General features: G+C 33.2%; 4 protein-coding genes across 5 annotated transcripts; 3 read left to right on the top strand and 1 right to left on the bottom strand.

The window, feature by feature from the left end:
- The first annotated feature begins 8,810 nt into the window (after positions 1–8,810).
- LOC140432336 (peroxisomal membrane protein 2) lies at positions 8,811–58,159 on the top strand. Of its 2 annotated transcripts, XM_072520169.1 has the most exons (5): positions 8,811–9,212; positions 9,294–9,389; positions 36,791–37,073; positions 44,942–45,046; positions 57,888–58,159. In XM_072520169.1, the coding sequence occupies exons 1-4, from the start codon at positions 9,124–9,126 to the stop codon at positions 45,038–45,040; spliced, it is 567 nt and encodes a 188-aa protein (XP_072376270.1). In that variant the 5' UTR covers positions 8,811–9,123; the 3' UTR covers positions 45,041–45,046; positions 57,888–58,159. The 2 variants fall into 2 exon arrangements, with proteins under 2 accessions (XP_072376270.1, XP_072376269.1); XM_072520168.1 differs by lacking the exon at positions 44,942–45,046 and having other exon boundaries at positions 8,815–9,212.
- A 6,052-nt stretch (positions 58,160–64,211) lies between these two features.
- On the bottom strand, positions 64,212–74,860 carry LOC140432335 (uncharacterized). The gene is made up of 2 exons (XM_072520167.1): positions 74,482–74,860; positions 64,212–67,300 (listed from the first exon to the last, which is right to left on the bottom strand). Exons 1-2 carry the CDS (start codon positions 74,720–74,722, stop codon positions 66,231–66,233), a joined length of 1,311 nt encoding a protein of 436 aa, XP_072376268.1. The 5' UTR covers positions 74,723–74,860; the 3' UTR covers positions 64,212–66,230.
- A 1,743-nt stretch (positions 74,861–76,603) lies between these two features.
- On the top strand, positions 76,604–77,389 carry LOC140435817 (uncharacterized). The gene has a single exon (XM_072524534.1). The coding sequence runs from the start codon at positions 76,604–76,606 to the stop codon at positions 77,387–77,389; it is 786 nt and encodes a 261-aa protein (XP_072380635.1).
- A 6,695-nt stretch (positions 77,390–84,084) lies between these two features.
- On the top strand, positions 84,085–132,710 carry Elp2 (elongator complex protein 2). The gene is made up of 11 exons (XM_072520166.1): positions 84,085–84,313; positions 85,009–85,306; positions 96,414–96,638; positions 103,408–103,707; positions 115,373–115,626; positions 118,793–118,997; positions 120,898–121,050; positions 124,119–124,284; positions 124,556–124,800; positions 126,843–127,089; positions 132,550–132,710. Exons 1-11 carry the CDS (start codon positions 84,191–84,193, stop codon positions 132,695–132,697), a joined length of 2,364 nt encoding a protein of 787 aa, XP_072376267.1. The 5' UTR covers positions 84,085–84,190; the 3' UTR covers positions 132,698–132,710.
- Positions 132,711–133,494: the final 784 nt, after the last annotated feature.

The following is a 133,494-nucleotide window of genomic DNA, read 5'->3' as shown; positions in this document are numbered from 1 at the left end:
TTATATGTTGCCTATAACTTAACACGAGTCTTCAAGAAGTAGGTACAGATACCAAGGAGCGTTGACAATGCTCCTTAGTATCTACTTTGTTTTTGAATTGCTGGATTATGTCTAAATTACTCTTACTAGCACAACCCCGAAATTCGAAATGTGGTGTTATAGGCGCATCTTACGTATATCCTGGGTTGACAGAGTTACTAATGTGGAGGTCCTGCGTAGAATGGGGAAAGAATGTGAAATTCTCATGACAGTCAAAACTAAAAAGTTGGAATATCTAGGACATGTAATGAGAAATCAAGAACGTTACGACCTTCTCCAGCTGATTCTCCAAGGGAAAGTAAATGGTAAGAGAGGAACGGGAAGAAGACGCATTTCCTGGCTTTAAAATTCACGAAAGTGGTATAACACGACTACCACTGAACTGTTCCGCGCTGCAATAAACAAAGTAAAGATAGCCGTGATGATCGCCAACATCCGGAACGGATAGGCACTTTAAGAAGAAGAAGCACAACCCCTCAGGTGGATACCATATATCCATATAGGTTTTAGAATCTGTTTATACAAAAGTATTATGTTGTAGATTGACAGGATGGATTATCTTCCCAACAGCCAATACAGTTTATATACTTAATGTTAAGCTATTCCCTTTTTTAAACATGGGCCCTCCAGTTTAGCCTAGCGTCTAATTTAATACCTACTAAAATATTTTGCGGTATCGGCATATGGTATCTTAGCACTGTGTTGTTTTTCTTGTTTGTAAAATTAATGTGCACTCACTTCATTTCGTTTAATTTAATTCGCCAGTGTTTAGTCCAGTTGTTAAGTCTGTTAACAGAGGTGTGTAGTTTTCTTGTTGCTTATTCATGATTTTCACCTACGACCAACACGGCAGTAACATCAACAAAGGTAGCTATTGTGTTATGAACTAATACAGGGATATCACTGGTGTATAATAGGTACAGGACTGGTCCCATCTCACTAGTAAGAAAACCTATGAATATGGAAAGTTCAGTCAGCACGATGGCAGAAAGTCTTGATAAAATTACTTTTAAGAATTAAAAAAAGTCAAACAGTTCTACTGTGTTTAAGAAAGACAGTCAAAAAGTAAAGCCAGGTTATCGATGTGGAGTCTGAACCTATGATCCAGGCAAGTGTCCAGCAAAGTCGTAGGAATGCTTTAAATGCAAAATAAAAGGTCACACAAGTCGTGTATTCCTATGTTGTTGAACAATAAAATCCATACGGGCTATTAACAAACAAGGGGTCACTTAGGAGAAAGTGGTCTACATTCGGCCATAGGGAACATTCGGCTACTGCCGTAAATATATCCGATTTACGTTTGAATTAGGCGCCAATATCAACCCAAGCTGCTAGAACAAACATCGTCCGACCTTGGCAGTGTATTAGCACAGACGAGTTTTAATAAGTGGTAGTTATTTTTTCGCCGTAATTTTTTACGTATATTAAAGGTAAGTTTTATATGTTTAATTTTTTGCTTGATTTATAAGTTACTTTTGTTAATATATGTACCAATTGCCGTGCATATGATAGAACATTTATTACTTTTGTAATTTTAGTAAAACATAACCTTCAAAACATTGCCTAGTTTTTCAGTTTTAATTAATATTATTTTTAGAGCACGTGGGGAAGTTTCGGCTAACTGTTATGGGGAAGATTCAGCTAGTAGCCGAATGTTTCCCGAAAAATATAAATACATTATTTATATCTAAGTAAGTAATAATTTCTGTTTACTAATTTGTTCTAGATGCCTAGGAATTAATTACTATTTAACTGGGAATAAGCCACAATTAAAGGTTAAAATACGTTTATTGACGTTTCAATTTCCACTTCGGAAATCGTTCTCAAAATACTAATACAAATAGTATTTTGAGAACGATTTCCGAAGTGGAAATTGAAACGTCAATAAACGTATTTTAACCTTTAATTGTGGCTTATTCCCAGTTAAATAGTAATTAATTTAAAATGCCACAAGAAAATAGCTTCAGAACAATGCCTAGGAATTACACAAAAAAACCAATCGCTGTGACATTAATTAATGAAAATACCATGAAATTGGCCATTAAAGCCGCATTGACAGGGCGTTTGAGTCAATACAAGGCATCAAAGTATCCCACCAAGAGTATCAAATTAAAAGACAAACCATACAGTCAAGAATTAAGGTCCTTTTAAAGAAAAAAACAAAACAAGAGTTTTTGGCTGTATGAGCTGATTCAGGCAATGAAAATGAAGGGGAGGCTTCGTATACAAGCACATATACAGCTCGTCAAGTTTTTACTTTACATGAAGAGTTCGAGCTTGTAGCTTACATAAAAACGTGTTCCAACTTAAACTACGGCCTAAACTATAAGGAGAGTGGCTTATGATTTTGCTAATGCTTTACCGAATACTACAGCACCAAACAGTTGGGAGTTGAATAAAATGGCAGGTTAGTTTATTTCTTTTGTATATGTGTAAATTGACGCAGCTAAAGAAATATTTCTGATGTCTAGAGTGGCTACGTTGCTTTATGAAAAGATATCACAACGATATCCAGCTTCGCAAACCCGAAAATACAAATATAAGTAGGTCGATGGCTTTTAATAAACCACTTACAGAAGATTTTTTTACCAAGTATGCCAGTGTCCTGGAAAAATACAAATTTAAGCCGGAACAGATTTGGAATCTGGACGAGACTGGCATAACGACAGTTATGCCACCTGCTAAAGCTGTTGCCCCAAAAGGCAAAAAAACAAGTGGCTCTCATCTCTTCACAGGAGAGAGTTGAACTTGTAACGTTCATAGGGGTGATTAGTGCAACTTGTGGAACAGTACTACCAGTCTTTGTGTATCCTAGAATTAGAAACCCTGAAGAATATTTAGGCGACGAATACCCAACATCTGCTATGGCGTTAGGGAATAAGAAAGGATGGATGACGTCTGACCTTTTCCCAAAAGTACTAAAACACTTTGCGAATTATGTTAAATGTTCTGTGAAAAGCAAGGTACTTCTGCTCTTGGACAACCACAAATCCCACATATCTGTAGAAGCCATTAAATTATGTCGAGGAAAGGGGATCGTTTTACTATCTTTTCCACCTCATACGACACATAGAACTCAGCCACTAGATGTTGCCGTATTTGGACTGTTTAAGTACTATTTAGCTACAGCTCAGCATGACTGGCTATTTTTAAATCCGGCAAAAACCCTTACAATTCGACATGTGGCGCGTTTGGCTAAGAACGCATATGAATGTGCATTCACAATTAAAAATATAACCAGCTCGTTTAAAAATGCTGGTGTGTGGCCAATAAATCGACTTGTATTCGGTGATACAGATTTTATGCCAGGCGAGGTAACCAATAAACCATTAATGGAAAACAAAGACGTTAGTTCTATTGATACCATACAAAGTGAATTAAACAAAGAAACAATTCCGCAAATTCCTTCGACATCAAGCTGTGTAGTAGAAAAAATTATTAATAAAACACCTCCAGGCTCGCCTCAAGTTCTCCCACATCGACTAACACACTGATTCAAATTAGACCATATCCAAATAAACAAGTTGAAGAATAGAACAAACAAATTAGAGAAAAGCACACTCAACAATATATACAGACACGCCGGAATACGAAAAAAGACAAAGTTTAGATGCAGAGAGAAAAAGGAGAGTAAGTTTAAAACAGAATAAGGCATCAGTAAAAACAGATTTGATTACAGTGGGTAGGAAAAGAAATATTTCTATGTCCAGCGAGTCTAGCACTGACGTAGTTTTGACGTCTGACAAACAATCTTGCAAAACTATTCGATTTCGAAGACAATGAAAATATTGGCGTCGGAAATTTTGTTCGTGTAAAATTTCTTGTTTCCAAGATAGACATTTTTTATGTAGGTCAAATAACTTCTTTCCAAGATGAGGATTACGAGGTCAAATTTCTGCGCTGCAAAAATAATACAGCTTCTTGTTTCCCATTGTCCAAGACATTGCAGTAGTAGCAAAAAAAGATATTGCAGCTATTTTGCCTTTTTCTTCCACTCATGGAACGGAAGAACATCAAGTGTTTACAAATTTAATGTTAACTTTTCTGGTTTAAACATAAGATAAAATCCACGTTTAATTAAGTTTATAGGTAGCTACTATTCTTTTACTCATATTTACTTTTACTGTATTTTGATATATAGCCAAATGTGCCCCTTCATATCGCCGAAAATACCCCTTATGTGGGGTAGTTTCGGCCAATTGTATGAGGCAACTTTATGTCTAAATTTTTTTTAAACAAGTTCCTCATAAGTTACAGTTTCATCAAAAAATATTGTTTTCTGAATTATGTTACCAGTTTTTTTCAAATTTGGCTTCTTAAGGCCAATATGCCGAATGTGGACCACTTTCCCCTACCTATCAAATAGTCCGTGGACTGTGGACCTCACATGAAGTTTTAATAAACAAGAAGGATGGTTCTATAGCTTCTATAGTAAGAATAAAGTTAGCTCAGAGGATAGGATCAGGTCTTAGCCAACTTACGATTATGTCTTTTGGTCTATATGTAATGTTACTGCTGCATGTGGGAGGCTTATGGAGGAGGTAGATAGTTTTGAGAGGGCTGACATGGATAGCTGAGAGGATAGGATCAGGTCTTAGCCAATTTACGATTATGTCTTTTGGTCTATGTATATGTAATGTTACTGCTGTATGTGAGAGGCTTATGGAAGAGGTAGATAGTTTTGAGAGGGCTGAGATCGTTTTGAAAAATGTTACAAAAGTGTTTCACCGATTACGTGCAGCTAATCCAAAAATGAACTCAAACAAATGTTACATGTTTCTACGAGAAGTTAGATACGCAGGCTATATTGTATCCAGTAATGTACTTAATCTTCCATTAGTCACCGCCAAATTATAAAAGATCACATTTTTAATATTATGTTTAGTTTTAAGGGGAAGGTGAGGTAAAATGGGATACTTAACGTTTGAGGCTGTATAACACCGAAACTATGTATTGGAGGCTACTCATATTTTGGCACAGTGAAAACTCATTATTTTTGTATCAAAAGCACAGAAAAGATTTTTTTTATAAATGTATAAAAAAGTTATAGGTATGCAAAAATTTGACACCAATACAATTTCCCATTTTACCCCCACTGTGTGGGTAAAACGGGAGTTTATTTTTTTTTTATGCAAAATACAACTTAAACTCAAAAATTCAAAAGAAACGAAAAAGAGCAATTAACTAAATAAGAAATAACGATCTGTTAAACCCAAAAAACCCAATATTAATAGGGATAATAATGCCGAACATTTTTCTCATATTCTCTTAATCATATCTGTAATATTCGCAAATAAATACATCATCATCGCTGTCAGTTCCTGCACAAGCCTCATGTCCCCATTTTTTACAATTGAATTGAATTGAAGAATATCTATTGTTGCAATAGAAGCATTCCTCATCTGAACTACTGTCACTGTTTTTAACCTTCTTAGAAGTATTTTCTTTTTTTACGGTTTTCTGCTTTAGTGACTTAATCTTGGTCTTTGAGTTAACATTTTTAACATTAACTTTTGGTTTTCTGGTAGCTAGAGATATCTTCAATTCTTCTTTATAATGAGTGCTTGTTAATATGATAGTTTTACCTTTATTTTTACTCTGTTGCTTAATTTGTTTTTGCGGTGCTTTTGGATAGGGAACAACTTGTTCCGGAGAAAATAGACTATAAACCAGTGCTTGTTGAGGGCATGTCCATAAGTAAATCTTGAAAAGATTCATTATTTTGTCTTTCTGGAGTAACTTGTTTGTCGACAGGCTGATCATTTTTGGATTGACTTTTTTCGGGGCTGGATATGTTTTCTTCAATATTTGGCTCATGATCAGTAGGCAAAGCTGCAGCGAACATCTCTTCGGTAAAAACAGTACGATTCAGTGGGAAAATTCCTGTTTTTTGGAAACCATTAATGGTATTTAATGGAGTAGATGCTCGTAGGTAAGCCTTTCCAAATAGGTGAGGCACCTCTGAGATAGTTACACATCGCCCTGGATGATGCCTCAGCCACACTTCTATTTCTTGCGTATAAAATGTACTTAACGGATACATTAACGAAACATCCAACGGCTGCATCCTATGGCTCGTATGAGAAGGCAGGCAAATTGTTGTCACTCCATTTTCACGTGCTTTATCAATAATAGCAATATTTTAATGGGTTTTCTTTTGTTGATAGAGTGTGATGAAGAAAATGGTCAAACCATTGTTCAAACAAGTTAAGCTGCATCCAACCAGATTTATTAGTAACGACTAAGGTTCCTGGCGGTGCATCCTCTGAGAACTGCGGCTTCATACGAACTCTGGGAATTATGATCATAGGAGGAACAAATATATTCCCCTGACACTCATGCAGATTACAGTAGTAGAAAGCTCCCCTCGTTCTGCAGATGTTAGGGTGCCGACCTGTTTTCTACCCTTGACAGCAATCACTTTTGATGGACGACCTTGAACTGTTGTAATCCCGGTTTCGTCAACGTTACAAATACGGGAGGGTGGAAAGTTCATTTTTTCTTGAAGAGGCTCCAAAATGTCGAACAATGATGAAACTGCTTCCTTGTTAAAACCTCGAGCACGTGCAGCTGATGTTGCTTGAGGCAAACGGAGCGAAAGTTTATTCAGTTTCAAAAAAGCGCGAAGCCATTCCCACCCAGCCAACTTGGTGTTTTTGTTGAAATGATGTTTGATGTTGATTTTCTTTGCCATCTGATATGCCAAGCAACAGATGGAACGAGTTGTAAGACCGAACATTATAGTTTCCATATTATTTGCATATGTTATCAATTGCTGCTCCAACTCTAGAGGAAATGTAGGCAGTCGGCTCCCAAGTAATTTAGAATGACCTGTTGCGGATTTATTTCTTCCTTCTAATCTTCTTTCCAATGTTGATTTTGGAACTCCATATTTGTTGGATGCTTTTAGAAATCCACAAGTTCCTTTTTCTAATGCTTCCAGAGCGCTAGCCATAGATTTTTCAGACTATTTTTGACGCTCAGTCTTTCGTTGGTAATTTCTAGGCATCTGAAACAAAAACAATTCTTCTAAGTTTATTCTTATATTACCCTAAACAAACTTGAATATTTTTTGCTTTTAAAAGTCTTTTAACTATAGAATTTTCACATAAGGGGTAAAACGAGATATCCCATTTTACCCCACCTGGTTATTTCCCATTTTACCCCACATGCTGTTTAAAAAAAACTTACCTTGTATGCTCAATATGAGTTGGTTCCCTCAAAAAACTTATTCACATTATGCGCAGGGCACTATACCATCATCTGAGTTCAAAAATTATTTCAAAAACTGGTTTAAAAGAAAAGTTACAGCTTAAAACGTGGGACCCGAAAATTACATCAGGCACCTGTCAAAACACATATTTTGGTCTGAGCACGAGGTCGGGTGTTTAAACTAATTAGACGAATGTTTATTTTTCACCACGGCTGACGTCATTGGTAGGCCGCTAGAGGCACTAACCCGTTTTACCCAAGACCCAAGTATAGTATTTTTCATACAAAAATGCGTGCACGTCATAATTTATATAAAGTGATTGATGATACGTAGAATTATATTGATTAAATAACCAAAAACATTTGTTATTATTAATAATAAAAATTTTATGAAATAACTCTTTAAGTCTAATATTCCACAAAATAATAATTTTAATTAAATATATTAGACAATTGTACGCAACTGATACTGGAATACTTCGAGTTTTGTGTCAGTTCAGCGTGTGGCAAAATTGTTTAAAGTGTTGCCGCTTTTTTAGAGTAAGCATTTTGTTTATGTTTTGATTTCTTACACAATTTGATCATAATATATTATATTATTATATTAATAAATGGTATTTATAAATACATATTAAATTAAGATTAATAGCTTTAAAAACTAATTATTGTTGTTGTGCCATGCCAAAACAATTATTTTGAACAAGAAATTATGGCGAGACGTTTTTACTATTAATGCTCTAAAAGAGGTAAGTTTAAAATTTAGAATATATAATTTTGTATTAAAATGTTTTCTTATGTATTTTAGTGTGTTGCAGTAATCTTAAAATATTTACTGTTATTACTCACTTACTATAACTATTCTAATGTTTTGGCAACACCTTCCCCTACCTACAAGTAAAAAATAAATATTGAAAATAAATCAAACTAACCAAAGAACCATAGTTTATTATAATGAACTATACCTACCAACACTTACATTATAGTAGATACTAGACCACAAACAGTTTATTATTTGTTTATTTCTTCAAGAATTATTCCGTATTTTTGACAAATTTGATCGACAAATCAAATATGTTATTTAGCTAGATTACATTTACATTAATTTTAAAGCAGGACAAAAATCAAGCTGTTATAAAATTTAAGATTCAAGAAAGGTTTACCATCCATTTCAAGATGATGAACATGCATCCATTAATGTACGACCAAAATATAGTTACTCTTCAAAGCATTATCGATGTGCTTCATGGTGTCCTGAAACTCCGGGAAACACGTCTTTACATTGATATCATTTTAGGAGGGTTATTTTAATGGAATCACCCTATAAATATATTACATAATATCATTGTTTAAAAAAGAACAACGATAATATTGTACATAGACATAGGTACTAAAAATAAAAATATTTTGGTGTTATTATCATTTAACAATACTCTAAGCGACACCTGTTCATATATTTCGTAATAAATATACATAAATATCTAATGTTCTCTACTGGGTGCAGATTTCATTTCAAATAAAAAAAAACACAATGTAGATGGCACTACGCACTACCAAAGTCAAAGACATGAAACCATGAAAGATAAGATGACAACTATCCGCCACATAAACAAATAAAATTTTTATTTTAATGTTCAATTTTGTTTTAATCCAAATGATAATATTGCAATGAAGTAAATACGTTATCTTTGTTACAATCTAATCATCTTATAATATTTAAATATAGTAAAATCAGTGTATGAAACAAATGATATTGTGAAGTTGTTAACCTTTGGCCCTTGATCAGTACATCCTTAGAAGAATCGAGTTTTCTACTGTAACTGTTCTGCACTTCTCATAATCAGTTAACTCGATTGTTCAGTTGTTTCTAGAACAATGGTTTTATCAAAGCCTCTTGTAAATTTTTTAAGTTTCTATTTTGGCCAACTGTTTGAACATCCCCTCAGAACAAAAGCTATAACATGGTAAGTACAAAAGTAAGTTCCTTTTTAGAATGCGGCTATAGTTTAAAAAACTAGAACTGTAAATTGTATTATTTCTTTTAGTTCAATTATCGCTACTGCTGGTAATTACACATCACAAAAGTTATCAGGAGAGAAAGTAATTAATCATCATAGTCTACTTGCCTATGGATTATATGGGTATGTTCTTAATCTAAATCATTTTCTTAGTTTATTTGGAAATTTATAATCGTCTTAAATATACAAGATGTAAATCTTAAATATGTTAATAGCGAAAGTACTATAAAAGACTTTCTTGGTGTTTAAATGGTATTAAAATCTTCATGATACTTCCTAATAATTATTAAATTAATTTAGTACACTTGTTCTCCTTCTACCTCAAGTATTGTTTTATTAATGAGCAAAAACGGCTAGTTAAACCATATTGCATTTATCATCCTGTAGCGTTTCTATGGTTCTCAGAGGGTTCTTCTGTTGTGTCATTTCTTTCTATTACTAGATAAAGAAAAAAAATTGTATGTAAGTGATTATTTCTTAAAGAAAATTAATATATTACATCATCCAAATATATTCATATATTCAGAAAGCACACTATGTACAGATATTTAATTGGTTGACATTGAGAATACATCAGTCCTTGTAAAATCGAATTATGTGAGTATTTTAACTAGAATTATTCCATGAGCAAAAAATATCACAATGCTCTGTAGATATGTTTGAAGTCCAAAGTGTTCTTTATTGGAGATTGCAATAAAATACCACTTTAATTTTACACAAATGCATATTTGGCTAATACAATCCTAGAAAGTAACTGTCACATTTGTCATAAATTGCATGCCATAATTCATATTGTACTTAAATCACTAGAATATGTCACCATCAACCATGTAATATACTAAGAATGGAACATATGAATAAATATTTGCATCCAAAGTTGCTGATAACAATGGCGTTTCCAAGATGTCACGTATATGTACGAAAAATATTCTTTTCGTACATATACATATACATGTCAATAATTATTTATTTTCGTTGTTACTCACATTTGAATAAAAGATATAATGAGGTGTAACATTGTAAAATTATGTTATATGTTGTTTAAATAATTAAACTATGTGTAATATTAAATAAATAACTTTTTGGATATGGAGACACTTGAAAAACATTGGACTTGATCCATTGCTACTCTGAAATATTTGGTGAAAAAAAAAATAGATTAAAACACGAAGTATGACAAAACTGGAATTTTAGTTACAAAAAATAATATCAAATAAAAAAATTATTACAACAATACTCTCACAGCGTAAGTGGCATTAGTTTTAATCATCATAGACCAGTTCATGATTGTCTATGTCATCTTCTTCGCCCTGTTGCTGGATTTGTGAACGGGTTCCTGTGTTGATGCAGAGATTTTTAAAATAATAGTGTGTCACTGGTGGTAGATATGGGAGGAGAGACAGCATGTCCTTTTTCTTCGCTTCTGTAGAGTCTGGGTGTGGAGTACGGATGACTTTGATTACCAATGAATTTTGAGACAATTATTTTAGCCATTGAGAAAGTAAAAAACAGAAAATCTTCATTCAGTGTAGGTTTGTACTTCAAAACCCAAGGATCTTCTCCCTCGTACCTCATCCATCTCATTTCTAACCACTTCACATGTGCTCCATCACTAGCTTTTTTTCTATTTACAAACCCATCTTCTATGTTCTTTGTTAGTTTGTGTTTTATGTTAGTTACTTCAAAAGGCACTGTCAATTTTGAAGTTTTTATTACATTAATCCAGTCTTCTGGCCCAAAGATGTGAAAAGATTTTCTGGCAGCTTTTTCAATAACCCCAAAATCTCGGGTCGTTTGGCAAAAAGGGGTGGTCAGATACAAGAAACTTGTGATCTATCGTTCTTATGGTTATGTAAGGATCTTAAACAAGATTTAGTAATGTGGCAGCCACTTTAAAATTTTTGTTTTCTCCTGTATATGAATCTGAATAGAGAGTTACATGGTTATGATTTTTGGTATGTTTTTCAGATGCATTATCAATATTGAAGATATTTCCTGAGATCCTCTACCACCATCTGTTTCATCCCACGCATACATAAAGCCATTGTTTTTGTTGAAGGAATGAATTCCTAGGTTATAGACAATACATATTTCTTTTGTAATATGCGTCATCACTGTCCGATTTTAGTACATCTCGAGCTTGTTTTGCTTTTGCTACATGAACATTTTTCTCAACAATAAGTGAATTGGATGCCTCAGGTTCAGTTTCTGCAGCTATTTTTAAGGACAGTTGATCACATTTGGCACATGTATCTTTCAATGGTATTTTGAAATCTTAATTAAACTTAGTTGTAAGCACATGATAGTATTGTTTTTTTTTCTGAGATACTTTGCCTTCGTTGTTGCATTTTGTTATATACAGGTCATACATTTTTCTGATATTTAAATCAGGATTAAGATACTTTCTTTCAGGGTTTTTTGTTCTGCTATAATGAATGTTGTCATTTGAATCCATTTTTAATCATAAACGATTACAATAAATACACTGAGCACAATCTGACTAGTCAATTGGACTTGATCCACTCTGTCCCGAAATAATATGACCCATTGGTCAGAGACATAGGAAACTAACGACGTATGTTAGTGCGGTAACTTTGGACGTAGTTTGTTATAGTACCGAACAGATTTCTGTTTGTAGAAATAGATACAAAGCTAACTTAATTTTTGGACAAGATTTTGGAAAAGAGGACTTAATCCACTATGGTTCTGAACGCCCCAATTAAAAATTATTATTTTTATAACATAAAAACATGTAAAACATATATTTTACAGGTACTTAGTTGCGTATTGCATTCCACTGATGTGACTGGATGCAAGATATTTATAAAATTAACAAATTTATTGACTTTTTGATTTATCACATAATGTTACCTGTTTAACATTAAAATTAATAAATAAAATTAATTATCTGTCAAGTTTATGTCAGACATTGTGGCTTTTAATGTGATTCTCAGTTCTGCCATTGATCAGCTACATGTAAAAATATCAACATGTTCTTTCCTTAGTATATTACATTGTTGGTCACCACTAAAAGAAGGTTAAGAAGGACTATTTTTGGAATTTCTGTAATATTTTATCCAATATCTTTTTTTAATCTGAAAACAAGTTACCTGTTTATCTATTTGGTGTTCTGATTTAGCTTTTGTCTACAGATTTTAAAATAAAAACTAGACTTTTAAAAAGTTTAATTATAGAAAAATTGGATATAAAACAAGAAAAGTAATTAACAGGAAACAATGAATAAATTTATAACAGTGAGTATAAAAAAAATAGGAGAATAGTGTAATACCAAAATGACAAGTAAAAAAATAATATAAATATCAAGAAGTTAAAAAATTAACAATGAAGATAATGAAACATATGTAGGAAGCTAAATAATGAGTTACTAAAGCTATCAGTTAAGGACAACAACTCTTTAATATTTGGAATAAATCAATAATTGTATCTTTTGCCAACTTACCTCTCATATGTTGTTAAAATACCAACTTACTATTGTAAAATAATAACCACTTGTCTGAACAAAAATTTCCCAAGGTAATTAAATCCTTTAAAAAATTTTTAGTTCATTTTGTAACTAGCCTGGAAAATAAAATCTTTAAAAATTCATTTAAAACATTACTCAACATTTCAATGCATCGAATATACTTTTTTACACCTTTTTTACGACTTTTTATAATTGCTTTTTTTTATAACACTAAAGTAGAAATTACTGGAAAGAATTGATCTCAGATAAATTAAAAAAATGACTTATGCAAAGGATCTAGTGTCCAGAAAACACGTAACAAAAAACTAATTTCTAAAAATGAACATTAATGTTTAGTGTGCTCAAGACCTCACAATAATAGTTACCCAAAAAAAGGCAACTTGAAACCATCACAATAATCACAACTTAAGTTATTTAGAAGCAAATAAATGAAAAAGTGAAATATTATTCAGTTATAGTCGGTTCACTGATGTAGTAAATTCAGGATTTATTTTCTTGCTATGTTACACTGATTGGTATGCTAAGTACATAAAAAGATGGACAAAATGGAAATTTGATAAACTAGCATTTCAGGCTAATTATTGTCTCTAAACAAGGTAGCTGTATGTGACGTCATGTGGAATCACCCCACCCCAAATAGCAATACCAAACTAATTTTATAGCCCCCAATTCATAGCATATTTGGGCTGAGTTTAGTTGTGAGATTTGCTGCTTTTAGGTCTTTTCTCACTTCAGAAAGAATTATTCACCTACAAAAATCAAGGGAAAGTCACCGAAACTACTATTCCGTTGCCTCTCCAAAATGAAATTTTTAAATAATATGACGTGTTCTGTGGGACTAGAAACCTCACATTTTTATAGTGATGACAACTTTAGCATGATTCTGATTAATATTCATTATATAAGATATAAAACAGATGAATAATTTTTGTTTCTAGAGGAATTAGGATTTACCCCGATAGTTGCGGTTACCGAACACTGGCTTGAAGTTAACGAGCCTTTTTTTGTAGAAAAATATACCACAATTGCTAGGTATGCTCGTCCAAGTTCAGCTAATGGTGGCAACTTAATTCTTTCTACAAATAATGATTTCTCTCCTATAACAAAATATGACTTTCTGTTGAATGAATCCTTTTTTGAGTTTTCATTGGTTTATAACAAGAATCTTAATCTATACATTATCTGCATTTATAGATCACCTGACTCTTCTACGGAACTATTTTTTCAGAACCTGTTAAATTTGTTAGACGATCTGCAAAATAAAAGCAGAAAGATTCTATGCAGTGACTTGAATATTAATTACGGTGTTGCTTGTTCTACTCAAGTATCCTTGGTCAATATATTCGAATCGTATGGTTTCACAATGCGCGTTAATTCTCCTACAAAAATTACTAAAACGACATCTACCATAATTGATTATATTGTCTCAGATTTCTCACCCCTTGATGTACGTTCTACAATTATTAATGCAGGACTCTCTGACCATGAAGCAGTATATACCAAGTTTAACATTCTTAACAAACAATCTTCAAAAACCCAACGTTTAGTTAGGATTTTTCAGCCCAGAACTTTCGTCAGTTCCAAAATTTGTGCTTAACTTCTGGAATGCACTTTCCCTCTGTGGACATGAACTATAATTTCAGTAATTTTTTAGATAAGCTTGTCAGTATTTTCAATAAGGCATTTCCTTTAATTCAAATTAAGTCAAAACATCACAAACCCTGGACTACCAAAGGTATCCGCATATCAGCCAAGAATATGCGTTCACTACTGTACATCAAGAAATTTATTATAATCGTTTTCATCGTTCTTGGCGTGTGCGTGTAAAAACACTTGCAATAAGTTGTTTCATCTGTCTTTTTCCTTGTCTAAGCTCGATTCGTTTACCTCCTCCAGTGGCGGAGCTAAATGTAGCATGTCAAACGAAATAATAGTTATAAAAGAAAATTATAAATTATTTTTCATTAAATTTCTAATAACGGAATATACGTATAAATTGCGAAGAAGTATTTTTCTAGCTTGCAGTACAATAGGACAGGATATAACGAAAAGTACATTTTAAAAGAATTTTGAAATATGCCCAAAAAAGTGTTAATTATTTAACCCACTTAACCCAATTAAAAAATGATACAGATTTTTTAAGTTTTAAGCACTGTAGCGAATTCTGAACTGTTACAACGTACTGACCTTGAGTAATTAGCTAATCAGTCAGCGTCTTCACTGGAACTGTTTTCATCATTGGAATTTTCCGCCAAATCGATGATAATCCTACTTTCATTTTCATCATATGTGACCATTTTTGCCCAGTCGTTCTGAATTAATTTTTCAGTATGGTTAACACAACTCGCCCACACTGCAGGTGTTGCCTCAGCTAATGCATCGCCCCAAACTTTTTTCACTGTTTCATCTACACGTCCATGTTCTCCAATATGACGATCATAGTATTGTTTAGAAATGCCCCAGACCAACTCAATCGGATTACATTGACAGTGATATGGAGGCAATCTCAAAACCTGATGCCCATGTTCTTGGAGTAGCTCGTCTATAACGTACCTGGTATTTTGTGGTTTATTCTGGCGACAAAGACTCAATAGCTCTGTCTTGCCCGAATCGTCGTCAAAAATTATTTTTTTCGCTCGTAACCATTCTTGTAAGTCCGATTTTTTCCAACTGGCATTCGCTAACTTTTCTATTAAAAAGCTATGGTATGAGGCATTATCCATAATAATTAGAGATGGTTCCTCCAACATTGGTATCAGCTTTTCGGAGACCCACTTTTTAAAAGACTCTTTATCCATACAATCACGATAGTCTGCACTCTTCGATTTCGTAGAAAACAGTAATCCAGCATCTTTAACAAATCCTTGCCTACTTCCGGCATGTAAAACAACAAAGCGTTCACCTGTATTTTCGTGTCCTTTTCTGATGCTTTTCACACAGTCATCTTGCCAAGTACGTTTATATGCCCCTTTTAGGAATATCCATGTTTCATCTAAAAAAACGAACTGAAGTGGGCTTGGACTTAAAAAATTTCTCATATAATGCCTCAAAAAATACAGTCGTTTGGAGACAATACATGGTTTCTCACATAGCACTCGTCTACTATTTTCTAGTTTGTATGAAAACCCACAATTTTTCATAAGACGCCACAAACTTGTATCGGAACCGTCATAGAGATGCTTGTTTCTTAATTGTGTATTTAGAACTTTAATTGTAACGTGCTCTTCTTTTGCTGTCATGCCATACAGTACATTTCTAATCTCTCCTTTTATAGTATCGCTGACATCATTAGTCTTTTTTTTGTACATTACGTGACTCTCCTGGTGTAGTAAGAGCTGCCCCTGTCTTGTATTCACTCTTTATTCTTGTCACTGTGCGAAGACTGATTTTCAAAGCGTCCACTACTCGTTCATGTACCGATGATAACGAAAGCAAAGGTCTGTTGTTTTCTTTTTCTTTTTTAAAATACTCCAATAAATGAACTACACATTGTCGCATTTCTCCTGTTATCGTTTTTCCCGGCATTTTTTTTATTAAATAGAACAATTAGTTATTCACAACAAAAAATAATAAGTAAAACTGTTCGGAACAAATTCCAACAATGACTGACTAAAATCTACTAAAACAACATAAAATATCAATGGTAATTGCTACAATTATAAACCTATTAGCCAGCTCATTCAAGAACAATGCCACAAGTCATTATTGCAATGGGTATCGGAAGAGAGAGAGTTAATTTATAATAAACTGGAATTTTTACGGTGTCGAGAGTATTATTTTATGTAATGGAATTCCACACAGTAAGAGCTCAAACTATTAATTAATTAAAAACTATTTACTTATAAAAACTATTTCATCAGCTACTTCAAACCTGCACAGATCAGGGTAACATGTTAAAAAAAACACGTCACTGCCAGCTATCTGTATTCGTAAAGAGGCCGAACTTATCACCGACACCGTATCGGCCAAACGCATCGGTATTATTGCTACAATACTGGGAGACGTGAGTGGTCTCTTCATTCCCTTCTCATCGCACTTTACCATGACGAACGTGACTCGCACAATTGAATTACGCATCTGTGTATCAGAGAGAGACGAATATTAAAAATTCCGTAGTAGCTTATTTCAGGCACGCGCCAAGAACGATGAAAACGAGTATACCAATGTTTTTGTCACTGAATATATCTCCAAGTACAGAGGAACCTATCTAAAACATATCAAAACAGCTAAAAAAATGTACCTACTATGAAAATCGTCTGGGAAGCTCTAAAGATGTAAGCAAGGGAAACTTGGTCCATAATAAACGATCTTCGAAATAAAACTAACACAGCTCAAACATTTTCTCTTTCAAACCCTGAAAATCTAAATGAATACTTCGTTAATGTGAATAAAAATAATATAACATCAGCTATTTTGCCACAACAAGATCCTATTTCCTATCTTCCCAATTCAAAAAAGGTCTTGAATTCATTCTTTATAAGACCAGTTGATAAATTTGAAGTGATCCAAACAATCAGTAGTATCAAAAGCAAATCTTCCTGTAGGAAGGTCTGATGGAACCTGATGGACTATCCATAAAAATTTTCTTAAATCTCACACACACATGTGTTGGAAGTCCTGGTCTCACTAATTAACGATTCCTTTGAAAAAGGTATATTTTCAGAGTGCCTAAAGACAGCCATTATTGTTCCTCTTCATAAGGGTGGTGATAAATCTAATGTCTGCAACTATAGACCTATTGCTTTACTACCTGTCCTATCCAAAATTGTTGAGAGACTTATAAAAGCCCGACTTATGTCCTTTCTTGTTGAAAACAACATTTTATCATTAAGTCAGTTCTGCTTTATATCTAATAAATGTACCAGCGATGCTATGTTTTCTGTACTACATGAGGTCTATCAAGCACTAAACAATAATCTTTATTGTGACGATGCTAAATCGTGACATTTTGATAAAAAAACTAAATTTCTACGGAATTCGAGGTATTTCTTTGAATTGGTTCCAATCTTACTTGAGGAATAGGAAACAACTAGTTCTAGCAGATGATACTGTCTCTAGTCACAAAAGCATTCTATATAGAGTACCACAAGGTTCAGTACTGGGTCCTCTACTTTTCCTTATCTTTATACATGACATCACTAACTTAAAAATTGATGGAGAAATTTTTCTTTTGCTGATGATACCAGTATTACCTGGAAGAACTCTATTGCAACGCTTCATGCAATTATCACTTCTGATCTACTTAAAATAAAAACCTGGTCCGACTCTAATTTACTCTCTTTTAACGTGGATAGGACAGTAGCATTATCCTATAAAGGAGCTCTTCAACCCTTGCTTCTTAATATCAGCCAGATCAGTATAATTGATTCTGTAAAATTTCTTGGTATTTTTATAGACAGCAACCTTAAATGGTCCCTTCATATCGATTTGTTAAGTAAGAAACTAGCCTCAGCCTGCTATGCATAAGATCTGTTTCGAAGGAAATGAATTTAGCATCTTCCAAAATAACATACTTTTCTTTGTTTGAGCCTCATCTTCGATATGACCTTCCTTTTTGGGGTTTTAGTACAGCTGCTCAATCTGATGTTACTTTTAAATTACAAAAAAGAGCAATACGGTATCTTTTTGGCCTCATTACAATAACACATTGCAAAAGCTCCTTCAAAAATCACGGTATTAACTCTTCCCTCTCTATATATTCTAGAAACTGTTTGCTTAATTCGTAAACACCTACATGTTTTGACTACTCCACTAGAAATTCAATGTGTACATACCGATGTGTATTTACCGATCCCATCCACTGAGTTAGTAAAGAAATCTATATTATATTCGGCAAAAAAATTATACAACCGTCTCCCTTTGCAACTTAAATCTACAACTTCTTTTCTTAAGTTTCGTATATTGACAAAAGCCTATCTATCTGAAAGACCTTATTATTCAGTGGAAGAGTTTCTCAACGAATAATTAAGAAAGTACAGTTCGTTTAGGTATAAGTAGTAACAAAGTATTTTTTATACATATTTGGGTTTCACATGCACCAGCTTAAACTTATTCGTAAACTAGTTATAGTAAGGTTTTATTATGCAATTTGCAATATAGTGAAATTTTGTAATAAATTGTATATTTTATGTTTTATTCTGTGATATTGACGATTTATGTAATTTTAGTAAATTTTAATTGTTATTGTTATTATTACTTTTTTTAACTTATATACTTAAACTTTGTCCATAAAATTGTAAAATTTTCAGTGACAATAAAGCATACTTCTATTCTATCTATTTAACTACACTTTTTTCTACAATTTGCGATTTTTTTTATTTCAAATAATTTTGCGAATGGAGCAGTTATGGTTATGCCAGAGGAAGGTAAGTACCCAATATTGAACCATTTTTTAAAATTTAATAATAAATAATAATAGATCAGCTTGTACTACTCACAGTATTTATTATTTATATTGTGAAAACTTTGAACACTGTTAATAAAATAGATAATCTAATCTTTATTATGAAACAACTATTATGCAGTATAGATGAGTAAGTAGAGTTCAACTAAAAACTTTTGTTTAAGTAAGTATATTGAAAATTATACACAAAATTAGATTCATTTTGACTGAAATTCTAGTAAGGTTAGCTTTTAAAAAATGGTTCAATATTGGGTACTTACTTTCCTCTCTCATATCCATAACTGTCCCTTTCACAAATATCACTTGAATTATTAAAAAAATACCAAATTTTATAAAAAAATGTAAAATCTCACAACTAAATACAAAAAAAATACAGCCAAAACATGTTACGGAGTGGATGCTGTAAAATGTGTTTAGTAAGGCTATTTGGAATGGAGGTGGTACCACATGACGTCACATACAACTATTTGTCTTAGGGACAAGAATCAGTCCAAAACGCTATGTAGTTTTTAAAATTTCCATTTTTGGCTAGCTTTTTATGTCAAATATCACTCAGCATTAGTTAAATTTTTATGTCGACTGGATATTATTATACAACCAAGCAAACATGCTAATACCCAACATTAATTGTAACTTAAAAATAAAAAATTATTGGCATACAGTGTATTAACAAAATAACACTGCATCAATTAAAACAAAGATTTAAATGTTTATTTTTTTTTAAATTGTATAATTGTTAATAGATTCATAGTTTTATAATTGTAAATAATAGCATTTACAAAATAGTTTTTGTCGCATCACCATTTGTTTGTTGAAAATGTAGTATTCCTTCTGCCAAGAAAATAAATAATTGAAGTAAATTTTTAAAACTAATTACCCATCAGTCAATATTTTGTCATTTAGAATAATTTTGTTGTTGTTTATAAATTTTGGCCATGCGTAGAATACATTTTAATTTAATGTACTGCAACATACTTAAAATCAGACACCCACATAATGTATTTGTTTACCCCATACAATATATTGATAACAAAAAAGAATTTGTTGTAAAAACTAAAGAATTATTTGAGGAAATAAATAAGTTGAGCGACATGTTTGCTCTTCAATTGGACGAAAGCACCGACATATAAAAAAAACAATAATGTTGTGTTTTGTTAAATTTTTGTGGGAGGACCAGATATTGGAAGATTTTCTTTTTTCATGCGAACTACTTCACACAACAGCAGCAGATATTTTTACTGCGGCTTGTCTACGGTGTCAAAGCAGTAGCTCCTGAGGTGAAATGGACACACTGTTGTATTCATCGTGAAGCCTTGGTAGCCAAAACATTACCTGTACCTTTGCAGAAGATACTTAACAAAATAGTTCAAATCGTTAACTACATTAAAACTCGACCTCTGCAATCCAGATTATTTTCTTTGTTGTGCAAAGAGATTGGCAGTGAGCATGAACACCTTCTTATTCATATAGAAGTAAGGTGGCTCTCTAGAGGGAGGATATTGACAAGATTTTTTGAACTTAGAGATGAAGTTCGTGTTTTTCTTCTTGACACCAAGTACGCAGATGTTCTCACTGACTTTTCTTGGCTTTGCTCAACTGCCTACTTAGCTGACGTGCTTGAACACTTGAATGTATTAAACTTAAGTTTGCAAGGGAAAAATGTAGACATGTTCAAAGTTGAAGATAAGATCAGTGCTATGGTAAAAAAGTGCCGGCTGTGGGCGGCAACGAGTCGTTCACTAACTTTCCCAATTTTAAACAGTTCTTGGATTCTGCAGAGCAGAGTTTTCCTGACCCGATAAAGATCAACGCAGCCGAGCACCTACGCAGCCTAGCCACGACTTTTAGGATATACTTCCCTAAACCTGACCCTGACGATGGTTGGATTCGAAATCATTTCAGCTGTCAAGCAATTGAACAAATCCAAGGCCTCACAGAAGAAGAACAAGATAAGCTTGTAGATTTGTCGAGTTGTGGTACGATGAAGGACATTTTTAATGACGAGAAAATAGCAGACTTCTGGGCAACAGCACGTAAGGATTACAAAGAACTTGGAGACAAGGCCATGAAAAAAATCCTTCCGTTTGCAACAACCTATCGGTGTGAGCAAGCATGTTTTTCCATGTGCCTTATGAAAAACAAATATAGGAATCGTCTTGACATGCGGTCGGATTTCAGAGTGAAAGTTTCAAGTTGAACCTAACATTACATAAATAATGGATTCTAAGGTTAAATTCAACGTATCTCATTAATTGAGGAGTGAAAATTAAAACTAATAATTTACTTATGTAGGTACTCTGTATTGTAGCGTGATTAAATAAAACGAGCGGTTCGAATTTATATACATATATTTATTTATAACTTTACAGTTCGGTACTCTCTTATCGACTAAACTCACTCCTAACAACGTTACATATATATAATAAAGTTACTTTTCGAGAACATTCTGGCGTTGTCCCACCTCTAATTGTCTCCCGTCCGAAAGACGGGCGCTATTGACAAGCCGATTCTTACGTTTTCTAGATTCGTCCTTCTAAGAATTATGACGTATCGGAGATGGGCTATTTCGTTACACTGCTCCCCTCTTAAATCTGATTGTCCCGATCAGCAACTCTATATGTAGGCACAGGATGGCGGAATCTACAGGACTCTCCAGCTCTGCATGAACCCTTTAGAAAGAAATAACAGTCTACTGACTTTGAAGGATACGATCTCATCGGGTTAATGCAACACACAGTAATTCGTACGCCGGTTTCTCGGAAGATCACTTCAAGCATGCTTCTGACAATCTTCCAGTCCAGATTATCTAGTGCATGGCCTATTTTGGGTAAGGCCAAATTCTTGATGTCGTAATTGCACACAATTTTCTTCAAATTAGTTAGAGCACGCCATATATCCTCGTAGCTTGCCCTGTCTTTATACGACTTCCTAGTCACCATATACAGCAAAGATCGAGAACCATCTTCTAATCTCAGTACTCTTCCAACTTTAGGCTGCTGGTTTTTTAACTCGTCCAAACGACCGAATTTCTTATAAAATACGGATGAGATTCCTTTAGTCATCTCAAGATCTTGGGCAACACAGTGGGCTAGAGAGACGTTATGCGGAACACTAAAAAGATCCTGCTGAACTTCTGTGGTCACGCCGAATCTAGCACTCTTTCTCTCTGCGTAATTTGACATAAATTCATTAAAGCTTGGTCGCCGGTCATCTTTGATCTTATGTTGAAGGGTACGTGCTTCTTCTGTTTCATTTGAACCAGCATATGGTGCAAGACGATTTATGTGAACTACTTTTGGTTTACCTTTCGGCAACTTCTTAATTCGGTATATTACGTCATTTATTTTCTTTTTAATTTCATACGGACCTTCCCATTGTCTTTGCAGTTTGGGAGACAAGCCTCGACGATGTTGTGGATTATAAAGCCAAACAAGATCACCTACTTCATAGCTTTCACTCTTGCATCGAGAATCATATTTATTTCCATCATTCGTCTCTGGAAGTGGACCTGCAATGTCGATTGCTACTCTTTCCATAGGACTACCAACATTGTACTGTTTCATGGGTGCCCTCTTTTTACCAACTGGACCATTACTGGTTGCGCACAGTTCACATTTCCGGCACCATCTTCTTACATCATCTTTACAGTTCACCCAATAGAACCGTTCTCGAACCTTTTGCAGAGTCTTCGTAATACCAAAGTGTCCACCTGATGAACCGTCATGCAACTGACGTAAAACTTCTGACACTTTACTTTTAGGTACAATCAACTGAAGCTTAGTTTCTGTACCATCATCGTTCTCAAAGGTTCTATACAGAAGATCATCTTTCAGCACTAGGCAATTCCATTGGCTCCAGTAACACTTGACTTCTGGACTACATGCACTAATGTCTTGCCAAGAAGGTCTTCCACTTCGACGCATCCAATCCAATACTCTTTTTATACATGGATCATCTGCTTGAGCGTCTTGTAGCTGTTGAGGCTGCCATTGATCATTAATGACGGCGGTTCGTCTCACGGGGCAAAGTCGTTCTTCTAATTCAAGACAATGATTACGATTTGTACTGTATGCCCGTCTTGACTGAGCATCATCATTTGAATGACTCTTTCCAGCCCTGTGTTCCATTTGTTCTAGCTTTCTGACTGTTGTATTATTTTCTTGCAATTTACGGCGAATGTGACCTACGTCGCCATCATTCGAACATCTGGTTTCGTGTCTCTTCGGCATCATGTTGCGAACTACTTTCCGTACGATTTCCTCCAGATGTTTCTCGTTTTGTTCGTCGCTCTCTTCAGAGGTTCGTACTCGATAGCTCCGTGAAACTTGACTAGCTGTTTCATGTTCCAAGGCAATAGCGAGCGCTTCATCTAAAACTTTCGGTCTTGCTAGTCGTAAAGCTTTCTGTAGTTCAATGTCTCTTAACCCATTGACGAAGGCATCTACAGCGATTTCTTCCAAAACGTTGTCTGGTGCCTCTGGATAGGCCAACAGCGCTATACGAGCAATATTTGCTTCAAATTCTTGCAAACTCTCACTTGCTCGTTGGATTCTACTTCTTATTTGTACTTTGTAGACTGGTTGTAGATGGGCATCTCCGTAACGTTTATCTAGTCGAGTGAACAAGGTCTGGTAACATTTTTCTTGACCCTTAGGAATTGATCTTAGGATATCCGCAGCATCACCTCGTAAAGCAGCAGTCAAGGAAACAGCTTTTTCTTGTTCTGTCCAATGATTGGCTGTCGCAATAGCTTCAAATTGTCTAAGGTATATGGACCAAGAGGACTTTCCATCAAATGGTGGCAATTTGAATCTCATATGATGTGTCATTTCGTCTCTCGGTGATTCTTTTTTCACTACCGGATCTAAGGCTACCGTATTAACTGGTGGTAGCACTTTTGTGTTACTTATCATGGTCTCTAATTGTTTGATCTTCTCTTCTACTTTATCGAATGTTCTTGAGACTTCTTCAAATTTCTCATTGTTTTGAATACATATTTCTTTAATTATTTGTGAAGTCTCGTCGAATCTTCTAAATACATTTTCGAATGTTTCATCGAATCTTTTGGGAACATTCTCTAATTTATTATCATCTCTTTTAGAAGATTCTTCTATCATTTGAGAGACGTTTTCAAATTTCTTATCATTTTTTCTGAAACTCTCTTCGATCTTCATTAAAACTGCTTCTTCTGCTGACTGAAAATGGAATGTCTCTGGGTCATCTCCATTCTTGTTAAGAATATTCTTCAGTCGTTCTTGGAGGATCTTCTTGGACCCGCTGCAATCTTCATCGCGTTCTTCTAGCTGCTCACGCAACTGTTTTACTGAGAGTTGTACTAGCAGCATCTTTGGTAAGGCACGCGTACTTTTTAAAATGTTCAAAAGTCTTTTTCAAAAGTCACTGCTGAATTTATTTTTAAACAAATCAATTAACCCCACACCTGACACCACTGTAGCGTGATTAAATAAAACGAGCGGTTCGAATTTATATACATATATTTATTTATAACTTTACAGTTCGGTACTCTCTTATCGACTAAACTCACTCCTAACAACGTTACATATATATAATAAAGTTACTTTTCGAGAACATTCTGGCGTTGTCCCACCTCTAATTGTCTCCCGTCCGAAAGACGGGCGCTATTGACAAGCCGATTCTTACGTTTTCTAGATTCGTCCTTCTAAGAATTATGACGTATCGGAGATGGGCTATTTCGTTACAGTATTTTCACAGATAAATCCTAAATAGCATAAGTTTGATTTATGTATTCACGTATTTTGGTTCTTTTCAGGTAACTTTAGGTTTGTTTAGGTCTTTAGGAAATAGTGGGGGTCCTCGTCATTGTAGTACCTTGATGAGGGGGTCCTTGGCAAAATTTAGTTGGGAACCCCTGAATTAAACATATTTCATGGTTGTTGACATTTTCGTAGGACACAACATAAACTTGGTTTTTTTATATTAGTCCTGTCGTCAGAGAGTTGACCCCTAAAAATCATACGAATAAGCTGAATTTTGCAGAGAATATTAATTTTGAGAACCCAAAAAAGATGCAAAAAAGTTTACCATTTTTACCACCGGGCTTCCCCCTAAAACCCCCCTCATAGGAGGGTAAAAACGCAAAAAAAAATTGATTTACCAAGAATCTGTACACCGTTGAAAAAAATGTTTCAAATAAAAAATGTAGTTGAGATAATTTCAAATAAAATGTTTACAAGCATTTTTTATGTAGAATGAACCGTTCTCTTAGAAACAACGCTTGAAACGACCGTCGATTTTGCATGTCAGTTACGCGCGCGATATCAATGTTCTATAAAATTTGTATCAGTACGACGGTAAAAATTCGATAACTTTTGATTCAAGTGGCCTATCGACAAAAATCAAGATGCGTTTTAAAGGTAAAGAGTTTAGCTTTCGTTTGCAGTTTTTGTATTTTGCCTCAAATAAACTTGCAAATAAATTTTTTATGATTCTCGTGAGATCAATAAAATTGATCACTTTCATTGGCCAGTTATAGTAAAATTTCCATTTTTGGAGATCAATCTTTAAAACCAATGACATGAAATTTCAATTTTTAGTTTTGATAACAAATTAGGGGCATTTGAAATATGAATAAAAAACGCAGAATGTAATGTTTTACATTATAAACGATCACACGTCACGGGAAATGCATTTAAGAAGACGGTTTTGAGTGTAGTTTATTGTAGAACTTTTGTTCTTTTGAAAAACGTACTAGTGTAATTGAAAAAAAGTTTTAAATGTTTTAGATCGTTTGTCGTGTGCAAGTTTAAATCCAGCGTTTTTAAGCATATTTCAAATGCCTCACATTTGTTGCCAAAAGTTAAAACTAAAATTTTATGCTATAGGTTTTTAAGCTTAATCTTTAGTAATCAAAACTTCATAGTGGCTATAAACTGAACTCTTTACCTTTAAAACGCATCTTGATTTTTGTCGATAGGCCACTTGAATCAAAAGTTATCGAATTTTTACCGTCGTACTGATACAAATTTTATTGAACATTATGATTATGCTTCTTTTTTTATAGAAAGAAGTCTGCAATACTAAGTTTATTTGTGCTATTAATAGGCTGACGTAGTAATTATTATTGTAGTGTATGTTTCCAACAATGAATCTGTTAAAATATTCCCCAGATGAGTGAAAGGACTATATAAACCTTTTCACTCCAGAACCCAGATATGTATGTAATTTAATTATGTGCTACTCTGCTACTGAATCTATTCAGATATTGGTTACATCCTGTGTCCTAGTGCCCACAGATGTTAGGTTAGGTTAGGTTTACATGATGTTTATATTATGACAAATTGTACTATACATTTGAAAATGTAAGACCTTTCTGCAAGAGCTATATAAATCAACACTTTTTAATACATATACACTAATAACTTTTATCTATTTGAAGTGTTTTTGTAGCAAGCAGTAGGCAAAATATGTTTCTCAGTAGCACTTTTTCAGGCAGAAAGACCATTAAAATACTAGTAAAAGTAACTTTTTTATTTACTGGATTTCCCTAAAGCTCAAAATGTTTTACTATGAATATAAATGCCCTATCGACAAAAATCAAAATGCGTTTTAAAAGTGAAGAGTGCTGCTTTTCTACCTATCACTATTGAATTTCCATTGTTAGATCCCAATCTTCAAAATCTATAGCGTGAAATTTCGGTTTTTAGTTTCGGCAACAAATTAAGGCATTTGAAATATGTGTAAAAACGCTGAATTTAAATTTTCACATTACAAACGATCTAAAATGTATAAAACTGATTCTTTTTTATTGCACAAGTACGTTTTTCGAAACTACACAACTTTAGCTACAAATTCCACCCAATACCGCCTTCGTGGATTCGTTTCAAATGCCTCATATTGGTTGTCAAAAATCAAAATAAAATTTTCATATTATAGGTTTTGAAGACTGGTCTCTAACAATGGAAATTTCACTACGATCGGTCAATGAAAGTAATAATTTTATTTATCTCACAAGAATCGTAAAAATGGCAAAAATCTCGCAAAGTTTATTTATTAACTAGATTTATAGAAACTGACTTTATTCGCGGCAAAATACAAAAATTGCATACGAAATATGCTCTTCGCCTTTAAAACTCATTTTGATTTTTTTCGATAGGACACTCTGATAAAAAAATATCGAATTTTTACCGTTGAGTTGATACAAATTTTATTTAAAATTTACTGGCAGTCAAAATCGCCGGCCGCTTCAAGCGTTTTCTGAGAGAACAATTAATTCTACGCTAAAAGTGCCAATAAACATTTATATTGAAAATTATCTCAGCTAAATTTTTAATTTGAAACGTTTTTTTCTACGGCATACAGATTCTTGACAAATCAATTTTTTCCGCCCCCCCCTACGATGTGGCGTTTTAGGGGGAAGCCGTGGGTAAAAGTGCTAAACTTTTTTGCATCTTTTTTGGGGTTCCAAAATTGACATTATCAGAAAAATTTAGCTTGTTCTTATAATTTTTAGGAGTCAAATCTTTGACGACTGGACTATAGAGGTATCTTATAAATTTTTGAGGCTTATATATATATATATATATATATATATATATATATATATATATATATATATATATATATATATATATATATATTCAGGGATTCTACAGTATTCACTGCCTTCCCTCGCTCAACCGTTTCCATCTCTCTCTGTTGTCCCATTCTCCATCGTTTAAGTCTCTCTTACTCATCATGGCGTCATCTACTTTGTTCCTCCAGGATTTTCGGGGTCGTCCTCTTCCTCCTTCCTATGGGACTCCATTCGGTTATTCTCTTTATCCATCTGCTGTCGCTAGTTCTTCTTACATGTCCATACCACTTTAGTCTTTTTTGTTCTATATATGTTAGTATGTCTGTTTCTATTGATGTTCCTTGCTTTATTTCGTCATTACTTCTCCTATCCATTCTTGTTACTCTGCAGCAACTTCGCAGGCTTTCCATCTCTGTTGCTACTATCTTACTGCTGTTTTTCTTGTTTATGATCCAATGTTCAGCCCCATATGTCATAATACTTCGCACTAATGTTTTATAAATCTGTGTTTTTGTCTTCATATTTAGGTGTCTATCACACCATACTGAGTTAAGTTGTCCGATTGCTGTTCTTGTTTGTCCCAATTTTTGTGTAATTTCTTCCTCTGTTGTTGCCTTTTTCGTGATTATAAACCCCAAGTATTTGAATTTATCCTTTCCTTTGATTGTTACGTTGTCATCAGTCTGTAGATCTTCTATGTCTTCTTCACTTGTACATAGGTACTTTGTTTTCGCGAGGTTAATATCTAGGCCAGCCTTGGTATATTCTTCTTGTAGTTTCTTCATCATGTAGCTGAGGTCGTCTTGGTCTTGTGCAATCACTACTTGATCGTCTGCAAAGCTTAACGTATATAGGTATTTGTTTCGTACCGGTACTCCCATGCCTTCGCATTTTCTTTTCCATGTAGTCAAGGCTTTCTCTAAGTATATTTTGAATAGGGTTGGAGATGTGGAACAACCCTGCAGGAGCCCTTTTGTTGTAGTGAAGTCTCCTATGATGCTTGTTTCCATTTTAATAGACACTTTATTTTCTTTATACAGAGCTTTTGTAGCTTTTATGAGTTCCGTATTTTTAACATATATTAAAAAACCCCAGTATTTTATGAAATTTGTTATTAAAAAACAGTTTGAAAAAGGACTGTCTTTTAAGCTTATAAACATTCGTAATAACTTTGATATTTTTTATGTTTTTTAATGTACCTTAAAAATTAAGCCTCAAAGAATCGATTGCGATTTACAAAATACCTCTAGAGTGACTGTTTGGACAAGTACAGTTGTTTAAATAATCGCTCTCCGGGATAAACAAATTGAATAACTTATAAACTATTTAGTCGATCTGTCTGACGTTTAGCACACTTTAATAACCCCACTAACTGCCACAATTTTGAGTAGTTATATTACATTTTATTGTGCAAAAAAAAAAACAAAGTTATTAACATTTATAAATTGTTTTTTGCAATTATATGGGTCAATTGTTTCTATATTTTAGTGTAGATACTCTCAAAATTAGAGAACTTTTTATTATCTACAAATTTTATTTGTACCATTTTCTTTAGAATGTATAAGAAACGTTTTATAGACAAAAAATATTTTTTTCACTTTTTAAGTGTTAAAAAAAAAGCAAAATCGGCTGTTTTTCTGGTCAATTATCCTTCGTATACCTTTTAGAACCCTCAAATATCTGTATAAGATTTTTTCAGCTTTTTTTTCTTACTTTACTGGGATATTTATGTTTTGTTGAGTTATGAATTAGGTTGCTTCTGCTTGAAATATTCTAACGAAGTTATTTGAGTTTTTTAGACTTAATAGTAATAAACTTTTTATAGTACTGATCTACCATTTAAAAACAAGTTTTTGTCCATTGTCCTTGACTGCACAATACTATATTTTTCTAGTATCACTCATAATAATTATTATCATAATTACTTACAAAATGTTACCTGTATATGAGTCATTCACGGTATAAATCGATTAACTTACTAAATAAAAAACCTACTGAAGAAATACCATAAAATAATGTTTAAATAATTGTTATGTAAATACAAATAATGAAAAAAAAAATTGCACTGCAATGGCACTGTTTGAAACATGTATCTAACTTGTTCTGATAAATTTGGTGATCACAATATATAATAAACAAAATATGCAAAAGATTACACGTCATTTTTTAATTATAAACAATGTAAGATCGCTATTTGATTTTAAATACTAATGGTGAAGACCGGTAAATTATATGGAAAAGTGATACAATTTTACTGAAAAAGCATAGAAAATTCTTTAAAATGAGGGTTTGTATTGTAAGTTATTTTTATTATCCACAAGGAATCTAAGTTCCTGTAGTTGGCTATATATCACAAAAATTTTTATTAAAAATCCTTTATAATAGGTATATAATTTAAAAACCCAATCGGGCTATATCACAAAACGTTTTCGGAATCCATGTTCCATCATCAGTGCACTAGGTGGGTATACATGTATTGAGCCACTTAATATGTGGGTAAAAACCCGTTAAAAATTGTTGGTTTAAATTTAGTTTACATTATATGGTATTAAATATTATGATGTTAAAGTTACCAGTGGATTTGGTAACATGGCGACGTATGACTCCAAGTGAAGTTGCTGGTTGGTCCCGAGACGATGTGTCTACCTGACGAAATTGCTTCAGTTGATCAGGTCCTCGTAGACACATCGTCTCAGGACCAGCAACTTCACGTGGAGTCATACGTCGCCATGTTACCAAATCCATATCTTTAACATCATAATATTTAATACCATAATGTAAACTAAATTCAAACCAAAAATTTTTAACGGGTTTTTACCCACATATTTAGTGGCTCAATACATGTATACCTAGTGCACTGATGATGGAACATGGATTCTGAAAACGTTTTGTGATATAGCCCGATTGTGTTTTTAAATTATATACCTTTTATAAAGGATTTTTAATAAAAAATTTTATTTTCATTAATTTGTGGCTTAATTATTGCAACCATAACTTTAAAAGTAAATCTTTTGAAAATTATTAATAACTTTTCTAAAAATGCATAAAAAACTTTAATTTCTCGTAACAATTGAGACAATATTGAAATTATTTATCCCAGAAAGCTTTTATCTGCATCGTTATTATGCGTAAACAATTAGGTCTACATGACACTTCTGAAAGCATCAAATTGAACAGAAAGATTTATTTTATCAAATTAAATCATTCAACGAATAAAAAAATTTATGTTAAATATCTTTGTGAGGTATAACTTGTGCTATTTTATCTCTGGATATATATTATCCTCATCTAACTAATTTTAGATGATCCTATGATGTGTATGGATTAATACACGAAACGTCTTCAAATAAAAGAAGTAGCTGTATCCTTTCTTTTTATTCTCCACCTTGTGATCGAAAACTCCAGCATATTTACCCATTTGTATTGAACTACTGTGAGGATTGTCCTGTACATTAGTAAAATATCAAGTTTCCCATTGTCTTCAATTTTAGGACGCCCAGCGTTTGGAATATGTTTAACGTGTCCAGTTTCTCAAAATTTTCGGACTATTTTACTTACTGTTGATTGGCTGATGGGTCTGTCTGGATATTTTGCGTTGAATAAATTGCATACCTCGTTCTGTGTTTTTTTTATCTCCGCATACGCTAAGAATTATGCGTTGCGTTTCATTTAGGTGAGCCATAATTTAGTATTCAAAAGTAAAAATTACAATTGACAACTGATGACAATTCACAAAATCAAAACATTTACGTCAATAAATATTACAGTAACTATGCCACTATCACTTGCTTAAATTAACATTTGACAAAAAGTTTCAGTGTTTATGAGATAACTTTTTGTGTCCATTATTATTTTTCTTATTTTTGCTTTTTTAAGTATTTACTTCAGAAAGTCATGTCAGGAACCGATGGATGGCATTTCGAACGTTTAATTTAAAATAATTGTTATGCATAATTTGGTTACTTTAAAGTATATTATGAATTAAATCATTAGTTGTGATTTAGTTGAATTTAAATTAAAAAAAATTGTTTTTGTACCCTTAAAAAAATATTTTAATTAAAAATGTAATGTCGTTAAATAGAGAATTAAATTCTCCTTCAAATGAGGTGTCGCATTATACCAATTTCTATTTAAAAAAATTAACGGTTATGTCACTACACCCACACCGGTGACGTCATCCCTACTCCATGTACGTTAGAAGATAGGTATTTTAATAACAAAAATCGACCTGTTTCGGGATTTCCTCAAAACTCGACGGTTCTCGAAATAATGATAATATTTCATAATTTAGCCGTTCACTGTATGTACCATTAGATATCAACTTTTATTAGTTAAATTTTATTAAATTATAAATTTAATGAAACCATTCTAAATAACAACTTCAATAAATCTACTGAGAATGTTAAAAAATGTTAAAATCTATAATCCGTTCACAAATTGTTGAGAGCACGAAATGTGCCTCAAAGTTATAAAACGGTCGTAAAATTTGTATCATCATAGGCGTTCCTGATGTGTTTATTCATTAAAATTAATGCGTTTTACATTTACGGCTAATGTTGGTAATGATATTATATTAATAAAAATAAGAATTTAACCATTAAAAATTTTGTAAATAAGAATACCTTATCTCTTTGGATATTTCAATACTAATCTTCGCGTTTAATCACTTTACTAGAAAACCTGGAATTCGTATCCGAAGGTACTATTCGTTGCAAGATAATTAGGATGGAATTCCCCAGATTTTTAATAATATAATGGGTATAAAGATGCCGGCTTTGGCCACGTGCGTCGTCTGTTCAGTTTATATTCGAAACTTAACTTGAAAGGGTCAAGTTATTACGAACGAAGACAATTTGATGATTGCAGATTGCATGTAATTTACGGCTCGTCGGTGTTTCCGCGTCTACGGCAGTAATTAGCGTCTCGAATATTTCTTTTGCGAATTATATACAGCGCGTGAGTGATTTTTTATTCCATATACCTACGAACATATACGTACCTTTTGCTCGTGTTTTGTTGGATTGTTTGTGATGGCTTCATCATCAACATCATCAAGTTTTACACCGGTACTGTTGCGTACAGTCAGTAAGTCTGTCTATTCACCAAGAGAGAAGACTATTGTCCTGAATTTTCACGATGCTCTGGTTTCTCAGAATCCCACAAACACCGTTCGCAACATAGTCGAAAGTTGTGCCAACATGACTGGCGTAGGGGAGTCAACTATATATAGGTTCCTATCAGAAAGAAAAAAACACGGTATAGCTAACCCAAACACAAACGAACAATTAAAGAGAGGGAAAAAGCCTATTGAAATTGATGAATTTGACAAAAATGGTATTCGAAGGAAAATTCATGGATTTTTGTTCAAAAAAGAAATACCAAACCTACATAAAATTTTACAAGAAGTTAGAGACGACCCGAATTTGCCTCATATCGGACGAACTAAATTGTGGCAAGTTTTAAAAGAATTAAATTTCCGGTGGGAGAAATCAGACCGAAAATCACTTTTGATTGACCGGGAGGAGATAATATGTTGGAGAAGAAATTATCTAAGATCGATACGAAAATTCCGGGCTGAAGGAAGGCTAATCTTCTACCAGGATGAAACGTGGGTAAACTCAAGTCATACTCTAAAAAAAATTTGGTCAGATAAAAATATATTAAGCTCCAGGCAAGCCTTTATGGAAGGTTGGTCTACTGGTATCTCCCCACCTTCTGGTAAAGGCAGTAGATTAATAATTTCTCACATTGGCAGTGAAAAAGGATTTGTTAAGCATGGTTTGTTGGAATTTCAGTCCAAAAGCACAAAAGACTATCACGAGGAGATGACAGCTGATGTTTTCGAATTGAGTATTTTGAGCAGATGATTGAACACATACCACCAAATTCAATTATAGTATTAGATAATGCACTTTATCATTCACGACTAGTAGAAAGACTTCCAACGGCTGCGTGGAAGAAACAGGATATTCTTGACTGGCTGCGGAATAAGTATCTGCCTTACGAAGATGGAATGGTAAAAGCAGAACTTTTAAAAATTGCCCGGCAACACAAATCCAAGTTCAAAAAATACGTAGTTGACAAAATGGCGGAAAGGCGAAACATCACAGTCCTTAGACTTCCACCCTACCACTGCGAAATAAATCCAATTGAACTCATTTGGGCACAAATGAAAAGTTATGTGGCTAGAAAAAATACGCCATATAAAATACAAGCTGTACGTGAATTGTTATACGAGTCTTTACAACATATTACAGAACAAAACTGGAAAGATGCAGTAAGACATGTAATAGAAGAAGAACAAAAAATGTGGGATCTTGATAACATAATTGATGCGACCGTAGAGACACAACCGCTAATTATTAACCCTCAAGACGACTCGGATTCCGAAGTTGCTCCTATTTATTTTGAATTTGAATAGTTTTCTAATCGTAATTATATAAGGTAAGTAATATTAGTTGTAATCGTAAGGTATTAAAGGGGAAAGGTGCAAAATGTCGCCTGTCAAAATGTTCAATGTGTTTTAAATGTATCCATTTTTTTTTCAAATCCTGAGAAAACTAAAAAGCATTTTTGAAAAATTTAAAGGCAGAATGAAATATTTTTTAGAATAAATAGAAAGTTTCTTTTATACTATATTTTCTCTTTTATTTTCACCCCCGTTACATAACATATTAAAATAAACATTGTAGAAGTTTTCAGGGACTTTCTGCTCTCAGTAATAATGTAATCTTTCATTCTGCGTTTAAATTTTTCAAAAATATTTATTAGTTTTCTCCGGATTCGTAAATAATGGATACATTTAAAACACATTGAAAATTTTGCCAGGCGACATTTGGCGCCTTTCCCCTTAATTAAATAAATGTATCTTTTACAAATGGCAAGAAACTTTTTATTTTTGAATAAAATAAAGAAGTTTTATTAAAACAAAAATACAATTTACATAAGTACAATTTAAAAAATATATTTATTTATTTATTTATTGATTTATTTCAATCATATACTCTACGACACTGGTCGGTCATCTGTAAGCAAAATACCTTCGTAATTGGATTATAAGGTTGACTGTTGTATTGTATTCCTTCAGATACAAGGTGGGTTAGTCGAAAACATCTTAAACCGTTAGTTTCAGGTTGGTTTTTACTATTATATCGTATTACCCATCCTCTCTGTATTTCAGTTCTCTAATTAGGATTAAACTTGTAGTGAGCTATCGACAAATTGTGAACCGACTATGATTGAGTATATTAAATCCATAAAATTTTACATATATATTTTTATCGTATGTATGAGAAAAGTAAGCTTATATTTATCTATAACAAAGTATATTTTATACAAAAAATTATGATAATTTCTTTTACAGTCGTTGAGTTGGCAACTTACCAAAATCCTTAGATGGTGGGCGAACAGCACATTCAGTACTGAAACTGATGCAAAACAAATGCAATGTATAACATTAAAAAAAAGAAGTGGAATGGTTGCAATGATGCAAACGAGTTCAGTTATTATCTGGGATGAATGTACTATGGACCATAAACAATCACTCGAAGCATTACATAGAAGTATGCAAAATTTAAATAGTAACGACAAACTATTCGGTAGTGTTATCTAACTACTGTCTGGTGACTTCCGATAGACATTTCCGGTTATTCCCCTCTTTACATATGCGGATGAGACTAATGCATGTTTAAAACAATCGTTTTTTATAAAAAAATAAATCGTTAAAACAAATATTTTCCAAACATTTGCTGGGTATTGGAAACGGTAAAATGAAACTGCATCCAAATACACAATGCATCAAACTTCCAGACAATTTCTGCACTTTTTTTGAGATCAAACATGAATTAATTGTAAGGGTCTTCTTGTTTATACTGAATAATTACTTGAATCATAATTGGCTCATTGAGCGCGCAATGACGAAGCGGTAAATTATCCAATAGAATTTTTAAATTCTCTGGATATACCAAACATCTTCAGTCCAATTATTCTGCTACGCAATTTGAACCCACCCAGAATAATCAACGGCACATGTTTGGTTATTAAAATTATCACTGGAAATATTATTGAAGCAACCATTTTGACTTTACGATGTGAAGGAGAAATCGTCCTGTTGCCACGTATCCCAATGATACCCTCATATACCACCAAATCATTCAAAATGCTTCAATTTCCTGTTCGATTAGCATTCGCGATGACTATTAACAAATCTCAAGGCCGGACAATGTCCGTTTGCGACTTAGGTTTAGAGAATCCATGTTTCTCACATGGTCAATTATATGTTGCATACTCACGTATTATTAAACGATCAAATTTATTTATATTAGCAAAAACAAATTAACGAAAAATATTGTACACCAATTAGCGGTTAATTGAATGTTAATAGGTATAATTTCGAATAATATAATTATTTGGATTAAAAATCAAACCTTTTGTACCTTCTTTATGGAACATAATTCATATAAAAGTTGGCAATAACAAAGTTTATATATAAACTTAAAAATATATGCTTTCTTCATACGTTGACAGGTGGCGTTAAGAGCAAATATAATAATTTATTGAATTTGTTTAATATTGAATTTGTTTAAAATATAAAAAATAAATAAATAATAAAATTACATTGTTTTATTTTAAATATATTATTTTGTTCCTTTTTTTAATTTAACTTGTTTTAAGTTTTAAGATCTTATTTAGTTTAAATAATAATTAACTTTACTATCAAATGATATTTATTTATATTTTTATAATTTAATATAAATACAATTAGTAAAACATTTTAAAAATTTTCATATTTATACAGCCACAGCGGAAGAGTCCATTTGTGTACATAACGAGGGGGTGGCCGTTAGGTATACAAAATGTCAAAACTGACCATAACTTGTTATTTTGGTTTTTGAAATGTTTCATAATTTTTTTTTTTAATTTGAAAAATATAGAAACAGTATGAAGCTTCGCGCTAGTCTACAGTACCGCCTATTGTACCACTTTTTTTTTCTATGACTGACTATTTGCACATTGTTTCTCGTCCTCATAGTCTTTTATTTTGCTGTTATTATTAAAAATAAAAACACATATTTCAATTTCAGATTAATTTTTGGCGGATCCATCCCTCATTACTTCTACAGCTTCCTAGAAAGAGCAATATCCGAAGATGCCTCATTTGCTGTTGTCAGGAAACTGCTACTTGAAAGACTGATCTATTTACCGCTATACCAAGCTTTCACATTATACGTATTGGCTAGAATGGAAGGAAAAAGTCACACTGCTGCTATGAAACAATTGCAAGATTTGTATTGGGTGCTCCTCAGCAGTAGTTGGAAATATTTGACTGTTATTCACTTGCTCAATCTCAGTGTTGTTCCTCCTGTGGTAAGAATGTTAATATATTACATCAACTCTCATTCATTTTTCATTCATTGTGACTCTACTTACAGTTACAAACTGTGGGTTTTGCACATAATTCGAAATAAAGTGACTTCTAACTGTTTAGAGATGATTATTATTACTCAAAGGACTCTCTGATTGTCCAAACTTTTATTAAGTTTGTAACAGATATAAAGTAATTTTGAAAAAGGTCGATTTTATTTCGAGTCTCTTAAAAATGTTGTCAAACATTGTAATTACATATAAGGTACTTCACTTTAAGCCGATGCCGACGTAACAGAATCAGTTTTTTAGGTACAACTATGCACAATAACTGGAAATCTTTTTGATTAATATTTTCTTCTTCGTGATATACGAGAATTGTTCAATAACTACATGGCCTACAAAAACATTCATAAATCAGATATTAAGGAATTATTTTTAAATTTAAATAATATCACTGTAATTTTCATATTACGGGTTTTCCATAATTAAATTAGCGGCCAAAACATTTTCAATCTCGAAAAAATATCAAAGTTCTCGAAAGATTTATTTATAGCAGACATTTACTGTTGAACCATTTTTTCCAAAAAGTACTTTTTCCTTTACGACATGGCACGTACAGTTGCCATAACTTTTTCTGTTGGCAAATCTGATCATGACTCTTTCAGTGGCGCAGAACCTTTGTGTAGTTGTTGTTTCTGTTGGCTGTGCTAGTATAATAGTGAACCCAGGTTTTATTATCATTTATAAAACGGTGCAATGGTAAATTCGTATTGCGACGAAAACAGACCAAAATGTCGAGCACACTGAACGCGTTAAGTATGTTTTCTTCTTTATGCGCCTTCCTCTACTGAAGGTTTGCGCGCCGACTTCTGCCAAAGGTTGGCGACCATTATACGACATGTTTGCAGCTCCTGGTATTTGGAACTTTTCCTTCATCTTCTCAGTCAATATGTTTTCTTTCTGCCCCAACCCCTTCTTCCTTCAATCTTACCTTTCACTATAAGCTTTAGCAGACCTTACTTACCATTGTGAAGCGCAAGGTCCAGATATAATGCTCTCTTTCTTTTAAAAGTTGTTAACAATCGCATCTCTTTACCCATTCGTCTCAATACCTCTATATTAGTCATTGTGTCTGTCCAAGGTATTCTCAGTATGCGCCGGTACAGCCACATTTCTAAAGCCTCTATTTAAGTTAGTTAAAGCTGATATTAACGTCCACCATTACGTTCACATACTCCGTTAAGTGGCGTAGAGAGTACGTAACATTCGTTGCGAGCCATAGGATGTTAACGCTTAGGTTGCCGTTGCTTAAGACCTTTCTTACTTTTATGAATCTAGATCTAGCTATGTCAATTCGGATCTTGATCTATACATCAAGGTCCCACTTTTCACTTACTATGTATCCCAGATATTTCAATTGGTGTACTTTTTGAATATGTTTGGTTTTATATGCAGGTCGATATTTTGAATGTTTTTTTTTATCAGTCACCATAAATTTAGTTTTCTTTCTGTTGATCTTAAGTTCAAGTTAGTTGCCTGGTATCGAACGTTTTCTCGTAGTCGATAAAGTAGGCGTAAACATCTTTTTGTTGATCGAGGCATAATTTGAACTAAGATTTGCATTGCAAAGAGAGACTTTCGCGTTCCAAAGCCGTTTTTGTTCTCCGCGGCACTTTATTTTCCCAGTCACCTTTTCTGAGGTCTCTATGTATCATAACATTTTCTATGTATCTTTTCCATCTTGTAGCAGGTCTTCCGCTCCCGGTCTTCTTCCCGTTGGGTCCTATCCCATATTATTTTTGTCGACCTGCGCTCTGGTATTCTCTGTACATACCTGTACCACTACAGGGCTCTGTTTTCCAACTTTTTTGTATTTGAGCATTCTACTTCATATCTACTAAATATCCCATATCCTCCCTGTCTTGTGCAAAAATGACTTGGTCATCTGCGAAAAGTAGTGAATGTAATATATTCTCTTGTACTGGTATGCCCATTGTTTCGCATTTTCTATACCATCTCTTCAAAGCCTGATCTATCTCTCTCCCTCTCTCTCTCTCTCTCTCTTTATATATATATATATATATATATATATATATATATATATATATATATATATATCACTGTTTCAAGACTTTTTGTTGCGGTAATTGTTTTTGTTATTTCATTGCCCAACTTTATTTGCACCTCTGTTTTTTATATAGTCTTTGCTCATATGTGCTTTAATATTTTTCTCTTTTTTCTTTTCTATCACCTCTCTCATGATGAATATATTATGTACACACGATCTGGCTTTTCGTAATCCGTCTTGTTCTTCGCCGCAATGGTTCATGTGTCGTTCTATTTTTTCTTTTATTACCTGGAGAAGATTGTTGCTATTAAAGGCATTAAACTGATCCCTCTATAGTTATTTGGTGACCTTTTGTCACCTTTTTTTGAAAATGGAAACATGATTTTAACGTATATATTTTTGCCTACCACATAGGGTATAATTATAGGGGTTTAAAAATTGGCACAAAGTTACTGGGGTGGAGATAGGGCAAGCAAAATAAACGATACTGTGCGAACGGCACTCAGGGTTTGTTTGGAGAGCTGGGTCGTGGATAAGTTGAATGGCAAGGGGGTTAGATTGGGGCAACTACAAAAAAAAATGAAATAAATGGATACTTACATAAATCTTCTGGACAAAAGTGCAAATAAAAACAACAAGAAAGACCTCTAGCTATTTGAAAAAGGATGCCGCTTCGAAGAATCCTAATCTTGCTGGATAAAGGCAAAAAGGCTCTTCTTTCCTAAAATAAAGAACACAAAAAGGAGACTTTTCTAAAATAAACAAAATGGTTCAGAGAGATAAATTAAACATTTATTACTGTCTCACCCCAAACAGTTACAAATACAGATAATACATAAAGACTATATTAATAGTCACAAAAGTAAATATAAAAATAGTAATGAAAAACTTACATGTGTCATTATCCTTTTACAAATTCGGGAGATGCTACAAAAACTTACAAATGTTACTGGGCTATAAACTGTGCCAAATAAAAAATTATTACAAGGAAAGAATTATCTTTTTAAATAAAACTATTCATAAAGATTAACCTTTAAAAAAACAATGTCAAACAACAAACCAATGTCAAAAATGATAAAACTAGCTGTCATAAGATCTGCAATATTAATTATCAAAATAAATTGTTATGAAAACAACTATTATTTAAAAAAAAATGTCTGTCGTTACTTTAAAATTAACACAAAAAGTTACCTCGATTTCACTAAAAAAAAAGACACTAAAGTTTCTAAAGGTTGAAACTGGATTGGAAATCTCTGAACACGAACAAATTCATCTTCAAACTGCAAAAAGCCTGGGATGACAACCAGGGAGAAACAAAACGAGGATGGAAATAACGATTTTTCCAACCCTCACATAAACTGCAACTGACCCATTAAATTGATAAAACTGCTACACATTTTCCATGAAAAGGAACAAAACAGAAAACTTTTAAATTCGACGGAGAATTTTGGACATAACGCTGAGGCACACCGCTCTTCACCACGCCTCAGCGAGAGTTAACACTGCTACACATATAACTGATGAAAAGATTCTTGCTGTTGAAGGCATTACACTGATCCCTCTGTAGTTATTTGGTGACCTTTTGTCACCTTTTTTGAAAATGGAGGACATGTATGATAAATTCCACTCATCGGGAATCTTCTCTCCTGCTTCGATTTTATTGAACAACATTCGTATAAAGGATACTATCCTTGCGCCTCCATATTTCAGCAGTTCCATTTTTATGTTCCCTGGTCCTGGTGCTTTATTGTTTTTGGATTTCTTTAGTGCTTTATTTATATCTTCGTCTGTGATTTCTGCTTCCTCAGTTATTATTGTCACAGGGTCGTATGAGATATACTCCGGCCTATTCTCCTCCAATAATTTTGTGTAATGCTTTGTCCACTCTTTTGATGTAATTATCTGTATGGTATTTTTACTTCGTTTATTACTTCTGATGTTTTTTATTTTTTTCCATGCTTCCGTTGATCTGTTATACCCTATCGTGTTGTTTATGTCTCTGCACATTCTCTCCCAGTATTCGTTTTTCTCAAGCTTTATTCTTTGTTTAACTTGTCTGAGGGTAACATATTCTCCCCGTGTTCCTGGAGTTCTGTCGTTTAGCCATTTATGAAATGCACTTTTTTTTCTTTTAATCATCTCTAAGTCGTCGCTGTATTTCTTCAAATATGTATTTTTATGTTGTTCAATACCCAGCACTTCGTTTGCCGCTTTCTTCATTTTTTCCTTTAGGTGTTGATACATTTCTGTTGGGGTCCATTCTTCGTTCATCTGTAGCATATTCTGTAGCCTATTCTGATATAGTGTTCGAGTACTAAATTGTTGTAGAAGTTCTAGTTTATACCTCGTATTTGCGATTTTTTGCATCTCCTCATGTTTCTGGATATTGTCTTTTTGTCGTCTTCCCGTGTATATGAATTTTCCTAGCACTAATCGGTGGTTACTTGCACATTCTGCTTGTCTGTATACTCTTACCTCTTGTATTATTGTTTTGCTGGCTTTTCTTACTATTATTAAATCAATAATTGATCTTTGGTTTCTATTAGGTTCTTCCCATGTGTATCTATGTATGTTTTTATGCTGGAATCTTGTGTTGGTTATGGCTAAATCGTATTCTCGACATATTTCGATTAGCCGACTTCCATTGTCGTTTCTAATTTCGTCTTCTCCGAATCGTCCCACTATATCTTCATCATCCTTTCCTATGTGGCTGTTAAAATCTCCAATTAGTAAAATATCTTCTTTTTCCTTTGTCCTGTCTAATACATCTTTTAGTGCGTTGAAAAAATCTTCCTTTTCCCTTGTGGTCGCATTGTCATCCATTGCATATACTCCAACAATTATTGTTGGTTGTCCAAATATGTTCATCCTAATTTCCATTATTCGTTCATTTATATGCTGGTAATCTTGTATGTATTTTCTCCATTTATTTTTTATTAATATTGATACTTCTTTTGCGGCTCTTTCATGTTTGCAAACTCCACTCCATATGTGTGTATATTTCCCTATAATTTCCTCTCCTTGACCTTTTTTTTTTTGTTTCGCTTAAGACTATTATATCTGTGCCTAGTCTTTCGATTTCTGGGATTATTTCATTTTGTTTAGATGCGATTCCTTGTATATTCCACGTTCCTATTCTTATAGTCCTTTTTCTTCGCCTAAGTCGTATATCCTTGTTTCCGTCCAAAATCCGAGGCTGTGTTGGATTGGTTTTTGCATAATGACTTTTTCCGATTGTCTGGTAGCAGGCCCGGCGCCTCAACCCCCTATTCTTCGGAGGACCATCTTCCTATTCGTTAATCAAAAATCATTTCCATATTCAATCTAGGGTCGTTATCGGTAAATCCATCCAGGGTACTGGGAGAGAAAAGGTAGGTTTGGATATGGACTGAGGGTAGGACAATGGTTTCCCCTTTATGGTATTAGGAGATAAACCAAGGCTCGCGTGGGTAGGGGCGCATCCCTGAAGTAGATCTGTCACCTATCGGGATCATAGATGAGTATCTACCCGCTACCCGCTATTTGAAAAAAAAATAATATAATATTTGATAAATATTATATTATTTATTTGATAATAATATTTGAAAAATTATCGTTCGATAAATGTATGAGTATGACATGGGTCATAAAAATTTATGAAGCGATTGTTCAAAACTCTGCACCATATATTTACAGAAAGTTGGTTTGTCTTACCGCACGCGGATTATCTCCAGCCCAAATATGTGCATTTCTTAGGTTATAAACACCATTTCTGATAAATAACTTCTCGCCAGTAAGATTATGTTAACAATTCTGACATTTCCTTTAATTCACCGACTAAAATTTAAACGATTGATATCACCTATATCGAAAAGAGAATGCAAGTGGATAAAGTAGAATGCATTGAAATAGCTGGTTAATTAATTAATGTAATAAATAGTTAAATAAAATAGATATATGTAAATAAGAGAAAACATTTCATTGGCGTAACTCGATACAAGTATCAGTACAAAGCATTTATTTAAATAACCACTCACCAATTTGTTGCATTTAGGGTTGTGTGGCAAGAAGCGTCTTGGCTTGGTTATCCCGGAACCAAGGAACTGAGTCGTGTACTCGCGAAAGTCGATGAGATTCTGGTCGTCTTGAGAGGTACTAGTATTTTTTATAGAAGTGACGCGTCTCCATTGTTTTGCAAAAACATAAGGCTGGTCAAGACCACTTGTGGGGTCTGTTTGGTTTACAACAGATCTTAAAGTAATAAAAACCAAGATATTTTCGAATTCGTATATAAGGTTGAAATATGACTCGAGGTAAAAGGTAACGATCCTTGCCACATGAGTTTAAGGATACCTTCTAACTTGTTGTTGTGGTTCCAAAAACTTATACGAAGCTAATGAGATAATTAAAAGATATAACTAAATAAGTAATTAAAAGATATATAAATTAGGTCATATTTTAATGAAATAATAAAATAAGATATTTAAGTAAGTCATGAATACTTCTCCAAACAACAGGCCAATAGAATATGCTGAAGAGAAAAAAGAGAGGCTTTAAAAAAATGTATAAGAAATACTAATAATGCATAACAACTGATACGAACAATTCTATAAAAGAATAAAGAAAACATAATATAACATAATTATATAGTCATTTAGACCAAAATTGGCAATATGCAAAGTCAAGGATGGAGGACTATTAATAGAGAAGCAAAAAATTAAAAGTAGATGGAAAGAATCCTTCGAAGAAAACCTACACGCAGGGAATGAAAATAAAGAAAACGATAGAATATATTATACAGCAGAGCAGCACATTGAAAATCCGAGTTATGAAGAAATGGTTCAGATAATACAGAAACTAAAAAATCATAAAGCGCCAGGGATGGAAGAAATTTCATCAGAAATATTAAAACATGGAGGATCCGAACTGTGAGGAAGAATTCATTATCTAATTACAGGCCAATTACATTTCTAAATTTAAAATACGAACTTCTTTCTGGTAATATCTACTTATAATATATTGTTAAAATATCCAATAAAATCAAACAAAAAATTATTAAGAAACGAATATTAAGACATAGATGGCAGCTGACGAGAGCACCACAAACAAGACCAATCTGAATAGAGTTAAAAGCGTTATTAAATAACCACAAAAACTATGGTATACATTCTTATATCAGACATCTTTCGCCTACAGAAGCTATCGAGTATTCACTCAGACAACCAAGCAAATAGAACGTCCTCAATTCTCCAATCCGCACTGAAGATGGCGCATGGGCAAAAAGCAATAAAAAGAAAGCCGAAAATTTCGCTTAACATATTAAAACGGTTTTCCGGCATTTTCCTGTAGATGAATGTATTAATATAGATAATGAAATCCAAATGTATCTAGAATAGCCCTAATAATTTAAAACTCCTCAAAAAAAATTTTCTTTGAACGAAGTCAATAATAGTATTCACACTAAATTAAACCCCAGAAAGTCCCCAAGGTATGACCAAATTACCGTAAGAATCTTAAAAGAAATTGTATAGGAACGATTGGCGAAACTGATAAGGGAAAGCTGAGGCTCAACTAATGCTTTAGTAGTACTTATGATGTTGATGGCGTGAGATCTTCACTTTAGCGCACTATAAAATATAGATTGATTGATAGATTGCACTATACTGTAAGATGATTCTGTAGAATGGTAAAAAAGATTCCTTCGAATTCACACCATCTCTGTTTTGAGCCACGTAATTATTAAACAATCCTCGTATAATATTTTTCGAGCAGCCTTTTATTTAAGTACATATTAGCATATAAAATATCATATATTTTCTAGCCGTACACTTTCATTGAAATGCACCGTACAATTTTGAGATATGTACCGTCTGGTTCCAAATCAATTTATTTCAGTAAATTTGATATGACTCCTATGTGATGATAGGTTAGTACTTCCTTTTTGGCTGTGTTAAAAGGTGATGTCTGAAAATTGTATGTTGATTGGCGGTTCATTGCTTCTATCACCAATGTTAAGGGTAAATACGAACACATGGGCTAGGAATATTGGATGGTGTGAATAAAACAAGGTTAACGACAAATATTCGAGCAACAAATTTAATTTCACTAAACGTTTGTGTAAATAACTGTTTTGCATTTCTCATTGGTATGTTAATTAATAGTAAAAATGGGGATTTTAGCGATCATGTAGCATGGTATGTCATTAAAGAAAAAACAACTAAATTTTTCCTATATTTTATTAAAAATTAACCTTATTTTTTTTCTTTTATATTAGAATTAAAAAGTAAATTGGAAAAAATAGAAAGAAAATTAAAGAAAACTCAATTTTTATCTATGGATTAGAATTGAGTCTAACAGAATTTCTGCTGAATTCATTTGTGAAAGGATGTAGGAATTACTAAATATTTATTCGTCTGATAATAACAACTTTATCTTTTTTAAAAGTCTCAAATTGACCCAATTAAAATAGAATTAGTTTCAAAAATTAAGAAAAAAGAAATTTTTAAAAGTTGCCTTCGATTAAAAAGAAAGACTTTTGGTAGACGGAAGTTGTTACTCTTTAGAATAGTTAAAAGATACAGAGGAAAATATATATAAAAAAGCAAGTACGGAGCCGAATACACCTATCCAAAAGACGACTGGGGCAGATATACCAGTATTTGAAGAAGAGCTAAGAGGAACATCCAAAAACCCATCAAATTCGATTAAAAGTATCAATACAAAGAAGAATATAGAAACAGAAGTGGTAAATAAGTCTACGGGGAACCAGCCCAAAAGTCAAGGCATTTTTCTATGTTACGTTTATCTTATAAACAGCTGTATTTAATACCAATATACGTACATATTGAAGTTTGAACATGGATCCATTTATACGTGATTATGATAACAATGAAACTAAAGCACAAACAATCAATGCAATAGTAGAATTCAATCATCTTAGTAAAAATATTAATTTAACTCGGTAAGATAGTTTCGAAACAAATTCATTATATTTTTATTTATTTTATTGTTGCTTCCGTTGCTGCCATTTTATTGTTGCTTCCTAATAAGACAGAGAAGATTATTTTTCACGTTAAGAACGGCTATGAATAACTATTCTGATGAGACTTATTAAGTCGAAATACGTATCAATAGATACATAGACGCTTTGAACGTGAAATCAAATCTTTTCTGTCTTTTTCATTTTATTAATTTAACCTTAAAAACAACGTATAAAAGTCTGAAGCGCCCAAAAAACTTTGACGAATTTATCCTTTTTTTTTTTTTAATCAATGCACATCTGATTTTGATATTATTATTTTAACGGAAGCTTTACCCCTTGGTTGCAATATATTTCAAATACAGGAATACGAACTTATATACAGGGTGAGTCATAACTTTTGGGACATAGACTAAGGACAGGTTATTTGGACCAAAATATGGCTATTGGGAAAAATATGCCTTAATAAAATGTTGCTGAGAAAAAAGATACAGGGTGTTAAAGTTAATTTTTGTTTTTCGTTTTTTGCTGATAGTTTCCCTGTATATTTATAAATTGTTATTAAAATTGGCACAGAGGCATAATCTTAGACAAGAAATAGTATTTTATTTACAATTTTACGTTTTGTCATAGAGGGCGCCACGCGGATCATTCCTAATGATCAAATTGAGTCTAAACTTTTTCTGATGGAACTTTTTAGTAATTTTTATTAGAAAATATGACGTAAACATCATTTTTACGTAAAATTGGTACTCTTGTTTAAACATGATAATTTCAACCGTTTTCGATAAAAACCCAGTCGAACTGCTTAGAGTCTTAAAAAAGGATTTCAAATATTATTTCATTTATGAAAAGTATGCTTTGGACTGTCAGATAATTGTTGTTGGTAAATCTCACTTGTTCAAAGTAAATTATTTTCGATGTGACAGTGTAGTGTAATGTTGCATTTTTTAGAAGTAATCATTACTTTTTTTGATTGAAATGCCTCGTCACAATCATTTTACTAAGAAATGCGAGATATGATTTGCGTATACGCACAAGAAAATTTTTGCGGTCGCTCGGCAGCCAGAACGTATGGAATGTTATACGCAAACAGAAGGCATCCAAATCACAAAACTTTTGCAAGATTATACCGTAGTTTAGGTGAAACTGGGTCATTTCACACTAAAAATCGGGGTGGTCGACCGAAACAAATCACACCTAATGAAGAAGATGAGCTTTTGGTTCGAGTAGATGAAAATCCTAAAATAAGTTCACGACATCTATCAGCAGCAACAGAAGTAAGTCAGTCGTCCATTGTTAGAATTCTAAAAAAAGAGAACCTCCATCCTTATCACTTCACTTCTGTTCAAAATTTACTTCCAACAGATCTTCCACGACGGTTACAGTTTTGCCAACGTATTCTGAATAAACATCGCAATGACAGACACTTTATTAAGAATATTATGTTCACCGACGAAGCAACTTTTACCAGACGAGGGGTTTTTAATTGGCAAAATAGTCATTATTGGGAAGAAGAAAACCCGCATGCTATTAAAGCTAGACATTTTCAGCATGAGTTTAAATTGAATATTTGGTGTGGCATTATAGGCGACCAACTACTAGGGCCTTATGTTCTTCCTCCGAATTTAAATGGAGATTCTTATTTATTCTTTTTGGAAAATACTATTAGTGATATTTTAGATGATCTGTCACTGGATGTAAGAAGAAAAATGTGGTTTATGCAGGATGGAGCGCCACCTCATTTTTCATTAGCTGTTAGAAATCATCTTAATGGCGTATTTCCTCAACGATGGATTGGCAGAGGCAGTGATTTTCAATGGCCACCAAGAAGTCCTGAGTACAACCCGCTAGATTTTAATTTTTGGGAACATATGAAGTCCGTAGTTCATGCCAATGAAATTAATACACGAGACGAACTTTGGAGATACATTCAAAATGCAGCTAATCTTATAAGGGGACAGAATAATATTTTTTTAACGTCCGAAAATCCGTTATAAAAAGAATTAGAAAAGGCATAGAAATCGGAGGAGACCATGTAGAACATTTAGTTTGAGTTTTTGTGAGTTCTTTTAAGTTAAATTGTGTTTAGTTTTGATTTATCGTCAAAACGGAAACCTTACGTTAGTTGCAACTTTGTTTATTTGTTTGGTATTTGATAGTTGAATTGTAAATAAAATACTATTTCTTGTCTAAGATTATGCCTCTGTGCCAATTTTGATAGCAATTTATAAATATACAGGGAAACTATTAGCAAAAAAACGAAAAACAAAAATTAACTTTAACACCCTGTATCTTTTTTCTCAGCAACATTTTATTAAGGCATATTTGGCCCAATAGCCATATTTTGGTCCAAATAACCTGTCCTTAGTCTATGTCCCAATAGTTCGCCCTGTATAGTAGAGGTAACTTTAAAAGAAATGATGGTGTTATTGTATATGTAAAAAACAATTTAAACTAAAAATACAACATTGTTAAGATCCCTGAAATGACAGCTCATATCCAAAGGTATTCATGCCTTGACAGTTATTTGCCCCATACAAAGAGGTCGGACATTAATATTTTGGCAGGAGATATAAATATTGACTTATTAGTTGATGATGATTATATATCCGAGTATAAAAGCTGACTTAACATACATGGATATGTATCATGAAACCAAAGCACCAGACGTCAAAGTAAAACGTTCCTTGATCATTTCTTTATTGAAAATTCACAAAAAAATAAACACACACTTGACTCTTACAGTTTTAACTACGAAATAACTGATCATAGTCCCATTGCATTAATATTAGAAAATTTCAAGTATTTAGTTAGTACCACAAATAAACAAAAGAACACAATATTCAAAGAATATACGGATTCCACACAGTTGAAGCTAAATTTTAATAAATCTACGAGGCGAAAACTGGATCTCCGTTTATAATTCCACAAACATATTATACAACTATACTATATATCATTGTACAACTGAGAAATTTACTAATACACTACAATGAAATATTGACATAACAACTAAAGAAGTACTAATTCGAAAAAAAAAATTTAAAAAAACCTTGGATCAACTTGGAATTATTAAAAGGTATTTAGTCCAGTCGTCAGAAAGTTATCCCCTAAAAATCATACAAACAAGCTGACTTTTGCAGAGAATATTGTCGAGGAACCCCAAAGTGGGCGAAGCTTGGTGGTAGATTTCAAAAGCATCCACTTCGGGAAAACCTTGAAATTGTCATTAATTTGTATACATATTAGCGACCGGTTTATATTGTAATTAACAATTACTTCGACTTAAAAAACTATTGCGGTGTTCCTCAATGTTCATCCTATTATAATTTATAAACAAAATTCCATACATAAAAGTTTGGCAATGCATTTTTCGAATTGGCAAACCTATAACCAAGTACATGACTGTGTGCAGTTTACATTTTACTGAGAACGATTACTTTCCAAGTAAGTCTTGATTAAAATATTATTTGTATTTTAATATATTTATATTTAATTTACTTTATAGTAACACCTGAAACTAAATTGAGAAGACTGAAGAAAGATGCTGTTCCATCAGCTAAATTGCCCCAAAGGTGTCATGAAGTTATTGGTAAAAAACGTAAGGCGTAATTTACAACATATAACGTGGCCAGCTCCAAAAACTGCCTCACCCTAAACTAAAGATCTCTGCCGATCTTGCAACCATATAAATAATTAAGATAATGTAAATTTTACTTCCCGTGTTTCAGACATACTGTAGAAAAACAAACATTTAATTTTATTTTTATTCAGGTTTGGGAGTCAATTGGCGTATGTATAAACCCGAATCACAAACAAATAAACTTTGAAGAACGTACTCTAACTTTTACTTTGGCAAAACACACGTGTAAATGATTTATATTAAACGTTTTATAGCTTCGAGATCAAATGACAAAATTATTTGTTTTGCTCGGAATTGGCTATCGCGAATTACGAGGCGAAAACTGTATCTCTGTTTATAATTCCACAAACATACATTATACAACTGAGGAATTTACTAATACACTACAACGAAATATTGACATAACAACTAAGGAAGTACAAATTTGAAAAAAAAAATTAAAAAAAGAAACGTTGGAACTTGGAATTATTAAAAGCTATTTAGTCCAGTCGTCAGAGAGTTGTCCCCTAAAAATCATACAAACAAGCTGAATTTTGCGGAGAATATTAATTTTAGAACCCTAAAAAAGATGCGAAAAAGTTCTTACTTTTACCCCCAGGCTTCCCCCTAAAACTCCCCTCGTAGGGGGGTAAAAATAAAAAAATCGATTTACCAAGAATCTGTACGCCGTAGAAAAAAAATGTTTCAAATAAAAAATGTAGCTGAGATAATTTTAATCAAAAATGTTTGTAACTAAAATAAACATGGAGAAGATCAGAAAAACTCAGAGAGCTATAGAACGACAGATGCTGGGTATCTCACTCAAAGACCATAAAACCAATGAAAAATTTCGTAATAGAACAAAAGTAAAAGATGCTGTCGAACTGGCAGCTAAACTGAAATGGAAATGGGCTGGACATAACGAACGTCTTACGGATGGCCGATGGAATAAAGAAATCGGGAATTGGCGGCCATATGAAGCCAAAAGACCACGAGGAAGACCGCAAATGCCATGGAGCGACGATATTAAAAGAACTGCAGGGCCAATGTGGAAACGTCTTACAAACAACAGAGATGAATGGCGAGAATTAGGAAAGACTCTGCAATCCGAATAGAGAAGGCTTAAAAAAATATATAAACACCTTACTTACATTAAAATCCTTAGACCAGATCATAAGTTTCGCTGACGATACAGCCATGTTTTATAGTAACAACAATTAGGAAAATTTAAAGAGAAATGTCGAAATGGACTTTATAAAAATAAAAAAAAAAATGGTTTTAACATAACCAGTTAACGTTAAATATTGAAAAAACTAAATATTTGCCGTTTTCGTCATACACCACCGGGATACCAAACTTCAACCAACTTGAAATTGCCAACGATACAACAATTCCAGAAGCAGAAAACATTAAGTACCTTGGCATTGTAATAGACAGACACCTAAAATGGGATGATAGTATCAAATATGTAGTCTAAAAAATAAGAAATGGAAAGACTGATATGTTTTTGTACACACTTATGACAAATCAAAGAATGGAAAAAAGAAAGTATTTCTGAAGTGTGTGTATTTCCTATCTGAGCGCTTTCGGCTTATAAAGCCATCTTTAGAGCTATGGTCAAGTTTTTAAAAGTATCACTTCTAGGAGAGATCTCATCTGATAGAAAACTACAGAAATTATTCTTTAAGCTGGTTCTTTGTTAAAATGTTTCATTGATAAACACACAAAAAAGACACAGATATAGTATATAAATATAATATCTATTTAATTGATGGATTCGACCGTTGGATCGAGGGAAATTCATTTTATGTAACAGTAAAACACTGAAAACTTTGTTTTCAAAACTTCCACAAAATTTATTTTAAATTCTTATCACTACAGCTGTTTCGGCTAATTGCCTTTCTCAAGTGATCTGTTTTTGGCATGGGTTTACACTTTATAGTCTCTAATGAAATAGGTTGAGGAGGGGAGAACTGTTTGTCTCAAGCTGGTCATTCAGAATTATATCTGTGTTTTTTAATTTGTTGATTTCCATAGATTCTAACAAAGATAGCTTAAGGCCTTTATTTTGAATGTGTAGAATTTTAAATTCATCATTAAAAGAATGATTATGATCTAGAAGGTGAAGTGCGTATGTAGAATCTGTTTTTCTATTATTGAAAGCCTTTTTATGTTCTGCTATTCGTTTAATAAAATTTCTACCTGTTTGACCAATGTAAGTTTTTGGGCAGTCGCCACATTTAAGTTTGTACACACCACTGTGTAAGTGTTTTTTATGTTGGCTCTTGTTGTTTTTAATATATTTGCCTAGGTTGTTATTTGTTCTGAAAGCTGGTGTTATTCCTTTCTTTTTTAGGTGTTTGGCTATTTTTGTTGATATTTTGCCTGTATATGTAATCGAGCAGAAGGTACTGGGTTTTTTCTCTGGTGGTGGAAATACTAAGTTGAGGGCTTTCTTGTGTAGTTTTTGATTAAACATTTTATTAATTCTTGAAACCATGTGGACCTCTCAAATCGTTGTAACGCTGCTAACAAATCTCCCGCATGGGACACAACACATACAACAAATCGGTGATTAAATCAACAAAACTGCCACATTTGCATTTGATTAGATTCACCTCTCCACAAAAAAAAAATTGCCGGCTTTTTCAGACTATCATGCCGTGGTTTATCCCCTTCAAGATCTCAATTCCAACTTTTGCTTAAACTACACATTTAACTGCCATTATACTACACATTTTTCATAACAAAAACGTACAACGAAAAACCATTACGAATTTAGAAAAGAAAATCCGGACTCACAATGAGCTGAATCGTATCGTGGTCTATTGCAGAGTGACATCATTCCCAACTCGATATAAACCAAACGTAAACGGAACCGTAAACTGGGGTAACTTTGCTCCACTTTTAGGAGTTATTAAAGGAATTGCGAGGAAAAGTGTATAAAATTTCTACTAGTATTATGTTTTTTTTTAATAACCCATGAAGAAGGTATACAATGTAAATATTGTGTGGTATTTTTTATTCTAACAATAATTAATTACATATTTTTTTTTAATAAAAAGTGGAGCAAAGTTACCTATAGTGTGGGGTAACTTTGCTCCACCTCATAAAAGCATGAAATTTTGTATAGTAACATATAGTTGGAGCAAAGCTAATGGGTTGCTTATATTAACCTTGCTCCAAAAATATTATTTGTGCAAAAAAAAAACTAAAAAAGAAGGTAGCGTTATTTATTTGAAAATAATAAACAAAAGTGTTAATTATAAAGAGAACTTAATTCAGGAATTGTAAAAGTTCCCCTTTTAGAAACTTGTTTAGGAGTATTAATACAGCCTAGTACATCAGTCCATAGGTAAGTCAGTTCATCCTTTTTTGAGGGCCACTTCCACAGTTTGAGAGACTTTTCCATTGCGCTAATGGTTACCCTTTTATCATCAAAAGCCATAATGCGCCCGGGGTATAGATGGCTTTCGTAAGAAAACACTACAAAACGTCCCACTTCTCGAACAACACTTTCAAAATTATTATGTTTGTTTTCTTTGTCTTCTAAAAAATTTACAAATTCATTTTCAACTTCTTTCTCCCTGGCAAGCTCTTCAAAGTCTACATCGTCCGATGAATTATCATCAAATACCATCTCTTTAGCTCTAAAGCGAACAATATTTGATTCCTCATCGGAAGATTCGTCAGGAGTTATGCTTCGTCGTTGCTTATTGGTATTCATGCCAGAGGTTGTAGGTTCTTCCATATCTGCATCGTTGACTGCACAAACACTTTTTCCAGCTGGAACATTAATTTTTTTTCTGCGGTGGTTAACAGTTTTTGTCAAATCGGATCTTTTTGCTTCGAGTGCTTTTAAAAACTCCGATTGCACAACAGATGGGTCGTATTTTCGTGGTATTCGGCTTAGTACTTCCTCAACATTCAGGGGAAATATTCCACATTTTCGAAACCCTGCCTCTAAATTAGATTTGATTTGTGGACCAAGCAAGTCTATTACCTTTGACAACAATGGAGGAAAGTGTTGCTTTTGTATATTAGTGTTGCGGATGCCATCTTCAGTACTTTTCCAATCTGACAAAATTTTTCGCCAGGCTCTTTTTAGGGGCCGAAAGAAAGCCACGTCTAGAGGTTGCGTCAAATGTGTACTGTTTGGAGGCAGACAAATTAAATGAATGTCGTTTTCACGACAGAGTTGAAGTGCATGTACTGTAATATGTGAAGAGAGGTTGTCGCATAGTAATACCTTTTTACCATTCAGCTTCCTAAACCTAGGTACCAACTGGAATTCAAGCCAATCTGTAAAAATATTTGCATCGAACCATCCAGAACTACTAGCGTTGTAACGGCATCCTTTTGGCCCATTCTCAGCCCAAGTAGTCCATATTTTAGCAGCCCGGTAAACAACATAGGGCGGTAAAAGTTCACCTTCGCCGTTTCCACAGAACATAATGGACACAGAGGTCTTTGAAGCGTTTCTAATTAGTTCTGGATACTTGCAACCTCTCTTGACAATGACTTTCTTTTTGCCGGGATCATCAGTGAGATTAGTTTCATCACAATTCCATATATTTGTTGGAGGAACGCCGTCTAACTCGACTGCCAGATTTTCGAAAAATCTTCTCAATATGTTTTCGTCAACTCCTGCTCGTACACGTTTAATGTTTTCTGCAAAACGTGGGGAAATTTCAGGATGTCTGACCATAAATTTTTTGATCCAATCCTCTCCAGGGAAGTTATCCTTGAAAATTTTGACATCTCTTCCACAACGGTTTAAATAATTTTTGATAATGTTTCTCAGTTCCCTTGCGTTAATAGGGAACCCATACTCTCCCATATAAATCAGGCAATTAACAAATTGGTTTTCTTCGCCGGGAGTAAATACATTTTGCCTCCCTGGCGTTTTGGAATGTTTCCCTTTAAGTTTATTTAAAATGGTCCTTCTTGGAATCTTATATTTTTCTTCTGCCCTTCTGTGTGAGATTTCACCTCTTCTTATTTCATTTAAACACTCTTGTAGGGTTTCTTGTGTATAGTCAGCATAGCGCCGTGATCCTAGTACTCTTTTAGGTGTTCTAGGCATATCTGTAACAAAAATATATATTAAACATAATATATATTTCGGGGTAACTTTGCGCCACTTTTTTGGAGCAAAGTTACCCCGAATCACCTGATAATTTGTAAAATTAGGTTAGAAAAAGAAAAGTTTATCATTTGTTTAATTATAAGTCACAATTTAGTAAAAAAGTTGATAAACAGTATACACTTAACGCATACACAAATACTTACTTGTGAGATAACAGCACAACTTTTCTACACACACCAAATTTCATACGTAGTTTTTATCGAAGTTTTTACACCACTACCTTCTCGACTCGCTGTAGGCATGTAAATGGAAGAGCAATTCTATGCTGCACGCAAGGAGACTGTGTCAATAGGCAACCAGTAAAACGGCGACGCGCGTTTTGTGAAGACGGTTATTAATTCATCGGTACATTAAAATGAAACTTTTTTTAGTAATGGAGCAAAGTTACCCTGGCAGGGGCAAAGTTACCCCGGTTTACGGAAACATTTTTATTTATTTGACGCGCAAAATATCCTAAAGCGGCTTCATGATAAAAAAATGCAATTAAAAATTATTATATACTGACCAGAAATGTTTATATCATCAATCCCAATGAGGCAAAAGGATTGAGAAAATATTTCGATGTTTTAATTCGTACAAGGTAATTTGAAATGCTACAGACTTCCTGAATATCCAAGACTTTATACTATTCTCTAGTAGATTATGGGATGTGGTGGAGCCTTTAATGGCCACCTTAAAAATCTAAACTTTATAGAAAATTGCCAAGAAGTTGCCAAAAAAAATCCATTTCATGGATTTAAACTAGTTGTACTCTTACAAATCGTTATTATATTTATACAGTGAGAAATCATTTTTTAATTGTACCCACCATAAATATCAGACTAGAAACAGAAATTTAAAAACATTACTAAAAAAGAAAAAGCCATTGGCCAACGTTGCATTGTTTTTTTGGGGCCAAAAATATTCAATTACCTACCATCTAGCGTCAAAATAATACACAACTATACAAAATTTAAAAAAGAATTAAAACACATTGGATCCATGGTAATAGATATACATCACCTAAATTAATGAACAGGTATTAATGAGCTAAAATGTCAGATAAATGTTATATTTTAAAATTTTGTGGTTTCCTATTTGTAATTTGTCCATGTTACTACTTTTGTCTATTTGTCCATTTGTCAACAGTTTCCATGTTACCACCTTAAAGTTTTGATAATTGTGATTTGTCCGATAAAAATATGTTAAAAAAACAACCCTCACGTACAAGTTGTAGTCCATGTGACACACAACTGGGTTTTCTTATATATTGTATAAAATATATGAGGTTATATTGTAACACAATTTTTTTTTTATAAATAAACCATATTGATATATTATGTTATAGAAAATGAAATAATATAATAATATGAAATAAAAAAAAATTAAAATAAAAAACAACCATCAATATCACTAAGAACTCTATCACTAAGGACAAATGAGCCATCCAGAAGAAAGTTGCATTGTCCGTAACGATTACCGCATTTTGTGGAAGTAACTTGACCATTTGTACGAAGATATCTGCAGTTATTTTTTCATAGTAGTCCTTGGTTGATGCCGATTGAAATCTTCAATTACCCCAACGCAACAGTTACTTTGTTATAGGTGTCATGACCTAGAGGAATTGCTGGCAACAAGGTTGCTGATAGTCATATTAAAGAAAAAAAGGATATGATACTCATATCATCGGATCAGAATTATTTTGCGGAATACCAAAAATCTGCATAGTGGATGCTACAAACTAAGATTTTTTTATTAGTTTTTTCACAAAAGGGTAAGAAACAACGTACCACCTTTTCCAATGGAAATAAAGGGCTCAATCAAACGTCTCAAAAATAACAGGTCATCAGAAACCGACGATATTCTTATAGAAGTCTTCAAACCCTTATCTTCTTCTTGTTATACCATTCTTATCAGAGAAGATTGGAAATCATCAAGGCTCTCCTGATCTTATTTACAGCTGATTTACAAGAGCTCATTCGTGGTGAAGTCAAACCAGTCTCTCAAATTTCGCAACCATGACTTTCTTCTACGGCCTGGATTCTTTTTTCATCTTTAATACTCTTTTACTTCGATTCCAATTAAAAGTATTCACAGGTCTTCATTATCTATGTTTTTTCTTTCAAGAATGTTTCTCAGCGTGTCATGGTGTACCCTGTCAAATGCTTTTTCAAAATCTATAGAACAGGCATCCCTTCTTCGTTATATGTCCTACTCATCATTTGCCACAAAATATCAACCTCTTCCTCTCCTAAAGTCTTCCAAACCTATACAGGTATTCCATCAGGTCCTACTGCCTACACTAAAGACGCCATATACATTATATGTACTAACGTCCCACGTCGTTTGATTTTATGTATCATGTACAGAGGCCTTCTTTAAGTCAATAAATCAAAATTTTTCTTAAAGTAATTCTATTTTTGTCCATAATATTTTATGATATCTCGTATGTCGCTATATGTTCAATAATAACGATAATTCTCTGTAACAACGGAGATATGATGTAATGCCCTTTTGGCAATGCCTCCAAAAAGTTAATTACTGTGAAGTAATAAAATTTCTGATTAACAATATCTGAATCATCAATTTGTAGAATGAGTTAGCAATAAATCAACCGTATCGTTTCAAGAACAAAATATGATTGAAATGTCAGTTCGTAGTTCAGATTTCTTTCCCAGGTGGCGCTAGGAGTTATCGTACTAAACAAACAGTGTGGATTGTCGTCCTAGCCTTTTATATAGATAGATTTACTTTATTAGATTCTATTTGATTCGATTCGATTTTATTTTATTTTAATGTTTTTTATTTTATTTTAATTATTTTAATTTATTTTATTTTATTTCCGATCCAGTCATTCTCGAATTGTTATAAAAAAACTTGAAACATGAAATAACGTTTAACAAACAGACGTTTAGCTTTATGTGATTATGTTTTTAGCCATACTAACAAAAATCGCTTCTATTATTAAAATATGAACAATTAACTAGATATAAACCTATTTGATTTGATCTAATTTATTTTTCATTCTTTTGCAGCTCCGAGTACTCGTCACTAACCTAATGGGCTTCTTCTGGACCATCTATCTAGCAAATAAGAGACGACAACAACAAGCAAAAAGCAAGAGATCCAAGTAAAGGTGTTAATTGATAGATAATCTAGTGATGATACTTGTTCTGGGATTTTTTAAGGTTTTGTTGGTAATAGTAATAACTAATTATTTATATAAGTTATTTTTATATTATGCGGTTGCTGTAATTGTCCAGTTTTAATAATAAGTAATTCTTACAAATATATTTATATAAACTTATTTTTAGTTTTTATGAAACCTGATAATTCTAGAGGACACTGTTGTATATAGTGTTCGCATTGTCTTGTTGTTTTCCTTCTTAATCGATATAGACTGTTAGGTCATAGTCATAGTGATAGTAGGTAGGACTGGTATAGTAGGATTAAAAGAACCCTATGAGAATAATCAGTACTACACATCATGCATCCCACATCTACCAATCAATCAAAATACAATTGACAATTATTTAAATACTGTACCTAATCGGGAACAATTTACCTTTACTCCAGTATCTTGTAATCTGGTGCAAAAATTGTTATATACTATTAAATCTAATGCTCTAGGTTCAGACGGTTTAAACTTAAAAATGTTGCTTCAATGTTGCCCATTAATCATTCCTTATATAACACATATAATGAATTGTTGCCTCTCGAGTAACTATTTTCCAGATGAATGGAAAATAGCATTAATTAGACCCATACCCAAATGTAACAATCCAACCGAATATAAGGATCTTAGACCTATTAGTATTCTGTCTACTTTATCAAAAGTGTTAGAACGCATTATGCAAATGCAGCTTGGTGATTATATTTCTAACAATAATATCTTAACTGATTTTCAGTCCGGGTTTAGGCCATTTCACAACTGTGAAACAGCACTCCTTAAAATAACTGATGACATTTTAAGAGAAAGAGATGTGGGTAAGGTTACCATTTTAATTTTGATCGATTTCTCTAAGGCATTCGACACTCTCAATCATTCACTACTCTGTGCAATTTTGAAGTCAATCGGCTTTTCCATGAATGCATTGAATATGGTTAAGTCGTACTTGCATCACAGGAAACAGAGCGTCAAAGTAGACGAAAGAAGCTCTGATTTTCTAAACATTATTTCAGGGGTACCTCAGGGCTCAGTCTTAGGTCCAATCTTATTTACTTTATACACCACCAATATTGGTACCTCCTTGAATACCTGTAAATTTCATCTCGATGCAGATGATACACAAATTTACCACTCATTTTACCCGGTTGACAAGATATTAAATCATCGATTGCTTGGGCAAGAAATGGTGCATTAAATATAAACTCTAAAAAAACTAATCTGGTAGTTTTTGGTCCAAACAGGGTGTGTTTGGAGATGAGTAACATCATTGAAATAGTTGTTGATAATGAAATCATTAAACCTGTAACTAGTGAAAAAAATCTAGGTTTAACTTTAGATAATCACCTCAAATTTACAAAACATATTAACACCTGTGTGAGTAAAGCATTTCTCAGTCTAAGAACAATTTACCATAATTGCCGCTGTCTGTCATACAAAGTAAAAAGAATATTGTGCGAAAGTTTAGTATTATCAAAATTTAACTATGGAGATGTTGTGTATGGGCCTTGTATTAGTTCAGATAACAGGAGAAGAATTCAGGTGGTTCAAAATTCGTGTCTTCGTCTGATCTGTGGTGTAAGAAGACACCAGCCTATTTCGCACAAATTAAAACATGTAAAATGGTTGAACATGGAAAAGAGAAGATTTCTACATGCTGCTTGTCTTTTCTACAAAATTATAAAAAAATCTCTACCAGCATATCGTTTTAAAAAAATTATATACATAACTGACATACATAATGTCAATACAAGATACAAAAATACAATTACAGCTCCGCCACATCCTACAGAACAATTAAAAAATTCACTTACATATCAAATATCAAAAGTATATAATGGATTAGATAAAGAATTAAAATTAAAATCGATTATATCTTTTAAGAAATCTCTTAAATCTAAATTGCTAAGTGAGTAACACATGTGCAACTATTTGATGACCTGTTATGAAGTATGTATAAACTGTGTGATAGTTTTTGGACAATATTTAAATGTTAAATGTTTCTATTGGGTATGGTTTTTAATTGATTGTTACAGAACATGCAAATATATATATATATATATATATATATATATATATATATATATATATATATATATATTTATATATATATATATATATATATATATATATATATATATATATATATATATTTTTCTCTTGCTTAAGATGAAAAGCAAAGGTACTGATTTCCTGAAATCATCACCAACTGATCTTCGGCATTTTTTCTTTCTTATTCTATTTTATGCATATATAATTTATATATTTTGTGTATTGTATGAATTTGAAGAACAAATAAAGACCTTTATTATTATTATACATACAGCAACACTGACAATTGTCTCATCTCCAGCGGCTGTAAAGCGGATCTGACGAGCAACACCCCGACGGTCAGTAAAGATTAGAGAAATAGTTTGCATGCACTAGGTTCACCTAATTTAAACAGTAATTGCTTTAACATATGGACATAAAAAAACCGAGAACAGTAATAGGAATGTTGACCGGGCGTTCACTAGTAAGAGAATCCCTGAATAAAATAAGCATTTACAATGGAGACCTTAACTAGATTCTGACAAGGAACTAGAAACTGTAAAACATTCGATTGCGAGTAGCTGAACCGTAGACAAAAACTGTATGAGCAACCAACAGGAGATCGTGATATATTTAGGGCACACCAAGCAAAAGACCTGTATTTCAGCTTCAGTGATAAGGGAGATGCTTTTGGATCAGACGAGCCCAAGGGGAAAAAAGGAGACTGGTAGATGTTCATGGTACCGTAATTATTTCACCTGAGACCTTACGTCGAAGATTAAGCGAACAAAATTAAATTATTAGGCAAAACAAAATTATCGTCTTATTTACCTGCTACAAGCCATTTATTAGACGCAACTCATAGAAGACGACGATTGAAATCCTGTCGTGCTCATGGAGATTGGGATATGGAAGATTGGAGACAAAATTCTGTTTACAGACGAATCACTTTTTACGAGATGATTAACCTGATGGACCTCAAAGAGTGTGAAGAAGGTATGGACAACGCTATGCCCAATGTTACTTAACTACTAGAGTACAGTTAGGTGGTGGAGGTATAATGGTATTGGGCGGCATTACTATAATGGTGGAAGCACATACAGTGCTTGTTATGTTAAGAGGCAGATGACCTTAATGCTGAAAGGTACATTGGAAGAACATGTGTTATTTTGTTACCTTATATGCATTTTGTAGGTGAAAATTTTCTCCTAATGCAGGATAATGCTCGTCTGCACATAGTCACGATAACGATGCAATACTTTACAGATGTTGGTATCCAGTTACTAGCCTTTCCACCTAAAAGGCCTTAACCCGATAAAGCATTTGTGGGATAACTTGGGAAGGGTAGTTAGGCAAAATTATGGTGAGTTTGAAACTGTGGTAACATCAGAACAGGCGCTAATAAACGTGTAGGAACACATACCGCAAAACGAGATTTCTGCTTTGATCCTTTGATTTTCTACTATGCTAGAAAAGTTGAGAAGGTTTATTTGTGGAATTACATACATAAAGGTAAACATAACCTACATAAAAGTAAAATGTAGTAGCATGTCTCGCACATGCAGGAACAGGAACATGAAGTGAGTATATCGATGAAAGGCGACCGTAAATACGTATTTCTGACTATTTGGTCGTTATCAGTACGGTGCAGGCAAGTTATAAAAGGAGCACGTTAACTTGGTTGCCTTCCATCGATATACCTATTTTCTGTTTGCGAGACATGCCTTTGTCTTCTATTTGTTTTATTAAAAATTATTCTGACGTTCTGTATTTGGATTGACTTTAATACTGTAATATAATATACTTATTGTTTGCTAGTACGTAGTAAATTTTCTTTTTAGTGTTTCTATCTGTTGATTTCCACACATTTACCACATTTCCGTTGTGGCTTTTGCTTGAGAAAAAAGTTTATTGCTTACAGTTTGTGTTTGCCAAATAATCAATCAATAGATTACTTCCTACATTTATCGTTCCGTATCTTAATTCCTCTGTACATTTTTTATTTTATTAGGATCTTTTTTGTACTTTTTTTTCTATCCTTAGTGTCTGTTAGCTTTTATTTACTTGTTTAAGTGTGTAGATATTGCATAAATAAGGAATTTTTAATGTCTTCTTTTTCTTCCTCTTTATAAAAAATTCTGTTTGTACATTGGCGAATTAATACCTCTATGGAAGGTTGTTACTCCATCTTTTGCCCGGTCGTCAGATACTTTCCACCGATTAGTGATTTATCTTTGGCCATTTTGATTACACGGTTCTCCCCCATTCTGCTTATGTTGTTATTCCATTTTTTTTTTCAGTTTAGTGCCCATTCATTTTTACACTGTACGTTACAGTTTCTTCTAATATCTGCACTCCTCTTTCGATCTCTCAGCGTATTTTCTATAATTCTTCGGAGTACTCTCATCTCTGCCGTTTCCAGTAGCCTTTGTGTTGTAGCTGTGTCGGGTCTTGTTTCTGATGCATATGTAATTTTTTTACACTGACTTTATAAATTCTTGACTCTTATCTAAGTACATATATATTAGATCATATTGATACTCATTTCAGAATAATTTAAACCTGTACCAGTTTTTCTCAGCCTTATACCAGGTCTAAAGAATGGGTGGTATCGTATGTTTTTGGAGTTATTCGATCGTACCCGACTAAAACAGTCTTATTATATGTACCTAGGTGTCCTCTGACTGATACATGTCCAGTAAGAAAGCCTTTTATGACTTTAAACTGAGCCCTGCTTGCTTCCTGCAGTACTTATTAGGACATTCCGCTCCATAATACATTGTTCCATGTATGCCGAAATCCAGGCTTTCTTCCGGTCGCGGACGATGCTTTTTGGCACTGCCATTGCTGCATCTGGACCGAAGCTTCCGTTCGAATATTAATGTCTCTTATACGCTGCAAGATTGAGAAATCGCTGTCTGAAATACAGAGGTATATTCTAGCTGATGGTCTTCTGGCACGTTTATGAGATCTTTCATTGCTTCGTATTCCATGGTGGCCTGGATCCCATACGTTATGTTTTGTAGTTTGTCGAGTTTCTCCCGGCCGGCATTCCTACGCTAGCCTAGAGTACATACTAAAGGTTTGTAAGTGCCTCCATTGCTACTTGGCTATCTGAACGTACATCGATACTCTCATGTTCGAAAGTACTTCTGATAATTTTTCTTGCATAGTGCAAGATTGAAAAAACTTCTGCCTACAATACAGAGGTGCTTTCTACTAGTGCAACAAACATGTTAAGATTTTTACTAGTGAATATTCCTGCACTCGACTCTTTTGCAATTTTACACCCGTCTGTGCACAAGGTAAGACTTTACAGTTTGGGTAAATTGTTTTCTTTGTCCATCTTTCCCGTGTAAAAATGTCTACTTGGAAAGGTACTTTAGGTCTGTAAATGGGTACCATATGGTCAGAACTAATCATTCATTCGGTATCCTTTATTTCATTTTAGATGTTTCTATGTCCTGATCTCTATTACATTGCTAAGATTTTCTTGGGAGTCTATATCCTTTGCAAATGAGGGATGTCCAGTAAAGCCTCTATAGCTATCGTTGGTGCCACTCAGAGAGTCTTGTGATTGTAAGGCACTTTGATTAGTTTACGAATGGCACGTTTTGGATGTACCTTTGATATCGAAACTAATTAATTGTTGAGTGTACCACATGTAAAATCTAATCATACCCCAGGATACTTAACAAACTCATCAAATTTATATTTGTACCAATTAAGCTTAGAGGTTCTATGCATTTGATGTCCATTCTTTAACTCAGCTTCTGTTTCATTATATCTTTGATGTGCTTTCTATCTTCATCGATTCCATTAAATTAGCCGTGAGCCAAGATTACAGAGAATAGCTATTAGCCCATCACGCAGCTTGCATATATTGTATCCCCTAGGAACGTTAAATATATTGCGCGGCTAATTAGTATGCAGTCTAGTTATTTGCAGTTTGTTACATGTGAGACAAATTTTGGCTTAAATGTAGCGAATAACGTAAATATGTTTATGTGGCTTTCATCGATTACGAAAAGGCTCTTGATAAGCTACAGCATGGAATGCTTTGAACATATTTAGAACCAAAGCATCGATGGTAGAGACCTACGTATTATAGAAAAGCTCTATTGGATACAGTCGTACCAGCCGATGAATTTTACATTCAAATAGGCATCAGACAGAGATGCATTCTATCCCCGCTGTTAATATATACAGTAGAACAGGAATCTCGTGAGAAGGTGGAGCTTCCAGTGCGCAGAGAGAGAAAGTTTGCCAGAAAAGAATGGAATTTCCCCGAACATTACAAACATTGTAATGTAAATGAAAGTAAATCACCGCCGCTACATACTTCTTGGTTGATAAGAGTGTTTAAATAACATGACTTATTTTCAATGATATGTGTGGATGGAACCTCATTGTTCCAATAACAATTATGTTCTTGCAAAGCAATAACTTTGCTTATTTGGTAAACCTAAATTATGTCATAAAAAATAAATAAAAATCATTAAAACTTCCTTTTTCATAAAGGCTAACACATTAGCAATTATTTCTCGACTTTGACTATTACCAGCCCGTCCGGATAATTTGCTCTTAAACTCCATGCTATAATATTAAATAACACTAATTTAGGTATATGTATCTACTTTTTTATTTTACAATTATTTCCTTACTTTTACAGTTTTTAATTTTAACAGTGTTCTTAAAAGAACTTTAGCATAAAATGAATAAAACTAAAATAATTAAAACAAAATACACAAATACAATGCGTAAAATCACAACAAAATCAAATTTAAAAAACGCGAGTAAAAGAAACAATGCAATAGTGAAAAAATATCCAGCACATCACTGCATAACGCTTATTGCAAGAATGGCTTCTGAACTGATCAATAATCTTAGAAATTCTGATGACACTGTTATTTTATGCGACAGTCTCCAGGGCATTCAAGAGTTATTGGATTGCGTAAACACAACAAGAAGAGAAATGGGCCTAAAAATGAACCCTTCTAAGACAAAATTTATGATATTTAGCCGCCAACTCCACAACAACGTTTCCCTATAGATAGATCAACAAAACATTGAGATATTTACTTCCTTCAGATATCTGAGATACATTACAGTCCAACTAGACACAAGTAAACAGATCAAATGCAGAATTGAAGAAGCTCCTACAAGGTTTCTAAAAATGCAATCATCCTTCTGTATCCACACCTTAAATCTAAAATTATGTCAAAAAATGATCGAATGCTATATTTGGTCAGTGTTTTTGACATGGCACTGATACCTGGACTTTGAAGGCTGATATAATTAATCGTCTAGAAGCCTTTGAAATGTGGTTGCATAGAACAGTGCTCCGAATGCTCTGGACTGTGATGCAGACAAACAACGCTGTGTTAAATAAAGCAAATGCCGTTCGTGATTTGCTGAAAACTATTAAAATAGGAAAAATTTTATACCTAAGGCATGTTCTTAGAGGAGACTGGTACAGAATCCTTCAGGTTATCATAAAAGATAAAATGGAGGGCCACAGAGGAATTGGAAGGAAGCAGATGCCATGGCTCAAGAACATTCACGAATGAACAAAAATATGCAGTGCTGAACAACTATTCTGATTAGCTGAAGACTAAATAACTCATCAATTTAATTTCCAACATTAGGAGGACCCCACTAATAACGTTTTTCACCAGTGTGTGTTGTTAAATGCTGTTTAAAATGGCTTGTTCTAGTAAACTGCTTTAAACAAATTTCACACTTAAAAGATTCTTCTCCAGTGTACACTCTCATATGCGTTTTCAAATTACCTGACAGACTAAATTGCTTAAAACAAATTCCGCACTCATAACGTTTTTTCTCCAGTGTGTGTTGTTAAATGTGTTTTCAAATTACCTGCTTGACTAAATCGCTTAAAACAAATTTCAGACTGATAACGTTTTTCTCCAGTACGAGTTCTCAAATGTTTTTTCAAGTTACTTACTTGTATTATTAAACTGCTTAAAACAAATTTCACGTTTGTAATATTTTTCTCCAGTGTGCCCTCTAATATGCGTTTTCAAATTACCTGCTTGACTAAATTTCTTAAAACAAATTCCGCACTCATATCGTTTTTCTCGTGTGTGTTGTTAAATGCTGTTTCAAATGAATTTTCATAAGAGATTGTTCAGAAAACTGCTTAAAACAAATCTCACAATCATCAAGATTTTTCTCGAGTGTGCACTCTTAAATGTGTTTTCAATGAACCTGCCTGAGAAAACCGTTTAAAACAAATTTCACACTTGTACGGTTTTTCTCCAGAATGCGTTCTCAAATGAGTTTTCAAAGAAACTGCGTGAGAAAACTGCCTAAAACAAATTTCACACTTGTAAGATTTTTCTCCAGTGTGCACTCTCATATGCGTTTTCAGATTACCTGCTTGACTAAATTGCTTAAAACAAATCTCGCACTCATAAGATTTTTCTCCAGTGTGGACTTTTAAGTGTGTTTTCAATGAACCTGCCTGAGAAAACTGTTTAAAACAGATTTCACACTTATAAGATTTTTCTACAGTGTGCACTATCAAATGCGTTTTCAAAGTACTGGCCTCATTAAACTGTTTTAAACAAATTTCACACTTGTACGGTTTTTCTCCAGGATGCGTTCTCAAATGAGTTTTCAGAGGAACTGCGTGAGAAAACTGCTTAAAACAAAATTCAGTCTTGTAAGATTTTTCTCCAGTGTGCATTCTCATATGCTTTTTCAGATTACCTACTTGACTAAATTGCTTAAAACAAATTTCACACTTATAAGGTTTTTCTCCAGTGTGCACTCTCATATGCTTTTTCAAAGTACCTGCTACACTAAATTGCTTAAAACAAATTTCACACCCATAACGTTTTTCTCCACTGTGTATTGTTAAATGCTGTTTCAAATAGCTTGTTGAAGTAAACTGCTTTAAACAAATTTCACACTTGTAAGGTTTTTCTCCAGTATGACTTCGCAAATGTTTTTTCAAGTTACTTGTATTATTAAACTGCTTAAAACAAATTTCACATTTGTAAGGTTTTTTCCCAGAATGTACTCTCAAATGTGTTTTCAAATTAGTTTTGTAAGAAAACTGTTTAAAACAAATTTCGCACTTATAAGGTCTTTGTCCCGCCGCAATTTTCATCGTTTTATTTAATGTTTTGACTTCAGAGAGTTGACTCATATAATTTTCTTCGTAAGATGAATCTCCAATAATTAGTGTCTCCATATTTTCCATTTTTTGTTCATCTTGGATATCACCTAAAATACAAACCACATGATATAAATATTTGAGTATAAGGAAAAATTAATGTAATAATCAAATTAGAGCATTATAAAGTTTAAGATAGAAGTAGTAAATAATATAAATATGTTTTAGAAATTTTTGTTTATGTTTTCTTTATGTGTAATGGTATCACCAAATCGTGGATGTAAGATTAAAAATAAATGCTAATTTTCATCGTCGAGGGTGGTTTAAAATCTCATCAACAGAAGGAATCCAACGTAATGTGGTCCAGGTCAACGTGGTTGGGTCTGAAATCAAGTCATCCATCTAATACTGTAATAATCCAGTTCCATTTGTTCTATATTGTACCATTTTTCATACATAAATTATGTCACAAAAAATAAATAAAAATCATTAAAACTTGTTTGTTAATAAATTCTGAGACTCTGTAAATTGTACTTTCGAAAACACCTGTCACTGCTGCCACACGCTCCTTTATGCGATGATGAGGTATTGTGCCACATTCTTCAGCTTCCTTTTTCATAAAGGCTAACACATTAGCAATTATTTCTCGACTTTAACTATTACCAGCCTGCGCGGATAATTTGCTCTTAAACTCCATGCTATAATATTAAATAACACTAATTTAGGTATATCTACTTTTTTATTTTACAATTATTTCCTTACTTTTACAGTTTTTAATTTTAACAGTGTTCTTAAAAGAACTTTAGCATAAAATGAATAAAACTAAAATAATTAAAACAAAATACACAAATACAATGCGTAAAATCACAACAAAATCAAATTTAAAAAACGCGAGTAAAAGAAACAATGCAATAGTGAAAAAATATCCAGCACATCACTGCATAACGCTTATTGCAAGAATGGCTTCTGAACTGATCAATAATCTTAGAAATTCTGATGACACTGTTATTTTATGCGACAGTCTCCAGGGCATTCAAGAGTTATTGGATTGCGTAAACACAACAAGAAGAGAAATGGGCCTAAAAATGAACCCTTCTAAGACAAAATTTATGATATTTATCCGCCAACTCCACAACAACGTTTCCCTATAGATAGATCAACAAAACATTGAGATATTTACTTCCTTCAGATATCTGAGATACATTACAGTCCAACTAGACACAAGTAAACAGATCAAATGCAGAATTGAAGAAGCTCCTACAAGGTTTCTAAAAATGCAATCATCCTTCTGTAACCACACCTTAAATCTAAAATTATGTCAAAAAATGATCGAATGCTATATTTGGTCAGTGTTTTTGACATGGCACTGATACCTGGACTTTGAAGGCTGATATGATTAATCGTCTAGAGGCCTTTGAAATGTGGTTGCATAGATCAGTGCTCCGAATGCTCTGGACTGTGATGCAGACAAACAACGCTGTGTTAAATAAAGCAAATGCCGTTCGTGATTTGCTGAAAACTATTAAAATAGGAAAAATTTTATACCTAAGGCATGTTCTTAGAGGAGACTGGTACAGAATCCTTCAGGTTATCATAAAAGATAAAATGGAGGGCCACAGAGGAATTGGAAGGAAGCAGATGTCATGGCTCAAGAACATTCACGAATGGACAAAAATAGCAGTGCTGAACAACTATTCTGATAAGCTGAAGACTGTGAATAACTCATCAATTTAATTGCCAACATTAGGGAGACCTAAAGTCGCACAGAAAGAAGAAGATGAATGAATTAAATTGGAAACTGCTAGAATTAAGGAATTAGCAAAAAGAATTTAAGGTTTGCATTTTTCTATGTAGTTTAAAATCATAGGCTGTGTCAAATTATTTAAAAGGTATTTCTCCAGTGTGTAAACTCACTATAAAGTTTCATATTAGATACTTGAAAAGAAAACTGCTTAAAACAAATCACACTTGGTGTTCTTCACTGTGCACTTTCAAATGTATTTTCAAAATATTTTTGCTAGAAAACTGCTTAAAACAAATTTCACACTTGATAAGATTTTTCTTCAGTGTGCACTCTCAAATGTGTTGTCAAAGTACTTGCATCATTAAACTGTTTTAAACAAATTTCACACTTGTACGGTTTTTCTCCAGTATGTGTTCTCAAATGTGTTTTCAAAGAAACTGTCCGAGAAAACTACTTAAAACAAATTTCACGCTTGTAAGATTTTTCTCTGTTATCAATGCTATGAAAAATGCAACATCGTCCGGTCCCTCTATTAAAATTAATAGACTAAGGTGGCTAGGACAACTTGAAAGAATGGACACTGGAAACTCCCAAAGACAGATATTATATCAAGAGCCAGTAGGAACCTGGAAGAGAGGCAGGCCAAGATCTAGATTTAAAACGCAAGTCGAAGATGACTTGAGGAATCTAGGGGTCAGAAATTGGAAAGCCAGGGCGAAAGATAGGGGGGAATGGAAACTAATTCTTGAACAGACCAAGACCCACCCAGGGTTGTAGAGCCAAAGATGATGACGAAGATTTTTCTCCAGTGTGCACTCTCAAATGTGTTTTCAAATTACCTACTTGACTAAATTGCTTAAAACAAATTTTACACTCATAAGGTTTTTCTCCAGTATGTGTTCTCAAATGTTTTTTTCAACTACTTCTAGTAATAAACTGTTTTAAACAAATTTCACATGTGTAAGGTTTTTCCCAGTATGCACTCTCATATGTGTTTTCAATGTACCTGCTTCACTATATTGTTTTAAACAAATTTCACCCTTGTAAGGTCTTTCCCCAGTATGGACTCTGAAATGTGTTTTCAATGTACCTGCTTCACTAAATTATTTTAAACAAATTTCACACTTATAAGGTTTTTCTCCAGTATGAGTTCTCAAATGTTTTTTCAAGTCACTTGTAGTATTAAACTGCTTAAAACAAATTTCACATTTGTAAGGTTTTTTCCCAGAATGTACTCTCAAATGTGTTTTAAAAAAACATTTGTAAGAAAACTGTTTAAAACAAATTTCGCACTTATAAGGTCTTTGTCCCGCCGCAATTTTCATCGTTTTATTTAATGTTCTTCCTACAGAGTGTTGACTCATATAATTTTCTTCGTAAGATGAATCTCCAATAACTAGTGTCTCCATATTTTTCATTTTTTGTTCATCTTCGATATAACATAAAATTCAAACCAACTATGATATAAATATTTGCGTATAAGGAAAAATTTATGCAATAATCAAATTAGAGCATAATAAAGTTTCTGACAGCAGAAGTAGTAAATGATATAAATATGTTTTAGAAATCTATGTTTATGTCTTCTATATGTGTAATAGTATCACCAAGTCGTTAATGTAACATTTAAAAATAATGCTAATTTTCATCCTCGAGGGTGCTTTAAAATTCCATCGACAGGATTAATCCAACATAATGTGGCCAAGGTTGACGTGGTTGGAAATAGAATTAAATATTGTCAAGTTGACGTTCTCACAATGAGAATACCGTCATCAAGCCATTGTCCATTGTTTCTGCTTCCACTGACGAAGGGTAGATTTTAAACACATTTTAAAGTTTGCTTGTATATCACAGATGCGTATTTCTTCGGTATTCTTTGATCGAGAGTGACTTTAGGATATTCTGCGCGTTAAATAAACAGAATATGTTCGTTTATGTTTTGTTTATACCGAGTTGGGTGAACAATTTTTGAAGAGAATTATTCGTCAAATTTGTAATGGATTTTCGTTTTTCGTCTTTTTTATAGGAAAATGTGTAGTATTGTGGCAGTTAATTGTGCAGTAAGTGAAGTGAGGTTTGGAAGAAATTTTATAGAGAGCAGACGCGGCGTGGGTCGGCGTTAAGAAACCGGCCTATTTGTTGTAAAAAATTGAACTCGAATGTAATGTGTCATGCTTTGAAAGAGTAATCACTGTTTTTGTTTTTATGCCGTCTCTCACCTAAGAGATTTGTAAAACGGCGTTTCCAACAACTTAGAAGGATACCCACATGGTTCCATTGTATCTGAGTTTTTCAGAAGCCGAGTTTCAAAATTTGCGTCCCAGTGAACAGCTTCCATCTGCATTTTGTTTGTCCCAAGTCATTCTAGGTAATTCGAAGTGTGAGATGCAGTTTCTTGCGTTGCAGTGAATTCGAGTGCAGTTCCAACCTCAGAATTTTTAAAGAAAAAAAATAACATTTAGTGAAATTCAGGTAACTTTTTGTTGAACTTTTAAAATGAAAATAGATATTTTTCATCAATAATTGCTTTCATGACAAGTTAAGAAATTGTAATAAGTAAAATTATAAATGTTAGAGTGTGGCCTAGTTGTCATATATTAATTATTCTCAAGTTTTAAAATTTAATATTGACATCTGACAGCTAGCTTTATTTTCTCGACAATTGACACATACCTAATCATAAGTTTTAAAAAAAAAAGGTTAACCTCTATGCATAGTTCCATTTAAAAAGATATTTTTCATTTGTAATCATTTATTTCTGCTACAAAATATTGCCCATTAACAATAATTGTAAGTTCTTATAGTATCTCCAACTTCTAAAGTTTGTAAACCGATAGTAACATAGTAAGTTTGTTTTTTGTTATTTCGTATTACTATTTATATTTGTAACTGTTTGTGGTGAGACAACAATATATATGTAATTTTTTTTCCTAAAAACAAAGAGTATTTTTTTTTTTAAAAAGTTTCTAACCCTTTTTTATATTTTTAGAAAGGAAGAGCCCTTCTTTCATCCAGCAAGAAGATTCTTCTAAGCGACGTCCTTATCTTAAATAGCTTAAGAACCTTCTTGTATTGTATTTGTCCAGGAGATTCATGTAAGTACCCCTTTTTGTTTAATTTTTGCAGTTACCGCATTTCAGCTCCCCTCGTCATTTATTTATCCACGACCCAGCTCTCCAAAAAAGCTCTTAGTAGCCGTTCGCAAACGTTTCAGTTTGTTTTGCTTACACACAAATTGTTGTAGATAACCAGAACACAGCAAAAGGAGTCTGTTTTCTCGAGGCTATAAGCCTATGATGAGAAATGAAAAGGATGTAGCACAGGGGCGGACTAAGGCCTAGTCAACCGAGGCACGGCCCCTAGACATTTTTGGGGCATAAAAATTAGGTATTTATTTTTTATAATTAATTATGCATTCGTGTGCTACTCTACATCTGCAACTGTCGATGTGTCTAAATACGATAGAGTCTCGCGCCTATCAAGTTTAAAAAGTCAAATGTAGCTATTTAAATCAGTCTCCTGAACGTTACATATTGTATCTTATGTGAGTTTTGATTGAAAATTGTGCAATTAAGACTTAAGTCCTAGACTTGATTGCAAATAGATTGTTTTGGATTCATAGTTAATACTTTGTAAAATTCCTAAATATAGAAAACCAATCATCAGTCACTTCTGCTACGTCAGAATCTGGCACACCACAAACACCTTCACTATTCAAAAATGAAACGAAGGCAAAAAATCCAAAAAGAGGCGGTTATTATCTTCAAGCTTTCAAGAAATATATCGCTGCAAATTACTAAGTAGATGCGGAAAAAGTTGCACCGTTCATTAAAAAATATTTAAAAGCTGCAGTTGCTACTGGATCGTAAATAAAAGGAAAAGGAGCATCAGGATCTTCAAGTTAGTGTCATTGTGTTCTGGATCTACAAAGCCTAGTTCAGGAGAAAAATGAAAGCTGGAGGAACAACAAACAGAAAAAACTGCTACCGCCGCCAAACGTTCTGCTACCAGCAAAAAAGGCAAAATCTGTAAAGAAAGTGCCTAAGGCTAAAGAAGTATCATCAAAGACAGAGAAAAGCCGACCAAGGCGAAGAAAGTTAAAAAGAAGTCAGCTTCTAAAACTTCGTCATCTTCATCCCTAGTTCTGACTTTCGCAGAGGCCAAAGTAAAAACACTAACCAAAGCGAAGAAATCAAATAAAGGTAGTCCTACGAAAAAACCATAGGCATCTAAGCCAAAAACCGCCAAGGCTACCGCAAGTTGACCAAAAGGCTAGAAAAGCTGCTGCTCCTAAGAAAAAGTAATTGGACTAATTAATATCTTTGTATAAATTATATACATAAATTGTGATTGTGATATTGAGTAAAATAAATTTAATTGAACATCATTTTCTTCTTTCTTTTTAGTACATAGTCATTAAAATTCCTATAAAAATTTAAGTGGTGTTAAAAAATAAAACAAACATCAGATCAAGATAAAGTGGCAAAACAAATGAAAAGAAGTTGGAAAATTTCTTAGCCAGGGATATAGAACAATTACAACAATCGTCATCAAGCAGTTCCGATCGTAAAGATGAAATAAAAGAAGAAAATATAAATTTAAAGTCATCCCAAAGTAACAGACGCCATGCGAGAGTATTATATAAAAAATCCACTTAAATCAATAAATGAATCTTTGGAATCATCTTATATTAGATGTAACGAAGCAAAAGGGAGCCATCCAGGGTGTAAAGCTCTATAAGGAAAGTGGCCAGACTGTGGGCAAGCTGTGCCCTGAGACTGAAGAGAGTAATTGTCTGCAGGTGTTATATATTTATCTGTGTTGAAAACAATGATATATGAAAACTTTCAGTACAATTGCCAATAGCAATTATTAACATTGTCGAGAGGTCCTGATGTGTGCCAAAATGCTTAGTAGCCCCAATCTAACAGCATACAGTGACAATAATCAGCTCTATTGACTTTTAATGCAAATCTCAACACATTCAATATCGTGGCATAAAGATGGTTGTGCACACACAGAGGTGCCACAGTGACAGTGGAACTTCTGAGTAACTTTTTTAACCGGAATTAGAAGAATGACACACTCGATAGGATTTGTGGAATGTAACAGAATTGTCCTCAAAATATCAAATAATGTACTTGATAACAATGGCTAAGAAGTACAAACCAGCCTCTACAAAGTATCATAAAAGATAAAATAAAATATATTCAATATTGCAGGATAGTTCTTTTATATTTTTCAATAAAACATAACAAAAGTAAATATAATTATAATGGTATATAAAATATTACAAATTCTTAAACACTATGTGGACTATTTATAATCTGTAACTAATGTTGCTGACATTTATCACAAATACTGTAAATCAGATTATTTGTCTTTTTCTGTGGTTCATATTTCTTTTTTTAACAACATATCATTTAACAAAATTTGTAATATTCTCTTGTGCTCTGAAATTGTATTTCAGATCAAAATTATATTAGCTGGTAAAATATTAATTCTTGTAAATTAACATGGGAGGACTTAAATATACCTATTGTTACTAACCTTCTTCAGTTTTTTGATCTTCTTCAAATGGGTTAAGTTTATTTCCATGTTGTCCTATTTCAGTTTTTATGGAACATTTATTTAAGTCCAAATAATCATAAGTGTTATGTGTACTTTGCCTATTAGATTCCTCCTGGATTTCACATTTAAAGCCTCCCAAAAGAGCATCATCCAACTCGTTAGACTCTATCTCTATCTCTACTTTACACATTGAACCGCTAATTTCTTGTTTTACTTCCATTTGCTTACACTAGATTTTATGTATACAAATATTTATACTCAAAAAGTGAAATTACTATAAAAATTGAATTTTCTTCGGTGCTGTGGCAGATTGACAGTTAACCTCCAGCCACACATGGGTTGACTGTGCTACCACAGTATAGACAACAACACAGTATTCGCTGTGAGCCGATGAGTAGAGGGGATATGACAGTTTTCACCAGCGCTGTTAGTGGCAGTTTTCTGCATTTAACTTGTAAATTTTCAATTAATGGCGAATATGGATTTTTCAAAAAAAAAAAGATATAGCAGCTGTTGTATTGATACATGTAAAAATACTGGGTATAACAGTGATTGTAAATTTTATTCATTTCCTGTTGCCAAGCATAAAACAGTTCAAAGAGAAAAGTGGATTATTGCTATCAATAAGAAAAAGTAAGTAAATAACCTATAATACAAACAACATAATATTTCTATGGTGTAAAATAAAAAAATAATTGATTTTGTAGCGAGGATAGATCATTATGGACTCCAAAAAGTCATCATTTAATTTGCAGTGATCATTTTCTTGGAGGAAGAAAATCTGATGCAGAAAAGAGCCCTAGTTATGTACCTGAGGCCTGGATGCAGCTATTATATTTCGAAACATTGCGTACATGCCCAGCATCAACTAAATCTTTCCCCTTTTTTGGTGTAACTGGTTGATATGGGATATCATGTGATATAGACTTAAATCCAGTGTAATGTTTAATATCCATTTTGATAAAATTCAAACAAATTGATATCTAAGTACTAAGGCCTACGCACACAAAAAATAACGCTGAGCAAAAACAGTAAACAGAATGAAAAATGAAAACAAGAGGTGTAAACTGGATTTTGACAGATCCGATATACGATGACACGAAATACGAAATTTTTTGTACGAATATATTTGATTGTCGTATCCGACATTTTTTGACATAATATATGTCATAATATATGTATCATGTGTCAGATTATTGGATGGATTAATAATTATTTCAATTAATTGTCAATAAATGTTAGCTGTTTTGTTTGATAATATAATATATATTATATTGAGCTACGTTCTCGTCGTTTTTGCCTCACATAGTGTAGAAGACCCAAAAGCAACACTTTATGTATTGCATTTATATAATAATTAGGTCTTTGTTCCATTTTAAATATATTTCAAATAGTAAACATAAACACTCCACAAAAGTAAGTAAGGTAAGGTAACCTTTAACCTTTAAATATTTTCACATAAACTTCGTCTTTTTCTCAATGGCCTCTTGCGTAAGTAGTCATCCAGTCGCAGGAACTTATATCTTACATATTATAATTATAATGAATAAAATAAAAAAGCGTAATTACTTTTATTATTCATTCTGTGTATTCGTTCAGTAATCAGTTTACAATAATATTTCAGTTCATAATCTGTGTATTTTGAGATAAATATCTATTTTTCTCGTTTTGTCATATTTCACTTATACCGGTTTTACAAGAAAAGTACAAGTTTCAAACCGCGAGAGAGCGCTACCGGCGAAACTCACAGCCAATAGTTGTTATCTATACTGTGGTGCTACCCATCGAGTTAGAATCTAACTTGATGGTCTCTAGATTCTAACTCGATGGTGCTACCGAAAACCGAAGTGATGGAACGTCGACGGAGAAAAGAAGAAGAGATTAGAGCAGCTGAGGTCTGTCAGAACAGAACATGATCACACGACGAGGTGACAACGAAAAGAACTATTACAGTTTTCTTACTTGTTTTTAGTATGTAGTTTATTGCTAATAAATCAATAAAACAGTTTAAAGTTTGCCCCGACTACTTTGCTTCCCGCAAACAGGCCATATTGGTGACCCCGAGAAAAAAAACTGTAAGTACAACGTTTTATACACAACTATGACAAACACCGACCAAACAATGCCAAACAATATGAATATTACACCGTGCGAAGGCGATGATCACTCATTAATTGCACGGGTAGGCATTAAAGCGCCAAAGTTTTGGCGCACTGAATCAGAACTATGGTTTCTCCGACTAGAAGCGCAGTTTCGACAAGCCAAAATCACAACTGACAACTGTAAATTCGACCATACTGTTGCTAGTTTAAACAGTGAAGTACTTATAGAAGTAGAAGACATAGTAAAGAATCCCACTGCTGGCAATGCCTATATACAATTAAAAACTCGACTTCTCGACAGGTATGGCACCAGCTCAGATGAAAAGATCCACAAGTTGATGGAACTCACTCTGGGTGACCTAAAACCCACTCAACTACTCCATCGAATGCAAGCTTTGGCCATGGATAGCATTAGTACGCAAGTTCTCAAAAATTTTTGGTTGAACCGCCTACCACCTTCAGTTCGAAGCGTTATATCTATTCTTGATGGAGACCTAGAAGAACTTGCTAAGAAAGCCGATACGTACCTGCGGTGTTCCAGTTTTCCAGTCATGGTTGTTACCGAAAGCTCTACCTTAGACAAAACAGTGGCTGCATTGAGTGACCAAGTGAATGCTTTATCCAACAGATTAACTGTAGCTGAAGAAGGGCAACAGATTCAAATGACCAAGAGTACCAAGTCATCATCTGACGAACAGTGTTACTATCATCGAAGATTTGGTGCACAAGCAAAGAAATGTAGACCACCCTGCAATTTTACAAAAAACGATCAAAGGGCGCAGTAATGGCGGCAACCGCAGCCCCTCACATACCATGCCGCCTCTTCATTACCGATAGTGCTCTCCAACTTCAATTTCTTATTGATACAGGGGCAGACCTAAGTGTGCTTCCAGGTAAAATCTGCACTGCGACTCAGCCCAGCACTGTATGCCTGTATTCTGCCACCGGATCGTGCATCCAAACATATGGTCAGAAACAGCTCACACTAAACCTTGGTCTAGGCCAACCTGTAACATGGACATTTGTAGTCGCAGATGTCACCACACCCATACTAGGAGCCGATTTTATGACGTACCATGGCATTAGTGTAGACATGAATAACAAACGACTAGTAAGTCCAAGTATGTCAAGCAGTATTACCTGTGTGTCTCGTCGTGTTAGGGTGCCAGAAGTAGGCTTATCCACTGCCCATCCCTATGATCGTCCAACTGTTGCTATACCAGAGGATACTGAAAGAGTCCAGCACTATATTGAGACTCGAGGTACACCAGTTTTCTCTAAACCACGAAGACTTCCACCAGACTGTCTTCAAGCTGCACGAGCAGAATTCAACGAGCTGATGCAGGCAGGCATTATCCGACCATCAAAGTCATCTTGGGCCAGTCCGCTTCACTTAGTTCAGAAGTCCAATGGACGATGGCGTGCCTGTGGAGATTTCCGCCGTTTAAATGCCATGACGAAACCAGATCGCTACCCTATACCGCACATCCAGGATTTTGCTAACCAGCTACATGGTAAGAAAATTTTCTCTTGCATCGACTTGGTACGTGCTTTTTACCAAATTCCAGTCCACCCGAAGGATGTCCAAAAGACGGCTGTAATAACCCCCTTTGGGCTGTACGAGTTCCTCCGAATGCCGTTCGGTTTGCGAAATGTTGCCCAGACGTTCCAGAGATACCTCGATCACCTTTTTCGAGAATGCTCATATGTGTATGTATACATTGACGATATCTTGGTTGCCTCGGAGACTGAGACTGAGCATGAGCAACACCTGGCATCAATACTTCGAATTCTGGAAGCAAATGGACTCCAAATCAACAAGGATAAATCAAAATTCCGTAAACGTGAAGTAAACTTCCTGGGTGCCACGGTATCCCCAACTGGCGTTCGTCCATTACCGGCTAAAAATGCTGCCAATGAGCCAATGCCACTAACGGAGTTATTGTCTCAGCAAAAGAAAAAGCAGCAAAAACTAACATTAACACCAGCAGCCGCAGCAGCTTTCACCAAGGTAAAAGAACTCTTGGCCGCGTCGACTGAATTGGTCTTTCCAGCACCAAATGCCCAATTGAACATGTCAGTTGATGCCTCAGATGCTGCCATCGGCGGTGTTTTGCAACAGCTTGTAGGTGAACACCTACAGCCCATCGCTTTCTTCTCTCGAAAGCTTTCTAGGACGGAGCGAAACTACAGCACTTATGACCGAGAGTTGCTTGCCATATTCAGTGGCATACATCACTTCCGCCATTTTCTTGAGGGTATGCCGTTTACCATTTATACTGATCACAAGCCTTTACTTGTTTGCCTTCCAACAGCGACATGAGCGGCAGTCTCCACGACAGATACGTCAACTAGAATTTATTGGCCAATTCTCGACCGATATTCGACATATACAGTGCGCAGCCAATATTGTTGCCGATTGTCTCTCACGACCTGAAGTAGACGCTATCACAACACCCATTACTATTGACTATGACCGGCTATCCGAAGCTCAGACTACAGATGAGGGTCTTCAACAGACCCTGAACGATCCTGCCAGTTCCTTACAACTTCAACGCATAGTTCTACCAGATAGCTAGCGGCCTATTTATTATTCAGTCCAAGATGGTCGTATACGAGTTTATGTGCCAACTGTGTTCCAAAGAGATGTTTTCCTGAAGTTCCACACGCAGTCCCACCCAGGGCATGCTGCTACATTACGAATGATTGCTGAACGTTTTGTGTGGCATAACATGAATCGCCAAGTCAAGCAGTGGTCACGAGAGTGCATCCAATGTCAACGTGCCAAAATCGGACGTCACACTGTTACACCTGTGACACCTCTAGGAATGCCAGACGATCGATTCGCACACATACATGTCGACATCGTGGGCCCACTTCCAGCAAATCAGAACTTTCGATACCTGCTCACAATCATCGACCGTTTCACAAGATGGCCAGAGGCCATACCTATCTCGGAGATTACAACCGAAGTTGTCGCGCAGAAGCAGCTGAGGTCTGTCAGAACATGATCACACGACGAGGTGACAACGAAAAGAACTCTTACAGTTTTCTTACTTGTTTTTAGTATGTAGTTTATTGCTAATAAATCAATAAAACAGTTAAAGTGTGCCCCGACTACTTTGCTTCCCGCAAACAGGCCACAGTACAATGAACATAACCTATAGATATATTTGACTTTGACATATTTGATGTTAAATGTAAGCTTAATATACGTCAGTGTTGCCATATACTCAATTATTTCATACTCTCACATATAAAATTAGGGGCACGATTTATATTATATGAAATGACAATTTAAAACAAACAAAAACGTGAAAAATACATATATAATTAAAAGCATTAAAATTATACCTATAAATATTATAAAATAAAATTATATCTTGCATTTAAAAAATACTAATAAAATACCAATAAAATAAAAATATAAATAAAAACCATTAATATTATGCTTAAGGTAAAAATTAATAGTTTAAAAACTTTAAGAACTACAGAATGAAGTAAAGTTAAATAAAAATAAAAAATTAGGTTAAACAAAAGGATACACTAAATATTTAGCTATATTTAAAGTAAAAATACTGTTTTTTTTATGAATGCTTTTTAATCTGAATTCAAAAATTGTGGCTTCTCATAACAAAACATTATATAAAAATTAATGGGAAAATCCCAGTAGTTGGCTGTATACCATCGTTTAAAAAACTTATACAGAAGTAAAACACTTCACATTTGTATTTAGGTATATACCTAAATACAAATGTGAAGTATTTTACTTCTGTATAAGTTTTTTAAAACATTATATATAATTTCGTCAAAGTATCTTTCTATTTTAAAAACTCCTATACTTTATACAAAAAAATGTGGCAACACTGTGACACACAAACATATAATTTGATCAAGGTTAGTAGATGTTAAGTAGGTTGTCTCGTAACTATGTAGGCGAAGCGAGGGGAAGGCAGAATGCTTACGTCACTCATACGACAAAGTCAAATTTGACAGTTGATGGACAGTTGTCTGCACGTCTGAGTCAAGGTTAGTAGATATTTTACTTTAACATCTACTAACCTTGCGTCTGAGTTTAAGTTCACGTTTGTTGTTGTCTCTATTCTATAGTATCATTAGTTCGTTTATTTGTTGTTATTATTTTTAAGTATAGGTATAAGGACAATATTATTTATAGAGACTTATTATTTAGTTATTTGTGTACATAAACACTTGTGAAGTGTGTTTTCGTAACCGTGATATCAAGGTTTGTCATAACAATTATATGTAGTTTTGTACGTTATAATAATGATATATTTTTTAGATGAGATTAGTATATATAGCTTGAAGATTTGTGCTGGAAGGACTAATCATTTTTTTGTATTTTAATCTAATAATAAATTATTTATATTACCTATTGGTTTTTTTTTGCCTACCACTAGATATGATAAAAATGCTGCAAATTCCAGGAAAAAAATAATAAGTAAGTTCCTACATATTTAGTATTTTTGCTTTTGAACTTTTTCTACTGTTTTTTTGGGGTTTTGTGCGAAATAAACTGTTATCTCCATTTAAAACACACAATATTATCACTATAATCAATTCTATTTTTTGTCATCAGACTATTGATTTTAGAAAAAAAAAAATTGATATAATTACTAATATAAGAACCACTTAACATCCCTATACCCAAGAAAATCCCAAAATATATTGCAAAACCTAAGTTTTTGAACCTTATATTAGCATTGAAGCTTATGGCAATTTTAAAAGTGTCGTATGGGTGACGTATTCCCGCCTTTAAAAAGCGAGCATTTGATTGGTCTATAGTTACGAGACAACCTACTTAAATATCTACTAACCTTGTAATGTGATGCCAAGGTTATGTTCATGGTACAATGCAATGACGTATAATATATATTATACGTCATTGGTACAATGAATACACATGATATTGCGCATGACATTTGACAGCTGGCCCAGGAGTGTGACGTATTTAAGATCGCCTGGACCACCTCGAACCCATTATTACAGCTTAACGTACACATTAATTTTTATTAAAATTAATTAATTATGGTTAAAAAATGATCTATTTTTTTAAATGTTTTGTTTTGGTTATAATTGAATAAAAAATATATTTTCAGTAGCGTAAAACCTTTATTTCTCCTAGAGACTCAGGCGAAATATTTATTTTTGTTTTCATACATATACTAATATTATATTATAAGTACTCTTTTTGTATGCAAATCCCTTGAAATTTAAAAATTTTCTGCAGATAAAATACTGTGAATAGGTAAATAGTAATGTAAACATTTGCTTATTCTGATTCACTGTCACTCACTTCCAAGCAGTTTTACTGAAATAAAAACAAAATAGAGTACAATAAAGAAAAATCTGTTTTACAATTCAATATGGTATTTTAGATGAGTTATAATGACATTTAGTAAAATAAAAAATATACACATTACTATAACCTACCGATTATTATATGCAAAATTTACTTATCAAACAATATAATAATATTAAAATAAGACACAAATGAGTTCAAACGCAAAACACAATAAATATCGACTTCAGACTACTTTACACCGGTAAGACAGAAAGCTTGTATAAAAACAAAAGTTCAACAATAATATCGGTTATCAGTGACTATTGCAAATTGCAAGTTATGAGATAATAAATATATTTTAAAGTAACTCAATACTGACTGAGTCATCTATTTTATAATAGAAAAATAATTTAGATATATGCTTACATATGTGTCTTTTTACAAATGGTGTTTAGTTACTGTTTATTCATACTGTATATTATTTTTTTTTGTAAAACTGAAAGTTTTTATTTGCCATTGTATATCTGGTTATGTACCTTTTTCAAAGTACGCTGTGCAATTGCTTGTTGCAATAGTGACAATGAAGATAAAATCTTTAGGTTTCATACATTTCCTAAAGATAGTGTGACCAGAAAACTGTGAATTATATCTTGTTGTAGATAGGATAATTTTAATTGTAATATTGCAAGAATTTGTTCTACACATTTTAAAACTGAAGATTACCAAAGAAATCTACAACAGGAACTTTTAAATGACGTTTCTGAAAAGGGTCCTAGTAGAGGCAGTACTTAGTCTTTATTTGCCTAAATTAACATCGGCTACCCTTTTAACCAACCAAAAGAAACGCATACAAGGAGGCGAACACAGAGAGTCCAAAAAGTATGTTGAGCAGCTTCTTACTACTTCTAGGTCAACGACGTAAGTCTTTATTTTTATTAATTATTAGTCATGAAACCTTAAATGGTTTTTTCATATCGATTTGTTAAGTAAGAAGCTAGCCTCAGCCTGCTATGCAATTTGCAATAAGAACTGTTTCGGAGGAAATCAATTTAGCATCTTCCAAAATAACATATTTTTCTTTGTTAAATCATGTTATAATTATTAAAATATACAATGTTATCATTATTATAAACAATACCAAGATAATTTTATGTGTCAATATTACAAAAGATGTCATTTTAAATGTTGTGCAATATTGTGTGACCTCACTACACTCATATTCGATGGCCAGCTAGCTCATTCGATATAAATAAAGTTGACTTTGTCATTATTTATTTTGATTTTGTGTTTAGTTCAGTAGGTATATATACGTTTACCACTTTTCTGTATCTTTTTAAACATCTGAAATATCGAACTCTAGAGTATAAGTTAATTAACCTGTACCTACGTGTAATAAAAGATAATTAAAACTTGTTTTATAAAGGATATCTATGTTTTATAAAGGATAAATATTATAATAACATAATTTTATCATCTCTTTATAATTACTATAATTAAATTAGCCAAATTATATAAAAAAAAAACTTAAAATTAAAAGTCTTTCCTATACAACTACATTCAAATGTTGCGGGAATAAGCGTTCTTGACTACGTCATGCGCGAAAGCGAACCGATTTTGGAACATTATGTATCATACCGGTGATCATACCTTGTGTACTCATTGTACCATGGGTTATGTTCATTGCCCTAAAATTCAATTTAGCCAAAAATTTATAGAACTAGAATTTATTTAGGATTGGAGGATAAGGCACAGTATGTTGTTATTTATACTGTGGTAGATAGCTGCAGAAGAGTTTGCTGTGGAACTCTGAGGACCTCATCACTTATTTTATATATAAATAACTAAAAAGCACCTAATAGAAAAGAAAAGATTATGTAGAAAAAGACTGGTTGCTACATCCAAGCGAGAAAAGCATGATACTATGACTAACATAATCATAGTACCATGGAGAAATGTTTTATCCTGTGTTGAATTGTCTTTCCTATACTGTCTGGCCCAAGAAGAAGAAATTTCAACATAGTGTTCATTCAATATAAAATAATTTCAATTTAGTTTTATATGGGGATATTCGATTGTCTAGAGCAAGTTGAGAATATCCCCCCTGAATTAGCTGGGCAAATCATCCCCTGGGATATTACCCAATAAAGGAAGAAGAAGAAGAAGAAGAAGAATGCGTGATTATTAATAGGTTATGTGTTATGTTATTGAAATTTCAAATCAAATGTGAAGTAGGTAGATATATGTTTAAAAACGTTAAAGCTTTAAAACATTGTTATAAAATATGAAATCTCAAATAATTTATACATCAAGCAATTCTAATCAAGTTCCAACCGTTGTCGATTGGGGTAAAAATGATTTAATATGCTATGGATCTTGTAATTCTGTATTGGTATATGATCCCAAAGTAAGTCTATTCAAATATTTAACACTCTATAATGGAAAGATTCTCTTTGGAAGCATGGAAGAACATGATCTTGTGGCATGTTCAAGTTAAATTGTATTTAATAAACATCTTGCATTTGTTTTGTTTTTTCGATTTTCACTCCAGAAATCATTTTCAAAAAGATAAAATGTAATTTTTATTACAATCAATTGTGGCTCAATCCCATATTTATTTGATATTTTGTATAGGTATAAGTTTATTTATTTAATATCTAATCAAGATCTCTTAAATTTGTTTATTGCCATTTCTACATACCATACTTTGTATACTTTTGTTTAATTAGCAGCTAGGCAAGATCAGACACACATTATTACATTCTTTGGTATTACTATTACCAAAGAATATAGACGCTTAAGCGTCTATATTCTTTGCTATTACTTCACATAGGTAACAATAAATATAAATGAACAGTTTTATCTCTTTTATGATTGATTAGTATATAGCACTAATCTACTTAAATGTAATTTTGCAGTTTGTTGTGTATTAGAGTATTTCTAATACATAAGTATATAAGTTTTAATATTTAGGAAAATCCAGATGTATCTTTCTTCTTTTGAGAACTATTAGACTTGGATAAGGTCTATTCAAATAGGATAAAATTATATAATCTTAAAATATTTTACTTTTTGTCTTAAGATACATATTAACTATTTTAGTATGGAAGTGGAGGAAAAGTTACCCATATATTAATAAACCATACAAAACGTGTAAATTCTGTAAAATGGTTAAGAGGAAAGAACAATACCCCAGAATATGAAATTATTTCTGGATCTACTGATGGGACATTATGTATTTGGACTTTAATTGGTGATATATACCTGCTAAAAGTACTGAAAGGCCACAGTTCCAATGTCAATATTGTAGATGGCCTCTACAGAGATGACAAAAGTGCTGTTGTAGTAAGTGTATCAATGGATCAAACTGCCAAAATATGGTTGAGGCAAAATTCTCAAGGTAAGAAACAAATATATTAATAATATAATGTTATATATTTATATTAAGCCATAAAAATCATTTGAGGAAGCTGTGAATTTGACATTTAAATAAAGTATGTACTAATCTGTGTTTTACTAAATACTGTGCAAGTATTGGGCAGTTTTCCAGATATAGGTATTGGAGCATAAAAAAAAACATAAATATGAGCAGTAGCCCAATAAACAAATTTTTTATATGGCACATGTCAACTTATTTTTTTTGTATTAATGGCTTTGATTAGGACCACTTTGAGCATAACTTTATTGGATTTATGAATTGAGTGTCATGTTACAGCTTAGCATAATAAATTTATTAGTGTTCCATAGTTACTTTGATATGGACTGTCCAAGTTCTTCACATATGAGCCGTTGAAAACCAGAGTGGTCTAAGTCAGAAATGTTGAAATTCGAGAAACAACGACTTAAAGTTAACATGTTGGCGTTAAATGGGAACATAAAAACTGACTTTGATCAGAATGATTTTCAATAAAAAAAGCTCAAACTTAAGTAATTCCAGCGGAACAATCAGCCAGCAGTCGAAATTTTTATATTTTTTGTTAATATTTTGACTTAGACCACTCTGGCTTTCAATAGGTTCATTATTTTGGAGTAAAGCAAAAAAGTTAGACTTACAAACGATCGTGTATTTTTGTGTATTATATTATTACAAATTAAATTTTTATTCATAAAAAACATCGTCGTCTCCATTCGCCACCAAAATATCTTCCAGTGGACCTACTTCTGCAGTGTTGTTTCCATTTACGGATAAATTTTTGAAAAAGTCGTGATGAATGGGCGGTATAAACGCCAAAAGATCTTCCATATCCTTTTTTTTCTTAATCGTAACTGGTATTGGAGCTTCATACAGTTTTGAAAATTCAATATTTTGAAAATTGGCGATACGTCCTTTTCGTACAGGTTGCAAGTTTATGACATCAAAAGGAAACTCCTCATCTAATGTTTCTTTATAAAATATTTTATAGGGATCACTCTTTCTAAATTGTAGCCATTGAATTTTAAGCCACGATACTGGCGCGTTATCTTCACATTTTTCTTTCTTCTGGTAACAGCTGCTTCCAGGTTTTGTGACGATACAAAATTATTTCCGTTCATCTTGCAAACATGATACGGTTTCTTTGTGCGGCACTTCTCAAACACACTGTACCAGTCGTCCGGCACATACTTCACTCTATTCTTTTCGTATTGTTCGATTACACCAAAATCACGATCATTCGGGAGAAAGGAATGTCCGGATACCATAAACTTATGGTCTACCATTTCCAAATTATCGGAATCTGCAATGAGTTTCAACCAAAACAAACACTGTTTAAAGTTCCTATTCTGCCCCCCCACAGGCATCACTAAATGCAATGATGTGTCTTGCGTCCTTTGCATTTTCTAGAACATGCTTTCGAATACAAGATCCTATTTCTTGTGCTCCTCGAGAGGCTATAGTTTCATCCCAGGCATACAGGAACACCTTGTCTTCGTCGCTAAACTCGTGAATACCCAAATTGTACACATACATGTTTCTTTTATAGTAGGCTACAGAGCAAGTCAAAGTTGGAAACGGTAAGGCCTTTTCTAAATAAAACGTGAATGCACACACTCTCCCTTTTTCACGTATGCTTGTAATTTTAGCGTCTTTCAAAGCAGCTCTGGCCTTTTCACTGCGCCGTAAATGCAGCTCGTGTTGTGATTGAAGCACTTTCTTCGTATTCTCGTCCTTTTCCTGGGTCACCTGATTTTTGTATTTGTCACACTTAACACATGTATCTTTTAATGGTACGTGAAAGTGAAGATTGAAATCGCGATGGAAAATTTGTCTGTATAAACTTTCTGACACAGGATCTTCTACACATTTCTCTTTGTACAGGGTATACATTGTACGTACATTGAGCTCTGGATCTAAAAACTTTCTATTAGGATTATGAGCTCGTGTATAATGAGATTCATAAGAAGGAAAGCTGTTTATGTGATCGCGTACTAACTGTATATTTCCTTCAGGAGTTTTATTGCTAGGTGCGTGTTTGCCCCGTAAATCTTCACCAGGAAATGATATCTCCCCCTTTTTTAATGCACGCATTAACCTACCATTACTTATTGCAAAGGTTTCCAAAAAGTACATTTTGCACACTTTATGAGACTCTTTCGGGGTATTTAGGACATAAGTGTAGGATACTGCTTTTTTCTGCCTTGTACCATTTCTTGGACGGTGAGTGGCTGGTTTAGACAATTTTACAATACCAACTAGAAAAGCATTTTGTGCTGAAAAATTAGCTATGTTCCAGAAATTTGTAAAGATAGCTTTCCTTTCTTCCTGAGAAATTTTTTGAATGCATTTGCCCTTGCACGTACACACCCTGTTATGAAACTCTTTCGCTTTTACCACCTTATTAGATGTAGACACATATTGTTCCCCACAGTTTCTTTTTTCTTTTCGAACATTCTTGATGCGTTTACTTGGCTCTCTATTTCGTTTTCTGCCGACGTGCTTGGTAGTTGATCCCAATTTTAACTTCGAACTTTCGTCAACTGAAACAAACGTGCAAATAAAATACTGCTATTCACACATTTGAGGTTATGAAAGGAAATAACAAAATAAACTTACCTCTATCAGAATCAGATTCTGTTGAATCGTCATTGTTTTCTGACTTGTACTCGCCCAATTTTAACTTCGAACGTTTGTCAGCTGAAACAAACGTGCAAATAAAATACTGCTATTCACACATTTGAGGTTATAAAAGGAAATAAAAAAAATAAACTTACCGCTATCACAATCAGATTCTGTTGAATCGTCATTGTTTTCTGGCTCGTACTCGCTATCACTAGCACTAAACGGTTCATTTACAGATTCACTAGAACTCATTTTACTACAAGCAAACGTGACACTTATAAAAAATTCGTGACAGAATTTCTGGCAGAATGGTCCAAGTCAGACTTAGACCATTTTGCCTTAAAACGGCAACCTTCATAGCATTTGACATATATTACAGTAGTGTCATCTGTGAGTGAACGGATGCACTAATATTTTTCAAATTTTGTAGCAAAATAGAACACTGTTAAACAGAATTATATACCGAGAAAACGCGAAACATGAAATTCTTGACTTAGGCCACTCTGGTTTTCAACGGCTCATATGTTGTAACCTCGGAAACTTTTTTTGGATGGTGCTAGAAAGGTCACCAATGGAGACACTGCGGATGGCAGCCAGATGGTTGGTGGAGAGCGAGTCGTGGGTTCGAAACTAGCTTTTGGAACCAGGAATGGGTCCAACGGACGAAATAAGTAAAGATAGTACAGGATAAGATATATTAGAAAATATATGGAAATAAGCAGAAAGATAGATGGGTAAAATTACCAAAGGTAAGATAAGATAGAAACAGGGCACCACTTAATTTTTTTTGGGGTTCAAGGAGAAAATTAAGAAACCTTAAAAAAGAAAAGAGATAAGGAAAGATATTTTGGTTCTGAGACCAAATCCAAGGAAAGATACCAACAGTTAATTATTAAATAAATTTGGTTAACACACTATATAAACAAATAATAAATATATTAGGTGGACTCAGTCCACCTACTTACCTACAAAACTTACCTACTTACCTACAAAACTTAATCAGCCTGATCTTTCTTCTGGTCGAAGGTATAATAATAGTTGAAGGTAAAAAGCAAATATTCAGAGTTATTGTTATATCAGGAAACTTGTTAGGACTCGACAAATTAATTCATACATAAAACAAAAACAATATATTCAACAACACAATGATATATATTATATTTATATATTATATTTAATTTTTATATATAATATATATATATATATATATATATATATATATATAATATATATATATATATATATATATATATATATATATTATATATAATATATATATATATATATATATATATATATATATATATATATATATATATATATATATATATATATATTTAACCACCCGCACTGGTTAAGTTAATTATCTGTTTGCACTACTGTTTAATGATTAACGGGGAGTACAAAGGTCATAATTATTATTTATTCGAATTTATTAGTAGATGATGGAAAATTCACAAGAAAATATTGAATGTTTTTTAAATTGAATGCAAAAATCAGTAAGTACTCTTAACTACAGGTGAAGACATGGATGAATGTAGATTCGCCCAGATAATTGAAAATAATATGATACCATAACCATATCATATTATTCGCCCAGATAATTGAAGATACTATGATTACTTACAGTAAATCTTGATGACTGCTACACTACACTGAAGCTATATACTATACTTGTAGCAATCACTGAAGTTATTTAAATTAAAAGGTACTTTATACCAATATTTAATCTAATATGATATTAGATTGAAAGAACTCAAATATAGAAGTGTATATACACTTTAAAAGAAAATGCACAGAGAACAGAGACGGTAAGATATGAAGAACGTCCTTACGCAAAGACTGTCCCGCCAGAAGTAATGTTCCTCTTAAAATTTCACAAGCTTCCCCCAAAAATAAGGTTAGATATCCCCAACTTAAAAATGACAGGCCAGCCTGGATGGATTTCTAAGAAGGTAAAACGATTCTAACGATATCGAAAATAACGGTACTCTTCTAGCTAGGAACATGATGAAAGATAGATCCTTTCGGATTAAGTTCTCTCAGAAAATTACTATAATGTGCCTTCGACGATATTTACCAAATTTATCAAAAAGAAATCGCCTGAAAATTCCAATAAAATTTCCTAATGGTCAACACGACCAACATGCGTATATATTATTTGCAAATACGGCCATCGGCGTCTCAGCGACAGGGGTAAAAGGATTAAAAATTATTTAACATTTTAATTATAAAAAAAAAATGTTACAATGTAAATAAGTTGCAGAAGAATCATACAAAGGAAAATCTACTTAACTTTTCTTATTGTATATATACTTCATCTAATTTACTTACCGTTGCACGTCATCCGCGTCATAGCCCCTAAGGTCACATGATACCAACACAAAATATTTAGGCGGTAGGTATGTTCTTTTTTAGAATCACTTTGCCGAGTACACTGGCATTACAGCCACTAGACATATTTCATTATATACGCGTAGAAATAATATTTAAAGATTTCTATTAATGTCAACTTAAAGAAATACAAGATAATATGTTTTATTTAATTTGTATAAATGCATTATAAAGCGTTTTTATGGATAACATTTGTTCGGAACACACTGCAACTGTAATCGAACGAATATGATATTTTGGCATAAATAATTGGTAACACTTATTTGACGGTTGCGGCGTTGACACTTTTTGTATTTTATTATTTTGAATTTTAATATAAAATAAAAAAACTTTAATATAAAGTAAAAATATAAAACTTCTTGTTTTATATTTTTACCTATTTAATAAAATCTGTTCTTTTTAGAACAAAATTATTGTGTTTTATTTCAAAAATGCCACGTAAAAATTTAATAAGAATTTATTTTGTTGTATAATCCACTATTGCAATAATTATGTGACCTGTTTGATTTAAAAAGGGATTCAGGATTTTTTTATACTTTGGCAACTATGTCAACTTCGATCTCTGTCAATGATAATGACGTGCAACGGTAAGTAAATTAAATAGACTGTAGTTTTTTTGTTTCTGGTTATAATTGGTTTCAAATGAGTGTAGAGTAATAAATCATGAAGTGTCATAAAATTTGCCTGAATTTCGGTGTCGTCATGGGCGTAGGCAAATGGACGGATGTCAACTTCGTCGTCAAAAATTGATGTACCTCAAAATATCATATTTTGGATATTTTGTGATAACCAATTTTATTTAATTTTTCGATTAACTTATTCTTCAAACTCGTATTCCATTATATGGTCATTAAAGCTAATTACATTTTTATTTATAAAAACAAATTCACTTCCTTACTGAACGAATAAAAGCATTAGAAGAAACTGATAAGGGTATGACGCACCTCCTAATATTACTAAAATAAATCAACATGAAGACTAATAACGCGTAATGAGGTTTTACTTACACTTTCATTATAATCCCTCTTTTATTTTATTATTATCATTCGACATTCGAGTTAGTAATTGTTACTACACCAATTAAACGTACAGTAATATTGTGATATAGAAATAGTGAAAAAGTTATAAAATGGCGACATTTACTCCAAAGAAAAGAGGTGTAAAAAATTCTCCGCTATCTGTTAGTGAAAAAGTTATAATTTTAAATGTATATGATTGCATAAAACACGATCACCCTAGTTTGTCTGTGCAAGAAAGTGTTGAGCGATGTGCCCGAATGACTGGAATTGGACAGTCCACGATTTTTAAATTATTGCGAGAAAGAAAGATATCAGGCCAGTTAAGTCCATGCAAGAGAAAATCAGGAAGACCAATAAAAATCTTAGGTGAAGACACCAAACGTGACATTCGAAGAAAAGTTCATTCGTTTTATTTTAAAAAGGAAATACCCACCCTTGACAAAATACTAATGGAGATAAGCCAAGATAACGATATTCCTTTGATATCCAGAAAACTTTTATGGAAAACTTTAAAAAGTATGAATTTTTCCTGGGAAAAGCACAATCGAAAGGCACTATTACTGGAAAGTGATGAAATCATTTGCTGGAGACGAAAATATTTGAGAACTATAAAACAGTACCGCAGAGAGCACAAGAAAATTTTTTATCTTGATGAGACGTGGATAAACGAAGGTTATATAGTCCAAAAAATGTGGCAAGATAAAAATGTAACAAGTGCTCGCCAAGCTTTCATAGAAGGCCTTTCGACGGGTATTAAAGTGCCTTCGGGAAAAGGGAAGAGGCTTATAATTGCTCACATTGGAAGCGAAGAAGGATTTTTAAAAGAAGGTTTGTTAAGCTTTGAGTCGTGTCGGACGGGAGATTATCATGAGGACATGAATTCGGATGTCTTCGAAGACTACTTCGGGGAAATGTTAAAATTTCTTCCAGCTGATTCGGTCGTGGTTATGGATAATGCAAGCTACCATTCAAGGCGCATAGAGAAGGTACCAACTTCAGCTTGGAGAAAGCAAGAAATTATTAACTGGCTGTCAAATAAAGGTATTCAGTTTGAGACGAATTCAATAAAGAAGGAACTACTAGCCGTAGTAAAACAACATAAATCTCGCTTCATAAAATATGCCGTAGAAGATGTAGCAGAAAAGTATAAAGTAACTGTGCTACGCCTACCGCCATATCATTGCGAATTAAATCCCATAGAACTTATATGGGCACAAGTTAAAGGATATGTTGCAAGGCACAATACCACATTTAAAATGAAAGATGTCAAGGTATTGTTTGATCAAGCCATTATGGAAATCACATCAGAAAACTGGCAAAAAGCAATCCAGCATGTTTTAAAAGAGGAAGATAAAATGTGGGAACTGGACAACTTGGTCGATCAGGTGGTTGACCCTATAATTATAACACCAGGGGATGATGACAGTTCTTCGGATGAAGACTATAGTGATGTAGAATTGTAATAACGTATCCAGTAAAGTTTTTGTAGTTTTTGTGAATAAATTGATTTAAACTCCCCACAAGTGTTTCAATATGTAAAGTTCATTCGTGTGTGTTTGTGAGTATTTCCCGATTTCGGTTCGTATATATTTTATTGTTACATTTTATATTTTTTTAATAACACTGTTCTGCTGTATTACATTTTTATTTCCTTTAATATGATTTTTAAGAATGCATATTCTTTTGTCAATTAACCCACTAGCGCGCCTCTGGCTCAGTGTTTATCTGTCGATAACAATGGACTAATCCCTTAAAACAGGGTGATACCTACCTGCTCTTTATGAAACGACAGAATTTTGCAATGCGGACGGAATTTATTGACGGATTATTGACGGATTACCCTGTAGCGCTTTTGAATACTTCATGAGATTTTATTACTCTACACTCATTAGAAATAGAATATAGTAATTTTACAATTAGTTTATATGTTGATCAAGTACATAAAAAAATGTTAATATTTTCTGAAAAAGTAATACAATTAAGATCTATTGGATGACTTATCTGACAATTCATTAAATTATTATATATTTTGTTATTTATTTATGGTGTTTATTGGACTCTCAACTATGTACTACTGTTTCCTTTCTACCCCAATTGTAGTACAAATTATATATAATTTTCATTTTGTCCTTTATAGTATGGTGTTAGTGCATAGTTAGTATATACCTAATGTATTGTACTGACAAGGTTTCTATTCATTATTTTATGGAACCTTGGTTGTCTGGGAATTATATTTTGATGTTTTACAAAGAATAATCTGTTTGTTATTCAATATAGAAGTTTTGCCATGTTTCTCGAATTAGTTTTTGTTTGATTTATGAATAAGTAAGAAGGAGGTATTTAAGATGTAGTTCCTCCCATGTAGTGTGGGCTGCTTTTGCTAGTCTATTCACTATTCCATTGCCTGTTATACCTACTTCTACTGACAGTGAGATATGCGAAATTGAAATGCTAGTGATCAAAGACTTTCCCCAGTTGCCAAAAATCTGTAAAAAAAAACATATCAAATTTGCCAAATCATAACACTAGACAGATATATCTTCTAAGGCCCTGGATATATTAAGCTTTTAAACATATGTACAAGAACTACTCTAATTGCTTCTTAATTACTGAATAACTTAAAAGAAAGTATTTGCAGTTGATATCAACCAAAATTACAAATTCCTTACACATTATGGCAGTAATTAGCACCGCAGAGACATAAATAACATTTTAAATTTGACAGCAGAAATTACCGGAAATATTTTAAACTTTGAAACAAATGTTTATTTAATACACATTTTATTATACCACTGCTACTAATAAAAGATAAAAGTTGATAAGTTACTATTAGAAACAAATAATGTATAGTATTATGTAAAATTATTAGCAAACGATTTTGTAAATTACATAAAATTGCACTTGAGGACTTGTTGAGAACTCCTGGTTTATTCCGTTATTTTGAAAGATAGACAATAGAGAACGCCATCGCTCACTGCATAAAACTGGCAACGTCTTGGCGAAATTCCCATAACTTTAGCATTGCATATCTTACCCTGTACAGACTAGTCACTTTGGAGACAAAGTATAATATCACATTTTCCACCATCAAGTAAATCCAGCTAAAGTATCTATTACAATTACTGTTTATGCTTCCAATGTTGATCTAGATTTTCTGAAACCATATTGTGTGTTAGGTAGAATATGTTGAGGTAGAATAAGACGATTTTTGATAAGCCCCTCGAAGGTTTTCAACACAGATGAAGCTAATGATATTGGCCTATAAGAGATTGGAATGGAATCCGATTTAGCTATAAAGACAGATGTAAACTAATTTCTTTTTCATTATTATATGGTTTGGTTTTCTTCTCAAAAGTTGCGGATCATTCAGTTTTTCAGTTTAAGAGTTTTTTTCCATGCGGACCACAAGGTATACCAAATGAATTATTAAAACATAGCCCACAAGTATTACGGGAATTAGTGGCGTATGTCTTCACCTTATTCTATAATGGACACGACTTACCACTGGAGTGGACAAAAGCACATATTAACAACATCTACAAAAAAGCAGATAGAAAGAATTGTTCAAACTACAGGGGGCTAAGTGTCATAAATTCACTCTCAAGACTGTATGGAAAAATAATAAAAAACAAAATTGAAAAAGAGATGACAGATGTTGAAGAACAGAATGGCTTTCGTGCAGGCAGATCCTGTATGGACAGTATATTCTCTCTAAAGCAAGTTATCGAGAAAAGATTAGCCCACAACCTTTCAACTCATATAGTCTTTATAGATCTGACAAATGCATACGATAGTGTATCACTTTCAATGCTTTGGGTAGCAATGGAAAAACAAGGAACAAGCAAAAAAAATATACAAGCAGTACAACAGCTCTACAAAAATATGACGGCAAACATTAAAACTGGAAATAGATTAACTAGAGAAATTCCTATTAGTAAGGGCCTAAAGCAAGGCTGCTGCATAGCACCTACACTCTTCAAAATATATCTAAATGAGGCACTCTCAGTGTGGAGAAGAAAGTGCTGCAATATGGGCATCCCAATCGGACATGATAGATTGTACACGATACACTTCGCTGACGACCAAGCCATTCTAGCTGAAGACGAGAGTGATGTAGGCTACATGCTTAGAAAACTGGAAGATCAGTATACTAAATGGGGCCTCACAATTAATATACAAAAAACTGAGTACTTAGTTGTAGGAGAAAAACCAGAAAGCCTACAAATCGAAATGGGAACTATAAAACCAACAGACAATTTCAAATACTTGGGAGTCCAAATAACATCAAAAGCAGGAAGTAACGAAGAAATACACTCCAGGATTGGCCAAGCAAGATCACCCACCAGACAGCTACACGGACTATTATGGAATAAAAAAATAACAAAAGAAAATAAAAGAAGAATCTATGAAACAATAATAGAAAGTATTGGGCTGTACGGCGCCGAACTCTGGGAAATAAACCAAAGAAACAAATCAAAAATTAAGGCCATGGAAATGAACTACTGGAGACGATGTTGCCAGCTCACTAGACTTGATAGGGTGAGAAACGAAGATATTCGGAGAGAAATGGAAATCGATCTAGACATAATAGACACAATCGAAGCCAAAAGACTTAACTGGTATGGACACCTTCAGAGAATGCCTGAAAATAGATGGCCAAAAAAAATAGAAGAATGGACTCCGCCAACTAGAAGAAAACGAGGTAGACCAAGACGATCCTGGAGAGACGATGTCGATTTAACAACTGAAGATTGCTTCGACAGAAAACGCTGGAAATTAGGATGCGAGAAGCGGCGCCAGCTGTAGAAGACTCGCTTGTTATATATATATATATATATATATATATATATATATATATATATATATATATATATATATATAGAGTTTTTCTCCAATTTTTGATGCATATTTATGTTTTCTACAATTTTCAGGCCTATACTTTCTCCTTCCATTATATAGTTAGTTATTACTATTTAGGAATTTGATTCTCTTTCTCATACACTTAAATATGTTTAACAAAAATAATAAGTTGATTTACATACTTTTTTAAATTTCAGATGACTTTGTATTAAATCAGACACTCAGTTTTGGATTCCATATAGGTTTGAGTTTAAGGTTAACATATTTACCCAATAGTGATGAATTGTTATTAGCATGTGCTCTAGATGATTCCAAAATTCATATTTTTTCTGAAAGCAAATCAGACAATTTACAATTTGAAGAAGGGACCAAGCTGGCCGGTCATGAAGATTGGGTAAGGGGATTGGATTTTACTAAAGATGGTAAATATTTATTTTAATAATGCATATTAATTCTATATATGTAGTCTACTTCATGAAAAACATTTTCGCTATTTATTTATTAATATACGAAATTACCCCCATTACAAAAAAACATGTTAACATACAGTGTAATTTTTTTGTTTAAATTAATGTGTCTCGGCTGCAAATACCATTGACACAAACAATATTGTGTACAATAATTACAAAAAGCACATGTTACTAATTGCTACAGTTAATCTATAAGCTTAGAACCTATGACTAAATAATACAACAGTTTTATCACTAAGTTATAAGTTAAAGGTAAAGTACATGAAAAACAAGGGGTTATATTCTGTTGAACAACTGAATGTCTTTCAAGAAAAAAAAATTCTGTTTCTAAGTTGTAATTAGGTGGAATATATGTACTGCATATGGTTATTTGGTTGGGACACCAGACAGTTATTGTTATGGCCTCTAAATTGGTAGTTAGGATATATTGTATAGAAAATGAATCGTTAGACACGAAGATAGATGTTCCTGCACTGGTTCTTGTATACGTAGTCCGAAGGAAATGGTAACCTTAAAAAATTTTTAAGATCACATCTGTGTTTCCTTGAAATTGGTTTCTTAAAGGCAGATGATATCTGCTTTTGTATTATTGATTAATTGTTGTAATCGTTCTAAGCGAGGGTAGAACCCACCGCAGTTCCACTGCACTAACGTGAAAGTAAAATATATTTAACATTGAGAACGTTGAGAGGTTAGAGAAGAGTCGGTTAGATAATCTTCATCATTATTTTTGTGATGTTGTGCTTCCAATTTCTGAATTGTCTATATTACGTTGCTGTTTAATTTTCTTAGAAACTCTCGAAAATCTATATTGATTTTTCTATCTTCCAGTGAAGGGTATATTCTAAACATGTCGTCGAGTAGTGATCGAACATTTTGATTGAACTGCTGTGCTTCTTGAAGAGGGTTATTACTGCCGAATGAGTTTTCCAGAAAGGCAAGAAAATTTTCAACCGGTAAAGAGAACAAGTTTGGATTTTCTTGATAAAGATTATTGATTGTGAGAACAGAGGAGGCGGTTAATTTAGATTGATCGAGTGCGACTTTTTTGGATTTTTTAGTTTTTATGCTTTTTATGCACGTTTGCGTCGGGTGAAAGCATTTTTATGTCTTTGATGGGTAAGTTAGTCGATGTGTTTATTTCTTGGGAGGTAGAATCGCTGAAGTCAGAACGAGTTCGTTTCTGACCAGTGGTAGGAGGAAGAAATTCATTGTTTGCGGCAATAGAAGTGGTGGATATATCGACAGTTTTCATCTGTTGACTGGAAACCGTATTTTGTGTTGTGTTAGGTGGTGCCATATTGTTTGATATTGGGGTAACAGGAATGGGTTCAGCTGGGGACGTTTGTTTATTTGGGAGAGGATTGATAGGAGGATTTCGACAGTTATTTGCTGCATGTCCATGTTTTTTGCATAGAAAACATGCCATTTTGTCGGTGGAGAGAAATATTCTGTACGAATTATTGTCGAATGGAATTATTAATGAAGTTTCAATTTCGAGGCTATCTGTTGTTGGAGTAACGTATACCTGTCTTCTGAAGACCTTAATATGCGTAAATTCTTCACCGGGGATTCCAGCTTTAATATATGACACTGGTGAAGCAAGTTGAAGACCTAGATCTTGAAGGTGTTTTTCTATAATTTCATGAGGTATTAATGGACAGACGTTGTAGATTATTAGTCTTTTGGCTGGGGTAACCAGTCTTATTACGGGTAGTTCTACAGAGTTGACTGTAATCGTAGGGTATTCTGTTAAAATATGTTCGACAAGTTCAGGATTTGTTAAGTAGATGCATATCCGATTATTGGAAATTCTTGAGGCGAAGCATATATTTTTGAGGCTAACAATGTTACCTATGGCTTTGACGTAGTCGAGTAGTAATAAGTTTGGTTCAGCATGTATTAATATGGCTTGATCTTTTTTGGGATATTTCGGTTTGGGTTTTGATATAGTAGCAGTTGCATATGAATTTGGATTATTACTGATGATGTTGTTTCCAGAGATGGTGTTGCTAACTGTAGGAGAACATTGATTTAAGTTGTTACTCATGTAGTCAAAAGTAACTATTTTGGTTTTCTTGTAATAAAGTTTTGACTAATAGGCAGCAATTGTAGCGCATATCTGTATTACTGGTTGCCTGGCCAATACTTCACCAAACCAGTCCTTGATAGGACTGGCTTATGTCAAATGTGACAAAAATGTCAACACAGGTGAATGTTTTGGTTAGAAAAGTATTAATAAACAATTTCTTACCGAATAATATTACAGATCTTGATGTTAAAAACTCTACACAACAATTACTAATCACTTTTTGATGGTTAAATACTTTTAAAAACCGGTATTTACTGCGATAAACAGCCAATTTTTACACTGATTCACAGATCGGTATGTACTGGTTCGAATGACATACTGTCAATCAAAATGAATTAAAATTAACAAAAAAGTACCTATACACATAACTTGTCAAGTTCTTTTTATCCGATTTTTAAACAATTTATTAATTTAAACACAAATATTCAATCAGAGTTATCTCATCTGATTTTTAATAAATTCATGTTGAGTGTTTTTAAAATATCTGTATAATCATGATTAATAATGCGTATATATAATTTATTTGCACAATATCTTAAAAATTTGCTCTGCAATTTCTCCAATGTAGTACAATGAACTTGGTATTGTGAAGACCATACAATAGATGCATATCCCACTTCAGATACGACCATAGCATAATAAACCGTTCTTAAAGCTCAAAAAGATAGTCTCGGCCTCCTCAGCAGTTGCGGATGATAAAGCCTAAAGAATTAAATGAATTTACAGTTACATTATTTATATGTTGTACGAAACGCAACTTTTCATCAAATGTGACTCCTAAATCTTTTATTGTTTTGACATAAGACAACTCATTATACCGGGTGATTGATTAGTGTGAGGAAGCTCAGTAGATCTGTTATAGTACAAATTACAAAAAAAAGGTATTGACAAAAATTGTAGGCAGTTTTAAACTACACATTTTAAAATTGGTTACAATCTTACAGGGTGTAAGCCTGTGTAATCTTTCCGCCTATCTGGAAACCGTTCTTGATAAATTCTAGCTGACAGTAATGAATTTTTATTGCATTCCCCCAATATCCAGATCCTATCTACCATTTCATCAGTAGTAAAATTCATTATTGCTAATTTAAATTAAATTAATTACTGAACTACTAAATAATAATTGTTGCTAATTTGCGGTGTACCCCAATACTGAATTAATAAACAATAATGTCAAACTGTCAGTTACTGACAAATCAATCATGGCCAACTCACAATAATTATTGGTAAACGTTAAAATATCTACCAAATTAATACTTTGATGGAACAATAAAAATATCTAGAAAACTGATAACTTTAGGTATAGGGAGTACTTCATAAAATTTGAAGTAAGATAGTAGTACTTTTCGATAGTGATATAAAATACAGGGTGTACTATTTAAAATTACCAAAAAAATAATGTACTTGCATTTTGACTTACCCTGTGTTTGATTTAACGAATATTATGAAAACGAATATGTTTTATAATTTTTAACAATTATTAAAAAACTATGGTTGCAATATATCAATGTTCTTATACTCCGTTTTAATTATACAGGGAGTTAAACTTGATACGATTTTCAGGTAATATTGATTATAACTTTTTTAAATACCCGGTATAACATAATAAAACTTTACATTGTTGTGATGTGGAAGTGAAGCAGATTTAAAATTTAAAATAAAATACAGGGTGTTCCGTTTAAAAAAACATCAGTTTGGTCAGCCACCATCTTATGAAACACCCTGTAAGATTGTAACTAATTTTAAAATTTGGAGTTTAAAGCTGCCTACAATTTTTGTCAATAACTTTTTTTTGTAATTTTTACTATAACAGATCTACTGAGCTTCCTCACACTAATCAATCACCCTGTATAGAAATTGTATAAAGAAGTATCTTATTTTTTAATACCTCTATAAAAACTTATATAGCAGAATTTAACAACATTTAAATGCAAAATATTATTCTCACACCAAATACTCAACTGGTGTAAATCTCTTTGAATTAAAATTATATCATCATTTGAATCTATGGATTTAAATAATTTCAAATCATCTGCAAACATCAGAAAATCGCAATTTCTACAACATTCTGATATATCGTCCACATATTAAATAACAAAGGTGAATAGTATTCGGGGGCACTCCTCATATAAACGAATTGTATCTGAATTAAAACAACCTATTCTCACTTGTTGTGTGCGGTCTCTTAAAAAGCTGCTGAACCATTGCAAGAATTGATGACTGAAGTCAAAGGCATTTAATTTTTCTAATAGGATGCTTTGATCTACTCTGTAAGATGCCTTGAAAAAATCAGTGTAAATAGTATTCATCTGACTTTTATTCTCGAACGTGAGCACGTGTTCTCTTTCTTGCCTATTAGGTACGTAATTGTGTTTTATATTAGTAAAAATGGATTCGGATCTCGAGATTGGAAGTAATTTGAGGTATGAAATGTCTAATAGTGACTTCGAGAGCGATTCAGACAGAAATTATTCATCAACTGGAAGAAGTAATTGACGGGGTACAAATGAGCGGCTGCTCATTTGTAACTATTACCGAGCTATTGACTTTCAAGATTATATGGAAACTGTAAACTGTTTTGAGTCATTTGTAAGTAGCAGTATTGTTAAAAAACTATGCGAATGGACCGATCAAAGAGCTGATAAATATTTAATGATACTCCACACGCCGCCATGAAAGTTTTTGGTCTTACTTATAAACCAGTGACAACAGAAGAAATGTATGTATTTATAGCGCTATATTTTCTCAGTGGATCGACCAAGTGTCCGCAAATTTTAGATTATTGGAGTATAGATAATATGTGCACTGGTCCTCCAGTTTTTCATAAATATGTTATGAGCCGAAATCGCTTTTTGGAGATTCTTAAATTCCTTAGATTTTCACCACCAGAACTTGTCATAAGTAATGCACCGCTTAGCAGATTAGGCATTTTATGGCTCTTATTAGAGATAATTGTCAAAACTTAGTGGACCCAGGACCAGTTTTCGCAATAGATGAGCTATTTATGTTGTATAAAGGTCAACTCCATTTTCGACAGTACATAAAAAGCAAAAGAAGTCGATTTGGCATCAAAATACATTCCTTATGTCCCAGTGCGTCTGAACATCGAGGACACACCTGGAATTTTTGTATATATATCGGCAAGGATTTATATGACATATCGCACATTTCAGGAACAGAAAACCTATCTTTTTCCAAGAAAATAGTAGTTTATCTTTGCCAAAACCTACTCAACAATAATCGTGAAGTGATTGTAGATAATTGGTATACATCCGTTCGTCTTTGCGGGTTTCTATTGACACAAAAGACTTTCCTTACAGGCACTATTTGACCAAATAGGGGCGTTCCAAGAGAATTAACATTGGTTCCATTAGATAGGCAACAATCATGTTTTGTTCGCAAGGATATGCCCCTTCTAGTTCGCTACAAGGACAAGAAAGACGTTTATCTGCTTACCAGTAAATATACTGCAGGATTTTGCGAAAGAGAACGATATGCTGTAGGAGGAAATGTTCTTTATTATAACAAACCGAAACATATTGAATTCTACAATCAAAATATGGGATCAGTTGATGCAGTGGACCAAGATGTTCAACCGTATAATCCTTTGCAGAAATCCTACACGTAGTTCACCAAAATAGGTTTGCACCTTTTACATCTTGCTATTGAACTCCAGAGTATTTTACAGCCAAGCCCATCAAAAACAAGTTTCAATGTATAAATACACAAAACTCTGCTGCCGGGGGATAATTCTGAAATGTAGTAAAGGATATCAAGAAATGAATGCATGCAATGGCCGATTTTCCAAAAGAAATTGGAAAAAAGAGGGCTCTACGAAAAGTTTGTGTAATTTGTAAAAGACGTGGAGTGCGAAAACTACCGAGAAAATGTTGCATTGCTTGCCCGGACAAACCTGGACTTTATTCAGCGGAACATTTTGAAAGTTTTCATAAGTAATAAAAATAATGTTCTTTTATTTTTTTTGCTTTGATCTGAATGTAATTAAATTGTTCACTGTCTTTTTATATATGTTTTATTTTTTATTATTTGGCGTGACTTTATAAATTAAATACATAGATACATTTTAATGATATCCAGATGTGGATATTTTGGTAGTACAATTGATATCCAAGGGTGGATATACTGGTACACCCAAATATCCTTATGTGGATATTCTGGTAAACAATATAAATTGTTATATAAATTTAAATTGCTTCAAACATTTTTTGGCCCCCATAGGTGAATATCTCTTCTATTATACATCATAACTACCATAAAATGTATTTTCATTAAAAAAAAATTTGCTGGTATACAGCTCCCTACCTCAAAAATGGCCTGGAGCAGAAGGGTTTAGAGGAAACTATCGAGAGTGTTGATGTAATGTAAATTATAGGTTTCTATCGATAATTTTCCACCTGTACTAGTTTCATCTCTTTTTATTTCACAACGTATTATGTTTTCCATCTTTTGCGTTATTTTTCCGGTTCTTAACGTACTCATCACTATATATTGTTAATGTCTGATCTAGTTATATGCTGCTTGATTTTTCCTATCGATTTTTATTTAATGACAGCTTAGTCACTTCTGCTGTAATAATTATTTTTCAAATTAATATAATAATAATTACAGGCGATGACTTAATCTTGGCATCATCATCACAAGACGCCTTCATCCGTCTTTGGCGTCTGTCTGCAAAAAACCTGGGAATAGAAGTACCCGAAAATGCGCATTTACGAACAAAATCCAACACCTACAATATATATCTGGAGTCCGTAATATCTGGCCATGAAGGCTGGGTTTATTCTGTACAGTGGAGTCTGGACGGTAAACAACTATTGTCTGCATCCATTGACAAGAGTATGATAATTTGGGAGTACGACGAAACTTCCGAATTATGGTTAGAAAAAATAAGAGTAGGAGAAATAGGAGGTAAGATATTTAGAGACATGTTTTTCATTAGGTATGGTTTTGAAATAAACAATCGACAATCACGGCTTTCTTAAAGATTCGTAATGATACGTTGTTTATAAAATCTTTAATTATATTTTTTTCATGAAGATCTGTAGCATCTACTTTTATACGTCTTATTTGTATTGTATATACTCCAGTCAATGAATAAAAAAAGCTGAAAAAATCTTATACATATATTTGAAGGTTCTAAAAGGTATATGAGGGGTAGCTGATAAAAAATTTGTACAGACATACAGCTGATTTTATTTTGTTTTTTTTTAACAATCTTAAAAAGTAACACAGTTTTTTGCATATACAAAGTTTAATATTCATTCTAGAGAAAAATGTTTCTCAAATAAAAGTTGTATATCATTAAAAGTTCTTTACTTTGAGAGTTTCCAGCAATTGACGGAGATAATTATAAAAAACACTTTTTTTAGTAATTTATAAATGTTAATAACTTTGTTTTTTGCATAAACACATGTAATATATGTAACTACTTAAAATTGTGACATGTGGTGAATTCTTTAATTATCCCAAATTTCCAAACAGATCGACCAAATAGTTTATAAGTTATTCAGTTTGTTTATCCCGGAGAGCGAATATTTAAACAAAGAATCGCAATCGATTCTTTAAGGCTTCATTTATAATGTGTATTAAAAAAACTTCAACATTTTATTTAATTTGTTATTAAAAAAGTTTGAAAAAAGACTTATTAGCTTCCAAAAATTTAGAATAACTTTGATATTTTTTTATTTCACGTGGCTGTAAGTAGGCACACTTTCCAAAAAAAAACTATAACAACTAACAAGAAACAAGCTGAGGTATTGCAGCATTATTCTTAAAATCATACTTCCATTGTTTATTAACATTAAGAGCTGAAAATTGAAAGGATTCTAAATGAAGATCTGAATTTTGTGATACAATTTATAGATAGCATATACAGTGAAGGAGTAAAAACTTATAACCCATTAAAATGGTGGTACTCGTGAAATATCACTTCAAAAAGTGGAGAAGAGAACTGTCGAGCTCCGTTTTTTAGATTGGAACTTGAAATTGAGGCGCGCTGGCCAGATTTACAATATCTTGGCTTCTATCGCAAGTAGAACCTTCACTTTGTTTTAAACTGGGATATCTCAATAAAATAATAAGAATTGAGCTATTTTCATCTCTCGGAAAGTCCCGGAAAACTAAATAAATTAATATTTTTATAAATTTTTTTTTGAATTTACTATTATTTCGTAGGAAGTATTGAAATTTTATTGATAATATGTAAATATTTAATAATAACTATGAATTATTAAAATACATTTATTTCTTATATTTAATTTTGTAGTTTTTTCTTTTATATTAATTTTAAATGATTAATTTTCTTATAATTGCATTTAATGAAGATAAGTAGCTAATAAGTATAAATAATATTTTTGTAGTTCATCCCTCCACTTTTCCGTGGCGGTATTTTACGAATACCATTATTTTAACGGAATATGGGATGTATTCTGTAACACTTCCGTTAAATTTTAGAGGCCTCTAAAATTTTAGCGTCCGCTAAAAATATTTTTGTATTCTGTAACTTATGCATCCGTTAAAATCCTAACCTAAACCGTTAAAACTCCCGCTAAAACAGAATATTTTGGAGGATGTCAAAACTTGTCCTCTTATTTTCAGCAGTCCGTTAAATATTATTTGATTATTTTTGTTTGGTTAGGTTTATATGATTATTAGTTTGTTATTTATATATTATAGTGCAGATAAACAATTAAAAAAGACAAATGTCTTTTTATGATATATTTGGCGAAGCTTTAGTTGATGAAATAATAAATAATAATGTAAGTCTTAGTTTACTTTATGATTCATGTGTACACCTATAAGAAAATTTAAATGTTCTATTCTTTTTGTAGAGCTGAAATCAGATTACATCAAAGGATAATCCGAGATATGATCAATCCTTTCCTATAACACATGGACTTTTTTCAATTCATTAGGATTAATTTCAGTTCCTGTTAAAATTTTATTTTCTTTTAAGAAACTTGTTGTTCGTGGAGCACGAGACATAATAAAATTTTATTAAAATGAAAATAAAACCAACGCGAACACAAATAAACTAAAATATATTTTCAATATTACTAAAATAATAAGTCAAGCAGACTGTCAATTTCTCCTTCTTTCTTAAGTTTTTGGCCTCCGACACTTAGTTTTTGGTCAATTTCTACCTTACAAGTAGTTTAAACACGACCAACGTGCGCCGTTGCCGTATCTGATTTAAAACCTTTTAGAGGGTTCCTCTAAAATAATATATTTTAGCAGTCCTCTATAATATTTCTTTATAGAATGTCAATGTTACCTAAAACTTTAAGAGGGCCGTTAAAAGTTAAATTTTAGAGGCCTCTTAAATTTAACGGAAATGTTACAGAATACACCCCTATAACATTCGGTTATATTCCATCTTGGTATATACCATCTGTAAAATGGATAATAAAATTTAGATCTTCATTTATAATTTAGACTCAGCTTTGATTTGTTTTGGAAAGTGTGCTTTTTTACCAGCTTTTCATTAGGCCTACTAACAAGCGCGTGACATAAAAAATGTCAAAAGTTATTATAATTGTTTATAAGCTAAAAAGTCCCCTCTTCAAACTGTTTTTTAATAACAAATTTAATAAAATGTTGCAGTTTTTTTAATATACCATAAAAATGTACCCTTATAGTATCGATTTCGACTTACACAATACCTCTAGAGTGAGTGTCTGGGTAAGAACAGTTGTTTAAATGATCGCATTAACTATTCGGTTGATCTATTTAAAATTTAGCATACTTTATTAACTCATTAACTGTCACAATTTTAAGTAGTTATATTACATGCCGTTAAGCAAAAAACATTGTTATCAACATTTATAAGTTACTGCAAAATTAAGGTTTTTTTTGCAACTATCTTGGTGAATTCTTTATGTATTTTAATTTACAAACTCGCAAATTAAAGAATATTTTAAGATCTACAATTTTTATATGAACTATTTTTCTCTAAACTGCATAAGAATCGTTTTATAGTAAAAAAATGACTTTGCAACGTGGGGGTTTTCGCGTTGTAAAACCATTGATTGAAAATATTTCAATCAACGGGAAAATTGACACTCATACGCCTCTTGAAATGCCGCGGATATGCTGGGCGCTAGATCACAAGAATATGAACAGTGACCAAAATCAATCAAGGATCCGATGATATCTTATGATATCTATTTTTCGGTAACATCGTGCGCCCAGATTTCGATAATTTAATGGTTCGGACTCGGACAAAATGTCGTAGTTCCCGATTCTATTAGATATAGTATTAAACGTTTCGATCGTCATCATGAACACTAGTGTGGTCATTTTAAATACTTTCTTAGAAAAAAACTTGAAAATTCAGTAATTCCAGATACCTACGGTATCAAATGGATTGAGCTCTTGGGAGGGAAATTTTTCCGTGTTATCGAGCCCTAGCTGACCTGGTATGCTGGAATATCTCCTAAAATTTTCGTACGCATCTATTCTCCATGTTCTACTTATTTCAAATAAAAGGTAGATATCGAGCACAATTTCTTATTAAATTTTTCCCAAGTACTTTCGCTCTAAGAGCATGAAATGCCCCTCAAATTTTTGACGAAATGCCCCTGATGATGCTCTGAGAGCGAAAGTACTTCGGCAAGATTTAATAAAAAACTGTGCTCGATATCTGCCTTTTATTTGGTTAAAGTTCTTAGGTTATTTTTGTTGGATATTGCCACATCAATGAGTGTTGTTTATCTAGTTAGTTTATTAACTAGTATGAGATCTGGTCTATTATGTACCACTGTTTAGTTTGGTACAATCCTAGTATAACTTGTAGTCAATCTGAAGCACCAGGGACATATTGATAATAAGGTCGATACCAACATGGTTTATTTGGAGAAGTTTCAGTTTTTTAGCTATCGTTTTATGGGGTATCTTTTCTACTGAGTGATGCTGAAAGCCTCCGGAAAGATTTTGGATCATTTCTTGAGCTTGACGTTCATATCTGCATTTGCTCCTTTACACCCGAGGATCTTTTATATTTTTCAGGTAATTTTTGATTGGAATAATCTGATTTTGAACGGCGAGTAGAAGACCCCTGTTTTTCTCGGGAAATACCTTTACTAATATCAACCAAGAGTTCGACGCTATATTGTTCACTTAGGTTTAGCTGACTTCATCGGGATGTCGCTCATGCAGATGTTTACCCATCCAGATACGCATTTTTTTCTATTGAAAGATAATTATGAGCATTTTTTGTTCATCAGTTTAAGCAGTGTTCTGACATCTACTGCGCAAAATAATTTTTTAAATTAGCATCCTGTTTTTCCGATTATTTCTCTTCCTCCTAAATATGGCGGTAATATTCTTTCTACGGAAATACGAGAATGATGCTTGTATGCATTTGTGAGAAGTGTTCTTCCTTTGACCATGCATAGGTATTTAATGCTTTAAATTCGGTCAAGTTGAAGTTAAATCATTGTGGTTAAAGAAGTTAAAAAGTTAAATCAGTTTTTATTTGTTTGTGGTTAATCTTTCGCGCTTGCTTTACTCCGAAATATTTCTAAATACCCATCATTTTCACCTATGGCTTCGATGTTTTGGCCATTTTGCTTATCGAATCCTCCATGAACCTTACCTCTGACTATTTGAGAATTTACGGCATTTACCTAGTTCGAAATGCATACTAATGTCATTTCAGAAAGTTTTTACAGTTTTTAGCAACCGATCTAAGTAGTTTGTGGCAGAACCCGTTAATTATAAATCATCTATTTATATAAAAGGCTATGAGTACAAGTCACACTGTTTGTCTGATCGGACATCTGACATTTCAATATTTTGTTCTTGAAACGATACAGTTGATTTATTGCTAATTTTTACTACTTCGTCGGTAATTAATTTTTTCGCAAAATTGTACAAATATCTTCTTCTTCATGTGCCTAGCTCGATTATCGAGCGTTGGCTACCAAATTGGCTATAGTAATTTTGTTGACGGCAGCAAGGAAAAGAGATGCAGAGGATCTGTTAAACCAAACTCTCAGGTTTCTAAGCCATGACGTTCTTCTTCGACCTGGCACTCTTCTTCCGTCTACCTTGCCTTATATTATTAAATGGAGTATATTATATCTCTCTGGGTGGCGCATAACATGGCCAAAATATTCAAGTTTGCGATTTTCAACTGTTTTGACGACTTTCGTAACTTTTCCCATCCGATGCAAAACAACTTCGTTACGAACTCTATCCACCCAACTTATTCGTAGGATTCTCCGATACACCCAGATTTCAAAGGCCTCCAGTTCATTGAGAAGTGTATTCGTCAAAGTCCAACCTTCGACACCATACAAAAGAGTAGAGAACACATAACATCTCACTAATCTAATTTTCAGACTTAAAGTAATATTGTTTCCACATAACAGTTTCTTCATCTTAAAGAATGCAGCTCTGGCCTTCTCTATCCGTATTCTAATTTCTTTGCTCATGTCCCAGTTCTTATTTAGATTACAACCAAGGTAAGTGATACTGTTAGTTCTCTCCAGTTGTTCACCATAAGCTGTTACCACTTCCGGTTGTATTGGCGTTTTACTGACGACCATCACCTTTGTCTTTGCGGTGTTTAGCTTAAGGTCATATTCATCATACGTTGTGGTAATCCTATTAATTAGATGTTGAAGTTCTTCGTAATTGCTTGCAATTAACACTGTGTCATCCGCATTTCTCAAATTATTAATATTGACACCATTCATTTTTATACCACATTGAACATTATCCACTGCTTTATTGAAAACGAACTCAGAATAGATGTTAAATAGTAGCGGGGACAAAATGCAGCCCTGCCTTACTTCTCTTCGTATTTGAAGCTTTTCAGAAGTGTCCCGGCCAATCCTGATGTTTGCACGTTGATGCCAGTAAAGATTTTTAATAATGCGTAGGTCTTTATCATCAATACCTACCTGCTGAAGAATGGCTATCATTTCAGTATGTTTTACTCGATCAAAGGCCACAAAGTCAATAAAACACAAATAAACTGGATGTCTGACATCTCTGCATCTCTGTACCATAACCTGAATACTAAATAGTGCTTCTCGTGTTCCAAGGTTATTGCGGAATCCAAATTGTGTGTCACCAAGTTGTTGTTCTATTTTTTGGTACATCCTAGAGTGCGAAATTCGTAGAAATATCTTTAAAACATGACTCATCAAGCTGATGATTCGGTAGTCACTACATCTTTTTGCATTTGCTTTTTTAGGTATCGTCACGAAAGTCGACAGCCGCCAATCCGTTGGTATATAGCCAGTTTCTTAAATTTTATTAAACAGATGAAGGAGAGATATTTTACCTGAACTTTCGAAGAGTTTTATTATTTCACTCGGTATTTCATCTGTTCCCGTCGCTTTTCGGGTCTTTGCTAATCGTATTGCTTGTTCAATTTCGTCCATAGTTATGTCAGGTCCTGTAACTACTTCGTTAATTTCAAGCTCGGGAATTTCATCACTAAACAGTTCCTCAATATACTCGTTACATCTGTCTATTTTATGCAAATTAGTGATAATCAGTTTTCCGTCTCTATCAACGATGTTATTTGCCTGTTTTTTGTTCTGACCTGTCAGTTCTTTTATTTTTTTATACATATTAAATGAATCATGTTTTCTCTGTAATTCTTCAATTTCTAAACATTTGTTTTCGAAGTATGTTTGTTTTGCAGCTCTTATTTTAGTTATCTCTTTATTAATTACTTTATACATTTCGACGGTTTGGTTCTTAAAATTGCGTCTTTTTTCCATCAAGTTCAAAATCTCATCGTTCATCCACTGTTGCTTTTTTTGACTGCTCTCTTTTAAGTTCGTAGTTGAGTTGCTTATAATCGTTTTGATTTGGTCCCAATGATGTTCGATGGATTCTTGTTGTTCATAATTATCAAAATTGCTCTCTAAATTGTTTGCAGTCATCATATAGTTCACTGTAATTGTAAGGTAAGTTTTATATCTGTCACTCCAGTGAATAAGTGGTTAAGTCGAATTTTTGCCAAAATGGGTTAAGTGCACAAATGAGGAAAGAATGTGAACTCCGATGTTGTGAACCAGTAGTTAAGTTGTAAGCTGACTCTAGCCAAAGTTATACGTATGTGTATTTTTGGCCATCTTTAAAATTTATGTACTATTTAGATTAACTCGACTTACCTAATAACATATAAAATAATGTCTTAGGAAATAAATGGTTAAATTAACCTGCCCAGTTATGACCAATAATCGTTTTCTGTGCTTAACAGGTTAAGTCGAGTTGACCTTTTTTGGACCAGTGTGCACAACTGGTTAACTATAATATAAGTTATTACATCACGACATTTTCTGGCTAATTTACGATCCAAAGCAGATACCTTTGGATGAGCTACAGCGTAGTTATACACTAGTCGTTAGATAGCGTTGTATGTACATTTATTGAATTATTAATTAACACTATTCGGGGAAGTACACGCGCATATAACGATATTATTATTGAGGATAAATTAAAAATTTACATTCATTTTATTTTTACTCTGTGACTGATAACATTATTTCTTCGTACTATTTCTGCATTCTGTTTAAAATATGCATTCCCGGTCAATATTTTTGAGAGAATTAAAAGAAAAAGCTTTGTCAAAAAAGATTGTGCTGCCTGCTTTTGATTCAAACAAACTAAAGGATAATAATGATAGCGATTTAATGAAAGGTAAGGTACTTACTTAGATTTGTGCAAAACCTTTCTAGAACAGTTCTTTGTTTCAGATGTGGATGTCGCAAATACATCATCAGCTAGTAATATCGTTGCTGTTGGCGTGCTGGAAGATTTCAGTTCAGATGATAGCATTGCTGATCCGATTTATTTACCACAGCCTGGATATTCAAGCTCGTCAGATGAAGGAAACTCCAACATTAAGCGGACGAAAAAAACAAATATGTGCCAAGAAGACAACAAACTCAAGAACAATAATGATAGCGATTTAATGAAAGGTAAGGTACTTACTTAGATTTATGCAAAACCTTTCTAGAACAGTTCTTTGTTTCAGATGTGGATGTCGCAAATACATCATCAGCTAGTAATATCGTTGCAGTTGACGTGCTGGAAGATTTCAGTTCAGATGATAGCATTGCTGATCCGATTTATTTACCACAGCCTGGATATTCAAGCTCGTCAGATGAAGGAAACTCCAACACTAAGCGGACGAAAAAAACAAATATGTGCCAAGAAGACAAAAATGGAAGTAATTCATGTAACACTGAAGTTGTTGAGGTAAGAACTAATAATAATAAAAAAGATATTAAAAGAGGGAGATCCAGACGTCAGAGAGCCGAATGCAAAAAATTGAGAAATTTAGGAAAATCATATATAACCGAAAAAGGAAAAATAATTTCTGAACGAACAATGGGTACTTTAAAATCATGTAGAATGAAATGCAATGACAGGATAACAGAAAATGATAAAAAAATTTGCTTCGAAAACTATTGGAATTTAGGAAGTAGAAACAAGAGGGCCAGTTACGTTGGTTCTTTAATAGAAATAAATGATAAAAAGACTAAAAAAAATATTATTAATCCAAAAAAAGACAGGTCATGCAGTTGCTCGTACCATTTAATAATTGATAAATAAAAAGTAAAAGTATGCCGAGATTGTTTCCAAAAAATATTGGGCGAAACAAAAGGTTTTGTCCAATTAGTAATAGAAAAAAAGACCAATTCTGCAAGTGGTATAATACAAAAAGACCAACGAGGTTTAGCCTCGCCTCAAAGTAAATGGAGCTTAAAAGATTTGCAGGATGTCAAGTCCCATATTTTGTCATTCCCCAATTACGAGAGCCACTATTGTCGAAATCGAACTAATAAGAAATTTTTACCATCCAATTTGACTATTTCAAAAATGTTTGATTTGTATAAGGAAGGACGAGCATCTTCTGTTTCCCTAACTATTTACACTAAAATCTTTCGTGATTTAGGTTTAGCTTTTAAAAAACCAAAGCAAGATACATGTCACAAATGTGACAATTTTAATGTACAAATTAAATTATCCTCAGGAGAATATAAAACCCAATTAATAGCCGAAAGAGACGAACATCATAACATGGCTCAATTTGCTTATGAGCAGAAAAGTCGAGACAAAGCAATTGCTAAAGAAAATCAATCGAAAGGAGTTTATGCATTTGACTTGCAACAGTGCCTGCCTACCCCGTACCTTACAACCTCAGTTTCTTTCTACAAGAGGCAGCTGTGGAGTTTTAACCTCACGGTGCATGACATGGTAACAGACAAAGCAACTTGCTACTTGTGGGATGAAACCATATCTGGCAGGGGAGCTAATGAAATCGCCTCATGCCTTAATCATTTTTTAACACACTTGTCTTCTGAAAAAACAGAAGTAACATTTTATTTCGATACGTGTGGCGGTCAAAATAAAAATAACGTCGTTGCATTAATGTTTCTTAATTTTGTGAATCAAAAGGCAAACCTGAAGATCAACCACAAATTTTTGGTTAGTGGTCATACCCATATGGAGTGTGATACTGACCACTCCGTTATTGAAAGGGCCAAGAAAAAAACTAATTTAAAAATAAATCATCTTAACGACTGGGCACAGTTAATCAGAATTGCTAAACAAAAAAATCCTTTTGAAATTGTTATGATGTTGAAAGACAATTTCTTCGATTTTAATTCGCTTGTGAAGAAACATGGCCCTTACATTATTAAAAAAATTGATAATGATGGCGAACGGTTTCTGTGGAAACCTGTCCAATGGCTTCAATATGCTCAAAGCGGCGGCCAAATTTCATTTAAGTGCTCATTAAAAGAAGAAGATCATTTCAAAACAATAAATTTTGCTCGTAGAGGACGTCCAACTATATTATTTAGTTTACCCAATATTAACAACGAATCAGTACCGATAACAGCAGAAAAGAAAAAAGACTTATTGTCTTTATTGCCTTTAATAGATCCTTCATTCCATTCATTTTATCAAAACCTGAAAACGAAAAACGATGTCGCCAATGATCCTGACCTGGAAGAATTGGATCCTGACGAAGATACACCAAATAATTCATAATAAATGTTTTTTAAACTGTTAAACTGTTTTTGTTATATTTAAAATAAAGAGATATCCTTTTTTTATGTTTTAAGTCATTAAACCAAGAAATAAAATACACAGATTGGCTTATTTTTATTAATATATTGATGTGAATAACTGGGTAAGTCGACGGTGAATAAATGGTTAAGTCTCATATCTCAGTATCCTAATCACTTAGTAGTTACAGAATGAGACCAATAATACATTTGTATTCTATCTAATTTTTTTGTAAATGTTTTAGCATTCTATCGTATAAAATCGATTTATGACATGTTGTCAAAACTTGTAACTCATCTCCTGAAAACTATGCAAAATTGACTTAACCACTTATTCACTGGAGTGACAGATATACATTTGCATATCCACTTATTCTAAAAATAAAATGACTTTTAACAAACGTCAATGTTTTACCAAAATAAAATAAAATAAAATTAGGTAAAATTAAATAAAATTAATTAAAATTGTATAAAATTAAATAATGGTAAATAAAACTAAATAAAATTAAATACCGTTAAACAGAATTAAAAATAAATAAATAAAATTAAGTAAAATTAAATAAAATTCAATAAAATTCAATAAAATTAGGTAAACTTAAATAAAATCAAATAAAATTAAATGAAATTAAACCAAATTAAATCAAATTAAATAGAATTAAATTAAATAAAACTAAATAAAATTAAATGTAGTAATAATCAAAATGAAGTTAATAAACATAAATACAAGATAATACTGAAAATGTAAATGATAAATAAATTCTATATAATATTTAATAAATTTTAAAAATTACTAAAATTATTAAGCAAAATTTCGAAAGAAAAAATTAATATTTTTTAAATTTTAAAGAACTTAAATTTGTGGTGTTATTATAAAAAATATTAACAATTCAGTAATAAGCAGACGCAAAATTTAATTAACTTACATAGTAATAACGTGCTATAAGAAGTATTCACTTCTGGCGGAACTCCCAAAGTGAAACGCGCCGTTTTTATTTCTTTAATGTTAACAAGGGACTGTAGATATGCAAGTGATTTTATCTACCGTCGCATGCGACGGGCAAATTCACTAGTCCATATATAAAAGATGATTAATCGTTGCCACTATAGTGATACTGTTTTTAATACTTAAACCAGAGTCAGTGGATTTTAGTAGCTGGGATGCAGGGTTCAGTACTAGACAGAACCACACTGGATTCAACGAGTATCCTTGGAGTAAACCACGATTAGTTAGGATATTTTCGATTTTGATATGGTTTTCGTTAGGTATCTGAAGATGAATTTTGATCTTCCAGTTTGATATTAGGTATGCTATAAAAATGTCACAATATTATCGACTTATAATGTTAAGTATTATTTCATGTATGACTTCAACAGGGGATCTCTACTTCCTGCAGCTATATTATCTGAGTCGGGTGACTTATTGTTTTTTTAATTTATTGCTTGCTGCCTTAAAGGAAGCTTTAAAAATTGCAAAAGTATCGTTAAAAATAAGATAAATTTTACAGCCGCCTCTTACTTATAATATTTTTAAGGTAACACTCTTGGTTTTTACGGTGGTCTTTTCGGACCAGATGGCGATACAGTCCTTGGACACAGTTACCATGGCGCTTTTCACATATGGAAACACTCTATGAAATTATCACAATGGATCCCGTGTGCAACTGTCGGAGGCCACTTCAACGAAGTGACGGACTGTGCGTGGGAACCACATGGACAATTTTTATTTACAACCAGTGCGGACCAGACAACCAGGATTCATGCTCCTTGGAAACGGGATAAAGAGGAAGTAAGTATTTAGGATAATAATTATTAGTTATTTTGAATGATCAAGAAAGAATTTGAAGAACAATGAAGTGTAAAATTTCTATTGTAATTGGTATAATAATTTATAAAATTATTTAAATCATTAAAATATCCAAAAGATTAAAAAAGGTTTCAAAACCTTTTCGCTTCTATCAGACCATAATCAGTGATACCTGAAAGTAGTAATTCCATCTTAATATAATGAAAAAGGGGGTAAAATTTTGATTTTTATTTTACGTTTAAAATGTTAATTAAATTTAAAATTGAACGACATAGTGTAGACGTAGACAATTTTGGATTTATCCAAAAGAGAACATACTGAGCACTTACTCGAAACGCAGACCACGTCTGGGTCAAGCCAAAGTTACCAACCAACTGAGTTGGAAAACCAGGAAGTGATATCCAATAAATCTGCCATAATGTCGAAAAGTTAAGACGTGATTAATACAGTAAAACCTCCCTTAACCGAATCCTGTTTAATCGAATCCTGTTTAACCGAAACGGCTGACAGTTTCAATAATTTCGTCAATAAAAAGTAAATGTTTGTCGCAAAACGTAAACAATTCCGTTAATTTCACTCACCGATTGATGTCTATGTGTGTTGGGAAATCAGAAAAACCAAGAGCTCTAAAAGATATTTCCGAAAAAGCACGTTCAGTTATAGAAGCCAAAAAAGTTCATGGATGTCGACCACTTTATTATTTGAATGGTCAAAAATGAATTCGTCTCAAGTGTAAAATCCTTTTTAACATCAAAAAACCTTTTAAAATATACAAGCATTGTTGGTTGTTGACAATGCGCCAACTCACCCTCAAAATCTACAAAATGGTGACAATTGTCAGATTTTTGCCACCGAATGTCACAAGCTTAATTCAGCCGCTAGACCAGGGAGTTATAGAGACATTCAAGAGACATTATAAAGGAGCATTCTTAAGACATGGGCCCAACACCGAAAGGTACAAATGGGTCTACTGATTAAGTAAGTAAGTCTTAAGACATCTGTTATTATAGGAGACGAATTAATCCAAAAGTGTTCCCGAAATTCTCAAATCTTTAACAATGAAACATGTTTATTGGTGAGCTGAGTGGTGGGCCAAGATCAAATCTTCAACTTTGGAAAAATGCTGGAACAAACTTTTTGATGGGATTTTGATGGGATGTCCCGAACTGGGATTTTGATTGACGATCCTGAAGAAGAAAATGGTAAGGAAACGAGAAAAAATTTGCCGGGATGTGACGAAATTAACCAAGAAGAGATACGTGAGTGGTTAGCAGCCGATGACTCAGAAAGTAAATTCATCGACCAGGACATCATTGATATGGTTCAAGAGGCAACAGGCAGCACGAGACCGGCGACGAGATTTTCAACGCCTTAGAGGTAAGAATTTTATACAGTAGGCCTAATTATTTAGGAACACGACTAGGTTCTTAATTTTTGTTGTCATTGCATAAAGTTTTGTCCTTTTCAGATTACTTTACGTTTCGTCGAATAATCGAATGAGGCAAACTCATGACGTTTTGCAAATGAACGATCGAAAGAGAGAAAAACATCGTTGTCAAACGAACAGGCAAAAGAAAATAGAAGATTTCTTCAAAAAAGCATGTTAAACTTGTTCATTTTCCTTAATTTTATTACTTTAAACTGTATCTACTTATTAGAAAACATTACGAAATCAACTTTTCTCAAGAATATTATAAAAAACAATGTTATTTTCTGTTATCTGTGTTTTCTTGCTATCCGAAACGGCCTCCCCCCCAATTATTTCGGTTAATGGAGGTTTTACTGTAGTTATTTTTGTATCAATCAAAAATTATACACCCATTTGTGGGTTGTGGTTAGTAAATAGTAAATGAATTTTTAATTTTGTTTAAATTAACAATATTAATATTATATTTTCTTTATTTACACAAATATACCCACATCATCCACTAAGGGTTAAAATAGGATGGGGGGGGGGGCATACACAGACAATAAGATACATATTATTACATAAAAATAGTACAGTTTGGTGTTTTGAGATAATTCAATAAAGATGTTAAATTTGAAGTCATTACATTTTTTAAATTGTCACTCAGAGCACACGCGATTTTTTCGTTGTTTTATATTGGACATCAATAATTATATGTTTCACTGTTAATTGAACGTTACACTTGGTACACATCGGAGCAACCCCCTCATTGAAAATATATTAGTGCGTAAGTAGAGTATGTCCTATTCGAAGTCATTTGATGATGACTTGGTCTTTTCTATTCCTTGGAAAGATAATGTGGTTCATACTTGACCAAGACATTCATTCATTTTGGTCTTTTGATCTTATTGCACCGCTTGCCAGGGAAACACCATCACGTATGTTAAAATGGTGGTTGATAAATTTCACAGAATGAGAAAAAGCAAAGTTTGAATGAATGAACCTTCTTTGAATGTTCTAAAAATCTTGTGAACAAGGATCTGTATGTTCTACCCACTTAAGTAGCATCACAATCGCAACATAATGATGTACAAACTCCGCTACGACTCATAAAATTGATTGGGTCTTTGGTATTAGTTAGAATTTGATTTAGAGTATTGTGTACTTTAATTTTAAAAGAACTGTAGGTGTTATCAAGCGAATTCATGAGTGTGTTTTTTCGGAAAGTTTTACGTGATGGAACGGTAATGATGCATATATGTTAGAAATGGGGGTATTTATAGGAAAAGCTGAGTTTTGAAGGAGTATAATCTCTCTTTTATGGATTAATCTACATATGAATCCTCATTGTTGACTGCTATTTGCTTAATATTTAATATAGTTGTTATTATTATAGTCTTGAGTTGAAAGTGGGATATTACTTAATTTAAGGATAAAACTTCGCAAAGCTGATCATTGTTGTGTAATAAAGATTGAGAAGATGACATTATGGGTTTGGTTAGGTTTCCGGTAGTTACTAAAGTTGAAATGGTCGTTGAGTCTAGTAATAGATAAGTCTCAGAAGTTAAATCTTACGATGGGGTAACTACTGTTAGCATACATATATGAGAGATTGATAAATTTGCAACTAACGCATAAGAAAATAGATGGGAATGCATACAGTATAATTAGGACATGATAAGTACTAAATGCTGAACAGATAAAAATCTACTTTACATTTTATTTAACTTTATATTTTAGATTACTTGGCACGAGATAGCTAGACCTCAAGTACATGGTTATGACATGAACTCAATAGCAATTATTTCTCGATATCTTTTCGCTTCAGCCGCTGAAGAAAAGGTTACACGAATATTCGAGGCTCCGACAAATTTCATAGAAAATCTTAGAAGGATATGTTCCATTACAGAAGATAAAGAAGGAGATGAGATCATAAAATCCTCAGGTATATAAAATACGTCTACTTATACATATCTTTTAGAGGTTTTTTAATTACTTTTTTAGTAATCATTTCTATTTTCTCATATATATATATATATATATATATATATATATATATATATATATATATATATATATATATATAGTCTTGTTCCTCCCATATATCTGTCTATTTCGGCGCATTTGCTTTCCCATGTGTCATTTTTTCTTTCTGACACTTTTCGTTTCACGTCTCTATTTAAACGGCCATATATTTTTTAATCTTCTTATTATGAAACTAACAATGTCTGATAGACTTTATTTTTGTCTTCTATTATGGATGCTAAATCTTCTGGCCACTATTCTGGTTGTTGTGCTGCACTGTAAATGGCTTTTTTCAAGCCCTCGTATTAAGTTTCCGCGTTTCCATCTTTCAATGTAATTTATTTTTGCAGCTAGTCTACATTAAAAAAATTGTACTGACTCTTGTCTCACTCTTTGCAAATTGTATTTGTGTGCTGTGAGATTTTTTTCCTGTTGATGTTGGCTATCTTTATTATATTGTTTTCGATATTTCATGTGTATATATTGGCCTTAACCAGAAAATGGTCTAATCCACATTGGGGTCCTCTATGTAGCCTTACGTCCTTAATTATCAGCTGTGATTTTTTACGATATATTGTCAATAATGCATTTATGATTTCTATATGGTTGATAACACGTATATTTATGAATAGATTTGTGTAGAAATAAACCGTTCATATTTTTTAAAGATAGACTTGCATATAAATCTATCAATCTTTGACCACTATCATTTTTAGTATCTTCTCCATATTTTCCAAAGATGCATGTGCATTAAGATCTAAAATGAGCTTTTTTTCTGTTATTGATGTTTGTGAGAACTTCTGCCGGTTTGTCATAAAATTCGTCTTTCGTTGTTACATCTGCGTTATCGGTAGATGAGTATACTGCGACAATAACAATTTCTCTGTCTTGTGATTTATTTTTGGTATATGTTTACACTTTATAGTCTTTAACTGAATATATTGAGGAGGGGAGAACTGTTTGTCTCAAGTTTTTCATCTATTCCAATAAAGATGAAAGGTACGCACTTCACTTAGAAGGTGAAGTGCGTACGTAGAATCTCTTTTTCTATTATTGAAAGCTCTTTTGTGTTCTGCTGTACGTTTGTTAAAAGTTCTACCAGTTTGACCTATGTAAGTTTTTGGGCAGTCGCCACATTTAAGTTTGTATTCACAACTGTGAATTTATTTATCTCGTTCTCGTGTATTTATTTATCTCATTCCAACTCTTGATTTTTTTTATCGTTTTTGTATAGCAATGGACCTTCCTCTTTTTGCTGTTTCGTTCTTTTTACTTCACTCTAAAAGTGTATATAGCTGCCAATTATTTCACTTCCTCTACCTTTCTTTTTTGTTTCAGTAAGTACTTGACAGTTCTTTAAATACTTTTTTTGTACCAATACCTTGTATATTCCAAGTAACCATATTCATTGTCCGTTTTCTTTGCTTTTTTCGTATCTTTGATCCGTTCTTATTCCGACGATGTTGATTAAAGTTTTTAACCACTTAAGGGTTTTCTCCCTAACACGTTCCAGTTTTTTGGCTACGGAAACTCGCTATTTACTTTCTTCTGTTACCTATAATTTTATACACTTTTAAAAACATTAAACAGTTTTGTAGCTAACCATAATTAAGCTCGCTCGGTACACGAATTCAACTTACATTACTTGAAATACCGTATCTGACTGATGATCTCTATCATGATGACACATCGTCTTATCTTATTTCCATTTACCTGTCTCTACTTGTTTATTTCATGTTACCTTTATCATTTTTCCCTTTCTTCGTAACTGTATTTCATCTATAATAATAATAAATTGGTCTACTTTCTTTTTTTTATAGATAAAAAAGAAGGACCAAAGGGAGCATCAGTACCGTCGTTGGGATTATCAAATAAAGCTGTATATACTAATGATAACTTCGAACAAACATTGCCTGTTGACAAAAAGAATCCCTATCCTGAAGAATCTCAGTTCACTGCTACCGAGTTAACTGGTGAGTACTTAATTCATTCCAAATTATCCTTTTTTTCACGTTGTCGGTTTACATTGGAGTTTGTATAGTCTTTATTAGTTTTAGTGAAACCACAAGTCTACATATATTTTGTACAGCTGCGGTTACTGAATAGTTTACATCTTTATTTTTACATTGTAATACTGTAAAATCGCAGTGTCGAACGGATTTGCTAAATGTCAAAATGCTTGTCAGAAATTTCGCGCTAATTGAAAAATAAAATAAAAAGCTATCAAATGCGTCCCAAATACTTAGGGCAGAAGATCTCTACAGAGCAACAAGATGAGGCGTTAGTAGATTATCTGATAAAAGCTCCTTTTGCCACAGCTCGAAAAACTAGCGAAAAAAAAAGTGTTTCCGGGCAGCATTCGCACTGTATGTACAAGGATTAAAGAAAGTGAATTGATAAATTGTTCACTTTTAAGGAAACCTTTTTTTAATGTTTCATTTTATGATGAAAAAGTGTTTAGATCATATAGCAATGGTCGAATAAGAGTTTATATTCCGATAAATCATAGATTTGATGAACGGTATACTCGACATTTAAGAAATATTAGTGGTGGAATGGTTGGAAGAAACTAATGCTAATGTTCTTCCGCGGACTTTCCTGATTCCAGTCTTTAACCCCATCGAAAATATGTGGGCAGAGTTGACAATTAAATTAAATAAAATAAACCATACGACACGGAATATAATTGAACAGTGGAAAGCAATTGGACAGGCATGGGAGGAGCTATTTGAATATAACATGAGGAGATTGGTGCTATCTATAAACAGAAGATTGCAAAGTTGTATTGACAATAGTGGGGCTTCTACCAAATATTAATTTTGTTACTGTTTATCATTGAATATAAAATAGATTTAATTTAAAATGGATGTTTTTAACCCAGACTTCCTTATTTTCGTCATTAATAACATAATCCACTTTATTTACAAAAACTTTCTTCTATGATTTCCATTTTGTTACATTTTGTAAAATATATTTATTTTATTTTGATTTTTTAATTTTAATCGACGAATTCTGGGTCCGCCACTGGTAATTAACGTCACTTTGACGTAAAATGTGCGTTTAAACGAGGTAAAAATTCAAAAAATCGACTACTAGATAGGTAGGGGTGTAAACTATTCAATGGCTGCAGCCGTACTGTGTATATATATGTTAATTTTTGTACCTTTACTTTTAATATTTAAAAATAAGAAGTTTTCAGAAGAAAAAGTCGAAGAATCTGAAGAAATCAAGGACGTGTGATTTGGCTCATTATGGTGGTGCCATACCCAAGAATTATTGCTTGAGTTAACAGATATCCAATAACCTCAACAACTTTTTTAATAATGATTCGACTATTCTTCTTCACAAAATTCTTCATTTCTTCAACGTTTTCTTCGGTTATTGACATTGGTTTTATCTTTTCGACATTCTGTCAAGAGCTTGTGTCACTTATATACATTTTTTGTTTAAAATTATCTCGCCAAATCACTTGTTTAAGTGCATTAAAGTATTGATATTTTATTTTTCAACGCCAGTGGAGAAGGGTACCGAGAATAACGTACCAATCCATGACTTCATCGAATTATGGGCAGTTTTAGAGTCTATAGAAATAGCAAGAATGGATTCTAGATGCACAGACATCATTAAAAATATATAAGAAAATGCAACCATGCAAATGCAACTAGACAACACTATAAAAACTATTCACTCTTGCATTCGAAGACATATTTAAACCCATTAGCCCACTAACCTCAATAAAGTACAGATGCTATTTTGACATACTAGTGTCATTTACAATAATATTTACTTAGTAATTACAAGAAACTAAATACCCCTAAGACGACAACCTTAACAGATTTCGTTGAATGATCCAGCTGGTTTGTTAGTTTTGATTTATTGTTTATGAAGTCAACACGTACGTTTTTTATTTTCTCTACATCGACTTTGTACATTTAGAGAAAGTTTATAGGTATATAGTTTATAATAAGTTTAGTAAAGGGCTTAAGTGATTAATTTTTAAGAATTTTAATTATAACGTGATTTATTTATTGTTAAAATTAGGTGTATTCATATGAGTACAATGGGCATATTGTGGCACAATGGGATATTTTTGATATTTTACAATTTTGTTACAGCTATGGCATCTGTAGATGATTTTGAGAGTATTAGTGTTCGAAATTTCTGTGGAAAAAAATACGAAGGTTTACCTTCAGCTTTAGAAGTTATTTTTGCTTCTAATTCGCGGTCTGAGGTGGATATTGTTATTATTCCTCCAGAACCAGATATGCTAACTGATGAGAAAGACATTGAGGATTATAATCTTATAGAAAGAAATTTGACACTACATAAAGACGTTGTAGGATAAATTGAAGTTCATGGCTCTTTATATGAAGACGAAGACTTAGAGGCCATTGACATAGAGACATATAAACTAAATGCTGCGGCCATTGAATAGTTAGATAATGTACTAGACTTAGAGGATGTACTTTTGGCACTACGGTTAAAAAGATTACGACAACCAAAGTGTTTAGGCCCGCAATGGAGAAAAACCTGTACAAATAATAGTATGGTAGGAACATCAGGGTGGAATGAGCGGGTTTAAATCGTTAAAAATGAATTACAAGACTTAAATGAAGTTAAGATATTTAAAAAATTATTCACTGACGACATATTTGATAACATAGTTACCCAAACTAATTTATATTCTTCTCAATGCAACAACCATAGTTTTGTTGTATCCAAGGCAGATATACAAACATTTTTCAGTTTATTATTACCAACAGGATATCACCAACTACCCAATGAAAGAATATACTGGAGTCTTTCCGAAGGTTTAAATCTGCCGTTTATTTGTGCATCTATGTTTAGAAATAGATTTCTAGATATAAAGCGTTCCGTGTTCATTATGTATATATATATATATATATATATATATTTATTTATATAGCACAGTAGAGAGAAAGAGATACAAGAGACTTTGACCAAGAATATATTTATGTTTATTATAAATATTTTCCGTTTTTGATTTTTTATCGATTTACAATAAACAGTGACCTTTTAGAGCCACCTACCGAAGAAACTCTTCTCCAAAATACACTTTGGCCAGAAGTGCAGAAATTATATGGACACGGGTATGAAGTTTATTCATTAGCAGCTTCTCCTGATGGTAAATACTTGGTATCAGCTTGCAAATCTACCAAATACGAACATTCCAATGTGATACTTTGGTAAGTAAAAAGAAAGTACATAAATATATTGCAAAATGAAGTATGTATTTTCAGAAACTTTCCATTTTAATCCTTTCTTGATCACTGTATTTAGTACAAGTGGTAATTTTATAATTGTATATCTTCAATTCATTCTATAGTGAATATTCAATATTCAGCTGTCACGAACTTATCATAAATCTATATTATTATGTAAATCTATATATTCAATTACGAAAAGTAAGTCATGTTATGTACATTGGAAAAATAATTATTTTTATGTTTTTTTAAGGGACACTACCAGCTGGAGATGGATCCAAAAATTGTTCTCTCATACGCTAACAATTGTCCAACTTCAGTTTTCACCAGATAGTCAGCATATACTATCGGTTTCAAGAGATAGGAGATGGTCGTTATTCACCAAAAACAAAGACAACGAATTCCAATTGGCCGGTACCACTGATAAAAGTACAGCTGTTCATTCTAGAATAATCTGGACGTGCTGTTGGACGCATGATTCGAAATATTTTGCTACTGGTAAGTGATATGGTATAAAGTGTACTGTATAGTATTATTTTAGTAGTTGTTGTATTTATTACTTGTTTTATTGGTTTTATTATTTCTTGTTTGTTGTTCTGGTCCTTCTTCTTTTCCACTGCATTTTTGCTACATCTTTATACACAGTTAAGTCTAGCGTTCGACTCTATTTGAAGCCATCCTTGGCGCCAATTGCGAATCCGACCTGTTTCTTTTCTGAGTTATCACTATTATAGTCACTATATTTTGCGCTATTGTTTAACTAACCCGAAGTTCGACTTACATAGTTGAGATCTGGAAGACAATATGGAATTCTATATTGAAATCGTAGGCTTCCACGGCCAGAGTCAGAATTATAGTTTATTCGTCTTCCGGGTTTGGACCGTGTCATTTGTGAGTGACCCAAAAGTGGGTTCATCTCGACGTTTCGCTACAATTGTATGTAGCTTCTTCAGGAGAACAAAAAAGAAAAAGAAAAACAAGAGACAGGAAGATGGGTAGTTAGCAACGGTAACTCAGTTACTCAACGCAACCAGAGGCGAATACTAACTACCAAGATGGGCATTTGGTCACAGTAACTCAACTACTCAACGCAGCCAGAGGTGAAAACCAAATGCCAGGACAGGGATTTCTTCGGGTAATACTCCTGTGGCTTTTCTTCCGTATATTCGAAGTGTCACTGATAGGATTGGCAAAATTCTTCGCAAAGAAGGTATCAGGACTACTTTTCGACCACCCAAGAAAATCTCACAATATCTACCCTCTCCTAAGGACCCATTACCGCCCCTATCTTCCTGTGGTGTCTATTCTATTCCTTGTTCCTGTGGACAAGTGTATATTGGCGAAACTGGTCGTTCCGTCAAAACTCGGATTCAAGAGCATCAAAGATGCATTCGATCAGGTCTTTTCTCCCATTCTGCAGTTGCAGAACACTGCCAAGAAACCGGTCATTCCATATTGTTCGAAAAAACCCATATTATTTCTAAGAGCCCCTTCTTTTATTCCAGGAAAATCCGCGAATCTCTAGAGATCCGAAAAAATCCACATAATATCAATCGAGAGGAAGGATACTACTTGTCTCCCATCTGGAATCTCAGTCTAGAGCCGCCGTCCGGTCCCGCTACCACGATGCAGCCACATGATTGGCCAGCGCGCGCTTCTTGACGTTCGCGCCACGGAGTGTGCCGATACGTCCCGACAGGACAGGTCACCGCGACTATAAATAGAGCGGTAGCGGAGTAATCGTCGGATTCACTCCCTGCCTCTCGACGCGTTAGTGTTCTGAGCTGTTGGACGTGAATCCCTGTCCTAGCATTTGGTTTTCACCTCTGGCTGCGTTGAGTAGTTGAGTTACTGTGACCAAATGCCCATCTTGGTAGTTAGTATTCGCCTCTGGTTGCGTTGAGTAACTGAGTTACCGTTGCTAACTACCCATCTTCCTGTCTCTTGTTTTTCTTTTTCTTTTTTGTTCTCCTGAAGAAGCTACATACAATTGTAGCGAAACGTCGAGATGAACCCACTTTTGGGTCACTCACAAATGACACGGTCCAAACCCGGAAGACGAATAAACTAGAATTCTATATTATTTGCTAGCTATTTGCTTGTACTCATCAAATTATAATGGTCTTAACAAATATACAATAAATAAATAAACACTAAATGAACTCTGATGAGCTTCTTGGAATCTTCTTTTTCTATATTAAGAACTTTACAGATTGGCGTGATGTTCTTGTTCATTTCACTAAACTATTGCACTAGATCTAACACTATCGCACTCGATCAAACGACTTCATTCTCTTGGTTGATGAATTGCAGCACTTCATCGTTGACGTGGAAGTGGAGGCTCTCTTGGTGCTTCTTTGCGAATTCATTTTCCATCATTTTGTTTGTTTTTTGTGTTATATATTTTTTGTTTTGTGCTTTAGGTATAGATGAATTGCAACCATGAATAAAAATTAAAATTTAACAAATATCAAAAATGGTCTTATTGAAAGCAACAGAACAAGCATTTTTTATTCCTTTGTGAATTCACACTTTTACAGGTTCTCGAGATGGCAAAATAGCAGTATGGTCAATAAACAAGAGCGAAGAAATTACAAACTCCCTTGGAAAATGTGGCTTGGCTTCTGAGCCTTATGTACTTAAAAACGAATCCATCACAGCCTTAGCCTTTGCTCCAGATCTTGTTTCAGGAATGTATTTATTAGCTGTGGGATTAGACAATGGAAATATGGAGCTCTTGAAGTGGTGTCCAGACAGTTGGGAGAAAATTACTAGTTTTCCAGAAAGGTATGTCTATTTTATTTAAAATGTAATTCAGGGAAATTTTTGCTTGTACTTTTTATTTTTATTTTTAATTCTTAACTGTTATTCCCCAATAAATATACAATGGGCCAATTGACTTCAGTGTCAAACCGCGGGGATCATGCATTTGCGCGGTAGCTGTCATACACACGCTGAAAATGAACTCATGTAGAGGTTGAACTAGGATCTACTACTAACACTCCTAGGAATGTGAAACAAAAATTGCTCTAAATTCAGACAGTATCTGGATGTAAATAAACAAGGTTTGTAACTCGGTCGATAGAGTAACTGATTATACATTTTGCGCATTTACTATAAAAACTTTTGATTTGAAAACGCTTTGAACGAGCGAGAGAGCGCTTGTCTGATAATTGTTAATTGAATCGGTGAGTTCGAACCGTTAAAGTCCAAAATTTGACTTTTTAAAGGAAAATAGCCATTTTGTTTAAAATTTGTCCCTTCCTCTATTGGGCCTAAAAACCGTACTACAAACTTAGCTGTTAACGTATCACAGCTGATTGTATTCGTACGTGAGGAGAAAAACCGTACATGTCCGGGACTTGTACAGGTTTTCACCTCAACAATAAAATAGTGGTCAGTTGGATATGGACACGCTTAACGTTCACTTCGTGTGTATGTGTATTGTACAAAACAGCTTGATATTTGCGAATTATCAAAAATTTCAAGTAAAATTATGCCGTCCAGTGATAGTGAAGAAGTTACTGATACCACTAGTGATAGCAGAAAAAGAAAACGGAATGTTGCTAGTTGGACAAATAATGTAAGAAAAATAGCCCGTTTACAAGGTCAGTTATAATTTTCTAAGAACGGAAAACACGTTAATGCAAAGACTGTAGGATCTGCATGTAGGTAAGTAAAAAAGTTCTACACTGGAACTAGTAGTACATAGAGTGTATGTGCATTATACGTACATCGGTTGATAACTTTTCGCACCAATCCATTTCATTTGAAAACAATTTTTTTACATATCAGTATGTTAGCATAGATAGCATAGATGCACCCACTTATAATGCGCTTACACCCAATATACAGCTAGTCACGGAGTAAGTTAGTCACATTAAGTTTGGCTTGAATTTTAAAATAACTGTTTTATTTTTTAGATGTACAAAAAAACGCATGGAACAGTTTACTGAGGTAGAAAAAAAATGTGTTTTAACTAGACTATTCAGCCGGACGCCGAAAAACGAGCAAGACACATATTTACAAGGACTCATGGAAGCAAAACCAATTTAAAGACATCGCGTAAGAAATGGAAACAAGCAAGAAAGAAAATCAAACTATTCATACTTTGTTTTGAAAGGCTAAAATAGAATTTGAATAGAACACCCTACTGTTGGCAGATAAATCACCAAACGATCTTAGAGGCAGACATAATAATATACCTCGTACAATATGCGATGAATAAACTGAGAAAATTAAAGAGCACATTCAGACGTTTCCGGTAAAAGTTTCACATTATTCCTCCAAAACCATTCGGTATTTAAATGCATTTTTGAATGTAAAGAAAAAGCCTTCGCCTTTTTGTCGAAAAGTATCCAGAGTTGGAAAACTTAGTTAAATACGAATTTTATTTAAAATACTTTAACGAAAACTTCAATCTTAAGTTTGGGAGACCACAGATTGATGTATGTTCGGAGTGTGAAAGGCATTAAACGAGACTTGGAGATGTTAATCTTAACGATAACGCAAAGAGAGCAGTTGCAGTGGAACTAATGATTCACAAACGGCGAGCGAAGAAGTTTTATAATAAAATTAAAGACGTGCAAACTCTGTGTACTGAAAGACCAGAAGTGATGGGATTAGCTTTTGATTATATGCAGAACATGTCACTGCCTCACATTCCAGTCCAGAAAATCTTTTATTTTAGGCAGCTTTGGGTATTCGCATTTCAAATACACAACCTCAAAGAGAATACTGGTAATTTTTATACCTACCATGAAGGTCAAGGTCAGAAGGGACTTAATGAAGTGTGCACATTCTTTAATGACTACATTATGAAACATATACCCCCTGAAATCACTGAACTGCATTTTTTTTCGATGGATATGCAGGGCAGAAATGAAACCAAACAATGGTTCGTTTTCTCTTAGCATTACAGGTAACCAAGATATTCAACAAAATATATTAATATTTTCCAATAAGAGGATATTCGTTCTTGCCTTGTGACCGGGATTTTGATTGTGCAAAATGGAATTTCAGAAAACATGATTGAATTTATACTCCAAAAGAATACGAGGACTTAATAAGGACTTCAAGAATAAAGCAACCATTTACTGTGAAGCAAATCCGATAAACTGATATTACTGATTTTAATAATTAGTGGCCTGATATAACAATATATATAGCTATAACAAATTTGCTGTGTCCAACCAAAGGGAGTTTTTATATGATAGTTCTTAGCCGGGGTTTGTTAAAACGTGGGAGTATCTAGATCATTTACACTCCCATACTTTTAAATTGCTCAAAGAACATAAGAACAGTGCACCGTTGCCCACTAGTAAGTCGTATAAAGAACCCGTTCCAATTAATGTGAAAAATTCCTGGACATCACTAAGGTAATGACTTATACCCAAGGTGAAGCATTGGAATTCTTTTACCACATCACATCATGGAAAACCACAAATTCTAATGATTAAGTGATTGAGATAACAGTTTTGATATTATGTATTGAATAAATGTTAAATAAATCAAGAAATGTTTACCTATTTCTTTTCGTATATCGGGTTGAGTTCAAAAACCATACAAGTCCATCCTCCATTTTGATTTGTCCATTTTATTTTCTGAAAAAACTACCATTAAAAACACATTGCAAAGTAGGAGACCTAAAACTTTTCTATGCATGCCGATAGTCTGTGTTACGTAGCTTCAGTGTTAAAAGGTTTTTATTGATTTTCTCGGAACGCAGATTTTGGTCATGTACTTAAAAGTACCTATTATAATAAATTCGGATAATGTTTCTTACAAAAAATATTTTATGCGTACCTTTAAATTTCTTATATATGTGTTTGCGTAATGTAGTATAAAAAAAGAGTAATATAAAAATAAAATGGTATAATAAAAATAAAAATTTACTAGCGGACCAACTCGACATCGAGTTTTTTAAATGAAATTTTTATTTTGCGAGAAAAATATACAATATATACAATGACCGGAAGTAAAAATATTTTTATCAATAACTCAAAAACTATAAATGATAATTTCGTGAACTTACATTTTTGAACTCTACGTTGAATTCTCTATTGATTTGACTAATAAAAACGAAACCGGAAGTCGACCTCAAAACCGGAATGCAATTTTTAGTTCATCAAATGTCGACATGGATATCATTTAGCAGTTAATTTTGCATGCTGATCACGAATCCGGTGTCAGATTTGCTCTATCTTGACGTTTTATGCGCGTTTCGGGTCACTTCCGGTGTCGGATCGCAACCGGAAGTACATATTTAGATTCCTCTCGACGAGATCTTTCGATCCATATATACATTGTGGGGTCTAAAACTTAAAGTAAATTTTAACTTCCGGTCATCTCAAAACCGGAAGTGAATTTTCGTACCACAAGTATATCTTGACAATCTCATACGTAATACTAATATTCCGAAAAAATATTTTAATTATCTAATATGGTTTTTGAGTAAAGTGGTGGACAAGAAAAGGGCTTAGCGTTTTAGTATATAAGATTTTATCACTCGTCTAAACGTTCTTTTCACAGCGGCTGTCAAAAGTTTGTTAGAATTGCGCAATGTGATTATCAGCGTCTCTATCGACCGGGTTACAAACCTTGATACATTTACATTTAAAACGGGGAACTCTATAAGCTGGTTGCTGTTTCTGAGCCTAGAGCGTGTTCAGTTAATCCAATGGAGCCGTGCGTATCCGTATTGTGATAACTTTTAATTTTCTTCTGAAGTCACGTATGAAGATATCAAATGCGTTCACCTGTCTAGGCTTTCTGAATGTATTGCCATTCTTAAATAGTAAAGAATTTTGGCTCAATGTTTGGATACAAAGTCATGACCTGATCATGTATGCGTCGATTACTTCACATTGGATACACAAAAGGCTGCCTTTTTCTTTGTCTTTGTTATGGAGCACTTACACACATATTTTTTCTTCGATTTCTATTGAAACGAATGCTTCTCACTACGCAACCGCAACTTAACTGCGCATGTCGGAAAGATGCATTCACCTACTAATACTTATGGGCAGCGATTAAAAAAAGTCAATATTTTATTAATGTCTTTCCTCAATTGTATGTATAAGGGGGTAACAACTAGTGTGAGGACAGGTGTGGGAGAGACTGATAAATTCCATGTGAAAGTAGGACTGCACCAATGCTTGGTGCTTAGTCCTTATTTATTCTCATTAGTTCTGGATCAAATAACAGTGAAACTACAGGTTAATATTCCATGGTGCTTAATGTATGCTGATGACGTAGTGTTAGTAGGAAATAGTGAAAGCGATTTAGAACAAAAACTGGAACAGTGGAGACAAGCTCTTGAGGAAAAAAGTTTAAAACTTAGTAGGACAAAAACGGAGTATTTGGAATGTCCATTTAAAGATGAAGTTAGTACAAATAGAATGATATATTTGGATGGTAAAATGATTGTGAAAAGTAACAGTTTTAAATATCTAGGATGGATGTTACAGAGTAATGAGGGAATAGATGGAGATACATGTAGTAGAATTAAGGTTGGATGGATGAAGTGGAAGAAAGCGAGTGGCGTGTTGTGTGACAGAAAAATTCCAATGAAGCTGAAGGGAAAATTCTATAAAACAGCCATAAGTCCAGCTATGATGTACGGAACTGAATGTTGGGCAGTTAAAAAGAAAGAGGAACAACGAATGCATGTGGCGGAAATGAGAATGCTTAGGTGGATGAGTGGAGTAACAAGAAAGGATAAAATTGGCACGAGTATATTAGGGGAAGTATAGGAGTGGTACCAATTTTTGCCAAGATGAGAGAGCCTAGGTTAAAATTGTTTGGTCATGTTCAACGAAGAGACGTTAATCACCCAATACGAAGAATTGCTGATCTGGAGGTTCCTGGAAGTAGTAGAAGAGGAAGACCAAAAAGGACCTGGGGGAGACGCTTAGGCAGGGCATGTCGGTATAGGGTATTAATATTGATATGACCCAAGATAGACACCTACGAGGAAATGTAATTAGGGAAGCCGACCCCGCATAGGGATAAAACCAAAGACAATGATGATGATGATTTTTAGAGATGTATAATCTATTTACTTTTAATGAAGAAGGGTTACGGTTTGGGAACAGATAATAACGAAATGGTACCAGATTATGCCAATTAACCTGATAATAGCCCAGACAGCGGTGTTTTTTCATTCTGATTATTAACATTTTTTACAAAAAATTAGAAACCAGTAGTTGTAAACTTTTTATGTATTATTATATGTGTCTTTTGCAGGTCTGTTCACAATTTAACGGTTAAAAGGTTGGCCTTTCGACCATTGTTTGGAGAAGCTGGAAAATCAGAAAACAAAAATGTTTTACAATTAGCTAGTTGTAGTTCGGACTGCTCTGTAAATGTTTTTAATATATTTATAAATAAATAATTTTTACAACAAACTGACTATTAATTTATATCGAATGTGACTTACTACTTGTAAAATCAATTAGATCTTCACTGTAGGTTTGGAGGCTTGGCCGCCATGAGGATATCATGGCGGCCATGCCACCGAACTATTTTGTGCAAAGAATATTAGGTTTATTTCAAATTATCTTAAGCATCCTTATAAAAAAATAATTTTTTAGTTAAAGTCTGTTAAAACAAAGCTCTTTACTGTGTTTGTTTAGTGGAGTTATTGAAGTTGAAGTTTTAATTTGTTATTTGTAAAAAATAAGTTTTTTAGTGTTTCAGCATTGCTTAGAGCAAGACGAGCTGCAACACTACAAAATGCGCTGGCAGATGCACGAGTAGGCAAGCCAATAAATAGAAAAAAGAATGAAGAAGAAGATCTTCACTGTACACTCCAACGCAGCAAAGAACAGATATATATATATATATATATATATATATATATATATATATATATATATATATATATAGTAAACTCTTAGACTCTAATGAGTATCAATTGTTTCGCCGAACGTTTTCGCCAAAGAGAATTAATTTGGCTTCTTCAGGGCTGAAAGAGAATAAATTATAATTAGCTACCATATATTATCTATTAAAACATTATTGATCTTACCGTAACTTAGACTTGTAGAGTTAGAATATTAAAAAACTTTGCTAGTAACATAGTGGTGTTTTTTGTTACTATGTGCAAAAAAAGTTTTTTTAAGGTTTGAAATGTATGGTAGCTTTGAACTTAACACGCACAGGTTTACCCAAGGTTAATCGAAAAACCCA

Source organism: Diabrotica undecimpunctata, chromosome 1 (genome assembly GCF_040954645.1).
Source record: "Diabrotica undecimpunctata isolate CICGRU chromosome 1, icDiaUnde3, whole genome shotgun sequence".
NCBI classification, from domain to species: Eukaryota; Metazoa; Arthropoda; class Insecta; order Coleoptera; family Chrysomelidae; genus Diabrotica; species Diabrotica undecimpunctata.
This window is presented reverse-complemented; position numbering and strand designations above follow the sequence as displayed.

Excerpts from the sequence above, each read along its gene's own strand:
- LOC140432336 (XM_072520169.1), top strand. The coding sequence starts at position 9,124 with ATGGTTTTATCAAAGCCTCTTGTAAATTTTTTAAGTTTCTATTTTGGC. Across the intron at positions 9,390-36,790 it reads CTTGCCTATGGATTATATGG|ATTAATTTTTGGCGGATCCA; the intron begins GTATGTTCTTAA and ends TTTCAATTTCAG. Across the intron at positions 37,074-44,941 it reads TCAGTGTTGTTCCTCCTGTG|CCGTACACTTTCATTGAAAT; the intron begins GTAAGAATGTTA and ends TATATTTTCTAG.
- LOC140432335 (XM_072520167.1), bottom strand. The coding sequence starts at position 74,722 with ATGGAAGTAAAACAAGAAATTAGCGGTTCAATGTGTAAAGTAGAGATA. Across the intron at positions 67,301-74,481 it reads AGATCAAAAAACTGAAGAAG|GTGATATCCAAGATGAACAA; the intron begins GTTAGTAACAAT and ends TTTGTATTTTAG.
- LOC140435817 (XM_072524534.1), top strand. The coding sequence starts at position 76,604 with ATGACAAACACCGACCAAACAATGCCAAACAATATGAATATTACACCG.
- Elp2 (XM_072520166.1), top strand. The coding sequence starts at position 84,191 with ATGAAATCTCAAATAATTTATACATCAAGCAATTCTAATCAAGTTCCA. Across the intron at positions 84,314-85,008 it reads TATTGGTATATGATCCCAAA|TATGGAAGTGGAGGAAAAGT; the intron begins GTAAGTCTATTC and ends TAACTATTTTAG. Across the intron at positions 124,285-124,555 it reads CATTCCAATGTGATACTTTG|GGACACTACCAGCTGGAGAT; the intron begins GTAAGTAAAAAG and ends TGTTTTTTTAAG.